Source organism: Rhamphochromis longiceps, linkage group LG1 (assembly GCF_057381845.1).
Source record: "Rhamphochromis longiceps isolate RC_006_pf linkage group LG1, R_longiceps_female_GT1.1, whole genome shotgun sequence".
NCBI lineage: Eukaryota > Metazoa > Chordata > Actinopteri > Cichliformes > Cichlidae > Rhamphochromis > Rhamphochromis longiceps.
In genome coordinates this window covers 37,437,464-37,541,793 of record NC_140557.1, presented here as the reverse complement: position 1 = coordinate 37,541,793, position 104,330 = coordinate 37,437,464, and the positions used below count along the sequence as shown (strand labels likewise).

The window sequence follows — 104,330 nt, the reverse complement described above, 5'->3', positions numbered from 1 at the left end:
CGTTATGATTTACACTCATGTTTTTAAAGTCAAGAGAGTTTATGATCGTGTGAATACGTTGAGAAAAATGTGCACAAAGCTTTGAGACATGTGTTGTAACCAAACAGTGAGTGAAAATCATATGGCGAACGAACCATGAAAAATCCTGGTCGAATACTGGTCAAGCTTTCTGCAGAGTGTTGGGCGCGCTGTCGGGCATGTGGACCGTGTGGATTGGTGACCAGCATTCCTTACAAACAATATATCAACAGTTATGCTTTCACTCAGCGAGCTCATACTCCCTGCAGGAGATTTCCAACCATCCCACAGGCCACTGGTTGGTTTTCCAGCCTGCATCCAATTCCAGCTCATGACTGGCTTCTCAAAAATAATCATAGAAGTAGACATATACACCAATCATACATGACAATATGAGCACTGACAGTGAATAACACCGATCATCATCATGGCACCTGTTAGTGGGTGGAATATATCAGGGAACAGGTAAAGATAGAAGCAGGAAAAATGTGCAGTTTCCGTGTGCATGTGCGTGTTTGTGTGTGTGTGTGTGTGTGTGTGCATACAGCTAAACCTGGGTCTGTGGCTCACTGAGCCTTGGCGCCTGTAGGACCTTGTTCTTGGGGGCGGGGTATGCAGTATGGAAGAAGGCAACCAGTATGAAGGTTTGGACAATGTTCTGTTGGGAACACTTGGGTACTGCCATCCATAAAGATGCTACTTGCATGCATGAGCTGCAGATCAAGTAGCTCCTTACTCCCCGATGGTTCAGGAATGGTTTGAGGAGAACTTCCGGTTTATGTGACTATGGCGTAGGTCGCACCGAGTGCAGCTCCTGCAGAGTCTAGTTATTATCTAGCATGTCCAGGCACATTTTGACGGGTGTTTTTAAACTGTTTTGTATAGTTCCGAGACAAGACTGTTTTTGCTTTTTGCGTTTAGAATGTCGCGTAAGGTTAATAAGAGCGCAAGCACCTCTCAGCCGAACTTGCGGCCTGCTGCTAACACTGCATCCCCGCCTCGTGGTAAAACTTCGCCACTGCCTGGGTCGCCCGACACGCTGCTTGTCGATACGGAAAAGTTCACGAAGGCTGACCTCCTCTCTGAACTTCGTGAAGAAATTTCAGCACTGTTTAAAAAGGAACTGACGGCTCCTTTGCGGAGAATCTCACGTCTATCAGGTCCGACATACAGCAACTAAAAACGGACCTTTCCTCAGATATATCTACCATGCGGCAGGAATTCGCTGACCTCAGAAGCACAGTTACGGAGATGGAACAGTCTCTCTCTACATGCACGGATGATATTGTCCACCTCCAAGCCAAAGTGGATGCGATGTCAAAGGAGTTGGCCAAATTGGAGAATAAATGCGAGGATTTGGAGTCCAGGTCTCGCCGCAATAATATAGCCTACGCATTGTTGGTGTGCCAGAGGAGAACATCCTATCTGCTACAGATGTGTCCGTGCTGTTGATGGAGGCATTTCAGCTTGGGAAGGAGCCGCTTGTAGAAGGAGCCCACCGAACTTTGGCCCCCAAACCTAACACCGGTGAACGTCCCCGCGCTATGGTTGTGAAGCTGCACTAATACGCGGACTGTGCTAGGATTCTCCAGAAGGCCAGGGAGCTGCAGAGGGTGCAGATAAATAATATGACCATTTCTGTGTTCCCCGACCACACCGCTAAGACAGCGCGGGCCCGTGCGGCTTTCAATGAGGTCCGTCGCCAGCTTCGCGGCATCCAGGGAGTCCCATTTGGGATCCTCTATCCGGCAAGGCTACGGATCACTTATCAAGGAATGCAGCGCGACTTCGTCTCGCCAGAAGAGGCCAAGGAATATATTAAGATAATAACCACGCGATAAAAAATATAGCGGGACAATGTTTGTTTGTTTGAAATAGCGAATGATCCAAATCCAAACATCATTGTGGTGAGTTAAGTTTGTTACTCTGCCAAACACTTGTTTTGTTTTACCTGTCTAATAGTAAAATATAATTGTGTTATTTTTTATTTTATTTGTGCCTTTTAATTTATTCAGAAGTCGGGAGCATTTTTGTTCAGATTGCTCCGGGTGGGAGCGTGCACTGCCATCTCCATCGTTTGGGGATGGGGGCTTTTGCCGCGCAGGGGGGAGGCGGGAGGGTGTGTTTGACGAGTTATTATTATTATTATTATTTTTATTCTGAAGCTGTACTTCTGTTGTTGTGGGTTTGCTTTGTGTGTTTGCGTGAGTGTGTTTTTCCCACTTGTTCTTTCTTTGGGGGTGAAGAAATAAGTATTTTCTCTTTTATCTTTCTGCAATGATCAGCACTTCAGGTCAGTCTTTAGGCAATAGTGGTATTAGATTTTTAACTTGGAATGTCAAAGGTATGAATAGCCCAATTAAACGATATTCTCGCATCTTAAATGTCTAAAGAGTGATGTAATGTTTTTACAAGAGACCCATTTGCGAAATAGGGATCATCTTAGGCTCAGGTGCCCATAGGTGGGTCATACTTTCCATTCAATGTTTAATTCAAAAGCCAGGGGGGTGGCGATCTTAATAAACAGAAGGGTACAGTTTACAGCCTCTGAGATTAAAGCTGACAAAAACGGGAGGTATTTGGTTGTTGTAGGCACCATGTACAATGTACCCGTCCTCTTAGTCAATGTGTATGATCTGAATTTTGATAATCCAGGTTTTACAGATGCACTTTTGAGTAGTCTCCCTTCCCTTGATACTCATCTCTTAATATTGGGTGGTGACTTAAACTGTGTTATTGATCCTGCCTTAGATCGCTCGAATCCTCGGACCCTGACCCAATCCTCTATGTCCAAGTCTATTTCAGAGTTTATGTTTCAGAATGGTTTTGTAGATCCCTGGAGGTTTTCTAACCCTACCACCAGAGCGTACTCTTTCTTTTCTCAGGTACATCAGTCCTTTTCGCGGATTGATAATTTTTTTTGTGGACGGTTCCCTTATTCCAAAAGTACTGTCATCTACATATCATCCAATTGTCATTTCCGATCACGCACCACTTAGCGTTGACATCAAGCTCATAGCCCAGTCCTCTTTTTCCTCACCCTGGAGATTTGACTCTCTGTTGCTTTCGGATTTGTTACCTTTATCAAATCCGCAATTGATGAATTTATGGTGTTTAATGACAGCAATACTGTTACGAGGTCATTGCTTTGGGAATCTCTTAAAGCATATGTGCGTGGGCAAATAATTTCTTTCTCTGCCCATTCCACTAAAAACCACAAAGCCAAACTTCAAACTTTGACTACACAAATTTGTGACATAGATAGACAGGTTGTTGACAGTCCCACTCCTGATTTGCATAAAAGACGACTTGACTTGCAGACCGAATTTGATTTACTTTCTACGGCAGATGCTGAATGTCTTTTACTTTGTGCGCGTGCGACTTATTATGAACATGGTGATAAGCCCAGTAGGCTTTTGGCCCATCAGTTAAAACGTCAGGCCTCTTCTCGATTAATTTCTCAAATTAAAGATGCGGCAGGCAACTTGGTCTCTGATTCAAAGGAAGTAAATGAGGTGTTTAAGAAGTATTATTCCTCCCTATATGAATCTGAATCTGCTGCTGACGCCTCTGAGATGGATTCCTTTTTTAACGGTTTTATAATGCCCACTGTCGATCATGTTATAGCTGAATAATTAGATGCCCCTTTTAGGTTGGATGAAATTGTGCATGCAATCAAGACCATGCACAATAGTAAGGCACCAGGACCCGGCAGGTTTTCAGTTGAATTTTTAAAAACATTTATAGACAAGTTAGCCCCACTACTTCTTTCAGTGTATAATGAATCTTTTGAACGTGGTCTATTGCCCCCTACATTGTCTCAAGCACTAATTACTGTTCTCTTAAAGAAGGGTAAGGATCCTACGCCTTGCACCTCGTATAGGCCTATTTCACTGCTGAATGTGGATGTTAAAGTCTTGGTTAAAATTTTAGCAATTTGCCTTGAAAAGGTTCTTCCTACTATTATTTCAGATGAACAGAATGGCTTTATTAAAGGCCGCCAGCTGTTCTTTAATGTTCGCATGCTTTTGAATGTCATTCTTTCCCAACACTCGACCACTAATCCAGAAGTAGTTATCTCACTTGACGCTGAGAAAGCTTTCGATCGTGTAGAGTGGAGCTTTCTCTTTGCAGTCTTACAAAGATTTGGTTTCAAGGACAGATTCATTTCATGGATTCGACTGTTGTACAAGGCACCACAAGCCAGTGTCTATACAAATGGTGTTTCCTCTGGCTACTTCTCATTGTCACACGGCACGAGACAGGGTTGCCCCCTGTCCCACCTACTTTTTGCTATTGTAATTGAACCCCTATCTATAGCTTTGAAGGCCCTTCCTCATTTTCGTGGTATTTCCCGGTCAGGCCTTGACTTAAAATTGTCTTTGTATGCAGATGACCTGCTTCTATATGTTTCTGATCCCTTATCTAGCATACCATCGATTGTGTCTCTATTAAAGAAGTTCGGCTCTCTGTCAAGTTACAAAATAAATCTTCTTAAAAGTGAATGTTTCCCCATAAATTCTTTAAGTCTTACATTTAAACAAACTGACATTCCTTTTAGACTTAGCCCTGCCGGCTTTAAATATTTGGGAGTTAACGTGACTCGTACTTTGTCTTCTTTATGCTCTTCCAATTTCAATTTAATTCCAATTTTCTCAAATTCAATCTGATTTTCAGAGATGGAAATCGCTACCTTTGTCCCTAATTGGTCGGATCAATGCTGTAAAGATGAACATTTTGCCCCGATTGTTATTTCTGTTTCAGAGTATTCCTATATTTTTACCTAAAGCTTTTTTCAAAAAGTTAGACCAGCTAGTTACATCGTTTTTGTGGGGAGGGAAACATCCCAGGGTGAGGAAATCATTATTACAGAGACTGACGTTTGATGGTGGTCTTGCCTTGCCTAACTTTTTATTTTACTATTGGTCCTCTCATATTCACAAATTGACCCATTGGCTTGAATCTCAAGAACTGCTGTGGTGCAAACTGGAGCACCTGTCGTGCACTTCCTCATCCTTAGAAGCTTTATTGTTCTCTCCACTACCACTTAAGCCTTCTCATTTCACCAAAAACCCCGTGGTACAGTCTATTCTAAGGATCTGGTCACAATTCAGGAGTCATTTTAAGTACATCTCTGCGTCAGTACACATGCCCATCACACAGAACCATCTGTTTACTCCTGGCCTCATTGATGGTACCTATGTACAGTGGAAGCGTCATGGTATTAATACGTTTAAGGATCTCTATAAAGATGGCACTTAAGTTTTTTAGACCTGTGTTCAGAAACAAATCTTCCGGCTACCAATCTATTCCGTTATTTTCAGGCACGGCATTGCACTTCTGCTCTCTTCCCCTCCTACCGTCTTCTTCCAAATGTCCAACCGTGGGAGGAATTCTTATCCCTTAAACCCAATAAGAAGTCAATTATATCTTTAATATATAAACAACTTATGGATTTAAATGTCCATTCAGTTGTTAAAATTAGGAGGGCTTGGGAGCGGGAGTTAGGAGTAATTTTTTCGGATCAGCAATGGGAGAAAGCAGTATCCAATGTCCGTTATAGTACGTCCTGTGCCAGGTTACAACTTATCCAGTTCAAGGTGTTGTACAGGGTTTACTATTCAAAGTCTCGTCTGTCTGAGATTTACCCACAAGTGATGGATCAGTGTGAGAGATGTCATGCCACCCCATGTGACCTAGGTCATATGTTCTTTCTGTGCCCAAGACTCCATGGCTTCTGGAGTCAGTATTCAGTTATTCTTTCCAAGGCTCTTGGGACCCAAATCTGCATGGACCCTTTTCTAGCTGTTTTTGGGCTTCCAGTCAACACTGGTCTAACCGACCCTACACACTTCAAAATATTAGCCTTTACATCACTTTTGGCTAGACGTTGCATCTTACTCCTTTGGAAATCTTCAAAGCCACCTTCAGTTTCTTTTTGGTTTAGAGATGTGATGTCATCTCTTAAATTGCAAAAGATAGGCCTTGTGGCGAAGGGCAAATACAGAGACTTTTATCGTATCTGGGGCCCCTTCGTAGACTATTGCAAGTCATTAAACGCTCTACCAGCTGATTAATATCATGTCCCCCCCCCCCCCCCCCCCCCTTTTTTTTTGTGTGTGTGTTTTGGGGTTTGTTGTTTGTTTTGGGTTTCCTCTTAGGTTTTGTTTGTTTGTTTTTTCAATTTTATTTAAGTGTGTGTGTGGGTGTATTATTGTATCTGTTCATGTAAGCAAAACTAACAAATATGTGAGGGGCACAGATTGTATTGTCATTGTAAACTAATGTACACTTGTCTCTCAATAAAAATATGAAAAAAAAGAAAGAAAAAGGAATGGTTTGAGGAACACAACAATGACTCAATTGTATCGACCTCCAAAATCCCAGATCTTAATCCAGAGCATCTGTGGGACCTGCTGGATAAACAAGTGCGATCCATGGAGGCCCCACCTCGCACCTTGGAGGACCAAAAGGATCTGTTGCTGACGTCTCGGTGGCAGGTACAACTGCACAGCTTCAGGCTCTAGTGGCATCCATGGCTGGAAGGGTCGGGGCAGCAAAAGGGGGACCAACACAACATTAGGCAGCAGGAGGTGATGTTCTGGCTGATCGGTGTACTCTAAGCTGAAGAATGCATTTTTTTTTTTCAAGGCATTGTGTTGCTGTTTTTCCACATGGGCACCGAGAGCTATTAAGAGCAGCATGTGGCTTGTTTGGTTTCTGTACATAACTCCTGATGCAGATGTTCTTACAGGATTCAAGTAGCCCAGTAAACTGAGTAAATGGTGTTTTACCCATGGCTTCAAGTGGCTTTCTGTGCATGTTATTTCTCCCTTATGTGAACACGGTATTGTAAATTACATGACGGCTGCATGTAATAGCTCGTATTCTAACAAGCTGGTTGATGAACAAGCTCGACTGTGCGCTCGGTGTCTGCACTGCTACACACTCTCTTTTCCTGCCAGCATTAAATCAAAGTGGCTGATCCCTCTGCTCTGTTTATGAACTTTACTAAGCCCCTGCATCAAAACCTCACCGCCTCAGAGAGTGTCTGCCACAGGGCCACATATAAAACATGTCACAACACCACATCACATGTATGTGCCGGTGTGTTGCCCAGGTGACCGGTGACAGATCGAGATGAAAGCAGGACGTTCCTGCACACTCTTTAAGTGTTATTCTACCTCCACTTGAATTCAAATCCCACCCATGCTGACATGCTGACATCACGCTGACATGCTGAGGCTTCTCGTCGTCTGTTTCAAGCCTATGAAGTCTTTTATGAATAAAGTGATTTTGGTCATTCTCCTTAAAAGAGTCTCTTTATTTGATTATAGAGGCACCCCTCTCATGTTGTCACAAATATGATGCTTTTAGTTTCTTTCCCCAAACACCTGCCTGTGGCCATCATGCCTGCATGTTGTCCTGTGGAAGGGACACTGGGTGAACCTACAAAGAACACGTGCATCTGTCACTGCCAGTGAGGCCTTCTCCAAACCACAGCCTCAATTCATGCTCAACCATATATTATCTGCTAGAAACACTGTCAAACCTTAATGAGGACGTGATCCCAGTGAGTGAAAACACTCATTTGAACCACTGAAGTCAGCAGTGAGGGGTGCATCACTTCTGTTATGGTGTTTGTGGTATTTTGCTGCCATAGTTTGAGTCTGAACACAGCAAAGCAAAACATTTATAAAAACAGACCTGCAGTTAAATTAAAACCTACCAACTGCTCTGGCTGTCTGGGGGCTTGTGTGGTGCATTCCACAGATGCTGATCAGGTCACTGTGTGGAGTGTTTTTTAGGCAGGTCAGTAAATTGTGACACAAGTTTCCTGAGCGACATTTTCTGTGGGGCAGCAGAGAGGCTGCCAGTGGGTGTTGTTGCCATGTGTGAGTGTGCTTTGACTGATTAGGTGAATGAATGAGAGTGACACAAGTTTCACGTGTCACAGCAAAGTAGTAATGAGGTCATCAGTGCATTTATAAAGGCATGTTATAAAGCAGAATTCCAGTGTGAAATAGCTCAATAGCAGTTTCCGATTGCTCCATATGAATAAGAGATTATATATTTTTTATTTCCCCGCTCGCCCCTGTGGGCGGTCTATCCACCAAGCTCAGGTCCTCTACCAGAGGCCTGGGAGCTTGAGGGTCCTGTGCAGTATCTTAGCTGTTCCCAGGACTGCGCTCTTCTGGACAGAGATCTCCGATGTTGTTCCTGGGATCTGCTGGAGCCACTCGCCTAGCTTGGGAGTCACTGCACCGAGTGCTCCGATTCATAAAAATGCAAAAGAAGACCCCAAAATGATGCTATCCACTTTGAGAGTTGCTGTCCGTGCTAGGCTGTGAAGTCTGAGTTCTGCTTTGGCATCCTTTGAGAACCAGCCAACATTTCAACAGTTTGGGTTTTTCTGTGCCAACCATGTGTGTAACCCTCGTACAGCCAGTGGTCCTCTGTGCTGGTGGATGCTGTTTCCTCTTTCTTTCTATGTTGAAGAACATGCTTAGAACCGGTTCTAGCTTAGACGCCGGCACCGCGTTGGAGGAACGGGGATATCATTTGTTTGGCCTGCCCCCTGCCCCAGTTCAGCTGTTGATGTCCAGGTATTCACCAGTATTTGTTAATGGTGCTGTATCTGTCACAAATATGGATTTTCTCTAGACAGCAATAAAACTGTTAAAGAAGGCCGACACACCTGAAGAGCTTCCTAGCAGCAGCTGTGCCAAGGCTGCATGTACTGTGTATGATTCCTCACAGCACCATCCACAATCTTTCATCAGCGCTGCTGCGTGAAACCCAGTCCTACCATCAGCTTCTCATCGTGGCCGCCTGCCAAGCTCAGTAAAAACCTGAAAGAGGGGCGGGGCTGGTAGGTGTAAGTGCAGCCCTCCATATCCCCCTCCTAACCCCCAACCCTCCTCCTCACTAATATCTCTGAGGAGCGGGAAAGTGCCTCCTCATCTCAGAAAGCTCTTATTAGAGGGAAGAACATAGTAAGCTGCCAAAAGCACGCACAGAGAAAGAGAGAGCGTGCACGTGTGCGTGAATGTGATGATTACTGTAAACACTCGGCTATCTGCCTCTCGGTAAACACACAGAGTACTAAAGTGTGCTCTGTAATGATGGGGAACTATAGGAGGGCGTAGGAAAATCTCTCTACAAGCCGGGACAAGCATCCAGACCTCGGAGCGCTTAACTAATCATTATATACACGAGTGCTGAGGAGCTGCTTACTGCCCACGGAAACATTTCTATCACATATGACTGATAGGCAGCTTGAAGCTGTTTAGAGCTATTTAAATACTTTTGGAACCAAGATGAAGACGTTAAATATTTATGCTTTTTGTCTAACTGCATGGAGCCCTTTGACTTATTAAACAGAAAGTTTCACTGTAAATGTATCTGAAAGACTGTTTAGTTTAATAACGCCGTGCTGTGAAAAGATTACACTCTGTGATGGTGAAGCTAGATGAAGGAGCAGGAGATCAGAGAACTGTTTAAGGCTCAGCTCCTGATGGTGGTGAATGTACAGATGTGATGTCTGGCTGGATCAGATCCACTTTGGTGGTGCACACAGGCAAAATTACAAAAGGTCATTGTCCAAAAAACTAAGTGCATATTGGTGTTTGCCTAAGTCTACTGTCATGGTTCCAGGGCCCAACTGAGAACCGGTTCCATGCACTGAAACCCAGAAAAGGACCAGTTCAAAGCACTTCATACCAGTACTAGCTTTTTTATGTGAAAATGGCCTGTATTTATATAGCGCTTTACTAGTCCCTAAGGACCCCAAAGCGCTTTACATATCCAGTCATCCACCCATTCACACACTGGTGATGGCAGCTACATTGTAGCCACAGCCACCCTGGGGCGCACTGACAGAGGCGAGGCTGCCGGACACTGGCGCCACCGGGCCCTCTGACCACCACCAGTAGGCAACGGGTGAAGTGTCTTGCCCAAGGACACAACGACCGAGACTGTCCGAGCCGGGGCTCGAACCGGCAACCTTCCGATTACAAGGCGAACTCCCAACTCTTAAGCCACGATTGCCCTCCGTACGTTATGTGAACGGAGGGAAGAATCATGTGTAATAATTTGTTCTTGTACTTGTGGTATGAGTTTTCATGGACTGGCACCAGCACAGCCCTCTTGGAAAAAAGCAGCTGTGAGCAGTGCTTGTATGTAGTTACAGCACGGTCCAGCTTCCAGCATCTGTTTAGCACGCCAACAGCAAAAACTTGCCTTAATGCTTCGCTTCAGGCTAACAAAGTGTGGACTGAGAGGATTGATGATGTCGGCATGGTTTTGACCACGAGTCCGTTTTGTGTTAGCTGAGGTTTAATAGATTCAGACCCACACAAAACTTAATGCTGTGTTGTGGCTTTGGGCTTTTGCCACTTTGTCCCATCCTGCTGTGTACAGATTGGCCGCCTTTTATCTTCTTAAGCCATGCTGTGGTCCACTTGAGTCTGCGATGGTTAAACCAAACATGCCTTATTTAGTCTACTCTCACAGTTTAACGTACACTCTGTTTGGCTGCTGACGGCTTCCACCCCTCTGATGATTTATGACTCATTTTGTCTACAAGTCAACATTTGTAGTTTCTCGTGTTTTTTGGCATCTGTAATGTTTATGGGCATCATGTATGACCCTGTATGGTCAAAAACACGCTCACGGGCAGTAGCAGAGCTGAGAGCGCTGTCCTGTTTCCTCTGTTATGTCTGCATGGCTCCAGATGATAGCTCAAGGTCGCGCGTGGAACCTGAAGCACAGCTTAACTGTAGCTGTCTTGGCTGAGCATAAAGGGAGTGTGCTCCGAGTTCACAGAAAGCCCGTGTGGTTGCTCCACTATCACTAAGTTATGCTAGTTGTACCGCTGGACAAGCGGTGCAGGAAACTGGAGATGACCTGGGTGTTACTGTCTCATTGCAGAAAACATTCCCACTGTAACATCAAACCTGCTAAATACGAGCTTTGGCACGTCAGACATAACGCACAGTGGGAGACAAAAAGAGAAGCCTGAGGGATACAGTTACACACAGGTCCAGAGGAAGAGGGGGTTTTAAATGTGCCTGTAAAATAAAAAGAAGAAACTAAGACTGGTATGATAAACGTGTCCTGACATGTCGATGCAGAGGTCTACTTTTCTTAAGGAGTCACCCTCTGAAACAAGGAGTCACAGAGGATGACGTGATGTGGAGGGATTAATGGAAGATGCAGGCAATGAGAACGGGGCCAGATGAAAGAGGCAGTGATGATAAACGGACTGAGACGAGGATATTCGAGATACTGATTTGTTATTTTTGTGGCTGTGCGGGCTCTGAAACACAGTTTCATTTTTCAAGTTGTTTTAATGACATTTAATTGAACTGAAACAAACACCAATCAATAAACTGGTTTATGAGACATACAAGTTAAATCCAGTTCTTTGCCTCTTTTTGTATTTTAATACCAAATAAACTGTATAAATGTTACATCAATATAACACGATGAAGTCATAAACTCGTTTGTAGGAATACTGTAAAATAGTAGTGTCTGATTATTTTGTACAAGAAGTTAAAGATTTACGCCCTTTTTATTATTCCTAAAATTGCATAAAGGTGGAGGATCCACAACTAATGAGACGTCAAAGTAAAGTCACGTTTCTTCAGCAAATGTATATTTGTTACTTGAGAGTCTTTCCCTTCTGAGCTGGAGCAGGTAATCGTGGATTACCAGGGTAACTAAACAAACAGACAGTCTGCAGACTCACTGTGTTGATTCTTCTTTGTTTTTTTAAAGAAATCTTTGCCTTTGCAGTCGTTGCTATTTTTGTAGGGAAATGTAAGGCAAAAGAAGATTCCCAGACCTAACTGTGGTCCCCATGTTTCATGTGTCGGCCCTCTGAGGTGCACACGATCTTGTGAAAAAGAAAGGTTTTATTAGTTTTATTAGTACTTGAAGTACTTGTTTCTGTGTGCCTTCATTGTGGGGGAATTCTGGACGTTTTTCTACTCAACGTTACTTCAGTTCACAAAATATTTGGGGGCATTTGTTCCTGAACAGCTCACATAAGGCCCCACCACAGCATTTCAACCTGCTCGAAGCCTGGTCTTTAACTGGGACAACACCTTATTCTCCAGCTGGTGTGCTTGCTTTCATTGTCATAACCTAGTTTCAAGCAAACGTGAGATGGACTCGGGTTTGACTTTGGTGCACAGAAGAGCTCATGGTCAGCGCAGTGACTGAAAGGTTCATCTGAGGTGCTCGAGCTTTCTCTTGGCAACCTTTACAAACCTGTTCAGTCTTTTGTTGTAACGTCAGAAGTTTTCACATTTAACATGCTAAATAAGGCCTCCCAAGAATGAGATCGCTTACTCCCCCCCCCCCCCCCTTTTTTTTTTTAAACATTACACAAGCTGGCCCTGGGGTGAATTTTCTGAGACATCCACACCAAGAAAGGAGTGGCAGCTGTCTTGTTTTCCACCTGTGAATAATCCCCTTCACTGTACATTGATGAACTTCAGACTGTTTGGAAATGACCTTTTACCTTTTCACAGATAGACGAGCAGCAACAATTACTTCTTTAACATCACCGCTGATGTCTTTCCTCCCTGGCATTGTGGTAACACACGGCTGGTCGCTCAGCAAAACTTCTGCTTTAACAGAAGTGCTCACACCTCCCAGTGCTGCATTTTATTAGCTGCATTTATCTCTGGCTGGCTGGAGCAGCATCTATTAAACAACTTGCAAAATAAAACAAAATAAAAACAAACCATCAGACACGAAAACACCAGACATCATGATACAGACTTATAATTTGCACCAATGTTTTTCAAAATTCTGTACGTGAAAAGTGAGCGCGAGAGCCCTCGGTGCGCCTGCGCGCTGCTGAAGTCAAAGTAAACTTTATTGTCATCTCCGCTACATACAGTCCAGTCGTACAGGGAGATGGCCACAGGCAGGAATGATTTCCTGTGTCGGTCAGTGGTGCATTGTGGGTAATCTCAGTCTCTCACTGAGCGCGCTCCTCTGACTAGCCGGCGTGTCATGGAGTGGGTGGGAGGTGTTATCCATGATTGTCTTTATCTTGAACAACATCGCCTCTCAGATACCACCCTAACAGAGTCCAGCTCCATCCCCACAGCATAACTGGCCTTATGGATCAGTTAATTTAGCCTTTTGGCATCTGTGACCCTCAACCTGCTGCCCCAGCATGCAACAGCAGAGAGGATCGCACTGACCACAACAGAAATACAACAAGTAACATTAATTAGTAGGGACAGTGAAAACGTCTGTTTACCTTTGTTAGCCACTTGGCTATGATAGTAAACAGTAAACAGACACTGATGTAGCTTACTGACTCTTTGGACTGTGTTCAGCACAATATTAATTAGTCATTGTCAATTCTTGATTTGTCTTGTTTCATTGTATGACCAATTATGATGGCTGTTTGTAAGCCATTTGCATACTATGCATACTCTGTGTGTGTGTGTGTTTCTCTGGTGAAATTCAGTATGGTTTCGACAACAGTTTTATGTTAATGTAAAACTGTATTTGTTTTATGTGTGTGTGTGTGTGTGTGTGTGTGTGTGTGTGTGTGTGTGTCAGAGGGAGTGTTCGCCCAGGGCGCCAAACAGGCTAGGACCGCCACTGATGAGGAGGATGACTTGAAGGAAGAAGATATTTTCATCAAATACAGTTAAAAATATTTTAACTTTATAAAAATGTAACAAAAGTGCTTTTGAACTACAATAGTAAAAGCTCTCAGTGTTACATTTGCCCCCAAGCGCTACTTTCTACTTGATTGATATAAATTGTGTTTTTACTGAAGGTATTAAATGGTACTGTTACAGTGCAGACATATATGTTCCTTCAAAGATGTCTGTTGTGAGTTGCTCCATTTCCAAAGTTGAACTGATCGTAGTGAGGTGAAGGGATGGTAAGTTTTACCGCCTCTGAGTTCCGACGCGCTGCTGTGCTGTGACGGGGGAGAGAGGCGTGTTCACGGCAGGAATGCAGCGCTCAGGTGGAGAAAGAGAGAGGGCAGCAAAGAGAGAGAGGGAGACACACGGACACAACAGCAGCAGCCGAGCTGTGGACAAGTGGGATCGGCCCGTGGCCCCCGTGCTCCTGAGAAGTCGTCCCCGCTCCTCTGTGCGCACTTTGGCCGGACTGAGAGGAAGGTCACGAGGAAAATAGAGGGGAAAGTGCCACCGGCGCTACCTGCTGCGACCACAGTCAACCGGGAGTCACCTGCCGGGAGGCAAAAGTGCATTTTAAGCGTAGTTGTAGGAACACGTTGGAGTCGTGGAAGATGGTTTATAAGAAGCTCTTTTTTTAAAGGACAAAGGGCCCTTCGTGTCACTTTTTGCACTTGCGCGTCCAGCAAAGGAGGTCTTACAAAAATTAACGTATTTATTATTTTCAGGCTTTACTTGTAACTGATGTCATGTGTTTTGGGAAGTGGGACGCAGCTGTTTGGATGGACAGGCACTTCAGCTGAGAGAGAGTGAAAGACAGAGACTTCCTTCAGAGTGTCTGCTAAAAAAACAGCGAAGGCAGAAGGAAGAAGCCTCCAGCAGACGCAGGGACATGGATGGTATCGCTGTCTTTGAAATCCGTGTGTCGGCGCAGTCTGCAGATTGGGTGCACAGCGCGTCCGAGCCGTGACAGTTCATCATGACAGAGAATCCAAACTGCACCTGAGCGCGAATGTAACGTTACCGGAGCCCACTCCACTACAGGATCCACGATGTCCTCAGTCCAGACGAGGTAAGAACGAGGGGCTGTAAACGATCTCTCTGATCAAGTTTATCTTCCACCCGCAGGTGGGATTAATATACTGTGATTTCTAATACGAGTCCAGCTTTGATAAGAGGCGACAAATTCCAGAGAAGCAACATGGAGCCGTCTGTCCTCTGGAAGGAGGAAATATTTGGTGGCTTTAAATATTTACCTTGAGGTTTTTTTTTTTCTTGCAAGGAGCTGCAAAGCCTTGAACATTTCTTGCACTGCATTGAAGGATGGGAGGTGATAAATTCCAGGGACAGTTGAGTTTTTCTCTTCCCCAGTGGGTTGGACGGTGTTTGTTTTGTGGTTTGATCCATTCCAAGAAGTTCAAGGAAAACTTGTGCTGTGGGGCATCTTTTCTCAGTTGTTTTGGAGCATATTTGAAAAAGCTCGTTGCTCGGGTGCTTCTGTATTTCGCTTTATTTGGTTTGTGCATTTGGTTTGACTTGGAGCAGCTTAGTTGATCCTGCAGTCGCCTGTGAAGCCAGGGGCAGAAGTCATATCCAGTCTGCTGTAGGCTACTTCCTACCAGAGGGTGAGGTAATCCCCCTGCCATATCAGTGATATTACAAGTCCCGACTCCACATTCCACACGCCCTGATACTCTACCTTTATCTCCTAAATGTCACTGCCTATAAATACCCTGGTAATATTTTATCTAATCCTTACCCTGCAACAGAGAACACAAACACAGAGGACTGCAGAGAGACTCAAACTTTGCAAAGCTTTTTTCATATCTGCCTCTCAAATGGACCTGGTGTGCATTTGATGCCGTGCATCAGGGCACATTTGTAGGACCGCTGTCAGCCAGGCTGGTGTGCAGCAGGAGAAAGAGGAGAGAAAGAATTGGCTCAGGGCACATTTTCTGTGTCGGGTAACTCTTCAGAGGAATGTTTGTTTGGGAAGGAGCTGTCAGACTCATGAACAGATTTAATCTTCTTACCATGGAACACTGAGCATATAGCTTCAAAACGAGGACACTAATTTGGTGTAACACGCAACGATGTCACTCTCTCCTCCAGCAAGGAATTTCAATCCTTTTCTCTCGCCTGGGATTTGCGCTTTAAGCACTAGAGAAAGACATTAGTGTTTTTTTTTTTTTAAGTGGCTCTTTGTAATTGATGGATTATCCTTGATGTGTAACGAAAGACAAAAAGTTATGCAAGCCTCAGTTTTCTTCTAATAAATACAATGTTCTTAATTTAACAGATACAAAGCTGAGGTACATGATTTTGCACTCCAGTTTTCATTTTTACAGACATTTTCTGCAATGGCCTCTACGTGCATATAAAGCATCTGGTCCATGATGAAGATTGAAGGTAGTTTTTGAAATTATGAAAATATCTCCTGTATTTTGGCTGTAACTGCTATCACACCTGAAAGCCTGAGACTCCATTAGAGAAGCAGGTGATAGTACCATGAAAACCACTGGAACCGAGGGAACAACATTGATCATCAGGCAACAAGTGAATGGGCAGTGCTTGAAATGCTGGAAACAGGAAAAAATGGAGATAATGATCATAGAGACTTTGATGATGGCTATATTAGAAAATCATAGCAGTGCCAAGAGGGCAGGTCTTGTGGAGGGTACCCTGTATGTTGTGGTTACTAGCTTCAGAAAGCTGTGAATAGTAATGGCCATGGGGAGATTCTTGCTCTTCTAAAAGACTTGCTAAAATGTAAAGGCTGCTAAAAGTTTATGGAGCAAGTGCAAACCTCCAGAAAAATGTGGAAGTACCAACAACAAGCAGTTTCTCTAATGGCCATGTGAGGCTGGCTCCAAACTGAATCAGTCCCCAAAGGCTGCCATGTTCAAATCTGGCATTTGAACATGGCAGCCTGGGACAAAAAACATTTCAGTCTCTTTCTATTGATAGTCTCCCTCCATAATAACTGTACAGGAGCTGGATTTTTTTAAACTCACCTGTTCAGATATTTAAAATGCTGAAAGTTGGTTAATGGACGCAAATAAATGTAGTCCAGGCCGAGTGCCCAATGAGGCCTGGGTTTGCTAGGCCTCCACTCCATTTTTAATGGAAACATCTCACAAATGAAGTGACCTGTTTTGTAGTACTGACCATCCAAGAAATCTGTGCCTTAAATTTGATGAGTAAAATTCGAGTATAGGGATGGGTACCGGTATCCGGTGCCACGATGGCACCGGTTCTGACATAAACGGTAGTAACCAGACCGAAAAGCAGCGCACATTTCGGTGCTTTATTTCGGTGCTTTTTTTTCTGAGCTGTGATACACTTCTAGCCAATCATTTTACGTTTCCGAGGATAGTAGGCGGGGCCAGGTACGTACATTCTGTTAGAGCAGAGCTACAGATTAAAATGTCCAAGGCGAAGCGGTCAAAAGTCTGGCTGTACTTCACAGCAAAATATGCAAACTCAGCAGCAACAAGTGCTTTAAGCTGATACTGTGATACTGTCAAAGGAGGTAACACCTCGAATCCGATGAAACACCTGGTGACGCATAGCGTTTTTTTTAAAAGCCGAGGAATGCGCCGTATTTGATAGCTTGCTGCGAGACCTCACACTGTGCACGTCGGGTGGGTTGCCAGTTATCGGACCCGGAGCAACATCCCCCAAAAACCCGAAGAGGAGAGTCCTGGCCCCTAGCCCTGCCAGTGTAGCAGAAATGATGAGGATGATGATGCAGCAGCAGCTGTTCTTCTCTGCGTGAGTAGCTTAATGTTGTTCGTGTGTAATTTACGTTGAGTAGGCTAACCACGTTATTACATTAATGCATGTAAGGTGAACTAGCAAACACCGTCGTAGCTACATGCGGCTGTCTTCTTGTTTGATGGCAGATACTCCCTTCACCCTGGCCAAAAAGGCTAAAATGACCAAAGAAAAAGTGGAAAACAGCTGAACATGAGTGGTTTTTGGACAAAGTTTGTGTTTTTTCCATTGTTTAAGCACTGCTTCCAGCCAAGAGTGATGCCATATATGCCCCATAGCTGCAGAAAAGGCTAACATTGTTATCTTTTTACAAAAAAACCCAGCTGAACATGAGAGGTTTTTGGACAAAGTTTGTGTTCTCCATTCTTTAAGCACCGGTTCGAGCACCGTTTAAGCACCGGCACCGTTTCAAAAGTACCGATTTGGCACCGGTATCGGATAAAACCTAAACGATACCCATCCCTATTCGAGTATCTTTTTAGCTTGATACTAATTAGCAGATCTGTGCACCTACACGTTTGCCTATGAATACAGCTTGCTAGCATTAGCTGATAACTGATACCTTCACTTCTGGCTCCAAAGATACATCCAAATCACCAATGGTGAGGCTTGGAAATGCATAGTCCAGGGTGATGTTGCATTACAGTCTTATACAGTCTTTGGTTTGGAACTTTGTTTATGCTGTCCATAATCAAATGTGCCTACATGTGAGAGTTAGGGCCCTTTCATATAGAAACTGCAACATGCTAGCTGCGACAGTATAGCTGTGTGACCAATAGAAGTTCAGAGCCTGTAGTACGAATGAAGATCATGAGTGGAAGCAAGAAAGTGATGTAGTACAGCCAGAGCCCAGCGCAGTGCACGCCGCTTCCTGTGTGAAAAGGGTGGATGTGAACCATGGAGCAATGGAAGAAGGTGGTTCAGGTTGCAAAGACAGGATTATTTGGACCTGTTACAAACTTCTTTGTTGTGGATGCCACAGGACATCTTCTGGGTTGTTGTGGAGTCCACGCCTTAATGGGTCAGAGCTGTTTGATGGGAGACCTACATGAGCGAGCAGATGGTTTTAATGTTGGAGCTGATTGGAGTAATGTTGCCGCAAGGAAAAAAGTACTGCATCACAATTTGCCAGTTACATCTGTGAATTATCCAGTCTTCATTTTAAACTCTGGGGCTGGCTGGTTTAAATCTCAGTGCTCCCTGGGAGCTGTAATTAAGAACACATCAGTCAAACAGTCAGATTCAGATTCTTCAACTTAGGTCCTCGTACATTTTTAAGAGTAAAAAGGCCCATACATGGAAGGAAGGCAACTGTACCATTATTATAACTGTATTATTACATTTATTTAAGCTTCTTATTATACAGATAAAGATACTGAATTCTTTATAACATTTTAATTATTTATTAATCGAAGAACCACATTTGTAAAGTAAGTAAAATTGTATTTATATATCACTCTTCAAGTCAAATATCATAAGGTGCTTAGAGTTAAAGTTTAAAGAGATTTAGTGAAAGAGACCAGCGAGTCCACAGATCTCAGGCTCAGAAGAAAAGAGATCAAGAGTCTGGGGGCCACTGTTGCTAAAGCTCCTTTAGTTTTGTATCCATACATCCACAGCAGGTCCTTATCACATGACCTCAGGGACCTGCTGTGGATGTATGGAGCTAAAGCTCTCTGATGTGCACTGCTGCTTGCCCATGCAGAGCTCTAACATTTTAAAACCAAAATCTTCAAGTGGACTCTGATGTTGATGGGGAGTACTTGGACTCTTAGTCTGAACAACCTGCACACGCTCCAGGGAGGACTTGTTAAGACAAGCGAACACAGGCGCCATCATACCGGAAACTCTCGTGATGATTCAACGTGGAGAGTTTGATGTCCGTCCAAGTCATGAAGTACTTCAGTTCTCAGTCACAGCTTCTCCCAGTTTAAAACTCTATGCAAAAAAACCCTTTGTTTTTAGATACACCCAAATGACCTAAGACAAGAATAAAGGACAGGGCAAAAATAGTACTTTAATTCACAAAACAGATTATCTGCTCAAATAGGTCAGATCACAGCCACAGCTACAAAAATACCCACATTAAAGATGTTTTCTTGAATGAAATCAAGGCATGAGAGTGATAATCAGGATGGGAGATGGTTCAGATGTGTCCTCGTCAGTGGAAATAATATTTTTGGTTTAGGTAAGGAACAGAGTATGCTGGAGGACGCAGGACGTCAACGTTGCAGTAGGAAGCTGGCAGGATGTCCAATCATTGCACTCTCACTTACTTTGTTGGTCAACGTCCAGAACAGAGCAAACTAAAATGAAACACTTATTGGTCATTTCATCTTTTTCACTGTTGTCACTTTGTGTTCCTCTGTCGGTACAAACAGTAGCTGAGAACAATCACTGACTTCAGGCAAACAACTGGAATGCTGTTATCGATCCAGCAGCAAAGTAAACTCTCGCTGTCTCTTGTGCCGATTTCTTGGAAAGATTCAGCCAATAATCAAAGACTTTTTAAAGTAAACCTCAGAAACTCCTATAATGTAAAACTAGTCTTTCCACAGGTGAGAGTAACAGAAGGTTAACAAATGGTAGAAGGTGGAATCCACTTTGAATGATTTCCTGTTGTGGATATTCACATTTATACACTTTCCATGTTACTTTGAAGCAGGTACTGGCTTATCTGCAGGGGCCCACGGGCTCTGTCGGAGACAAAGATGAAGCCATGCAGTCATTCCACAGACGGACGCTTTCTAGTGTCATGGACCAGGTAGATAAGGCTTTACTGCTCTTTGTGTCTATCTGAACTCAAGCTTTTACTCTTTAGTCTCTTTGTGTCCAAGGCGGACATGTGACGTTTTTGTCTGTTAGCAGGATGAACCTTTGTGGTACAATGTGAAAACTGATTGGTAACAAGGAATAACTGAACTGGATGTGATCTAAATCATAGCTTCTGCCACTGGATCATTAATGTTTTTAATCCATGATGTAGAAAATCTGACAGAGACTTGAAACTTGACTCCCAACCCTCAGGATACATTTATGTCTACTTAGTGTTTATGTTTTTTTAATCTAAGACAGGCTTCACTCTTTATGTGGATAGAAGACATTTTGAAAAGCCCATTAAAACATGGTGGGTTTAGCCCACATGTCATCACAACATCAGTTGCGTGCATCTCTCCACATTCTCATGTTGTGAGACCGTGACTGTCGGTGACCTGAGAGGCTCTGCTTCAATCAAAGTGGCTGTGAAAAGATAATCTCATAATCCCCGAAGTATGGTGGTGTACCAAGGTTGTTCTCCCTGTGGTGGAAGGAGCAAAGTGAAATCAAGTGAAGCAAAGCAAGCCAAACAAAGGGAAGGCACCATAGTTGAGTCTAGACATTTTGGCAGTGGCCATCTATAATTATTTTACAATTAACCACAATCCTCTCTGAGCGTTTAACCCTTTAAAGCCGGTGGGAGCGGGCACGCTCCGTTTTGCATAGCTATTTTTAAATCCCGGTAGAACTGCAACCACGTAAGCTAGCGCAATAATTTTTTTTGCATATGAAACTGGAGGAGTTGTACTTACATCTTATGCCATCAACTTGTCCTTGGTCACAGTTTCCTTCCACATATTTGCAAAAATTGCATAAAAACCACTTGCAGCAACAAAAACATAATATTCCAGAAACACGGTTTACCGATCCGATCAGCTGTTCGTAACACTTTGGAATAGATCATCAGCGCAAACGATCGCATGTCTGCCATTACCTGCCCGGAACCGGAAGTGACGTCATTTTCATGGAAATGTAGTTTTTTACCTTCAGGGCCTCATCAGCCTATACTGGTGTTTTTAAAAGTTATGTTTGACTTTATGACTTTCTGTATTGTTTTTGGGATGCTTAGAAGTCAAATTGTACTGCTGGAAATAGTTTATTTTGATGCATATGCTGTTTTTTTGCAAATTTGCATTATAATATTTATTTTCGTTTTTCCTACAGTATATAAAAATTGGTGTATTTCAAAAATAAAACTATGAAGACACTCAAAATAAATTTCCTGTGGTGGGAAACTATTTTGTGCAACTTTTTTGTATTTACAGTTCTGAGGCATAAGCCTCTTAAATTTCTCTAGCTAGAAATATATGTTAAAAAAACAAAAACGATTGTCAGTTTTTTTTGTAGTTTATTGCACTTTTTTGCAATTTATGTAGTTACTATGCACTTAATGCATACATATTATTAAAATTTGGGCTATAATGGTTGTATTGATGTATAGCAACTTGAAATGCTCCCTAAAATGGCACTACAGCATGTAAAAATATAATATAAGCTCTGGCGGACTTGGTTCTATGGTAGGTCTTAAAGGGTTAACAAACAGTGATACTGGATTTCTTTTTTTCTTTTTTTACTACGTCTTCAAGTGAAACAGCTGCTGAGCCACAGAGACTTTTGCCTCGTCTTCAGAGAGGCTCACAGTCCCGAACCCTAACCCAGACCAAGGCCACTGACTACTTAGTAAGCACAGATCCAGGGATCAGAGCCGGAATCCGGCGCTTCAGACTGAACATCTGGTTCTTTCATTTTATTCAAACGCGTGCTCCACGTAAGCATCAGACCCTCCACCAGTCAGTCTTGGGTCATTAAATCTCAGGGTGGGTCAAAGGTCAAGTCTTGCCTCTGGTTGGAAGACATGTTGCTTTTCCAAACTTGGTGGGTGTGCAGATATTTGTAGGGCGCCATACAGAAACACTTACACCGAGATCCCACACAAAGAATTTAAATGAGCAGAGATCTTGAATTGAGGTGTCTCCGGTGTTGACGTGACTCTCGGCTTCCAGGAGGTCAGAGGTCACATTCTCACCTGCAGCATAATCAAGCCAAAGCGGTATAATAGAATCCGTGTAATTGCATGATAGCTGTGTGGAGCTGTTGTTTATTTGTGCAGGGTGGGAATGTGAGAGCTACCTGTCTGTTAGGGCGTGTTTAAGGCAAGGTTCGTGAGTTCACTCACATTACAATGTAAGGGTGGGGAGAGTGCAGAGAACTTTACCTTTCTTAAGACCTGCTGACGTTAGACACAGGTGAGGTACCTGTCTACATATGGGTTTGTTGCCAAGTCACAGTCACTGCTCATGGCAACCCACTTTGTGAGTCATCATAAGGAGACCAGACCAAACCAGTGTTTCAAGTCAAAATTTTATGATCTGTCGATGGCATATGTGCAATATTCCAGATCTACAGCCCAGTGAAGCCGGTGCATGTGATTCATCTGTGGTTATAGGTGATGTTGCTCCACAGACACTTAAAAAGGTCAACAGAGAGATGTGTAGGTGTGCGTACTGTGTAAGAGCTGTTGTTATGCATTGTTAAATATGACACAAAACACAAAAGCATAGATTATAATTATAGACTGTATATAAAAGATGGTGACTGCCTGTCAGAAGGACTGCATGAGGATCAGGTGCTGAACAACCAAAACTGGCACACATGTACACCCTCGCTTACTTAACTATATCAAGGGTCTTACCTTTTGGCATGTGGTTGCTAGGCAACACATTGGAGGTTCCATTTTTTAGGGCAGAAATACCGGGGTAACTCGCATATCTCACGGAGGAATAAACCATACACACGTTTTTTAGAGTTTTACATCAGAGGGACACACCTTCCTCTGCGCCACCATTTATTACACACACACTTCCGTATTTATACCTTTCAGGTTAAGAGCACATACATATATGACAGGGCAACACCCCCACTTGCTCTTAACACTATACATTACACATTTACATGATATACATATTTACATGATATTCACATATCAACATTTTATGTTCCAACCAAAATATGCGTAAATTCATCTATTTTCACTTTACTTACAGCCTTAGTCATGATGTCTGCTACCATGTCTTCTGTTGCACAATATTTAACTTGTACTTCCTTCTCAGTTATAGCAGACCTAATAAAGTGATACTTGATATTGATGTGTTTACATCTTTGACGGTTTATAGGATTTTTGGACAATGCAATTGCACCTTGATTGTCTGCAAGAATGGTAACTGGTGAATATTGCCTTTTAATGTCCAAGTAGCTGTGAGAGGTATAAGCTTTCTTGTACTGTGGCGGCCATCGCCACGTACTCTGCCTCGCACGTTGACAAAGCTACTGTAGCTTGCTTCCTGGTTTTCCAGCAGATCACTGGCCCATTTTTGGATAGTACAAAACAATAACCCGTTGTACTTCTCCTGTCACTCAAGTCTGTGGCCCAATCTGCATCGCTGTATGCTATAAGATTTAGGTTTCCTTCTATCCTTTTATAGCACAGCTCTTTGTTTAGTGTCCCCTTAAGGTAACGTAATACATGTTTTGCTGCTGTCCAATGATGCTCTTTTGGCTCAGACAGGGATTGTGACAGTTTGCTCACTATCCAACTCAAATCTGGTCTTGTACATGTCATTAAGTAAATCAAACTGCCCACTAATTCTCTATATTTTCCTGAATCAACTGATTCACCATGTGCACCAAAATCATTTTTGAGTTCACAAGGAGTAGAACGTGGCTTACAGTCAGACATTTTGAACTTTTCCAGGATTTTTGTGATGTACCGTGTCTGATTTAGTCTTATCTCATGGTTCTCTTGTATACAGTCAATACCCAAGAAATGTTTGAGCTCACCAAGATCCTTCATTTTAAATTTCTCATCCAACATTTGTTTCACGTTTCTGATAGCGTCCTCACCGTTGGCAGCTATGATTACATCATCAACCCAGATGATAAGAATCACTGTCTCACTCGCTGTCTGTCTGGAATATACACAATGGTCTACAGGATTTTGTTTGTAACCTTTTTCACATAAATGGTCATGTAACATCTTATTCCAGTTCCTGCCAGATTGTTTCAAACCATATAGTGATTTGCTTAGTTTACAGACCAGTTTTTCACCTGTGTCTGATTTTACTTCAAAACCTTCTGGTTGCTGCATATACACCTCACAATCAATTGGGGCATGCAAATAAGCAGTCTTCACGTCCATTTGATGGAGTTTAAAGTTGTGCTGTACTGCTAATTGCATCAGCGTACGCACTGACGTCATATCTGCAGTCGGCGAAAAGGTTTCTTTGTAATCAATGCCTTGGACTTGGCTATAGAATTAGCAACATATCTTGCTTTAAATGTTTTAGTCTGATTTGGGTTCTCTTTTATCACATACACCCATCTCCCCCCCACTGCATTTTTACCTTCTGGCAGCGTGGTTAAAGTAAACGTATTATTGTCTTTCAAGGATCTCATTTCATCTTCCATAGCATCTGACCAACACTTAGAGTTCGATGACTGCATAGCTTCTTCAAAAGTCTTTGGTATGTCGTACATCACCCTGTAACAGTAATCTACAGTCAGTGATGTTTGGTCGTCATCTGCAGTTTGGACATAGTCTTTCAGGTAATCTGGCCTTCTCCTGTTTCGTTTGGGATATCGTTCAGACTCTGTTCTATCACTCTGTTTGTCTGAGTTTTGTGCATCATTTATGCCATTGTCCTGAATGTCACTTTCAGGTTCCAGGATCATACTTTCATCTGATCTCTGGTCATTCCCTGTTTTGTCCTTTCTAGCGGGGTACTTCAAGATGTCCCCTGAAGTCAAATCATCATCTCCATTGTCATCAACCTGAGTGGTCTGGGTTTGGTGCTCAACCACACTTTTAGTGAGGAACTTGACCAACCTATGTCTAAGAACTCGTCCTGTTTTAGGGTAGTAGATTAGATACGACGGACTGTTTTTATCGTAACCCACAAAAACTCCTTCGTCACATCTCGCGTCTAACTTTTTTTTGTTGTGCCCGTAACCGTAGCAAACTGATCCAAAAATCCCCATCCTCGACATGTCTGGCTTCTTTCCTGTCAGCATGTAATAAGGGGTTTGCTTTGTGCGTCTGTTGTAACACCTATTACGAATTACTGCGGCAGTCATAACAGCATAAGTCCATAATCTTTTTGGCAGGTTACTTTCGATCAACATACACCGTGCCATTTCAAAAAGTGTTCGCCATTGTCTCTCGGCAGTCCCATTCTGATGAGGTGAATACGGCGCTGATGTCTCATGCCTTATCGTGTTTTTATTTAACAATGTCTGAAACTCTTTAGATGTAAATTCAGTACCATTGTCTGATCTGATTCTCTTTACTTGCCCATAGGGGGCGACGTCTGCCAAAAACTTTTCAGTTGCTTTTACGGTGTCACTTTTAGCCTTTAGAAAGTACACAAACATTGTGCCTGAGTAATCATCAGTAAATGCTAACGTGTACCTGAACCCGTCTTTAGCTTCTGGTTCTATCGGTCCAGCTAAGTCAGTGTGCACTAGCTCTAATGCTTCTTCTGCTCTTTCATCAGGCTCTCTATTCCTGGTTTGGATAAATTTGCCTTTTGTACACACTTCAGTTCAAATAGTATAGGCGTTCATATTCACTTATCTTAAACCTTGTCCCGTTCTTATGGATAAGCTGGTTGCAGCCCTTCTTGAAGGTTACTGAGGCTCCTTTGGCCGTCGCCGCCTGAACCGAGAAGATATCTTGCGGGTAAGAGGGAATGTAAAGTGCTCCCTCCAGTGTCGCCTTCACCTTTCGTCCCTCGCTGTCTTGTAGATAGACCTCCACATCTCCCCTCTTCAGTGCGACCCCACTCGTCCTGGTCCCGTCAGCTAATTCCATGAAGTGTCTTCCAGGTGTGAATGTCTCATCAAAACTCTTAAATCTCTGAATGTCCGTAATAATGTGAGAAGTGGCCCCTGTATCAACCATTAGGCCTCTCTGTTTCAGCCCTTGATTTCCACAGTCTTTAGCTTTGAACGCGAAACTATGATCTTCTGCATCGGTTACGTGTTTAGCAGTAATCTTCTTTCGTCGGCGACAGTCGCTGTCCTTATGCGTTGAGCTTTTACAGTAACCGCACCACTGCTTCACTTTTTGTTCTTTCCTTTCGGTCTTTGTGTAACACTCACGTGCTATATGACCCTCTTTTCCACAATTGTAACATATGATTTCTGCATTGTCTCTCTCTTTCTTCCAGTTATTTGCCTTCATCACATTGTCTTCAGAACATGTGGCCTTTTCGGTGCTCTCGTAGCTTCTTAATTTAGCTTTGAATTCACTAAATGTCATTGCTTTGTCACTGTGGGTTACATGTATGGCAAACGGCTTGAAAGATTCAGGCAACCCTTTTAGCACCATTGCAATAAGTAGTCCATCACTTAATGTCTCTTCTGCATTCCTCAGAGCTGTAATGGCAGTCTCAGCCCTTATCATATAGTCTGTGACGCTCTCACTGGGCGTTTTCTGTAGCGACGTTAGCTCCGTGTACAGGCTAATCATGCGTGGTGTCCCCTTACCGGCGTAGTGCTCTCTCAGAATTTCCAACGCTTTCCGTCCGTCATCCTTGGCATCTCTCATCACGAGTGAAAGACTTCTATCATCCAATACTTGGATTAGCTCTGCATAAGCTACTTCATTCTTTTCATCCAAGTCCTTGTCTTCTTCCTCCGACTCGCCGGGCTCGTTCAGAATGGCAGCCTTTAGCCCAAGTAGCCGCAGGTATCCCAGGAACTTTGTTTCCCACAATTCGTAGTTTCTCTCGTCTCCGTCGAAGCATAGACGGTTCCACCGGCTTCCCACATCCCTTCTGGGCCCATAACCTGTTGGAGGTTCCATTTTTTTAGGGCAGAAATACCGGGGTAACTCGCATATCTCACGGAGGAATAAACCATACACACGTTGTTTAGAGTTTTACATCAGAGGGACACACCTTCCTCTGCGCCACCATTTATTACACACACACTTCCGTATTTATACCTTTCAGGTTAAGAGCACATACATATATGACAGGGCAATATAACCTCAGTGCGTTCTTATTGGATTTGTGGTTTGTTAGTTTCACGTCCAAGAGCAACATAGATGATAAATAACTGTATTCTTTTGGATGTGGCTTCCTACCAATTAATAAGTCAGTACCATATAAACATGCAGTGTTCCTCAGTTTCTCAGTTTGAGCTGCTCTTCACTCATCATGTCTTGTTTTAAACATCTGTATGGCAACAGCCAAACGCTCCACATGAAGCTTCTCAAGAGGCCTTAAAAACCAGTGGGTAATGTCATGGTGACTAGCATCTTTTATATATGGTTCATGGTTGTAATTGATCAGACTGAGCTGACTGTGACAGGAAGATGGCGCCTTTGCTCAGCTTGCCGTCTACCTGCCTATGCTGTATTGTATTTTATGCTTTTATATCAGCCCTGACGTTTAATATATGGAGCTATGCTGCTGTGATTTACGACCGTTCTTCCTTGCTCCACATCAAAGACTCTATGGAACGTCTTTATGATGACTGGGACAGTTATAGAAAAACTTTCCCCCCACCATTTGTGCACTCTTCCACCTCACCGGATTACTTCTTGCTACCAGCGAAACATGCCCTAAGCAATTCCAAGAAGAAATCGAGGAAAGGAGGCTGTAGGGCCGGCATCCAGGTACACATCAGACGAGCCTACAGATCGGAGATTTCCCGACTCGTCTGGAGGCGTCCCCGGTTTCTGCTGCCAGTTACCCTTCCGGATTTGATTGGAAATACGTACTTGCAGCCACTACAGCGTGGATCCTGCCCATCTGATGCTCTGGATTTTGCCAATTATCTCCCCACCGCTGCGCCCTCACAGCCCGCATCGCACAACCGGTGGTTGGCCCCGCCGGTTCCGTGGCGCTGCTGGAGACCTCGCGCGCGGACACGGTGTTTGCTGTCAATTCCACTCCGACAAGCTGATGGGAAACCTGCACTGCCAGCTTTTAATCGGATCGCGCTCTTGAACGCCCGCTCCATCGCAAACAAATACCATGGCCTCTCTGTGTGAGGATCTAAACGTATTCTACGCTAGATTCGACACAGCGAACACCATGAGACCGGACAGTGTGCGCACCGCGGATGACGTCAGTGCGCACACTGTGTCTGAGGAGGATGTGCGGAGGTGCTTCAGGAAGGTGAACGCACGCAAAGCTACTGGTCCGGACGGGATTCCCGGCCGCGTCCTCAAGTCATGCGCGGCTCAGCTGGCTGGAGTGTTCACGCACATCTTCAACCTTTCCCTCTCTCTGTCTGTAGTCCCAGCCTGCTTCAAAATGGCCACCATCGTCCCTGAACCCAAATCCTCCACCATCTCCTCATTGAACGACTGGCGACCTGTAGCCCTGACCCCCATCGTAAGCAAATGCTTCGAGAAGCTGGTCAGGGACTTCATCTGCTCTGCACTACCCGACTCACTGGACCCTCTACAGTTTGCATACCGCCACAACAGGTCCACTGATGATGCCATAGCCCTGACACTACATACTGCCCTGTCACACCTGGAGAAGAGAGACACGTATGTGAGGATGCTGTTTGTAGATTACAGCTCAGCATTCAATACCATCGTTCCCTCGAAGCTGGACAGGAAACTGCAGGATCTAGGACTGAGCAGCTCCCTCTGCAGCTGGATCCTTAGCTTCCTGTCTGACAGACGCCAAGTGGTCAGACTGGGCAGCATCACCTCATCCCCCATCACACTGAACACTGGTGCTCCACAGGGGTGTGTACTGAGCCCTCTCCTGTACTCACTCTACACCTACGACTGCACGGCCACTAACAACTCCAACATCATTGTGAAGTTTGCGGACGACACTACAGTGGTGGGTCTTATCACCAACAGTGATGAGACAGCTTACAGGGAGGAAGTCAGCGCCCTGACCCACTGGTGTCAAGACAACCATCTCACCCTCAACGTCGCAAAGACAAAGGAGTTGATAGTGGACTTCCGGAGGTGCAGAGAAGTACACACCCCCATCACCATCAACGGCGCTGCTGTGGAGAGAGTGAGCAGCTTCCGGTTCCTTGGTGTACATCTGGCTGAGGATCTTACGTGGTCAGTACACACAAACAAAACAGTGAAGAAGGCGCAGCAGCGCCTCTTCTTTCTCAGGAGACTGAAAAGATTCGGCATGAGCCCCCGCATCCTCAGGACCTTCTATCACTGTGCCATTGAGAGCATCCTCACTGGATGCATCACCACCTGGTATGGCAACAGCACCGCCTACAACTGCAAAGCTCTCCAGCGAGTAGTGCGGTGCTCTGAACGGATAATTGGAGGTGAGCTTCCCTCCCTCCAAGACATCTACAGGAAGCGCTGCCTGAGGAAAGCGGGGAGGATCATCAAGGACTCCAGTCACCCCAGCCATAAACTGTTCAGACTGCTTCCATCAGGAAGGAGGTTCTGCAGCATCCGGTCCCGTACCAGCAGACTGAGAGACAGCTTCTTCCATCAGGCCATCAGACTGCTGAACACGTCATAGACACCTCAGCTTCACTACTGGAACTTTAACATTATGCACTCCATACTGTACAATAACGCCACTGTTTTGCACATGTCTCACTCTGTATATTTTATTTTATATATTTTATTTATTGTTTACTTTATTTAATTTGTAAAATATGTGTACACACACACACACACACACACACACACACACACACACACACACACACACACACGTAGAAAAATATTTAGTATACACATCCAGAAATGCATATACTATTATATATTGTACATATATTTATTAGTTTCAGATGTAGCCATTCTTGTATTTTGCTTGTTTACATTATTGTATTTTGCACAACTGTGTTGCTTGTGAAGCTCGCACACAAGAATTTCACTTTCACTTTCAATTTCAAATGTGCTGTACCAATGTACCTGCACATGTGATGTGACAATAAAAGTGATTTGATTTGATTTGATTTGAAACAAATCCTTCTCTCTGAATGAGCTCTTCACAAGGAAAAGCCTGGACTTTCTGTTTCTCACCGAAACATGGCAGAGGGATGGCGAATTTATTCACCTAAACGAACTGCGTCCTGAGGACTGCTCTTACTTGGGCGCCCCCCGTTTAGGTCGCCGTGGTGGAGGTCTTGCTGTTGTCTTTAAGGACAGTTTCACCTGCAGAGGTATGCAAACTGAAAACTATTCTTCCTTTGAGTCGCAAACAATTAAGGTGGGCTCTACGAACATCTTTCATTGTGTTTTAGTCTATCGCCCTCCTGGCCCTGCTACTGAGTTCTTAAAGGATTTTATGGACTTCTTATCTTCTATTATCAAGCTGGAGAAAGTTTTAATTCTTGGGGATTTTAACATTCATATTGATGATGCCTCATCTAATTCTGCAGCTGAACTTCTATCTATATCTGAGTCTTTTAACTTTGTCCAACATGTCTCCGGTCCAACCCATGTAAAAGGCCATACCTTGGACCTTGTTTTTTCCTTTGGCCTCAACATTGGCAATGTGTTTGCTGAGGATGTACATTTGAGTAATCATAACCATATCTTTGTTGAACTTAATTTTAGCTCTAAACAGACGCCTGTGAAGTTAAAAACTCATAGACGCATAATAACTGAGACTACTGCTGAGAGGTTCTCCATTATGTTTGACAGGTCTCCACTTTTTACCGGAAACGATGTAAATGTTCTTATTCAGTCTTTTAATAGGGAATGCACATCCATTTTGGATCAACTGGCACCTATTAAAACAAGCTCGGCTTTACAAAAGAAGACATGCCCTTGGATAAATGAGTCTATCTTAAACTTAAGGAGAATATGCCGCAAAATAGAACGACTATGGAAGAAAACCAAACTTGACGTACACAGGCTCCATCTTCGAGATCTCATGCTCTCCTTAAATGACACAGTGAGAACTGTTAGATCAGAATATTTTTCTAGACTCATAACAAAAAACAAGAGAAATCCCAAGTTTCTTTTTGACAAAGTTAGTGCTATTGTCTCCCCAGATGTGGTACCTTTAGATGTACACTCTAAAGTAGATGTTAATAAACTCCTCCGATTTTTTGTTGATAAGATTAATGACATCAATGCTAAAATCTCCCCAAAGCTTTCTTGTTCTCCGAGTCAGGCACTCCCTTTGTACTCCTGGTCGACTTTTACAACAGTAACATATGATGAAATAGCAGCCCTGGTTGACAAAATGAAGCCGTCCGAGAGCCCCTCAGACATTATCCCCACTAAGCTTTTTATTAATGCCTTTGACACCATTGGTCCTTGGGTTGTGAACCTTTTTAATGTTTCTCTTCAGACTGGGGTGTTCCCCAGCTTTTTTAAACATGCCATTGTGGAACCAAGGCTCAAAAAACCCAACCTGGACCCAACACTACTTCAAAATTTAAGACCTATCTCCAAACTCCCATTTATGTCAAAACTCCTTGAGAAGGCAGTAGCTGTCCACTTTACGGCATACTTGGAGAAATATAACATCCATGACCGTTTTCAATCTGGGTTCCGTAAATTGCATTCCACTGAGACAGCACTACTGAAAGTTACTGATGATATTATGATGTCAGCAGACTCCAGAGAATACACAGTCCTAGTCTTGTTAGACCTTACCTCAGCCTTTGATACAGTCAACCATACCATAAATGGTAAATGGCCTGCATTTGTATAGCGCTTTATTCAGTCCCTAAGGACCCCAAAGCGCTTCACACTACATTCAGTCATTCACCCATTCACACACTGGTGATGGCAAGCTACATTGTAGCCACAGCTGCCCTGGGGCGCACTGACAGAGCCGAGGCTGCCGGACACTGGTGCCACCGGGCCCTCTGACCACCACCAGTAGGCAAACATGGGGTTAGTATCTTGCCCAAGGATATTTGGCATGCAGCCAGGACGCAGCCTGGGATCAAACCACCGACCTTCTGATTAGTGGCTGACCTGCTCTGCCACCTGAGCTACAGCCACCCATCCTGATAAACAGACTGAGAGACCTGGTTGGGATGTCTGGCTCTGTTCTAGACTGGTTTTCATCTTATATATCTGAAAGGAGTTTTAGTGTGTCTGCAGACCAGATCATGTCGGAATCTACAGAGTTGTTGTGTGGAGTTCCTCAGGGCTCTGTGCTGGGACCTATTCTGTTTTTAATATACATTCTTCCTTTAAGTCAGATAATACAGCAGTTTCCTGAAGTATTTTATCATCTTTTTGCTGACGATATTCAGCTACATTATTCGTTTAAGCCTGCTGAAGCTCATAAGCTCTCCAATCTGATTGACTGTTTAACCAACATTAAACAATGGTTGAACAATAACTGCTTACAGCTAAACCCGGCCAAAACAGAAACTCTGATTATTGCACCAGGCAGTGCAATACCTGATATTAAACGGCGACTGGGTGACTTAGGTTCCTCACAGAAACATAACCTTAGAAACTTGGGTGTCATTTTTGATGAAGCTTTTTCTTTGGAGGGGCATTTAAATCAGACAGTAAGAACCTGCTTTTTTCACCTGAGGAACATTTCTAAACTTAGATCCATCGTGTCAACAAGTGAACTCAAGATGATAATACATGCTTTTATCTCTACAAGACTTGACTACTGTAACAGCCTGTTTACTTGTTTAAACATGAAAGGGCTAGCCCACCTACAGGTTGTTCAAAACTCTGCAGTGAGGCTACTGACCCGCTCGAACAAGGGTGCTCATATGACCCCTGTTTTAAAGTCGCTGCACTGGCTACCAATCAGATTCAGGTTCCATTTTAAAATTCTAGTTTTAACTTTTAGAGCATTACAGAGACACCCCCCCCCCCCCCCCCCCCACCCCCACTGCTGATCTGATTCATACACATACCTCCACTCGTAACCTGAGGTCAGCAAACCAAAACCTTTTAGTGGTCCCCCACACTCGTTTTAAAACCCGAGGGGACCGATCTTTCCAAGCTGTTGCACCCAGATTGTGGAATGCACTTCCCCTATTTCTACGGGGTTTGGACTCAGTGGAGACCTTCAAAAAGCAGTTAAAGACATTTTTATTTCAAAAAGCTTTTAATTAGACCAGGGTTTTCATGGTGTATTTTATGACTGTATTATGTTTTTACCTTGTAAAGCACTTTGTGACATATGTCTGTGAAGGGTGCCTATATAAATAAACTTTACTTACTTACTTACTACTTACTGTACCAACTGTAGCAAATGTTCACATTTGAAATGGTCAATAAATGGTCGGACATTTAATTGATTGTTGAAATGTTTTTCTTTTTAGTTAATAGTGAAAGTTGGGTTCAATTTCACCAAAACATAGATAGTAATCTGACAAGTAAACTAGTTATAAAGTAAATTACACCATGTGTTATATTGTTGTAATGTTGGAAAATATGATGCTTAAATATATTCAAGCAGCAGCTGATCTAATTTACCCACCGTTTTTAGATTAAATGAGTCGTAACTTCTAATGTAAAGTTCAACGTAATAAATGATATACCGTGTTTATCTCTAGCCTGGTTTATTAGCTTTACTCTTTTTGAATAAAAGCACAGCTGCTTGATGATTTTAGCCATATCCTGTTCGTCATTTGTTTAAAAATTGTTTGTGCTTTTTGGTCTTTTTCTAAAGTCATGAGCTCCACTAATGTCAGTCCAAATAAAAAACTAGTCTCACGTTGATTAGAGCCATTGCCCTCCCCCTGCCCTGCAGCTATTCGCTAATGTGCTGCTATAGTCTTAATGAGAGCAGGAGGAGGCGGGCTGACTCCTGCTCACCTCTGTGCAGGCCCCTGCAGTGAGGGGGCCAACCAGTCAGTCGCTGCTGCTGATCTTTTCATGTTCAACAACAGCAGCCAAAGATCAAGTGAAACTTGAGAAATGACTCAGTTTTGTGGGTTCCTTCATCGATCTACATTCACATAATGTTGTTTTTGTGAAACCATGCTCATTCATAAATGAGTAAGTGTTGCTTATCTCTGGAAAACTGATGATTCTTTTTAATGAACATAATAAAAAAGCAGTTCTCTTAACAAATATTGTCACTGAGAAAATGTGTTTATTATTGTAAATTGGCTGTAAGTGTGAATGGGTGTGTCTGTGTGTCAGCCTTCTGATAACGGGCAGCATATTCAGCATATATACTTTGCCTCTCACCCTTGACAGCTGGGAGAAGCTTCAGCCTCCTTGTGAGCCTGGATTTGAAAGGCAGTGAAGAAAGGGGAGGGTTGGATCACAACAAACCATTTAGCAAAAAACATTCTGTTTTCTTTCTTGCATGTATATTATACTTCATTCCCCAACAAATGGTTTGCATATAGTGCATGATATGAAGGATTACATTTTTATTCTCTTTTTGTTGTGCAATCCCTCATTTCTCATGCAGCTCCATTCAAACTGGAACTAACTGAGTTAAAAAGAAGAAGATTAATGCAAGCTCAAAGTGGATTACATGTCTAAAACAAGCCTGCTAATTGATTTATTATAGGAAAAACACACCCATAAAAACATCTGTCCCGCCCAGGACACAGCACAGAACTGCAGCACAGGCCTGTTTGTTTTCACTCTCAAATACTCAAAGATATGGGAATGAATTACAAACACGTTTTGGGCTCTCGTGATCCTTGTACAGAGATTCAAATCTTAAAAACAGTGCAGTCGCATTTAGAGCTCCACTTTGATGATGATTACATGTATCTGGTGGAGAATCTGTCCTGTTCTACCAGAATAAAACCTACAGTGCAAAGACATGTACGCATTTTCATGGATGACTGCCATTTTGGAAAGAAATCAATTATATATGCTGTGCGAAATTCTTGAGCCAACCATCCATCTTCTTCCGCTTAGCTGGGATCAGGTCGCAGGGACAGCAGCTGAGGCAGGGTGGAGGGAGACCTCCCTCTCCCCTGCCACCTCCTCCAGCTTGTCCGGGGAAACACCAAGGCGTTCCCAGGCCAGCCGAGAGATATAATCTCTCCAGCGTGTCCTGGCTCTTCCCCGAAGCCTCCTCCCAGTGGGACATGCCCGGAACACCTCACCCAGGAGGCATCCTTGTCCGATGCCCGAACCACCTCAACTGGCTCCATTCAATGTGGAGGAACAACAGCTCTACTCTGAGCCCCTCCCGATGGCTGAACTTCTCACCCCATCTCTAAGGGAGAGGCCAGCAACCATTCCGCTAATTTCCTTTGGCTAATTTCTGCCGCTTTTATTCGCGATCTCGTTCTTTCTGTCACTACCCACAGCTCGTGACCATAGGTGAGGGTAGGGGCGTAGGTTAACTGGTACTTTCACCCTCAGCTCTCTCTTCACCACGACAGTACAGCGTCCACATCACTGCACATCTCTGTCAATCTTCTGCTCCCCTCAGTTGTGAACAAGACCCCGAGATGCTTAAACTCCTCACTTGTCCCTGACCCAGAGTGGGCACTCCACCCTTTTCCGGCTGAGGACCATAGCCTCAGACTGGGAGGTGCTGATTCTCATTCCCGCCACTTCCCACTCGGCTGTGAACCGCTCCATTGTGACCTGGAGCCCACCACCTGATAAAGCCAACAGAACCACATCATCTACGAAAAGCAGAAACGAGATTCTGACACCACCCAAGTTGTTACGCCTAGAAATTCAGACCATAAAACTTACGAGTCCAGCGCTTGTTGAGACCAAGCTCTTCCAGCGGGTGTATAAGGATCAAATGGCCCGTAGTAACCCGCCAACCCTCATTATTTTATACTTAGCTAGGAAAAAGAGAAATATTTACATAATACAAAATTAGGCAAAAACAGAGTTTATACAATTATAACAAGCCTGAAAGTCAATATTTGGTATGACCATCTTTATTCAACACAGCTTGAACTCTTGTAGGCAAATCTACTTGTAATTTCTTTAAAAGTGGTCTTTAGGAATAGTTCTCCAAGCCACCCGAAGAACACCCAAAATGTATCTTTGGATGTTGGCTGCATTTTTTTGTTTTGCTTTTTTTTGTTGTTGTTCTTTGTCAAGGTGATCCCACTTTACAATAAAGTTGAGTTCCAGGCTCTGGGGAGGCCAATCCATGATTGATATTGTTTACTGGCACATCTTCTTTTGTCCCTGAAAGACACACTCACACCATGTTGAGACACGCCAAGTTTCTGGCTAATAGCTCTTTGGGGCTTATCGTGCTGGTGCAAAAGTACTAACTAAAGTACTAAGCATTGAAAAGAGCTTATCAGTTAATGTTAGATAGCTACCTAAAATCAATACATGCTCATTACATGTCACTGGCATAAGCATGCAGGGGTAGTAGTGACAAAACGAATCAAAATTTATTTCCAGTGTCCTCACTGACCACACAGGTTGTTGTGGTAAAGAAGTATTGGTGACTGTGCTTTATTGGCACGGTTAGAGGAAGTGTGTTTCCATGCAGTATCTGGTCTTTAAATCTAAAATCATTAGCCGTTTCCAGGTCCAAACTTTCAGGTCAGGGACAAATGTAAATCATGGCAGGATGCTGTAAACGGACCAAACTTCAGTCAGGAGAACAACTGAGATAATCCATCCACAATTTGGCTTAACAGAGCAGTTAAAAAACAAACAAAAGAAAGCCTTGTTTTGCTTTCCATGTGGATGTTTCTGTGTGATGTGGCGTGTCACATACAAACAATGACTAATATGGATTTAATATTGTTCAGTACCAGTGTACAAGGCAGCACGGTGGTTAGCACTGTTGCCGCACAGCAAGAAGGTCCTGAGTTCAATTCCACTATCAGGCCAGGGTCTTTCTGTGTGGAGTTTGCATGTTCTCCCCGTGTTTGCGTGGGTTCTCTCCAGGTACTCCGGCTTCCTCCCACCGTCCAAAGACATGCAGCTTGTGGGGATAGGTTAATTGGATAATCCAAATTGCCACTAGGTGTGAATGTGCGAGTGAGTGTGAATGGTTGTCTGTCCTTGTGTGTTGGCCCTGCGACAGACTGGCGACCTGTCTAGGGTGTACCCTGCCTCTCGCCCTATGACAGCTGGGATAGGCTCCAGCGCCCCCCGCGACCCTGAAAAGGATAAGCGGAAGCGAATAGATGGACGAATGGATAGTACAAGTGTATGATTTGATGTTAAAAACACCAAACTTGCAAATCTAGTGGCTCTTAAGCTGTGCACACAGTGGAAATGTATATAAAATTGTGACCGCGTCTTCCTTTAATTGTGATTAATGTTCTCCTCTTTCGGTCACTGCGACCTTCTCTTTTCCTCTGATAAGAATTCTCCCATGTAAGGCCAGGACAGCAGCCGAGTCTCCGAAGGGAAGGGCTGCCCAGCCAAGTGTGAGGGAGATGTAGCGAGATGTGTATCGTTTAATTGGACAGGGCAACCTACTGACCTGGGACTGAGCCAACAGCCAACTCCAAAAGCTTTAGAGCAGCTCAGTGTTTATGATCAGGGGAGAGAGCTAGATGAGCTGAGATGTGGGGGGAGAGGGCACAAGTAAAGAAATGGAGGATATTGAGTTGCCGTTCACAAATGAAATCTGTCTGGCATTTTTATTTTGTCGACTTGTCTTAATGAAAATAAAAATGTTCCATCACAAAACACTCAAAAGTATGACACACTGTGACTGTCTACAAAGCAGCGCAAGGAAGCAATCAAAGAGCTTTTCCCAGAATCACTGAGACTTCTCAGAAGAAAGCAGTCATCCTTTGGTGAATCAGAGGATGGATGTGTCATTGTTGAGTTTAACCTGGAGGTAAGGAAAGAGATGAGGCAGAAAACACAGTCACCGTGAAGCTCAACAGAGACTTTATCTGGTAGAATCTCACCGCCTCACAGTGGTGTTACTGCAGTTACCTAGAATTGCTTTTGAATTAAAAATATATTCATTTATTCAGTGGTTAAACCTGTCATTTTCAGATTTGTAAGGTCAGCGTCATTTACTAAATGTAAGTCTGATCAAGCTTTGCACATCTGGTCACTACATTTCACATCTGTGGGTTGTTCATTACAAAATCATTCAGAAGATTAAAATAATCTCTAGTGGAAATCCTGGGTTCAAATATTACATTTCACGTTAATATTACATTACAATTTAGAAACAATCTGAAATAAATTCCAATTTACTTATTTTCACCCTAAAAGGATGTCACTGTTGCTCTTGTTTATGTCGAATTAAGTTCAAGATGTAATTCTTAGAAGTCCTAAAAGTGCTTAAAGTGGATGAAGACAGGCTGGGGGATATGGTTGAATAATCCAGAAAAGTACATAAGTCGACTTTGAGTCAGTACAGTTTTGTCAAACAGTGTACCTTCATGCTTGAGCAGGTTGCTGTACTGACGACTGAGTCAGACAAAGTCAGACAGTGTGAGATAAAAGGGTTTAAAAAACAAAATGTTTGTATCTGTGCCAAATAAAATGATCAAAGACTGCAAAAAAGAAACTACAAAAAACAAGCATCAATGTCAGTTCTGTCACCATCTTTGTCTGAATTCTAACTTGGTCAGCTCCAATTCTTGAATTACGACTTGCCACCTTCAGAAAGACTTGATCTATTCAAGCAAACAGGTCATCTGAACATATTTAGTTCAGCCTTATTAGTACCTGATATATTCAAGAAATCCATCATCAACAAAATTATCTGTTAAGGCTAAAATTGAATGTACAGTGAGTTGATACCAGCAGAGAAAAGAAAAGGTTTCATGTGGATTATTTGATGCTAAAGGTCAGCAGCTGAGTGGGAGGTAAGGCGAGGGGAGTGGTGGGACAGTAAGGCGGGCAGTCACCACCTCTCAGAATCTGTGGGAGTTAATATGATACTGTGGGGGTGAGTTGGGGGAGTAGGGTGGGGGGAACGAATGATACTTACTGAATCGGGGGACATTCCTGACCTTGGCTGCTGCCCTCAGGGGTTCAGGGTAGTATGGCAGCTTATTTGTGTATATTATCACTGACCTAAAGACCTCGTCTGTTTGAAGTGTCAGCAGTGCCTTTTCTTCCTCTATCCTCTTTTGTCTTCTCTGTCTCCTGCTCAAACATGTTTGCAACAACATGTACATCTTTACTTCTGCAGCTCTTCATTCATGTGTATCTGATGTGTGAAACAGCAAAGGGCGACGTCACCAAGCGACTGACGGGGTTTGTTTCTCTCTTTGTCTCTAGGAAGCTGACTCTTTGCCAGGCCCTGACCTTTGTCCTGCTGCTGGTCCTTCCCGTGTCCCTGTCCTCCCCGCAGAGCGTAAGCCCAACCCACCCACATCAGCACAAGCTCGTCAGCCAAGGCTCCTTTTTAAATGACGTGACTCTGTGGAAGCTTCCTAAGCTGTACTGAGTTGTCATGAGTTTGGTTCTTAAGCTTAACCAAACTGAGGCTGGGATTAACCATCGTTTTCATTTTCATACTTTTATGATGTAGTGGCAAACAGCAGATACACTGAAACATTAGCTTTTCAGTCAAATCATCAGTCTTAAGGGCAGAGGCGGAGGCAGACATTTGATACACCTGGGGCTTAGCCCTAAAGGGTAGTATGCATGTGGGATGGGGGGGGGGATTAATAGGCTCTGTTTTGAGTTTTGTTCAAAAGAAAGAATGACTTCATATAAGAAAAAATATATATATTTCACATATGCAGGACACCTTAAACTATTTTTATAATTAAGCAGCAAGGCAGAACAAAGTCGGGCTGTATCAAGACACGAGGACTAAACCCCAATTCAACCAGACCCAGAACTGATCCGGAATTAAAACAGGACTACAACAGTTCAAAATCAGGACTACTTAGGATTTAACCAAAACAGAATCGTAATCAGAACTAGATGATAGTAGCACTAAAAATCATCATAGACCTGCACTACACTTATTTTTTTAATTCTACCAAAGTCCACTATTTAGATTCAGAAACGTTTATATAATTATTTAGCCGTGTTGTGCAAACAAGCCTGCAAAACTCAATAAATATAGAATCTGAAAAATAACAAACCTAACGGTGATACTTTTGGTAAACAACCATTTGACTAACATGTGTGTCTCACCTGCTCTTGTTCTCTCTCTCCCTCTCTGTTCCTCTCTCTCCCTCTCTGTTCCTCTCTCTCTCTCTCTCTCTCTCAAACAACAACATCATCAAATATACAGTTGAAACCAGATGTTTAAATACTCTTCAGATAAAAACACTTTTTTAATTGTAACATCAAATCAGACTAAATGTTTATTTTTTTTAGATTGATAAATATAAAAACATATTTGTTAACTTTAAGAGTAAAGAGAGAAACTGTCTGTATTTCTTAATTTCAAATGGCACCAAATTGTATTCAAACTGAGCCACACTTATGGAGCTCCACAATTCTTTTTCTGGTGTTTTGGTTGACATCTCTTAATTTTCCCATGTCACAGAAACAGGCTCTGTGTTTTGCCTTATATGCATCCACAGCTGTGCCACCAGTTTACTCACATGGACTCTACTAACCAATCAGAAGCTTCTTCAGCTCAGAATGGAATCGTCTGCAGTTTTCTTATTAATGAACAATAAACTTAGTGTACATGTAACCCTAAATTTGACGAAAGTGATAAAAAATAGAAGCTCTGTCTCTCTTTATTCTGACATTTAACTAATTCAAAAGATATTTCAATATTTATTTATCCAAAACAAAACAAGTTTACTCTAAATTTATGTTGTACAGTAAAAACATGTTCTTGTGTTTTCCATAAAGTGTATGTAAATATCTGGTTTCAGCTGTGAATGTACTGCTGTGTGTTGAAGTTCCTCTTGTTTTGCATAGAAATATACTGAACAACATACAAAGCATAATATATAAAATAACATCTACCTGAGCTTTTTCTTTGAAAGAAGCTCCTTATGTCCATTCTTGTATATCAGTGCATTACTGAAACCGATTTATTTAGCCGTGGAGGGAAACAACTGAAAATATGAAATGTAAGCTAAGACTCTCTAAAGAAACAGCATTGTTGTTGTTCCGCTTTTCATTTCGCCGTTTGTTGATTCACGTGAAGAGAAAGTAACGTAATATGGGTCAAGTGATCAGTTTGATATCAATCTTTTGTGATTCACCGTCATATTTACATTATTTGTACAGTACGAATGATTTGCTTTGGTACCTGGTCAAACGTCAGTTCTCCTCTGTCTGCCTCCCTGCGCTTCTCCAACAGCGCACTCGCAGACAGCAGCTCCCCCCGCCCCCTCGCTCAGTGTCTGAGCTCGGATCATACCAATATTAGGGGGGATTTACGCACAGTCATAAATTCCCAAAGTGTGCACTATGTGCTTCGAATACTGTGTGTAGTTTTTGTTTTATACAGTTGTCAGCCAGGCATCTAACTATGAAAAAATTACACTCCAAAAGACCCCAGGCTTCTTAAAAAACGACCCGGGCTTAAGCCCAGCAAGCCACCCCACCCCACCGCTCCGCCACTGCTTAAGGGGTGTTCAAATTCATAGGCTGTATCCTCCTGAGGACCCGGCCTTAGCGGTCCACGTGGGCCGGGTAGGCCAGAAGTGAGCGGCTGTGAAATTGGACGGTCCAGCCTTCAGATTTGCGTCACCAGCTGTCTCGGTGGAGTTTAGCTGTCTGCTCCTTTCTATCTAAAATATAACAGGACACAGGAGTAAACTCTCGACCATCTCACACTTCTGTTTAATCAGTTTTCTGTTTGATGTTTATTTAGCTGTGTGAAAACTAGAACTTTAATCTCAGCCAAACCGATTTACTCAGGAACAAATAAAACATTGAAATAAAAACAAACAATAACATTTTTAAGTTATTAAGTGACTTATATATCACGTTTAACCTGAGTAGCGAAAGACTGTGGGGGTCTGAAAACCATGTGTCGGGAGTTTGCCATTCTCAGCGGCTCTAGTGACCCTCGAGCTCCCGGCGAGATATCGAGCTGGTGGGTAACAGACGTCTCCTAAAATGTCGGAGCACTTTTGCAAATATGTGACATTGTGATAAACCAAGCAGATATTTGAACTTTACACAGCTACATTCTCGCCTGAAAATATCTTAAAAGTGAAAGAGTAATAAGAGTAACAACTAAGTAGCGTCCGCCATTATTGGAAACTGGAATTGGCTGGGCCGTACAATGAATTCTGGAATATTCTGGGGAAAATGAGGACGCATTTGTCGACCATATTTGGCGGAGTCTACGAATTTGGACACCTCCATAGTTTAGCTAAGAATTCACTTTTTTTGTATAGCTGCTAACAGCTAACAAAAATCGCTCGCTCTCAAGCCAACAAATGTTCTGGTGCTAATTATAGACTGTATATAAAAGATAAACATAGCGACCTTGATGAAAAGGTCACACATTAGTTTTAAACTCTTCATAGCTTTGGACAGATTGTGTTTTGGAGTGGCCAGAGGCTGGAGGGCTAACATATTAGCTCAGCTCAAGGTAGCAAGCTTGGTTAGTACGCTAACCAACAACTCTACCTTGCAGCAGGATGGATTATTTGTAATAATATCTTCCAGAAAGCACCAACACCGATCAGCTGTAGCTGCCTAGTTTGAGACACCTGTCATTAAAAGCAGCTACAACCCCGACTTCAGTTTCAAGATGGCTGTTAAAAAAATAACAACTCGCTCATGCTCTAGTAGAAACTGAAGGAGTTTTTGTACCAATTCTACATTGACCTAATGTTTAAGCCCCAGAGGAGACAGCTTGATGGTAATGAGACACATGAATCAAGAATGGAGACATTGATCAGTAAATCAATGGTTAATAAGTGTGCTGTAAAAAATGAAAGAGTGACCTAGGAGATGCTAAAAGTTAAACAAAATGGCACTACTGGTGATTTATTTTCTCTGTTACTTGTTATTGAATCACCCACTGATGTATACTGTTGGTATTCTCCTTATTAATGAAAAATCATTATAATATTTATATTTTTTGGTGTATTTTAAATATCTTTGATCTTACTATGACAATTTTCCTGTTATAGCGCTCCATAAATTGTATTCCAGGGCTCTAGAGTGCGACCAATTTAGTCGCAAATGCGACCAAATTTTTCAATGGTGCAACTAAAAAAAAAATCTTAGGTCGCACCGGTGCGACCAACTTTTTGAGTAACAAAAAAAACCAAACAAACAAACAAAAAAAACCTCCGCAACTCTAAAAGACACACATTATGCCCCTATCGTGGTCTAAATCAATCAGAGACAGTCAGGGGCGGGGCCTCTCTGATTGGTCATGGTCCAGATATTCCCGTAGTCCTTCGTGTGTACGTTTGAAAGTGCAGGCGGATAGAGAGAGGTGAGTAGCTTGAATAAAGCGATATCGATTCATTAAATCCTGAATCGACATTTAAATATAAACTTATTTTACCAGAAACACCAGAATCTCAGGTTAAAGCTCATAAAACTATTTCAACAACCACCAAACAGTAAATGAGAGCAGGTACACGACCAAAATTCACTGAACCAGCAGCAAACCACGCTTCACATTTGATAAACATCACCATTAATTCCCTCTTACTTTTGCTGTTTTGCTTCCACCACGATAAAAATCACACTTCATGCACAGCTCTCTCTCTCTTTCTCTCTCTCTGTGTACTTCAAGAACAGTTTCCCATCTCAAATCTGTTTTCTGCATTATTCATTCGCTTATTACCCATCAGTCTACCGTTGTTTACGGCGCTGTCGACCGCTGTTTTTTTTGTTTTGTTTTGTTTACTTAACCACGTCGGACAAGAAAGACTGATTTCTGCTGTTCAATACTGAAGACATTTAAACTTTTTAAAATTATGCAAAATGCAGAATATTTTTAAGTTTATCTGCTATAAAAAGCCAGGCCAGGAAAATCTGCTTCATGTTTTTCTGAGTTTTATCCTCCGTTACTTTGACACAAAGGCCTCTGCTGTGATGTTCACATCTCTGATAAAGTCTCACAAGTGTCAGTGCTGATCAATGATCAGAATTATAATATTTCTGACTCTCTGAGGCAAAATTGAATCGAATTGGGACTTTGTGAATCGAATCGAATGGATTATAGAAATCAGTGATGATACCCAGCCCTGGTGAGCAGCCTAGGCCTGAGAGGTGGATGTAGCTGTGGGTAATGAGAAAAGATGAAAAGAACGATTGATAACTTTTTTGTTAAGGCCTGATCCGTCTGACATTCATAGCCAGCTCTGACATGAACCCATTAACCTCTGAGCACTGAAAAAGCACAGTGTGTCCAGAGAACACATTATATGTCGTCATAAATGCACTGCCCAAGTGTCCCCACTGCCTTTCAGCGGCAGGCAGCAGCAAACAGGTCGTCAGAGGAGACCGATGTGATGATTACGTTTAACATTGGCACTCTTTGGCAATATTGTAGACAAAGCACTTTGTACAAGCACAAGATTGTTAGTTAATCATTTACAAATCAATATTGTCTGTATAGACAGAAATTTCCCCCCCAAAAAAGTGCACAGGTAAAACTACAGTGTTAAGCGATGCGGTTGAAAAATTTGGGTGCGCCTAACTTTTGTGCTGGTGCGCCTAAGAAAAAAAATTTAGGTGCACCAGTGCAACTGTGGCAAAAAGTCAGTCTAGAGCCCTGTATTCCCACAGATTTTAAGGAATTCACTGAAAGTTGGATGACGTATGTGTTGAGTTTTGCAAGAATGGAAGAGAGTGTTTTAACAAATGGCATCGTGTTTTATTTGCATGTGAAACCTGCCAGCGCCTAAAGCCATATCCCAAAGCCGCCCCCACGTTATCCTGTCTTCATGCCTTCTTTTTCTTACAGTTCAGAGTTAAATATTGTGATTAAGGCCATTTGTGAGGAAGAAAAATCCCAACTTTCAGGTCCCAAAGAGGAAAATCCAGCTCATTTAGATAATAAACCAATCACAGACCATAGACTAGTCACAGCGATTGAGCAGATTGGCTTTTTCTTGCAGGGTGTTTGTCCTCTGATGGGATTTTGTCTTGAGCAGAGGAGCGCTGCTCCAAGCCAGCATCCTCATTGTCTCCTATTCTGTTGTGTTTGTCGCTGCTATGCCACCTTTTCCCATCTTACCGCATCTTTCATCGCTATTTGTCTTGAGGTCAAGCAGACAACCATCCAACCTTCCCCGAGGGCTGACTGGAATAACCACACTCAGACACTGCCCCCCCCTCCCAGCTGCTGTGACACCTGAAACAGACCAATGGATCCATTCTTCATTCTTCATTTTCGTGTTACAGTTGTGTCATTTCAAAAAGACTAGTAACACATTATTTTCAATCCTTGTTTCAGAGTTGTTTACACTGCTGAAACATCTTTTGCTCTCGGTCATTGTTGCAGCTGTGCTGGCAGCGTCTCGGGTGGCCACGGCAAAAACAGAACATGAAATACACCAGACTTGGACATGGTGTAACCCCGCCACAGGCTTGGTGTATTTCCCCTTGGATTCAGAGAACAGCATGTACAGATGTTATTGCTTCACTTTTATAGGGCTGTGATGCTTCTGCGTTTCTTTGTTCTCACTGGGAACTTTGGTTTATGGCTGCAAAGAAACAGCCATTTCAGTTACTGTGTAAGCCTTACTGCAGCGCCCCCAGCTGTGTGGACGCCAGTATCTGCAGGTTGTTTACGTGTCTTTAAGTGTTTCTAGATACTGCAGCTCTCATAATTATCAAAAACATCTATGCTACGTGAAATCATATGCTTACAACTGCTACCGATATTTAGTGATTAATAAAAAAAAAAATTGCATTCATCACCACAAAAAACAATCATTCGTCTCTTAACACCGAAACTGTTAAATGAATTCATGACTGATAAAAAAAATTACAAAGTGCAAATGAAATAAAAGGAGGAAAACTGTGAGGAGGGGGAGTTGGCCGTCCGACTGCGGTCTGGAGTGTGGGGCCTTCCTGCTGCTGCGGAGTCGGGGCGGTCTGCCTCCCCCCACCGCAGGGAAAAGGGTAACACCACCTGGGTCTGGGTGCAGTTCCCCCCTCCAGGGGCAAGGGTACCTAGACCCGGTTCGTAGAGTACGCTTGGGGAGTGTGATCGTGTGTACAGCGTCTCTTTATGTCTGTCTCCACGTTGGTTGAGTGTGGAGTAAGTGCATATGAGAGCATGAGGGTGGGAATGGATGTTTGTATCTGTGTGTGCCTGTATGTCTGTGTCTATATGTCAGGTTGGGTGTCAGGCGCCACCTCTCTGGGGACATCTCAGGCCCTCCAAGGTTTGGAGGCCTATCTCCCCCTACCACCACTTCCCCTGCCAGTGGCGGACTCCCTCAGACATCGGTGCGTTGGTGGTTCTTTGTGTCCGGGGATGGGCGTCCAGGTACACACCGGCTCACTCCTTGGCGGCCGCTTATCGGGGCCTGGAGCCTGGGGCTCGCTCGGGCCACTTCGGAGGTGGGGTGCCCCCGGCCTCTCGGCCTGGGGCTCGGTCACTCAGGCACAGCTGGCTGCCGGCGGAGCTCACGGGCGCGTCACTGCAACTCCCCCTGGCTTCTGCTCCGCGGCTGCTGAGTGAGCCCTCATCTGGGACTCTCCTCAGCTCTTTCTGGGACAGTGGCGCGGCTGCCCCTCTGTTGGTCTTCCTTGGTCTCTTGTGTTCTGGGGGCCTCTGGATGTCTGGAGTTTTGATCTCCTCCATACCTGCTTCATGCCCTGGAGGACGGGGCTGTGGCCCCCCCACACCCTCTAGCAGATCATTACATGAAGGAACCTTTTAAAAACAAGCGCGTCCATGCTCACAGGTGTACACACGGGTGATCACACACACAAACTACACCCTTTTTGGCTCCTACCTCAAAGCACACTGTGTGCTGTCGATCTTACATGCTGCACAATAATGTTTAATATTTAGTATTTACTGTCATATTCCCATATATCATTGTGATGTTGTTTATTCTATTACTCTTGTTTTCTTCTGCTTGTTTTCTTTTTTCTTTCTCAGCAGGTGATCCAGGTGATCGATATATGCATTTTTTTTTCTCTGCCCGTTCTGTTGGTTTTTGTCTTTTGCCCTTCTCCCCCGTCCCTCTTCTCAGCTGTTTTTCTTTCCCTCTTTCTTTCTCCCCTTCTTTCCCCCAGTCAAGTCTGTCCCGTATTCAGTAAGTGAAAATAAAATAAACAATAAAAGGTGAATCAAATGGACCATTACGGCAAGGCTGGGATGGTCAATTTGGTAAAGTAAATCCGTTGGGCATCTTTGTTTGCCTTTAGACAACAATTCTGATGGCAAAAGAGCCAAACGGGACAGGCAAAAAAAAACAAAAAAAAGAAAAGGAGGAAAACTGTGGACAAATATACTAACATAACAACATCAACTCTATAATCACACAGATCAGATGCTTGAAATATTTACCTGAGACTTGAACAACAGAATAGTTCAAATCTTCACCCCTGACTCCCAAAGCTGCATGTTAAATTTGCAGATTAGGATTTGTTTCTCGGGCACAAAACTCACATTTTTAACTAGAGAGCTTCAACTTTTACACAACTTTACACAGATTAAAACACTGAATCAGGAATAATGTCTTCCTTTTGATCTGACCACAAACTACAGTAATTATCTTAATTACATTAATGCTTTCCTGCTTTATTTGGAGCACAAGTGTCATTCTTTGCAGGTATATTTTATACAAATGACACATCAGACTCCCCTCTATATGAGTGTGTATCGACCCTGGAGAAAAGACCCTTTGTCCATCCAGCTTACAGAATGGAAACAGTTATGCCAGGTCAGACAGTCGAACAACGTTACACTGTGGCAGTTTACCTGCACGCTGGCTAGAGAGACGTAGACTCTTTACTCCGTCTCTCTTTCTTTATGCAGTTTGCTTTGTGCAAAGAAGACACTTTTTTCTCTGTTTGGTGTGAATGGTGGAGGAGAGATGGGGACATTGTAAAGGTCATAGGTCAACTTAGTTAATTAGAAAGCTAGTCCGACCCATTGACAGCTGTTATCAAGGCTAATTTGGCTGGCGCTGATGCTAATGACAGTGACCTCAGGTGACCCTGCCATAGTAATGCTGGACAGTTATAGCAAAGGTCACTCTCAGCTTTGTGTGTAACGTTGTATGAGGGTGTGTTTGCATCTAACCATTTTTTTTTTTTTTATTATGAGACACTTTGTCGCTTTTTCTCCACACACGTAAATGCCAGACGTTCAAAGTACAGAGGATTTGTTTTGAAGTTTTAGATGTGGGAGTTTTAACATGTTGATTTATGGATACCAAAAGCCATTTAATGTTGAGCTCGGGGGATTCAGACGGCTTTTAATAACAGTTCTTACATGATGAATTTTATCTTTTGTAAAGTGGCTGTCACACTTTGAAAAACAGGATTGATGTAACCCCAAGGTGAAACTGTTCGTCATGTACTGCAGTCAGGAAACATGAAATGGCTAAATCACAGTTTATCTCCTGACTGTGCAGCTACATGAAGCAGTTTTCACAGTCACTGCTGATCTGTTGTTCATTTTGAAGGGTTGCATTGTTTTCAGCTCATTATATCCTCTAACTTTGTTTTTATATTTCTGTCAACATATTTACAGTGCAGACCTAACCTGCTACTGGCTCCCTGTTAAACCCAGAATTAAGTTTAAAATCCTCTCATACAAGGTCCTGAATAATCCGTCCCTATCGAGTCTTAAAGACCTCACAGTACCGTATCACCCCAACAGAGCACTTTGCTCTCATAATGCAGGCCATCCTGCGTCATTTAAAGGTAGAATGGGAGTTCGGATAAACCTTTTTGATAGAGGTGGATCAGGTGACCCTGAATCCACCTTTTGACATGCTGAAATAGGCTTAGGCTGCTTCCCATGATTCACTGACTGCTTCTTATTTTATTTTTATCTATTTTATTTAGAAAGCGGGGCAACATATTAATGAACATTTAAACAGATGTAAATATGCCAGATTATAGCCTTTGGCTAATTTCCATCTGTAGACCCTCTGGCAGGTTGGTGTTACACACATGTTAGTAAAAACATACAGAGACACTATTTACAGATCATGTGACAAGGACAAAAACAGTGATCACATTATATTAGAACAGACAATGACAAGAAGAGTGGACACAGAGGACAATATAGAGAACAATAACGGAAACACATCAATTATATTGCACAAACCCCAGTATTGCACATGCCCTGACTGTCCTGATATTGCACTGACCCATTACACTAATAGTTGTTTCCCTTTTTGTAATACACTAACTCTTTTTCACGTCCAATATAAAGCATGATTATTAAACATGGTCACATGTTTGTGTCCCTCAGCTGCCCTTTTAAGTGACTCTTAAACATGGGGAGACTTTCCCTCACCGACAGTGGAAGACTATTCCAGAAGCTCACTCCCTGATATGACAGAGCATCTGTGAACAGGTGCTCCGTCTAAATGTCAGTTCACAATCACCTCTCACAGTGGCTCGAGTCAGTCGAGACCCGGCAACACTGCTAGACTTTTGTTTAATAAAAATCACTCATTGGTGGAGGCGTCAGACCATGTACAACTTTGTATACTAGACAGGCAGATTTGAATAATTTGAAATTAGTAAAATTTAGAAACTTGTATTTATCTAAAATTTAACAATGGTGATATGAAAAAGGGTTTTTTTATCTAATATTTTCAATGCTCTTTTGTAGCACACTTCGATTGGCCCAATAGCAGCAAAGCTCATATAGTAATACAGTATTCAATATGAGCCAGTATCATAGAGTGCAGGAATGTAATCGCTGCCGTGTCTGTAAATGATGTGTGGATATGTCTAAAGTTCTGTATATTAACATTTACAGTTTTCACTATTTTTTTAACGTGTTTTTAAAGGATAATTTAAAAGTCTAGTAGCACTCCCAAATACTTAAATTCCTCAACATTAATTAGTTCTTGTGCACCCAGGCGAACTTTTACTGCAGCCACGGTTGTTATAGGTTTACTAAAAAACATCGATATGGTCTTTTTAACATTAAGGCACAGGCATTCTGCCATTTTTGTAGATCATGTAATGCCAATGAAAGCATCATCAGCAGTTTTGGCTTGTGTAAAAATTACCGTATCATCAACATACATAATCATTTTTGCACACATTGGGCAGGTCATTTACATAAAGTGAAAATAACAGGGGGCCTAGAATTGAACACTGAGGGACGCCTTCCGTACAGTAAAGCTAGGGTGACTTGTAAATTGAATTGTAAGCCCAGGGAGCTGCTGTAGCCAAGGAAGCAGTGATGGTGTTAGCCCAGGGAGCTACTGTAGTCAAGGAAAGCAGTGATGGTGTTAGCCCAGGAAGCTACTGTAGTCAAGGAAGCAGTGATGGTGTTAGCCCAGAGAGCTGGGGTTTTTCTCTGTATGTATTATTGTAGGGTTGACCTTACAGTATAAAGCACCTTGAGGCGACTGTTGTTGTGATTTGGCGCTATATAAATAAAATTGGATCGAATTGAACCTTTCTTGCTAATATTAATTACAACTCAGCTTGTAGATGTTATGATCCTGAGTCTGACAACTCAGTGTTTTGTGTTTCCTTATATTGTTCTATGTTCTTGTTTATTCTGGTTATGTCTTTCGGTAAGGTTTGTCATTTGTTAGGTTTCTGTTCTGAGCCTACTTGCTCCCACTTCTCTGTGTTCCTTCTGTCTGTCCATGGTGTCACACTGTCTGCTCGTGAATCTGTCTGTTAAGTTCAATGCCTTGTCTGGTTCTGTGTCTGTGAGTTTCCTGTTTTATTCTGAAGGTCTCTGTCACATGTGAGTGTTCTCAGCTTTATGTCTGTGTCTCGTTAGCCCTGATTTCTCCCAGGTGTGTTCCCCTCCTCTCTCCCATCCCATAATTAGTCCTGTGAGTATTAAAGCCCTGTGTGTTCTCCTGCCTGTTGCTGGTTCCTCTTTGTTGCTTCCCCGAGTCTCCCTGCGGTTGTTCTGGTTTCAGGTTAGTTGTGTTAGTTTTCCCAGTTTAGGTTTCTCTTAGGTTTTGTTTTGTGCCTGCTACATTCCGGTTTGTGTGTCCATCCTTATTAATAAAGCTCACTTGCATCTGAAGCTGCCTGCATCTTGGGTCCTCTATTAAAACTCACACGGCTTGCCCTGCTAGCCGTGACAGTAGATGATTTATTTTTTCATTTAGTTACATAACTAAAACTAGGAAATAATGTCAGTATTATTTTAAACAAACATTATAGACTATAATTGAATTAACATCAGTGATCTTGGTTTACACACGTATCAGCCTTTGTTTAGTAGCCTGGCTCCTTTTTCCACTAAAGTTTATCTTAATAACAGCCAAACCAGAGTTTGACATTTTCTCATGAGCAGGAAAGCTTTGTTCTTCAACACAGCCTGCACTGGTGTAGGCAGGCTTTCTTCTTGTTTCTTCACCAGGCTTCTTGAAGGACAGTCGAAAGATCTTCTTTGCTTGAGGTTCAAGCTCTGGGGAGGTCAATCCATTATTGTTTTCTTTTTGTCACGTAAACCAAATGTCCGCAGTATTTAAAACCTAGTTCAGATTAATCATGAGCCTCATCACATTGCCACTCTTTGGTTTTAGAAGTGAAGAAGACTCCCTTTTGGATGAGAGGTGAAACGTCTTCACGGAACCTAAAGAAGTCTGTTGGATTTCTTGCTCCTTAAACTTAAACCAGGACCTGGATGAACCGACACAGACGTGGTGCAACATCAGCTGCATACAAAGAGTTTTCTGTTTCATTTGTGAACATCCATTTTTGTTGTTGTTGCAGTAAAACTCAGTAAATGTGTTGTTTTGTTGCAATACTGACACCATTTAAAATGTTATGACAGTGAAGAGTAGCACGCTGAGGTTGTAATAATCATCTTGTTTGCCACATAACCTGGTGCAACTGTTAAATTAGAGCCAGATCATTAAATTAATATTTGATTTAAATCTATATGATGCTTTTACTAAGAAACATACTCATGCATAAGCAACACGTTCTCACTCCAAACGCGTAACATCTGATGCCATGTGACAAATCGTCGGTATGTTACGCTTTCAGCCCCCCAACACGTTCCTATGTTATGCGTTTGAAACAGAAGGAAACATGAGAACCATTTGGACTGAATCTACAATGTACATTTATTTTACTTTCTCATCATGAATTGCTTTGGAAAACACACAAGGTTAGGCATGAGGTTAGGGTTAGGGCTGGAATACATGGCTGGAACGTGAGCTACCGCCAGCAGCATCCTTCTATTGGATTCCATCCACAATCGGGCACGTGTCATGGGGACGCGGAAGGTTACCTTTAGCTTTCCCATGGAACGCCTCAGGACGTGACAAATCGTCGGCATGCTGGCATAAAGTCTTTATTAGATAACTGTTTGAAATCATTTTTCTTCAGCTTGTCTCTCTCAGTGCACATGCTGCCTCTTTTGGATTTATTTCAAATGTAATCTTCAGTGTTGTTTAAATATTGTAGATATGAATCAGTTTAAATACATGTAACCAACTTTCCGTCTGACATGTTTTGTGTACTTGCTGTCTGTGGCTTCAGCCATCCATGACAGCGAGTCTGCTGCAGCTGTTGCATGTGTGTAAAGAGTTAAACGTGTGTGTGCAGTATGAGCAACCAGTGGGAATGCTGCCAGTTTCAGTCGTCCTCCAGGGCAGAAACTGTGGAATGTGTTTGAGGAGCAGCACTGAGGTTTCTCTAATCACTTTTATTGTTCCGCTGATCCTGATCCACCAGGCTCACAAGGTTGACTGTTGTTCTTCATACGTCTGCTCTTTAAATAGATTTATCTGGCTCCAGGATTTTCCCTCCCACAAACGATATTTCATCATTCTCTGCTTTCTCCCTTATGCACGACACAAATGACTCGGAGTTGCTGACAGTGGCCAGTTGCCACCTAACAGCTTTGAACATGCAGGACATGAGTGCAGAGTGATTGCAGAGCAGAGCACAGTAACAACAGAGCAGGGAGTCGTGTTGTTTCTGCACTTTCAATCTCTCAGTAAGAACTTAAACATTGTTCAAAGAAAGATCATATTAAAAAAACATAACACAGTAGCACATGGATCAAGATGATTGTGAGCCAGTCACAGAGGAATAAAAATAGGATGGAAACGTGTTTGTGGCTAGGAAAGTCAGTGTTCAACCTCTGGGCACCAACAGTTTCTGATAATAAATATTCATTGACATTGACGTTTGCATAAACGCTCAGACTAAGACTACATGTGTAAATGGAGCATTTTTAGAATGAAAGAAGCATGTCATGGAAGAAAATAGCACACAAAGCTCTAAACAGCCAATGCATAGATAAAGAATGCCTGTGCCTGTAGATTAGTGCCACAACTATAGTTAAACTTCTTTGCAGATACTGTGAACTAAAGAAAAATCTCTGGTTATAACCACAGAATAGGGCTGTGCGATATGACCAAAATCTCATATCCCTATATAAGATTTCTATCGTCCCGATAACGATATAAATCACAAAAATGTAACATTTTCTGTAAATTCTGTGAATCTCGGGCAGCTCGTATTGCGGGAAGTGTTTCCAGCTGGGCGTCGTGTACCTGGAGTAGAGTGTTTTAACCAATGCATGAAACGATACATTTTTAGACATAAGTTGTAACGGCCGCTGTTTTCTTTGTGAATATTTATTACACGGCGTGCTGCGGGGAAAAGCCTGTTCTAACGTTTGAGTCTAAGGACTATTTTTTAGCACCTGGCGGCTCCTTTTTACTTCTCATCCGTAAATAATCTGCTCTTTCACGTGATTCAGTTTATTTTGAAAAGTCTCAACAGGATCTTGAGCTTTATTGTGAAAGGTTTATGTGGAACATAAACAAGCGGACACGCGATGCTGTTACCATGGTTGTTGTTAACCACGACGCATAAAAACAGGCGCCTGTAGTGTGGTTATATTAAATATAAGAGAAAGAGAGAACTTTAATACACCACGAAACAAACAATAGCGTAAAATGAAACGATAGATGTTTTTATATCATCATCCGATATATATCGTTATATCGAACAGCCCTACCACAGAATATATACATAGGTTGCAACATGTGTTACTGCAACACTAGCATCTGTTACTGTGACTCTTGTGACCTAAATAACTGCAGAGAGATATGATAGAAACCTAATGCTTCCAATACAAATACTCCATCTACATTTGATAAAAGGTTTCAGCGTGTACACTCATTTGGTGTCTACCTGATCTTCTCCCAGTGTCCTGCTCTCATGCTCCCATGTTTGTGTTACCTGTTCTTAAAGTTGTCTTTGTAATTGTCTCTCTGTTTTATGCTTTTTTTCCAGCCCTCTTGGATTTCGGCGTGGGGTCCTAACAGCAACGATTCGTCGGTGCGTCCAGCTCGCACACGGAGGCAGCTGCACTTCAGAAATGAGTGGGCAACATGGAGCGGCTGGTCTGTGTGCTCACGCACCTGTGGGGGCGGAGCATCTGTGAGGTCACGCACCTGCATCACAAGGTTAGCACGGGAGAAAATACGGACAGTTTTCAAAATTTTATGCGACGTTTCAGTCAGACTTTTTTTTTCAGAAAAACCTTCATAGATATTTTTGAAGGGATATGAAATTTATATTTTAACATTTTTAAGCCACAGTGTTTCCTACTGTTCTCTTACCTAATCCTATACATCTCTTTTATTTCTGTGTCCCAGGAATCCAGTGGGTGGACCATGTGCAGGAGATCCCAGACAGTACAAGATCTGCAACACCAAGGTCCTTTCAACAAAAAGGCTTTTGGTCTTTATTTAAAAAAACATACGCACACATTTTATGCAAACACTGTAGAGCAATGGCTAATGTTTGCTCGTGAAGGAATGTCCAGGGTATAACGATCAGCGACTTTCAGGGTGTGATCTGGAATTTCACTGACAGTTTAACCTGCGTCTGCACCGCGGCGGCGGTCCTGCCACTGTTTGCGCTTCATGATAAAGCAATAATGTGTCTCTGTATGCAGAGTAATTGTTACAGTGTAGCAATCAAAACGGTTTCACTGAGAGAGTTCAAAATCAGGTAGACGGTTCCTTCGATGTGAAGCCTATATTGTATGGCATGGTCGTAACAAAGGTTCATCCTCCAGGACGTCAGGGTGTTGATGCTGTGTGTCTGTGTGTGTGCAGGACTGTCCCCCTGGCTCGGAGGATTTCCGAGAGATGCAGTGTGCTGCCTTTAATGACAGGCCGCTGGTGGCTGGCAACTCCTTCAGATGGACCACCTTTCATGGAGGTCAGTGAGATGATTCACCCTCTTCCTACTTAAGACTTCTTCAGTATATGTTGTTGTTTTTGTTGTGCAGTGAAGAGATCAGTTTTGGATGTAACTAGTCCCACGTGGCTTGTTATAGAGTCACCATATGAATGCTGAGACAGATGGCTCATTTATGCAATGTGTGGTTTTTATATATGTATGAAAATTTTCTAAGCCCACAGTTTACTCTCTGCAGGCATCATTTAATCACCAGATTGAAGGAAAAATGGTTTTCTTTCAAAAGATGCTTCCTTGAAAGCCAGCGAACGTTCCTATTCGATCTACAGGCCTCTGAGGAGAAGAGTGATATCTAACATGGATTGAAAGAGAGACTTTTTTCTATGTTGTCTTCAGAAGCACGTTTTAAAACTAGAAAACACAAAAAACCCTGCACACCAATAAAGCAATTCCTGGGCACTCGTGGCTTTTAGACCAGATATATTTGAAATACAGTTTTTCTACTACTTGTGGGCATCGTGATGGGACAGATGGCACCACACTAACACCATAAGCAGCCTGCTCGGTCCTAACACTGAATTTAAACCACGACTGTAAAATGAAATGGTTTACTGTAAGGGGACTCATCATTTGGGCGCAAAAGGAAGTCAGTTTCCCACAGTTTGACTGTGTCAATATGTTCCCTTCTTTGTTAATCATACATAACAAACCACAAATCTTCAATAAAACCCATCAAACAAGTTAGTGCGTATCAAAAATCCACAGTGAGCTGAAAAGTCTATCCTAATGTGTCTTTTGGGCTTAATCTGTGTAGAATATAACAAACTACAGCAAAATGTCTGGAGATGAATCTAGAAAGTGTTCCCCAATAACATTCAGAGCCTCGATGAGCATATAAAACAGCGCTTTTTTCTGTTTTCCAGGGACTCAGATGTATAGCTCGTGGATGTGCAGAGACTGTGTTTTTTAAGGCCCATACAAACTGTAGCTAAACAATAAAAAAGCTCAGCAGCTGTACGCAGGTGTAGTTTGTGTGTTTGTGGCAGCCGTGTAGCTCGCACATCCTGCTGTGGCCTACTGGAAGTTAAATCCCAGGACTTTGTTGCTGTTCGTTCAGTTTGCTCTCTTTCTCCATGTTCTGGTTGTTTTTGCTGTTCAGTCACCTCCCCCGCTGCCTCTTTGCTTCACCTATTTTCCCATAATATTATAATGAGCCACTGACTGAATATCTTCTCTGCCAGGCTCTAACCCCTGTGAACTCAGCTGCTTGGCCTTGGGTCACAACTTCTACTTCAACTTTGGCCGAGTGCTTGACGGCACAGCCTGCGACAAGGACTCAGGAGCAGTGTGTGTGAACGGACGCTGCCTGGTGAGTGGTACCCGGTCTGTGTGTGTGTCAGTGTTTCCTATGTTTACCGCATAGAAGATTTAAAGCAGACCTATTATGGATTTCCTTGTTTTCTGTCATAAGCAATGCCAGATGCTTATGTTGAACATGGCCGAGGATTCAGATACGAAGGTCAGTCTGTTTCAGGTATTTTTTCCTGCTCTTGGGTCAGTATGATGTCACAGAGAGGGGATATTCCTAATATGGGCACTTGATTTTCACACCTGTGACTGGACTGCAGATGTCACGTCCGGTCTATACCAGGAATGCAAAAATCAGGATATTTTCTCACCACACTATAGTCTAAAAGTTAAACTATTTACATGTTTTAAAGTCATTATACAGTAATTTGATTTTATATGTGGATGCTTTGTGCCAAATTGAGAGTTACGGTTAATTTTTGTTCCTTTTCTACTAAAAAACAAATAATTTCACTTTTCTATCAAATAAATATTATTTGAAGAGAGTTACGTGTCCATTCAGTCATCTGAGGTGCTCCGGCACTCAGTCACATGTCTATGGAAAAAATGAACAGGAGCTGTACTTCTGGAAACAGAAATCCTTAAAAACTCATCCAAGCTTTCAAATGACGGCGATGTCAAAAGAAAACTGGCCCGAGTCTCTTGTGCCTTCAGCTCCACTCTGTTGAGGCATAAGTGATGTTGACCAGTCTCACTGGAGCTCTCTGGAGAAGTGAACTCCATGCTGTGCGTTTGGACCACAGTTCTCTCATCAGTGTAGACTGCAGCCTTCAGTTAGCATTATGGCTCTGCTGAGCTCTCCACAATCCCACATCTAGCCTGTCCCCTTCTCACCTCTCCTACCCTCACACGGATGGGGACTGGGTAGGAAACAAACGTGTGTCTCATGGGTCCTGGAGCCCGTGTGCTGTTGGGACATGCATACATAACACTCAGCAGACACATCTGCTGCAAGGGAGGACGCTCACTGCTGAAGCTATTTTTACACAGCCCACAAAGGATTAATTTGTGTCTGTTTACATATGCTGCATGTGCATACGTGTGTATTTGTGTGTGAGCATGCTCACATGTTGTGTGTGGCACATATAAGAGGATTTATGGGCCACAGACTTGTGCTGGCCCAGGTCAGAGCTGCCCTGGGCCTGAAACAAGAAGCAGATGCAAGAAGCAGTTTTAGCTGCTCCCTAGCCACAGCAGGCAGCACCACATGTTTGATTTTACCCTGGATGCCCTCCTGATCCAACCCCAAAGTGGGTTTATTGTCTTTGGCTGGAATGGAGAGTCCATCGGGATTGGCTGGTTTGTTTTCGCCTGCCTCAAGTGGCCACTTGAGAAACTGCAGATTTTGATACTTGATTAGTTTTGACTTTAAGAAAAATAATAGTTTTCTCTTCAGCTGTGGAGGTTACCAGTGGGAAAGCTGTCATCCTTTGGATGACATAAATGATTAAATTACTGATTCTGATTGTTCATTTCCTGTTGAACGACCAAACAGTGAACTGACCGTATCAGTTCTAGACTTTAGAAGAGCTGCTCAGCAACAACTTCAACCATTCAATTTGTCAATCTGCTTTCATGCCTAAATGTCACAGCATCCATGTCTTCTTCTGTACAAACAGATCATGTGTTTTTAATTAAATAGGTTCTCCAGATTATTGATCTCTAGTGTGGGAACCTCTTTGATTGGGTTGTACAGCAGAAATGGAGACCACAGAAGAGCGCAGCCACTGTCGTCTTTCTAGCAACAGATTCTTCACACACCATAAAACATCCTGCTCGTCTTCGCTGCTCTTTACTCTGGCATTTACAGAGACGACTCCAACCCACTCTGCCCTGTTGAGGCCCTGGGGTACAGTTTTTCCACAAAGTAAATGTTTGTAAGAGCAAGCAAATGACAGAGAGAAGCAAATACGAGAAAGAAAGGAAGAGTGAAGAGAGCTGAGGCCCGGCAGTAGCTGGAGGTGACTACATGGCAAAGAAAAGGCCAAAAGAAAGGTTACTTCTCAGCAGAAAATGCACGCTGTTAGGAAAAACAGGAGCGACATTAAGTCAAAGCAAACTGTCCTTCTCAAAGCGTTTGTCTGTGTTTATCACAGAAACCTGGCTGTGACTTCATCTTAGGCTCAAAGCAGCAGGTAGATGCCTGCATGGTGTGTGGCGGACACAACGCCACCTGCCTACACCACAAGAGTGTGTACCAGAGCAACAGTCTGGAGGCAGGTAGGAAACACACACACACACACACACACACACACACACACACACACACACACACACACACACACACACACACACACACACACACACACACACACACAGAGAGTAATAAGGACTGAAATGCCAACACAGCGTGGGGATATTTCCAGTCCCCCCTTTGTGTTTTCCTACCCAAATGCTATTAGTCATTCAAGCTCAGGGAACTGTTCCCTGATGAAGTGAACATTAACCATGGCAACACGTTTACCAAATAAAAGCAGTTGGCTGCCTTCCAGGAGGAATCGAGCTAACAACAGCTACAAAATTACAGTTGATTCAGGAAAGAGGAGGAAGAACACAAAGTTCTTTGGGCCATTCTGGCTCGGTGCCACCACATCATGTTCTACCTTCATCAGCACTTGTACTCAAGAGGATAATGTGGGCTATGACTGCATGCTGGGAGGAGGTTTTCAGAAGCTTGTCTGCCTGTATGCTCTATCTGAAAAGAGAAATAACAGGTTAGAAAACACAAGTATTCACTACTTAAACCCGGCCAGCGAACAAACTGTTTCTAACTCAGTTTACTTTGAAATTTAATCACATCAAAATGTATTTCAATTATTAAACAGAGCAAAAACAAAGCAGCAGGCAGAGCTTGGACTTGGACACATGTTCTTCAAGTTCATCTCCAGCCTCTTGACTTCATCCTGCATCTGTGTGCTATGTTCCCCCGTATACTGCAGACAAACCCCACACACTGGGTTGCAGTATTATACTGCATTGTTTGCCCTGTTTAATTGAATTAAGAATTCAAATGTCAATGTAAGTCATCAGCTGGTGAGCAAACCATGGAATAGTCTGTGTATACAGAGGTCAAGACTTCATAGACTTCATAGTATTGGTATTTAACCAAAATTCTTTTTGCAAAAACACCAGTTGCCATCTAGTGGCCTTGCACGTTTAAGGCACTTTGGCTACATTTTGATGTGATTTTTGGCAGCTTTTGGAATTTGTTGGCTGCTTTATCTTCAGAATAGTTACTTTTTAACTCATGTGAGTTTGGAGGTTTGTTTAGGGGGCATTCCTATTCAGCTGGGAGCATTCATCTAATGAATGGAAACCTCAACATAATACAGAGCTTTCATGTTATTCTCAAACATTAATGGTCTGAGAATAATAGATGGAAATAAACAAATAATAAGCACCAGATTCTGGGGAATTAAACCTAATTACAAAGTGCCTAACACCTCAAGTGTGTCACTTTGGCTCTGTAACAGTGGTTCTCTCTCACAGCTCATTGTGTAGGGAGACCAGAGGTGATAGATGAAGTCCTGGCCCATAATGGCTCAGACTGAGAAAGAAGAACACGGCTGATAAAGGCTGCTTTGTTTGGGTGACTCAGCAGCCTCCAAGGGCTCTTTTTCCTTTCCTTCACCAGTGGAGGGAGGGCCAATGGGGCAGCACGAAACGGTTCTTTCCAAGCTCCAAATGCACATGGCCCCGAGCTCATCGCTGATCACATGCCTGCCACTTTGACATTTCAAAACACTATATCATCATAAAGCCCTGCAGATTCACCTCGAGAATAGTTTTTCTCCGAAACTGGTGAAAAGAAAAACCAGAGTGAGACACTCTTTATACGTCATGATAAATGAGCTTCATGCTGTTGATGCTTTGCGCTCGGGGACACACCTGAGACTTTTTCTATTTCTTGAAGTATCAGTCTGTAAGGAATGGTTGGGAGTTTAGAGTCCATATTTCTTTTTCTTTGTGCTTAATTAGGTTTAATATTACTGACATTACAGATCCCGTTTGTCTTATAATGACACGTTACAAACCATCGCCTGCAAGTGTACAGCAAGCTCTTTTAAAAGCTATAATCATGTGATTAATAATCCAGGTTTTCTGTGAGTCACTGATTACAGAGCACTTACTGACTGCTCAGTTACACAAAGGTAGACCCTGAGTATCAGGTGCACAGTACAGTCTGAATGCTTCTAAATATCTATTATGTTTGAAAAATGACAGAATGTATCAAACTAGGATAATAGTACAGTCAATTGTCTGGAGATGTGCAAGTTTATAGCCTTTCAAATAAAATTCAGTAATGCATAGCAGGTTTTTGGTATCCACCATGTGACCATTTAGAGTTAAGGGTGGGGTTAGGATAGCATCCACAGCATTTTGTGGAATTTTCACATACATAAATGAGAAAAAAGTTCTAAATGACAGAAAAACATTAAGATGTTTAAAAAATGTTTAAACTTTGTGACTGCTTGTTTAGCATGGCACTAAAATGGTAAATGGACTGGTTCTAATAAAGTGGTAGTCTAGTAATCTGATGTTGGTGATTTAGTTTTTAATAAAAGAGTTTAAACAAGTAACTGAGGGGTTGATTTCTGTCAGGAGGCTGGTCTGGTCTTGTAAGATGACTTGAACGTGAAGATGCTTTAACATTACAGACACATCCTTTTTTTGGACCGTATATATAAGTAAACACTTCAACCTGCAGACTGAGCCATAACTCTCTCTGCAATCCCAGAGGCAGATGTGGGATTATTGTTTAACCAACAAGCTTCTTTTAGATGATTTCTAGGATTTTCTTGTTTCCTGGCTTCCTGGTACTTTGTATCCAAGCTTGCTGTTGGTGTTGTATTTGTGTAGTTGATTGGAAAAAAAATGGCCTTTTCTGAATGTGGTGCAAGAAATCCAATTAAAACCAAGCTTTTACTCTCTCTGTCAGGCGGGCCTTTTGGATACAATGAAGTGGCCATGATCCCTGCTGGAGCAACTCACATCCGAGTCACTGATAACAGCAGGAATTATCTTGGTAAGAATCCGTCTACAGAGCCGCTTTTTCTCCCTGTCTCTCTTTTACACACACCAGGCCTGCTGTGCGTTTGACTTTCAGCTTAATTCCATGGCAGTCTCTTTGCATCACTGTTTCATAGCTGCAGTGTAAATCAGTTTTATAATTCAGGTCTACACATGCTGTGGCTTCCTCTCCCTGGAGACAGTGGGCTTGACGGTCCCATTTGGTTTCTGGACCCTCTGAACGTTTCCCAGGCAGCAAAATAACCAAGGGCATCTATTCTCATCACAGTTTATGAGACCAAAATAAAACATGCCCTGAAACAGAATGCGCTGTTGTCTTTAAAGAGACCCTCATAAAGGCTTTATTTGACCACTTGGTTAAGACAGGTGAAGGTACTTGTTTCCATCCATGTCATGGAAAATCTCTCCCCTCCAGGAGTCACTGCTGCCATATATAGTCAGGCGCCATATTTCTGCTTCTGGCATCCGGCCTTTGCCTCAACTTCACCCACTGATAAGGAAACATAACTGTTTCCTTTGATGTCGAAAGACATGCCAGTCTTTCCTTCATTCTCATGACCTGTTCTTCCCTTGCACAGCCCTGCAGAATGGACGCTCCCAGTTTTTGATTAATGGAAACTGGAAGATCAGCGTTCCAGGCGAGTACAGTGTAGCAGGGACTAAGCTGGTTTATCGGCGCTCAGCAGACACCTGGGAAAGCTTTGAGGTGCCAGGACCCACCCAGGAAGACCTTCATCTAATGGTAAGAATATCTGAAGATGCTGGAACAGAACAAATATATATAATTCATTGTGGTAATGTACAGAACCAAAATGAGAAAAAAGTTGTCTCTGTCCAAATATTTATATATATTTTATAAATCAATTACATGTCTGTTTTGACACTGAAGACTTTAAAGCAGTGGCGTGTCTAGAAAACTTTTGTTGGGGGGGCCAGGTAGGGGCACAGATTTGGAGAAGGGTGGCAGATGTAATTGGCAGATAATGTTAAAAAAGAATTCTGCCAACCGTTAACCATAATTCAATAACCCTATAAACCTAATAACCGAATGCGCTTTTAACTCTTATTAGAATGAGATTTTAACCACTACAGAGCAAAGTCTTTAGATACTGTGTTGATAAAGTAAAAGAGATACAATCAGTGCTTTGTCAGTGTTTATTCAGCATTCAAGGACAGCAATATTTGCATAGTATTTTTACTGACATATAGTGCACATATGTTTTGAGCAAAAGCATTTTTGAATATTAAAATATGAACATTTTTAACATTCAATTGGCAAATTAGCCAATGCAAAACTTTATCTGCCTATTAAAAAAAGAAGATAATCTTCTCACAAACTGGTGTTTGATTTTGAAACAGGAAAAAAGTGGGGAAACAAATGAAAAGACTAACATTTGAATGAAACCTGAAAGCAAGTAAATACTTTCTATGCCTTCTTTTGATAATGTTTTCAGTATAAATTGTGCAAAAATAAACTTCTTGAACTTTTAATATGAGTCTGTTACGTGTTAGGAAGACAAGAAGTACAAAAACATTTGTAAACAGCAGCACTTGGAGTTGCAAAATATTTATGTTTTGAAAGTGAACATTTACTCAAGTACCTTGACAATATAAACATCCCTTCCTTGCATTTTCCTTCTCACACATACCTTCATTTGTAGAACTCACAGGTGACAATGATGACTGCTGCTCAGTCCACCTTTCCCTGACATTGCTCTCTGCTTCTGGGTGTATTTTAGCCTTCTTAAGAAAGAAATTCTCAATATTTTGAGATCTTTTCATTCTTTCTCTTCTTTTATCTCTACTGGTTGGCCCTGAAGTAATAAAGCAAAAACTTATGTCACAAACAACAACTTTCCTGATGTATGACCTTGACTAGAAGTCAGGGATGTCAAATTCTGGCCCTCATGGACCCCTATCATGCACGTTTTAGATGTTACCTATACCAACAGAGCCAATTCAAATCAAATAATCCCCAAACACCTAGTTGTGCAGAAGTCTGTAAATGATTCTTTAAATCAGCTGTGTTGACGTATGGAAACATCTGAAACCGGGAGGACAGGAGCCTTGAGATCCAGAACTGCACATCCCTGCAGTGAACATGGCACAGGGGTGATTTACACTCTATTCATAACATGGAGCTGGCAGATAGGATAAGTAATGAGAGGAATTAGATAGACCGCACAGTGTAGTGTAAGTGCTGCGTTATGGTAAACTTTGGTAATATTGATGTATAAAGAACAACACTGGCTGATGACGAAGTACAGTCAGCTGGCATGGTGACACTGCCAGTATTAACCTGCAACCAAATCTGCAGCTCCACACAGCAATGTTACGACTTGGATTATATCTTATAACTCATAACTCTTATGCTAGCTCCCCCCAGCAGCCTACTGTCTGAAATATGCGATGGCTGCAATAATTCTTTAACTGTTATTTTTTCCTTGGTATTCTAATTTCACCGAAGTTTACTAAACTCAACAAACTTAATATTACTTACTGGGACATTTATTCTCTCATTTTCTTTTCACCTCATTTTCTCATTTTCTGTGGTGCCGTCTTTCGTGCTTGGCTCTCCTTCCTTTGCTAACGTGATGCTCATTAGTGATGTTCGATTCAATACTCGAGAATCACTTTACTGACTCGTGAATCATGATTCACAAGCCCAACTGACTCACTGACTCATCCCTGTTGCTGTTAGCAAACTAATTTCATTAGTAGAAATATATCTAGCTTATAATTAAAATTGTGGGGAAAAAAACAACAGCCAGTTTCTTAAAAAAATTTCTGCTCTGAACTGGAAGAAAAAACCCTGAGTAGAAGCTCACATCAAGACAATAGCTCCTCTTTTCACAGTAGCAGCACTCTGCTAACATGCTAACAGCACATTTGAGTTACTCACCCCCTCCCTTCACGTGCTGAATCGTAGCGTAAGCCAGTGGTTCCCAAACTTGTTTTGCTGGGCCCCCCTTTGTTTTACATGAAAAATGTTCGCGCCCCCCTGGCGCGCACACGCACAAACACATCTTCCAACCACACACCCCCATATTTTGCACCATTGCGGTTTATTTCATACCTCAAACATTTAGTAAACAATTAAGCAAATACAAGTAATCTGCAATAAATTACAGGTAGTAATAAAATAAACTACTGACTCTTTTATGCTACGTCCACACCTACACGGGTATTTTTGAAAACGCAGCTGTTTCGTCCACACGTAAACGCCGTTTCGAATCACCGAAAACTGAGATTTTTTAAAACTCCTTTTTTGCGTTTACGTGTGGACGAGGAATACAGAGTTCGACACGCAACGTCAAAGGTATGTGCCTTTTTTTCACGTCAGCTGTGCGCCACGTTATTGTTTACATGAGAGGAATTGCAGAGTGGCAGATAGTCAGATTAACAGTATTTTGTCTCTATCTGCAGTTTTTACAGGCTTACATACACACACGCAGTTACTGTCCCTCTATTTACAAAGGCAGAGGCGTCACGGTGTAATTATTTTACATGTAGTTGTTATTTTCCTGTGTAATAATATTCAAAATTGCTATCAATACATTTTTCCCCCCCCCGCAATGGGTTTTTTTGTGCAACACATGCACAATGCAACATTTGCAAGGCAGTTTTGTCTTTTCGAGGGGGAAGCACGTCCAATATGAGAAGACATCTCAGTAGCAAGCACCCCACAACAACAACAGCACAGTCAAAACCCAGCTACTACCATTGGACAACCTAGCAGCCAGCAGCAGGAGCAACAATCTTCAACAGCAGCATTATCAACAGCGGTCACATCACCTGTTTATTCCAGCAGCACATCAACAAGTACTCAGCAAGAGAATACAAGCACACACACAGCAGGGCAAGGACAACAATCAGCAAAAAGAAGACAGAGGCAGTCTTACATGGGAGCATTTGTGTCAAGGCCCATGATGCCACTTCAGCAGAGCAAGGTTGACCAGGTTAAAATGATTGCCCAAGATTTTCAGCCCTTTTCAATCGTTGATGACAGAGGATTTAGGGAATTCACCAAGGCACTTGATCCTTCATATGTTCTTCCCAGTAGAAGTACAGTATCCAGACAGCTGATGCCCGATTTGTTTCAGAAGATAAGAGCTGATGTTCAGGAAAAAATCAAGACAGCACCTGCTGTGTGCTTAACAACTGACTGCTGGACCTCCAGCACATCAACAAGTTACATGTCTGTTACAAGCCACTATGTGACCAAGTTTAAGCTGCAGTCAAACTTGTTGGACTGTTTTGAATTAACAGACAACCATACATCTGAAAACCTGGCTAGAGAGCTGGAAAGGATTGCAACTGAATGGGCCATTATGGAAAAGATAGTTGCATGTGTAAGTGATAGTGCAGCCAATGTCAAGAAGGCTGTGGGTGACATTCTGCACTGGAACCATCTAAATTGTTTTGCACACATTTTGAATTTAATAGTCAGAAAGGGAATCCAGCAGTCTCAAATTCAAGAAATTATCAGAAAGGTAAAAGCAATAATTGAATATACACGCCGCAGCAGAGTGGCTTCTGCTAAACTGAGAGAGACACAGCAGCAGATGGGACAGCCCCAACTACGACTGAAGAAAGATGTTCCAACCAGGTGGAATTCCACTTATTACATGCTGAAGCGGATTGCAGAAGTGAAGGATCCCCTCATTTCCACCCTGGCCTTGGTGAATCCACAGCTGCAAACCCTGTCACTTGAAGAGTGGGAGATGGTCAAGGAAACCTGTGAGGTCCTGCAGCCTTTTGAGGAAGTGACTGTGGAACTGAGTGCCGAAAGGTATGTTAAAATAGTTTCATAATACATGTATATATTTCATGTTGTCATTACATTTGCCTAAACACATTTTTTCAATTCTTTCCCAGATAATAGCATTTAAGATGTTTCTTACAACAGCTTACAATTAAATGTAAACTGTGAAATGGTTTTCTATGACAATGTATGCTTAATGCACTGCACTGCAGGGGCTGTAACTGCATTAAAACGCATGGAACTACAGTCTTTCCTTTATTTCTCCTCAACAGGTTTGTTACTGGATCAAAAGCCATTTTAATGGCAAGAGGGCTGCAGAGGGTTACTGCACACAGACAGAGAAGTCCTTCCATCTATCAGCCAATCCGCAACATGGTAGATATCCTCATGGCAGAAACTGTCAAATGGCTGGGGGGGATCGAACAAGTGAGCCTGCTTACAGATGCTACACTTTTGGATCCCAGGTTCAAGAAGCATGCATTTTTGCATGATAGACATGCAGAAGATGCTGTAACAAGAGTTGTGGAAGCTGCATCGAGGTCCTTAAGACCACTGCCACTGGCAACACCCAGCACAGAGGAAGGAGAGGGTGTCCCACAGGCCAATCCTTCCACTGAGACAGTGCCTGTGATTTGGGCCGATTTTGAAAAGCGGTTTGCATCACTGAGGCCAGGAGTCCAAAACCCCTTCACAGAGGCAATGCTGGACCCCCAATGCTGGACCCCCTGGAGTGGTGGAAGTCCCGTGCCACTGTCTTCAAAAAAACCTGCGATATTATGAAGACGAGACTCTGCATAGTGGCAACTTCCGTTCCATCAGAGCAGATCTTTTCAAAGGCAGGACAAATAATTACAGACAAGAGGAACCGTCTCAGCCCTGGAAAAGTTCGGGAGCTTATTTTCCTCAATGCCAATCTGTAAGGGACAATTAATTTTGAAGTGGACTAGTACTTTTGAACGCTTTAATCTGTGAATTTTTTTTATTTTTATTTCGATTTTTGATGATTCACATTTCATTTCTATCTGTCAGAAATTTCATTGATATTCTATTGAAATAAAAATAAATGTTCCCTTTACAACTCTTTATTTTTTTGCTCTTTTTTGCTCTATAAAAAAGTTGTTTTTCTTTTTCAATCACTCATCTTAGCAATTGGGTTTACATGAAAAGACAAACAAATTAAGTTTGAGTGAAAATGTACATTTTTTGCACTCTCCTAGCAACTGACTCAGTGACTCAAATGACTCAAAACACCCGATTTATTTTGGTGAGTGACTCATTCAAACTCGATTCACTTATTGTTTTAGCTTCGGGTGGCACCTGGGGTGGCCAGTCTGGTTGGGCTGGACACGCCACAGCTTTAAAGGTAAAGGTACCAGTACCATAATGGCTGATGTAGCTCAGAGCCAACTGGTCATCTGTCCCAGTTTGTAACTGTTGAGGATTAAACCACATAAAGCATCTGGGCAGCAGTTTGACCAGACTGTTTCAGTTTTTGTTAAATGCATGCGCATTCCCAAATATATGGAAGACTTCTATAATTAAAGCACTTCCCAAAAGCCCTTGGTGACTTTCATCTAGGTGCTTTAACTTTTGACTTGTCCTGGCTAAATATGTGGCACAAGTGGTTAGTGAACATCTTACCTCAGCTGTAGTGGATCAGTCGGATCCTTGCAGTTTGTATATAAACCACAAAGGGGCACAGAAGATGCAACATGATTTTATTTAATACAGCTGCATGTCACTTACAGTAAAAAGATGCTATTTGTCAATCTGACTTTAATACAACAACAACAACAAGACGGATTCGATGGATTAGAATTTGAACATATTTCCAGGTGAGGACTGAGGAAGGAGATTGGAATTCTAACTGATAATCCATTATTAGTTGATGTTTAAGGTTCACAAAATGTGAATTACACAGTCTCCAAAGGTTGATTCTGTTCATCTGGACGTAGCGTTTTCAGCTGGTTTCAGTCATTATGCAAATGTACTGTTTATAAGATTGGAAACCTGCAGTCAGCTGAGACTGAAGAAGTCACTTGGATGAGTGACGAAACGTTTCTCCCACTGAAAACGTCCAGATGAACAGAATCAACCTTTGGAGATTTACTTACCTGGATGATTGAGCATCAAGACGGTGAATTACACAGGCCTGATGACAGGTCCTTCAATTTCTGGTCAGTCTGTGGGAGTAGCTTCAAGTATCTGGGCACATGTACTGATAACAAGATGACTAACAACAAAATAGAAATGAGAACGAGGAAGCTAGTCAAAGACTTTTTCTTGGAGTTAGCCCAAACATTTTGGAAAGAGTATATGTCAGCTCGGTGAAAGAATCCGGTTACTGCAGATAGAAATAGAAATCTTCCTTTGGCTCTAATGGTCCTGACTGATAGCTTGCTATTTTTCTTTTTCTCCATGCCACTCTGAACTGTTCACTTGTGTGCAGGTTCTGGCAACAGACAGAAACCCGGGGATTGAGTACGAGTATTGGCTCCCACCAGACCAGTATGCTCTCTTCCACGGGAGGAGGAGCCCACTGCGACAGGCTCACCATACTGCCAGCTACCTACCCTGGAGTCAGCCCACTGCTTCAGCCACAACCACCACTACCAGGGTTCCACAAAACACCCCCCGACCTCACTGGTGTAAGGCCCATATACTCTCTTTAATTCTCGTGAAACAGATTCATACATTAAACCATTAGTTTAGTAAGTCAGTAAACTGTAAGTCAGTCAACCTCTCAAACAACCTCATGTTACTTAAAGCTCAGTTCAGGTTGAGAAGAAATTTTAGGCTGCCTTTAAAAACACACAAGTACCACATTAAAGAAATTTCTGCCAGTCATTCCTGTAAGGGGAGAAACTCATGAAAGAGTGTGCCGTCAGCAACATTCAGACCATCTGCCCTATACTGAGCAGATACTTACATGAATACAGTGTTTTTATTGTTTCTTTAATGATAACAGCTAAAATGGACTTTGTGCTATCTTTCCAACGTCATAAATGCTGCCTTCTGTGGTGTTGTGCTGTGGATCTGTTACCAGAACCAGACAGATTCATTGTGTCATTCCACAAATACCTACAACACCATTGGTCTTTGGTTGTCACTTTTCAGTAACTGAATGCTAGCTATGATGCAAAGCAGTGTTTTCTCATCACCAAGTATTGTACATACATGTACAGCACTCACTTACAAGTGTTCTCTGTTCACTTTATATTACTGGGCAACGAGCAGTCATCAGGGAAATCCAGGTTACAAAAAGAAAAAGAAGAAAACTAAGGCTTTGGTCCTGTGCAGTCTCTGCAGTCTGCAGTAATAGCACTAAACATTTACAGTAGTTTATACTCAGTTTACATGGATCACCATCAGACTCTTTGTGATCTGTGTGACGGATGGATTTATTCCAGAAACAGAGGCTGTTTCAGCCACATGCAGAAACAAAAATAACCCCACACGGTTATGCTTTGAAAGTAAAAATGCAGCCGAATTATTCAGTGGTTAGTAAAGCTCATCTACAAAAAAAATGTCAGTTCAATTGCATTTATATAGCGCCAAATCACAACAACAGTCGCCTCAAGACACTTTACACTGTAAGGTCGACCCTACAGTAATAGATACAGAGGAAAAACCCAACAATCATATGACCCCCTATGAGCAAGCACTTTGGTGACAGTGGGAAGGAAAAACTCCCTTTTAACAAGAAGTAACCTCCGGCAGAACCAGGCTCAGGGAGGGGCGGGGCCATCTGCTGTGATTGGTTGGGGTGAGAGAAGGAAGACAGGATAAAGACATGCTGTGGAGGAGAGAGAGATTAATAACAAGTGTGCCATTAACAGCCATTTAAGAGCTGTATCTGTACAGATGCAAGTGCTCACTTTAAACCGCAGATACAGAATGTGTGTAAAAATACAGAAAGAAATGATAATTTCTTCTAATCACCAGCAGGGGATGAAAAACAAGTTTGATTCTGCACAAATCTGAGGCTGAAAATGCCTGTTTTGCTACATTCCTCTGTTTTTTCAGGAATTATGATGTGTTTATGCTCTCAGGTGCTCGTTTGAAGTCAGACTATAACATGTTATTCATGTTCTATGTCCTTCTGAGACACAGCCTATTCATTCATGCCCTCTGCAGTAGACACGCAAGTCACAAAAAAACACAACTGAAACAATAGATGCTCCTCACTGACTTTATAAATTGATAAAGCAACGCTAATGATGCTAAATTAACAAACAAACTTGTGGTAATGCTGAAAATAGCAGATTGCTGACCACTCTGCAAAGTACTTGAAAATGCAGAAAGTACACATTTCTGAGTAACCTAATGAATATGTAATAAATTACTTTGGACATATTTATGCATCTTTAATCAGCAGCATGGGATGAAACTAACTCAGAAATATTGGCTGAGTGACTCCTTTCAGAGATAAATATAAAGCCAAGATTAGCTCATGAGTGCATTTTATTGTCTGACAGAGGAAGTTGTCAGACGAGTGGCAGCAAACCTAAAGGCGTGCACACAGCACCCTTACAGAAGTTCTAATTCAGCTGAATAAGTGAAAACACTCACAGTGGATGAAGGGCTGAAAAGAATCCATGTTCAGGTCCCATTTGATTTTAAAATAGTTTATCTGCAGGCTGGCCTGGTTGCTGCTGAGAAACACAGCTGGTGTAAGTTTCAGGATTACAGTACACAGTACACATGTGTTCAATCTCTCCTTAAATATTCACATGGGAATCTGCACTGAGCCCGAGGAGCCATGCCTTCTTGTCAGACTCCATCCGACCCTGCAATAAATCTAAGTAGCCTCTCTGGAAAACATTTTCCAGAAGGGGAATTTCTGCCAAAAGCAGAACTCATATCATTGACAGAAATAGTATTTTGATTGTTTATTAGATAAAAACGGGACTCTTCAGGTCGCAATGATACATAATAAAGTCAGAATGAATTTTTTTTTGCCGAAGCAAAACAGACTGTATGATGCAGGTTTTTTATATATTTTATCTTTTACAATGCCAGGTTTAGTTTTAGATATGTAATGTGAAGTTGAATAACGGAGACACATCGTGGATTTTTAAGCTGCTCTGTCATTTCTTTTTTTTTTTCAATCATGATCTCTTTTATTGAGAAAGCAATTGAACATAACAGTAGTATGGCATTGCTTTCACATTTTTTAACTTATAATTGAAAGGGGAAAAAAAGAGAGAGAAAAAGTTGCTGCTCTCTCATTTCATTAATATATTCAAATAATGTTTCCTGTTGTGTTATATAATGAAAAACACTGTTAACTGATAGGCTGTAATATCAGTGCATGCCTGTTGATCATTATCCAAAATGAAATGAACAACAGCAAACATTTAAGCCACAACACGACATAAAATATGTTTTTATATCCAATGGAAATGGAGTTCCAGAGAAAGAGTTTGCCTTTCTAGTACACAGCTATAGGTTTTTCATTAGTGCTGGATAAAATGGAATGAAGGCACAACTTCCCACTCTTAAATCCAGAGGTTTGTTGCCTAAACTTAATAAAATAAAATAAACTTAATAAAATAAAAAACGAAAGCAATAAGTAATAATCAAAAATAGGTTAAAAAAAAGTGGATCAACCTTGACTATAGACTGTATATAAAAGATGAAAATAGCCACCGTGACATCACTGACCAGTTTTAGACTCAGACCAGTTTTTGGTCTCTTCCATGTTTTTGCTTTGGAGCCCAAAGTGATTGTGGTTGCAATACATAGAGAAACAGCCAATTGTAAGATGCCCAAGGATTTGAAAAATCATGTTGATATTAGTGTGTTGATTTTGTCTCTTCTAGTTTTACAGCCAGTGAAGCCACCACACCACCAGCGTCCCCACCAGCCCATCCTGCCTCGTCTGGAGCGGGACGAGAACCGTAGAAATTTCCTCCCTCAGCCCTCACCTGAAAGTATGTTCAAGCAACCCATCACATCACTCAACAAGCTAAAACTGGTATTTTTTAAAACTTCATGTACCCTATAAATTAGATCAGTCCCAAATATGTGCCAAGGCCAAATGCCACATTAACTCCAAGCTAGAGTAATAAAAAACAGCTTGAAGCACAAGAATAACAAGAGGTCTTGTGTATTTTGCTAAGACCCCACATAGCCGTGATCTCAACAATCAGTCTGACATTAAGAGAAAAAAGAACTTGATACCTTTGACATTTCAGTATATGCAACACTTGATAACTGCACAGCAGAAGTGTGGCTAACGTCCTTGAGAATAATATCATCGCAGAGAGAATCTGTAGACTGCAGCTGTCTTTGGTTATGGCTCCATCTTTGGGGTCAAAGTTTTTGGCATCAGTCATTGTGACCAGTCCTAGTTTTGGCACTGGGACCACATTCACAGAGGAACTGTGGCAAGTTATCTGAGTTACTGAGAACAACCTACTAGCCAAGTACCTTTAAAAAGAAACATTTGATAGTACCACCTTTAGTGTTGACGTACCTTCAGTGTGGCTCTCATCCAAGCCTGTGTGTGATGACCCACTCCATCCTTCCCTCCTTTTGGCTTTGAGTGGCAGGTTACATCTGTTGGCATGGGGCTCCTGTGCCTGTGCACTATCAACGTCCTCAGAGCTCAGTTGTTTCTTACCCCTGAGAAAACTGCACACACCTTATTCACCCATTTACACAAATGATTGTACTAACCACACACGATGGTTAGTTTAGCGTCTCTTCTTGTGTCTTTCATTTAAAATAAATAGTCTATTAATAAGTATTTGTGTATGTCTCCCTTTTTGTCTTGTGGCCCGTTTTTGGCAAGTGGGGGTTCATCCGGGATGAATTTATTACAATGGCCATTTTTGGCTGTCACAAAAGGATCACTATCTTCTAAATGGCAGAAACACGAATTAAAGACTAATTAATGTTTTTCATCTAATTCCATGGGGTGTATTTCTATGAGACATATTTTTATTTATGTCTGCAATTGTCTGAACTAATTTGCGGTTGCCATATCCTTCAGGGCATTGTGGCAAATGCCAGCGTGTTAAAGGTCGACGAGAACGCCAGAGACAGTATTGCCAGAAGGACTTTGGTAAGACTACATATTCTATTTTTGCTGTTTTTAGTGGCTTGTTACCACATACAGCTGTATTAGTATCGCTATTTTATTTTAGTTTTCCGGGCAAGAGTCCTTTTGAAGCTGCAACGAGGTGAGGAAACTCGTTACGACGTCCAGATCATCCACACCTACCGGAACCGGTTCCGCCTGGAGCACCGGGAGTTCCTGTGGGTCCCTAATGTGTGCGACTGCCCTAACCTGGAAGTAGGGAAACAGTATATCTTTATGGCGCGACGTCACATTAATTATGAGCGCACATTAAACCGAATTCTGCTTGAAGAGGAGAGCTATGTGGTGCCATACAGACCCAGAGAGGATGAACTGTTATGGCCGCTTGAAAGGCTCTGCAGCAACAGAGGACCCAAACAGAACTGAGGGGATGAGTGTTGTCGCACGCTTTACTCAGATATAACATTTCTGGACCTTTAAACCAACATCAGATTCCTTGTGATGCATGTATTCCAGAAATACTGAGAGTCCACGATTATTTAAAAGCCTGATCAGCTTACTGTACAATTTAGAGCACTTTAGGTGACACTTGTGCCACCTTTAAAAACACCAAAGAGAAAAACTGACTGAAATGGCCTTTTTATTGTGGCTATTTCCCACAGCCATCATATATTTTTATATTATATTTGTTTTTGTGTAAAAGAAGAATCCACTTTGAATAATTTTCTCCTTTTTCTCTTTAGTATTTCTGAAAAAATGCCTAAAAACCAGAATTTTGTATGACAGGAAGCACATGGCGATAGCTGTGGTTTCAAAATAACTTCTGATCCTATCAAAGTCTGTGGGAGAATGGCTCAGTCACCTATTTTGGGTTGTTCTGAATATATGTTTTGATCTGTTTTGTAAATCTTGGTCATACTATTTTCAAATAGCATATGTGATATGAAACCTCCAGCTCATTGGCTAGCGAGATGTCATCAAGGGTTGATCGACAGCACCAAAACAATAAGTCAAATTCAACTTATAGGTTCATTACAGCATCGAGACAGCAACTTAGATTACAGATATCCGAAGATATTAGTGGTGACGAGGTTTTAAAAAATTAGAGCTGTCATTAAATATTACACTACATGATCAAATAAAGACACTTCATTATGAGAAAGGGGACAGAATGCAAAGCTGGGTTTCCAACAATCACGTTTTCAGATGCTAATCCTGGGATGTTGATGAAAACAATCTCACCTGGAATAAGGTATACTGTGTGCCAAACTCAGCTCTGTGGAGCAGCTGCTGCTCACCTGCTTTAGACTAGTCATAGTGCGAGAGGCGGGGCACACCCGGACAGGTCGCCAGTCTGTAAGTGGGCTGAGAAGCGGGGTACCATAATAACAAGCCATAATTAGTGAACATGAGTGGACCGATATCAGATGAACAACTGAAGGTTGTTCACCAGTGCATTATTGAGGCACTGTAAAATATTTAATCCCAACAATGGGGCTGTTTCATTGTCTTTTTTTCTTTTTTGAAATAATTTATCTGAATTTCAGGAGTGGGACCACACCTCATACACTTCCCCTCTGGTCCCATGGTTGTATGGTTTTCTTGCACATTTCCTTTCATTTTCACGCTTGCCAACCCACACAATGCTTGGCCCAAAAGCTCCTGCCAGTTCTCCCTGAGGCCTTCCCCAGTCCACAGACTCAGGTCTAGCTCTGAGGCCTTCCCCAGTCCACAGACTCAGGTCTAGAGCTATCTTTATTCCATCTGCCACTCTCTTTAAATAAACACTGTCAATCTAATCAAGGATGTGGTTCTTGCAGCATTAATTTGATGTGATAGTTTGTGATTCACAAGTTAATCAGAGTGTTGAACGTCCACAGCGTAATTCATTTCAGATTTTTCCAACATGGAGGTTTGGAAGTCTTTAAGAAGATCGACACACTGGCTACCTGTCCAGAGTAAAAGTAATTCCAGTTCTTCTCACTGCGTAGTCCTTTCTCAGACAATAGACCAGAATATAATGCAGACACTAACTTCACTACTCAAACTGTGGTGTGACCTGTCCTTACACTACAGACAATGGGAAAAACCTGAAACAGCAGTCACGACAGACTGAATTAGATGCTTTATCTTTGACTGGTGATATCTAATAACAGATTGTTTCACAGTGTTCATGTATGAAAAATAAGCTTTAATCATAACACAATAATTTTGTGTCAGCTGTGTAATGTCTTTCATAACGTTGCTTATTTGCTGTATTCATTTGTTAGAGTATGTTAAATCAGGTCTGGCCTTTGATACTTACAGAAAATAAATATACAGTATTTTATTGTGTGGCGCTGATTAGCTACAAATGTACTACAATATAACTGATTATAACTGTTTTAAGAAACCTTGTAATGAGTTAAATGGTTGAACTCTGCTTATTGTGTTGTGGATTAAAAATATCATATTTGCTTTTGAACCTAATATACTGTATGTATATGTGCCAAAGAGACTCTCTTTGTCTTTATAATGTGCGTGTGTATTCAAAGACCAACCAATGTAAAATAACAAATGAGAAAAAATTAACATCCGTAAGACAACTGTATTTACAAAAACCCTTTACATCTACACCAAAGGAAGCACTAAACAGTGGCTAATACAACTTTATACACACACACATACATACATATACAGACATATATATACACATATACATATATATATACACACACACACACACACACACACACACACACACATATATATATAATTGTTTTTTACTAAGTCTGGTTCCTGCTCATTAACTGTATGTGAGTCATCACAGACACTTGGCTCAGTTTCCCTTCATTTGAACAGGGACTATTGGAAACCAGTCCTAGGCTTCATATACTTACATCAACGAGACCTTTTGTGGGATGGAGCGGGGCTATGTTAGATGCACAACATATTTCAAACTCGCTCTTGCAGACATGATTACTTCATTTGAAGGCATGAGACAGGAAGCTTCTATCCCTTCTGCATTTTTAATACTTTTTAAGCACTCCTGGATTTATTTTTTTAAGTTTTTAAAATTGCTTCACAATTTGCAAAAATAAATGTAAACAATAAATAAACGTATCTGGATAATTATTGTGAAATACAGAAGTGAATTATGTCATTTTAACACGTCTTCAGTTAATCGTTAAAAAAAAATCATGTAATTCTACTTAGCTGCCTCTCAATTGTTTTAGTAAACTTTGTCTCAGAGTATTTAAAGATCAAATTCTGATGAAACAATGCAGACATGATCTTTTTCAGAATTTAATTTAACACATGAACAAATCTTTCTTTGGGTTTGTGTGGAAAACGAATCAAGAGCTGCCGCATCAAACAGAAGTGGGAAGCTATGAATGAATTAAAAGAATAAACTGATGTTTGTACATTTTCTGGTTTCGTTAGCGCTACATGAAATAAAGCTCACATTCTGTGCTGGATGGATTTGTTTATCGTTTATTGAGAAATAGGGATGGGTATCGAAAACCGGTTCTTGTTGAGAACCGGTTCCCACTGTTTGAATTCCTTGGAATTGTTTGCCATTTTTGCAAACGATTCCCTTATCGATTCCAGTCGCCCCGAATGACGTCACCACATTGCGGAGCATCATTTACCTGGCAGGAAACATGGCGGCTCAAACGCTCAAAAGTTTGATTATACTTTACGAGAACGGATGACAACAGGGCCACTTGCAATACTTGCAAAGTAGATATTTCATTTAAGGGAGGAAACACTACGAATATGCAAAAGCATTTGCTCACAAAACACGCGATGACCTTAAATGAATGTCGTGAATCTCAACCCAGCAGCAGCGGTAACGTTTGCACGTCCTCTCCCGTTACTGCGGCAGGTAAATAATCAACTAACAGTGCATATTATGTTAGCGCGATCTGCCTTATTACTAAACCTGCCATTACTGTGCATTTAGGTGACCATGATGAGAGACAGACAGAGTCTGGCTCAGTCGCTGGCAGTTCTCGCTGCAGTCTACCGGTAGCGTCTTCTTTCAGGCCAGGATAGACGAATGTCACGAGCAGTGACTAAGTTTGTGGTAAAAGGCTTGAACCCATTTGCCACAGCAGATGCCCCCGATTTTCGGTAAGTGAATGTGTTTAATTGTAGGCAGGGACATTACTGGATATTCTTGTGTAATTGCTACAGAATAATTTATGTTATACTTTGTTATTGCTACAGAAGAATATTTATTTTATTATTTTACATTTACAATTTCTTTTCCAGGGGACCCTGTGACACCCCATTGAAACTGTTGGGTTTGTTAGGCCATGTTACTCCTAAATTTCTATCTTGTTCAAAGAGAAGATATAAAACAAAGTTCTAAGCTAATCGACCTTAGTGTTCTCCTCTTTTAAAAAGAATCGATAAGAGAATCGATAAAGAATCGAATCGTTAAACAGAATCGAAAATGGAATCGGAATCGTGAAAATCTTATCAATACCCATCCCTATTGAGAAGATCACCAACACTTTTGTGTCTGTGCATTAACAAACTAAAGCCAGAAGTTTACTGGCTTTAGCTTACCTTTACAACTGGCAGCATGGGGAAAAGCTAGGCTAATGTGTTAGCGATTTCTAATCAAGATGTTAAGCTAAAAAGAACGAGTTTTTTAGGGTGTGTTTGCAGCTACCATCTGGTTAACCGAGACTGGAGAATCCCTCATGTTGGACTGGCAACCACACACATCAGGCAGTTGTAACTGTCCTCACAATGAAGGAGCTGATTACTGCTATGCTACTGCTATAGCAGTTACGCCCTGCACCGACCACTACAGACATCAAGGCAGCGTCTACATCATCTTCAAATTGGATAAAGTTAACTAATAAAAGATAAAAGGTTAGTTATTACTGATGTAAACTTGAAGATTTTCACATGGGTCTGTCGGGAATGCCTTGTTTTATATGGAGCCAGTCTCATGTGCATTTTTCTTTCTTTCAAGATGACTGGATTATGCTTGTTTGTATGTATGCATGACATTATTTTAGATGAAAGATGAGTGGGTCAAGTGTAGTTATGTGTAATGTGACCTTTTTTTCAGGTTTGCAGTTGTATGCGGAGGAGAGAGATTAGATGTACAAAAAGATTCAAAGTTACTGCACAGATTGAACTGTAAATGTGTCGGTAGGAAAACGTGTTGCTTTATAGGTAGTTCTTAAACTGTTTGTGTTTTTGCAGAATTTGAAAGATTTGTTCATGCTCCATAACCCTCAATTATTTGTCATAGGGCTAAAAAGGCTCTGTGCTTTAGGGCAAATTCTTTATTTGATATACATGAAACAGTTTTAAATGTTAGGGACATGCGCCTCTGAAATAGTAATCTAGCAAATACATAAACAGTGTTCTCTCTTACAATTTTAAGTGTCTACATACTGCAAAAATAATAAAAATACTAAAATGAAACATTCAAAATCTTTACACCTACCCTCTTACTGTGATACCCAGTATACTGAGTGAGAGTTCATTTCTGATCCCTTTGGCAATTCATATTATAATGTGCTTCTAAACCACAGTTACGTCCTTGTTAGTGGTTTAGGGTATCAAGCCTGTGACATCAGGCCTGTGCCCAGTTCTTCACATGTCAGCAGGGGCACCACCCGTGGGTTTCTCTCACAACACCATGAGTCTTTGACCCCTCACCCCAGTGACCTCCACGCCTGAAAATTTCCTCCTGCTGGGCAACACGGGGAGGCCCTCCGACACCTGACCTCTTGTCCACTCTTCTCCTGCCAGGCTACTTCCTGAGTGTCAGACACTGACAGTGACATGGCGGGACGATGTTGAGCGGCGTTTGATGCGTGATCGGCGAGGTCTGGATTCGTTCTGACAGCTGCACAAAGGGCCCAGCAGGAGCCAGAGGTAGAGGATCACACAGGCCCAGCAGGACGACATCTTCACCCAGAAGGTAGACCAGCTGCCGTGGGTGAAAGTGGTCTCCAGCACTGCTGACTCGTAACTGGGGAGAAGACGGCACAGATTACAAAAGAAACATCTCAGAAATGTAAAATATATATGTATGAGAACAATGTCTAGAACTGTCACTTACTAACCTGAACCAGTTAGTGAGGGTCATCATGACGTACAGCGAGGCCAGGAAGAAGACAAAATGAAAGAAGAAGTAGCTGTAAGCCACCCTCTGTGTCTCGTTGTGAATAACCTTCTGACAGCCTTTGTTCTCGTCATCAATCGCAAAATCTTCTTCAGCTGGAAGATTACAAGTGATATGCTGGTTACTGCAGAACCATCAGTCCACTGTAGCATCAACTGTGAGGCATAGTTAGGATTACACAACAGCAAAGGTGTTTTTTTCTTCTGCACACACAATCATTTATGAGAGAGAGCACTGAGTCACAGTGAGCATGGTTGAAACATGACAAAGAACCACCTGGCCTACCATAATCTGCATTTAGTAAACAAGTGGAAAACATTATTCTGCTGTAACATTTGTATCATCAAGTGTAAGGATTGGCTAACAATGGTTGCAGCTTTTGTATTTAAACTCAATCAATAAATCTCCAGTGCCCATCAGCGGGACAACGTTAGCTCCTGATGTCAGGTGTCAGTTTCAAAAGTCTGCCGGTGCTGTTGGTGATCCTGGATCGAGCTGGTCTTTAGAAGAACTGCAAGTGCTTCAACATAGAGTTTACATTTGCACACTTCTTGTTAAAGACTGACACAAGTTGATACCAACCTCTTACCTTTACATCCTCAGTTTTAAGGGAGTTAATTTAGTTGCAAGAAGAGTTTTTAAATGGTCAAATGTAGCATAAGGACCAAATGAAACCAGGTTAAGTGTTTTAGTACACACCTTCTTCTTCTTCAGGGCAGCAGAAACAGCATGTAGCTTTCTGGAACTCATAGCGGTAAACTTTGATCATCCAAAATGGCCCGAACACCTCTGCCAGGTAGGAAGCTTCATTACTGGAGGGAAATTAGACATCAACACATTTGTTGCCCCAGCAGAGATATGTGGCTGTGATGTAAAATGCAATGCATGCTTACAGGACATTTTCAGTCACTTCTTTGTATCATGCAGATACTCTGTCTAAAGATGAAGTGTTTACTCACCATGCAAAGAGCACACAGCAGTACATGATGGCGGCTCCAATTATGGCCACAGCGTTGCCTTCTTTCTGGATGCCATCTTGTCCCACACTGGGGTAACAGACGGTCATGTTCATGCCCTGGTACACAACTGACACAAAGATAACACAGCATGCTAAGTTTTACCATCGCATCACACCAGGAAACTCAAACGCTGGTTTATATAATGTATGAATGGCTGAACACTGACAGTACAGGTTCAGAAGATGAAACAATATCACAATTTATATTTAAAAAAAAGAGAGAAATCTTTATTATCAGAATACTTTATTAATCCCTGAGGAAATGATACGGTCACAGTTCCTCCAACACAGTAACTGACTCAATATTAAAATATGACATCTTTTCAAAGGACTCTCGATCTACTGTGTACTGATTTTAAATAAACACAATAATAACATGGACTGAACCACCACCCACAACCACTAGCACTTTATATAGCCTCTGTAGAAATTATCCACATATTTCACTTAGCTTAACTGCACTACTGTAAATGCTGTAAAATACAATAATTATAATTCTACAACTGTTTGCAACTGTATATAACTGTTTATTAATATGTATAAGCTAACATAGCCTGTACACTCACTACAGCTGTAGCCTGTACATACTTATAGTATATTCATAACATACCTTCATACCGTGTACATTGTACCATACCTATAATAGTTCCATATTCTGTAATATATCTATATTATTGCTAAAGCAGTTTGTGGATGGATGCAAACTGCATTTCGTTGCCTTGTACTTGTGACGTGTGCAATGACAATAGACATGAATTCTATTCTAATTCTAATCCTTAGCTATGGTGGCCGCTGTAGGACCAAGAGCCCTGGCCAGCGTTGATCTGCAGTGAGTGTAGCCTGTCAGGCTGCTGTTTACCTCAGCTGTGCACATCTGCTCAGTCTTGCTCACAACAATGATACAAGTCGAGGAGTCGGTGACGCTCATTTGCTGAACATCTTCAGCTTTTCTGTTGTTAGCTGCTGTTAGCCGGCCTTCACAAAACTTTTTATTCTCTAAACTCTCATTTGTCCAGAGGATCACATGACCAATCTGGTGACAATAAGTAACTGCAGCAATATCAAGAATAAATAAGCATATTTATGCACAGGAATTAAAACACCGTGCCATTTGGTGATGTAATTTTGTGTATTTAAAATAATTTTGTTATAAATTGTTCCACAAATTATGTGGCCAGACGTTTGATCTGTTAGGAGAATTATTTACGCAAAGAAAATGTTCTGTTTTGTTATTGTTGAACAGTAAAAAGGACGGTTTGCAGTTATTACAGTTCTTGTTGTCTAAGGTGTTGTTGATGTATCCAAATCAGAGTAACTAAGAAATGAAGCAGAAACTGTTGGCACCTGTCCCAGCTTGTTTTCATAACCTGTGGTTACTGCTCTCGCTCTCTACAGTGTGCACACACTTTGATGTTTAAACTGCGCTTTAAATAAAACTGTAAAAAACTGACTTCTGCCAACCTGCACTGTGTGTTCTAAGGGGGGGGGGGGGTAGTGCACCAACGAAAGAAGGACTATACCCCCACTGCTGGGGTAGAGGGCTGGCACGTTGTAGTAGCAGTTCAGCAGTGTTCTCACAGGCCCGCTAAATGCAGAATATTTCCTGTGGTTTTAGCAGAAAGCAAAGCTGCAAGAAAGAATTTGATGAAGCTGCTTTGAGAGTTTTGTGCTGTAATATTTTTCAGCTGTCATGGCACACCACGTGGAAATTTTAGTTCACTCTTATCAAAAGCTGTGAGCATCATCCTCATAACCTTCTTCCTCGTTGTGCAATACGTATTTGACATGGATTATTTTTGCTCATGCAGCCCGGGTTTACATGTAAATGATGCAGTCTTCATGGCTGGGCCTCCTTTTATCCTCAGCATGTTAGTCGTGCGAATGGAGTCTCTCTAAGTTTATCAAACTTAGAAACAACGAATAGGAAGGGTAGGCAGTTAATAGAAATCCCTGTCTCTGGATTCAGCAGAGACACATAGACTAGCTGCCATGTGCTTTCATACCAGACCCAATGGTTCAAATTTGCAGAGGCAGTGATGAAAAGTATTTTTGGGTTTAAATTATTTTACTAAATATTGAGATGAAACTATCTGCATTCTGTGTAAAACGTAGAATATATTGTGTTTTCATAGACTACAGATATCAAAATGGAAAGTATAAAAGTGCAGGTTGTAACCCACCCACCTAAAAACACAGCAGACACAATAAAATCCCTCTGTTATCGTATGAAAAACACTCTCACATTAGCAGTGCACAAAGCTGGATGAAATCGAGTCTCAAAGCTGAACTGTTCTTCTACTACATCAAGAGTTTTTGACATTTTTCAGCAAGCATGACTCACCATGTCGAGCTGCTTCAAAAACTTTTTTCATCCTTAACTAAAGCTGTGAGCATCATCCTGCTTCAGTACTTATTGGACAAGGACTATGTTTGTTCCTGCGATCCACATTCACATATAACTGGTGCAGTCTTCATGGCTCTCCCACCTTTAATCCTCAGTTGTTTAGTCACCTTAATTGAGTCTTTCTACAAAAAGACGATTTATTATCAGCGCTATTGTAGTTGTGGTAATTACATGCAGCTTTTTGGCTTTTTTTTGGCCAAATATCTCTTTCTGACTGGCATTTGGGCAGGCGCTGTTCTGCTTGAGGGTGACTGGTACATCTGTCTGATAACAAACATTGGTAGAAACCACAGAGGAATTGTTTGTAAGGAGAATCTGACAAATGAGGAAAAGCACACCAAAGCTACATATAAGAATGAGTCAGTGGTAAGTAAATAAAATAAGATAAAATGCGTTTCTCTAACAGCTCTACCATACAGATGTATTTATATAGATTTAGATATATATTCATAGATATCTTTGGCAGTTGTGCATTTCATGTAACATACAGATAAATAAGTTTTAACATTTTCCTGCCTTCCCTTGTAGGACATTGGCTTTGGTGTTTTGAGTGTGCTTTTCATTATTTGGAATATCTACGAATTTTGGAAACCCATTTGTATTATGAGACGGTTCAACAACATCAAGTCCTCAGGGTGCCCCTCATACTACAGATGGGTGTACGAAGAACTTCTTTCAGAGGAGGTGAGCAACCACTTGAATGAGCTCAAAAATATAGTAGAAGAAAAAGCAAAGAAACTCTGTGAAGGATACTTGAATCGCATTCGAAAAGCTGAGCTGCAGACACAAACAGAAAATCACCATAGCAACAGTTCCATTTATAACAGTAATGACGAGCCTAATCCCAATAACAGTGAAACTGACGCCGTCAGTACTGACACCCTCTTTCCCAGGAGTGATGCCGCTAATCCTAACAGCAATGCTGAGCAAAATTCAGAAACTGACACCTTGGTTGCCTGGCATGTAATTTCTGAACCATATTTCTACCTGAACGATTACACTCAGGTGGGGCAGAGCTGAAAACAATGTTACTGTGACCAAAATAAGCTTCACAGAGACTGTTGTTGGTTCTTGCATTAGTTTCCATTTAGTTTCAAAAGTTTTTTAAACTTTAATGCCGGGCCCCACAAAGACAGACAAACAAGTACACTCAGATCAGGAGTTGCCAAAGCAGCAAGAGCATGTCTCCCTCTTTGAGTTGTGTCTTTTCAGTCACTAATTCTTTCTCTCAGAAACATACAGATTACTCTGTGTGCGTCACGGTGAGCTCATAGAGCAGAATAAGCCTTCCAGGAACACACAACTCAAACAAAGGCCGAAGAAGAGAGTAACGAGACCCCCCCACACGCACACACACACACACACACACACACACACATAGCTGGACTGGCCATCGGCCCACCGGGCATGGTGATTTTTCGTTCTTATGGGCCAATGGGTTTTGGGGGGGGGGGGGGGGGGGGGGGGTTCGTTTTTTTTCCCGTAACGGCATAAACACTGAAAGGTGGTGGATTGGCCAGATGCTGGGAGATGTGTAAAAATAACTCAATTGTTTGGTGGTGGCTATTGCGGAGCTTCCACAAATTCAGTAACATTAGCAAGTGGTGGAGGCCAGCAGATGCAACACACTGGCAGGTGGATGACGGAAAGGCAGGAGGAGCAGAGACCCGAGGCAGTGAACTGAACTTCAGGTAAGAAGTTATGACCTGCAGTCTATCTGGTCAGATATAAACCAAGTTTAGGTGGAGTTTATTTTCGTTATGCTGACTTTTTACAGTCAGTTACAATAACTCGTACTGCGTACTAGCTAGCATGATGGAGTATATATACTGCTGGGCGGGTGCTATGATGTTACTGATGTTGAATTTGTTTTATCTTATTTTATTTATAAGGTTAGTTATTAGAGTTTCCAACTGTCCTGTAAAAAACGGAATAGTCTGGTATTCAGAGAAAATATTGCGCGTTTCGTATTGAGGTGAGAAGGAACACAGTTTGTCCTGGACTTCAGCTACAATGAAAAAATACACAAAGCTGGAGTTATTCTGTGTCTTTGCTGTCAGCTGCCTCTTCTTCTCTCATTCTCTCCCCTCTCTCTCCTGTTTCTACTTCAATCATGAAACTGATCAATGATCAGCTGATCGGCTTTTCTCTCTTGTTTGTTTATCGCCCACTTTGTGCCAGAAAGAGGAAACCAGCGGATGTCGCGCTAAACAACAGCAGCATATTTAAGCTTGATCAGCTGTTGTTAGAATTTATTTAATATTAATTTCTAGTATCAGCTGATGTTTGCTGGAGCCACAGCTGTAAAAGCTGCTGGTCATGATACCGGTTTGGATTGTGGTGAGAAGGAAACATGAAGATGAAACCAGGAGATGTCCTTACTGAATCATCAGAGCTGAACAGGTGATGGAGAAACAGGTTTACCTTTTAGGTCAGCGGTCTCCAACCTTTTTTGTACCACGGACCGGTTTATGCCCGACAATGTTTTCACGGACCGGCCTTTAATGTGTCGCGGATAAATACAACAAAATAAAACTAGTACCGGTACCGAAAAAAAGAAGATTTATTCATAACCAGTGTTGGGAAGGTTACTTTTAAAATGTATTCCATTACAGATTACAGAATACAGAATACATGCCCCAAAATGTATTTTGTAACGTATTCCGTTACGTTACTCAATGAGAGTAACGTATTCTGAATACTTTGGATTATTTAATATATTATCATGCTGTTTACAACTACATGAATGTGATTTATTACTATTACTGAAGGTCCGCGGCTCCGAACCGTAGTAAAGGGACCTCTGGCTAATACGTGGGTTCTGTGTTGGGCTCGTAGCTGAAAAATAGCTTTACTTTGTTGTCTGGGTCAACTTTTCTTGCGAGAGACAGAGAGAGGCGTTGAAAGACTGCTCCAACGGAACTTATTGTTTCGGAGGAAAACACGAACACAGCGTACAGTCGAGTCTTAATAGCTTACTTACAACTGGGCTCGTCAGGCACTCTTCTTGGCTGCAGTGGTTATTATTATATTTACATGCTTCCAGCTCCCGTTTCTGCTCGATGACAGCTCGTACTTTCCCTTTTTCTCCCTCCCTCGCTCACAGACACATAACGTGTATGGCAGTCCATTCTCCCTGCAGCACGGACTACACTGCCCATGAGGCTGCATTCTTTAGAGCTATGTCTGTAGCATTCTGCCTGTTAGCTTAGCACAACAACAACAACAAAAAGGCGCTCTCTCACCCAGGAAACACGCAGAGAGAGCGTCACCATGTAACCATGGCAACCGCAGTGCTGCCGCCTAGAACAACAGAACGTAGCTGTCAAACAAAACCCAAACAGTCCTGACCCGCGACAATATGAAACAGGAAAGTACCGCAGTGTAATCCATTTATTTCAACAAAGTAACTGTATTCTGAATACCACCTTTTTAAACAGTAACTGTAACGGAATACAGTTACTCATATTTTGTATTTTAAATACGTAACGGCGGTACATGTATTCCGTTACTCCCCAACACTGTTCATAACACACGTGAAAAGACCCAGGAAAACCGAGTTAACGATCAAAACGATAACAAAATAACGCTGAAAACGATAAAAACCCTGAAAATCATACATTTCACACCTGAGCCTCAACTCTCGCAGCCCGTTACCAAACGACTCACGGATCGGTCCTAGGCCCGGGGGTTGGGGACCGCTGCTTTAGGTGACATAAACGAGTTGAAGGGAAGTTATGAACTGTTTCTGAGAGACTAATAACACCAGGATCCTTTTCTAAGTAGCTGACAGCTGGTAACTGCAGGGGCGGGTCTAGCAAAGTTTTGCCAGGGGGGCAGGTAGGCATTAACAGGGAGAGGGGGGCACAAAGAAATACTTTTCTTTTTTATTCTCATTTAAAATGTTTCGCTTTTAAAAAATAATTATCTGAATCTTACAACAAATGTTTTCATCTGATGTCAAATGTATAGAAATCCATTATTGTACATAGTAATTTTTTTTAGGATCCCATCATAATTTCTTCAGAAGTAGCTAAGTACTGTATATGATGCCAGTATTTTCCCACATTTTCTAGATACTGTACCAGTACTGTGTGCAAAATGCCATCAAAAAGTCAATTAAGTTTTATTCTTTCTCACCTGTCTTTCTGTCTCCTTTCACTTTTTAAAGGTTGCCATGTTAGAAAAAATATTTTGCCCTGCCATGCTGTTTATTGATGTGGCAAATGAATGGTTTATGAAAATATATCTAAATCTGTCATCAGTAATCAGTAATGATCATGTCTCCCCTCTAGTCTTCTCTGTCTTAATTTCAGGTTTTCACCATGTGTTGTAGATAGTTCAGGAGGTTAAGTCGACCAAGCAGTTTAGAATACCAGAATAGGGAGGATGGTGTAGGTTTAAGTTTATTAGACTGATACATATATACCAACAAGACAGTGTACATCACTGTGACAACAGCGTTTGTTTTCATTCAAAGGCTTTATGGTTTTTCCTATAATACCTGGTGGGCCGGTCTCTAGTCAAAATGCCCGGGCCGATTTTTTGTCCCAGTCCAGCCCTGCACACACACACACACACACACCCACACACACACGTGCACGCACACGCACACACACACAGACACACACACACTTCCCTTCTGGAGACGTTTCCATGACAGGTCAATCCATGAATTAAAGGAAACTCAGCCACAGTAAGTGGGAATTAACTATTACAGTGTGTAAGTATGTGTGTGTGTCTGTGTGTGGTTCCCAGTCTGTGTTGAAAAGTTGTTTTTATAACAAACTCAGAGTGCATATTTTCTCAACATGTTGCTGCAGTGTCCCGAGCTGCCCGAGTGCCTCTGAGCTCTCACACACCTCTCCTACACACACAAACACACCTATAGTTTGTCCTTGTGGATAACAGCCGATTACCGAGAACATTTTCAAACATGACACAGCTCACAGTCTGCTGAGTGACCTTAAAGAAAGCGACAATCTTCATTTAGAAAACAGATGTAGAACTTTTCTGCTGGGCCTTCAGTGAGGGTTTCAAATGTTTTATTGAGTTCTGACATTTACCCATAATGTGTTTAAACAGCAACAGAAAGTAGCGAGAGTCCGTCCAGGACTGCAAGTGTATGCCAGATTATGCCAAAGCACCAACAATGGCAGACGATGACTCAAAGGTAGCTGCAACAGAGCCTCAGCATGAAAACATGCCTTTGCCTTTATACTTTGTGATAATTGTACAGAGAGTAAAGTTTTACATAACTCACTGGTTTCACAGCTATAGGCAGCTATAGCCCCTATGTGTTTGCGAGGCATCACTGCAGCTAATATGGACTGTAGACAATCATGCTGCTAGCATTACCTGTCAGGATTGAACTACACCCTCTTGTTGAATAAATTCTCATTTCTGTCACCTAAAAACAAGGTGGTGATGAAATTAACGCTAAAATTTAGACTTCAAAGACTGGAGTTCTTAAACCGTGGGTGACATCATGCAGTCTGTCGAAGTTATGATACAATTTATGGCTTTTCTGGAATAAGAGCATAAAATAGCAACACAAACAAATTTAGATTTCTCCAACATTTGTGTAAAATAACAGCTATTTAGATTCAAATCGTGAACCCATGTTGACTTTATTGATGTTTTACCTTTGACTAAAAACGCACTGTATTTAACCAAACGAGTCCAGAAGTAGCAAAAATGGACTAAAAACATCCAACTGCTACACTTAATGAGGGATGCATTGGTACTTTGGTTCCTCCTGGACGCCTGCTTTACATCACCCTGCACTTTGCTGTTCATCGGGACAGCTGTGTTTGGAAGTGTAACGACTCTACCAGCCAGTATTGTCAAAGCATCCATGTATGATTCAGACACATTTAGATGTAAAGCCTGGATAAGACTTGGGTTGTGTGATAAGCTGCTGCTCTAATGTCTCTGTTATGTGAAGGGTCTTTGTTTTACCTGGAGCCAACAGGTGAGTCACTGGGAAAACGGAAAGGCAAATTATAGAGGAGTATGTGTATGTGTTAGGGTTACATCCTGGTATAGCGCAAGCTGTCAGGCCTCGTCTGCCTCCATGTCTCTGTGCATTACTCTGTCTTAGTTACTTCCTTTTTTATTTTGAAGATGGATTATTTGTACTGAATCTTGTACTTCCCGTCTTTGTCCTGCATTTGGGTTATCTTCCTCTGTGAGTGTTACACTTTCAGTTTTTAAATTTGTGCATTGTTTCAATCACTACATCGCAGTTATGCAGAGAAACGCTGCAGGAAGACAACCCTTATAACCCTCATCAGGTTACGCAGGTGTCATTTAATCCAACAACATTGATCGATCGCAGCTCTGAAGAAAAAAGCATGAAGAGATCCGGGTGCATGTGTGGGAACTTGTTGCACATGTTTCTCTTTTAATCAGCATGTAAGGGGAAAGTCCACGTTTCTGTGTCAGTGTCTCAGCCGAGCGATCTCTGTGTTTCTGCTCTGCGTTTGATTATTTACCGTACCTTTCTCTGGTGGACGGCTGGACAGTGCAGAGAACGTGAGGTACATGACATAACAGCTGATGATGGAGGCCTGAAGGAGCCCAGACCGAGGCTGTTCTGTAGACAGAGAGAAAGACAGAGGATGGTACAAAAGTTCTCAAAGGGGAGTCCTGAAAAGTCTGGCCATGATTATTTTTCATCTCGAGGAAGAAACCTTCAGCTCAGCACTTCAAACTGCTATAAAGAACCATCAAACCTGGCAACGCTACTGTTGTCCCAGCACAATGACCAGGATGTAACTGTCCTCCATTCCATATAGGGTCTATTTTTCTTTTTTTATAAATATTTTTATAAATATAGAATATAAAGATTTTTTACCAAACTACAGATTTGCACAGTACAAATGCACACTACACTACCTCATGCTGTGTGATAAATGCAGTGGAGTTAAAAGTCTTGATGTGTATTCCTAGAGTCCATAAACTCTCACAAAATGTAAATACTCATGTAAAGTACCAATACCATTACCTGTACTTGTCTGAAAGTACAGGCCTGTGTTTAATCCTGAAGCCCAGACATGTGTAGGCAAAGCACGTCTGGTTTAATGGGAGAAGCAGATAATGTTAGCTTACATCAGCTCTCCGTTCAACAGGTGTATGTTTGCACAGCTGGATGTGGACTAAGTGTTATTTGCAGATTTGTTGCCGTGAGCGTGTTTCATCGACTCACTCTGTTTCACACACGGTGTGACGGCAATGAAGGACATGAGACCACAGAGTCCCAGGTTGACCCACAGCAGGACTTTGTTGAAGTGGCAGGCAATGGGGTGGGTGTAGTACTTGTACATGAAGGTGAAGGCCATAGTGGCGATGGTGTAGAAGAACAGGGTGGCGCACATTACCGCCAGGTACCAGCGCTTGTTTTCTGCTGCTCCAGTCAACCTGAGAGGACAGATGATCGTCAGAGCTTGACTGAGTTCATATTCAAGTGTCATGGTGTTCCACTGCACGAGTGATTATTCCACTTTGAATTTGGCGAGACAAGGAAGCTGGTGGGAAAGTGGCATCCAATTATTACATCAGGCTTCATTTTTAACTGAGAGTTTATTCCAGCCCTGTTGTTTTACCTGTTAACACTAAAAACAACAGATCTGTATTGTTTTGACTGAACACATCACACCTGAACCGTATGCTTACCAAAGCAGAGCTGGGCTTTGAGCCATTAATAACACCAACTGGGACTGTAAGAACATTTCCTCTGCTAAGGTCCATAAACATTAAAGATGAATCTCTTAGTCTGCACATCTGCATCATATACATGAACTGTGGATAAATGACATGTACAGTAACATTTGCTCTCCTTGCCATCCTCATGGGTAGAACTCGGTGGTTAGTGGTTCAAACCTCTTGTTATGGAGATTTAAACTCACACAACTGGAAAACAACTGGAAGACAGAATGCATGTATACAGCCTACTTTGACGTGAACATGTTTAGCATCTTTAGCATGTAGCTGAAAGTAAACCTAAAGTTATGTTTAGAAGTGAATGTGATTTTCTATGGAAAAGGTTTCAGAGCCTTCATTATAACACGGTCTCAGTCTGTAGTTACTTTCATTAGTTTGTATAGTTTTATGTGTGTATTTGATTTTCGTTTAATTGTGTACATGTTTTTAATTTGCTGTACCAACAGGCACCTATAAATCAAATGTGTGACTGTTATTGTTATTAAGATGGAATTCGGAATATCTCACACAGTCACTGAGTCAGTCGGGTATTTAGGACTCACAGTGGTGAGGCCAAGGATTGAGAAGACAGTAAGAATAACACTGGAGTCAGCTTGATAATGCAAAGAGAAATCTGCCAGGTGCTGCAGCTGTGAACCAAAGAATATTTGGTAACATTTCTGACCTGTAAACCAAGACTGGAGAGACAGTGGTGAATGAAAACTCCACGTCATTGTAAAGAGAGAAAGAGGCTTTTCTGCCTGTCTGCAGTGGCCTCAGAAAAGGCCTGAATGAATAAATCCTCTTAGCTGTCGTGGCTACAACTCATCAGAGTTCAGAGGTGGCTGAGCCTGACGACAAAGGCAGCCGCAACAGCTGGATACAGTAAATAACATCTGGGATACGTCTGGACGGATAAATGAGGACATGACAGAAAGGATGCAGAGAGGATAGAAGTGCCAACAGAATTATTATTTCTTAGTCCGTCGGTTCTCCGGTCACTCGGAAACTATTCAAATTTCATGAACACGTCCTTCTTTTCCTGAATATTTGAGGTCTGGATGATTTTCTTTGATCACAGCAAACTGAATACTTTTGGTTTCAACTACTCCAGACGTCTGAAGACAGACGTGTGGTTGCTGTTTGTCGCATGTTTCACCCACAGAAAAAGCAAATAAAAAAAGAAGCAGCGCTCTGTTTTACTTAGCTGGTGCTGAATGAGTCTGATTTGAGTTATTCTGCAGGACAGAAATGAATCATCAGCACTGGCTTCACACGAGGCTGGAAGAAGCTGCAAAGGACCCAGAAACCGTACATAACAAGAGATGGATGCTACAGGTCTGACAAGTCCAGCTGTATATAAATGTATGAGCGCAGTGGCTTTTCTTAAATAACACAACACTATGTTCAGTTTGGAAATGATGCACATTAGTGTCCAGAAGGATGATAAAGCAGTATATGCTGCACATCCCCAATTTATAAGCTTTATCCAAAATGTTTCCATTTCTCTTGTAAATATGCAGATTACAGAAATAAATAGATGTGATTGTGTGTATTGTTTCATTGGTATTTTGTGAAGGACTTGTGTTATGCTGAAAACCAAAAATATGTGTTCACTGCGAAACAAAGAAAACATGTCATTCCAACACCATGTGGCGCTCCTCCTCTGGATTCAGTCTTTCCAGATGTTTAATCTGACTGCAGGGATTCGCTCTCATCCAGCACTGCACCGAGGCATCCCAGAGCTGCTGGATGTGCTCATGGTCATGAATCGTTTTTTCATAAAGTTTCATCGTGCAAAGACGCATTATGATGTCAGCAAAACACAAGCAACACAGCAAACACAAAGTTAATGACACACTTTTTAACAACGTCAAGATCCCCACAGACGGGGTAAGTGTGTCCTTGTTTTGGATGATTGTCAAATGAGTGATTCCACACAGCTACGAGTTCGTCTTCTTCATTTCACAACATAAAATCACACATTAGGTGATTCTGTAGGACAGTCTTAGTCTTACCAGTTCTTGTTCCAGGTATGTGCAAACGCTGTGATGAGGATGAGCTGAATCAAGATGAAGGCGAATCCTCCCACCACACCAACATAATGCCAAGCTGAGGCAGGTAAAAGAGAGAGAGAAGCGCCATCATTCAGTGATTTATTTCAAGATGACAGAGGAAGCAGTTAACAGGAAAGGAAAAACAAGAGCAACCTGTATATAATAAACTGGCTGTGATCTCAAACTTGTTTCAGCATATTTATTGTCCCCAAACAAAGTGAAACCGAGCTGCAGAGATTTATGGCCCGTTGATGAATGCCCTGCAGGGTTTCGATAGTGCTCAGGAGCAGATCTCTGCTGCCCCCTAGAAGGGTTTAGAAGGAAGGTCATATCTGCTCTCAGGATGGATTTGCTTCCAATGAAAAGCCTGATAGAAAAGTTTCTCACCATGCAGGAAGGACTCTGTTGGGATGAAGAAGGCAGCAGTGCACATTCCCAGCAGTGTGATGAACTTAAGGAACCAGAAGCTGAAAAAAGAAAGAAAAAAGGAACTGTTAGTTTTTGGGGGGTTTTAAACCTTCAATATAAAAGCTTTTTTCCAACGATTTTGTAATTTTTACTAATTTACAAGTGCTGTATTACTTCTCTATTGAACCTACAAACCCACTCATTTCTGATACCAAGAACAGAAACAGCAGAATCTGAAAAACGTACCTTTTGCAGACTTCTGAGCTCCAAATCGGCTTGTTTGCTCAAACTTACTTTATTCATCTGATGTGGAATGAAAATATATTCACTGTGGTGTGTTTTTGAACTAATAATTAGAATCAGCATAAACTCAAGCTGCTGTTGTAAAGATTTACAGCATCTGCTACCAACATGAACATTACATGTTTTATGTTATTGGATTTTCTTCCAGCTACAGACTGAATGTCTCTGTGCAGAATTTTAAAATGCTTGTGTGCTGCTCATGTTTCCTCAGAAATGAAATTCATTGTACTGACTTTAGTGGCCTCATACATTCAGATAAATACTTTATTTAACAAGAAAAACAATTGAAACACAAATAATAAACTCCCAAAGAGGGAGGTGCACGTTGATGAGCACAGTAAGTTTTTCCTCCGTGCAAACACTGTTTATGTGTCTGCGTCTGGTCTTTAAGAACGAGGGTACTCGGTGCTCTGCAGGCCACTGTTAGAGCTCTAACCTTTCACTGTGCTACTACTAAGACTCCTGTGAGTTTATTTATACCAGACAGAAGCAGCAATCCAGTCTGTCAAATCCTAATCCGAGTTACGTCACAGCTATAATCGACTGCACTGCAATGGAAAGTGCAACAACAAAGAGCTTTAATTAGAGCAGCAGCTTTCAGTAGGTACAGGCTGGAGTATTTAAAGGCGTGTGTGAGGACACACTCCTAAAGTCTAATTTAAATATTCAAGGAAATCACATAAAAGCAGGCGGTGCACATTTAGGTCAGATCTGCTGCACTTGCATAACAGTGTTACAATAATATCCTGCGTTATGCTTTTGATTGTTAATGTGAATAAGAAAACATTACAAAATGTAAAAACTGAATATTTTCTTGAGTATTTTTAACTGAAACATGATTGACTCCAATCTGCCTTCTTTACAAGACCTGCACAGGTCACATGACACATCATCTTCTGTCCCTGCTCATAACCTTCACACAATGCTTCATTTCTCTTTTATATCCTGCTGTCTGTATGTAGTTAGGACATATTCCTATAGTGTGTATTTATATTAATATCTATACAGAGATGTATGTATTATGTATAGTGTAAATAGATAGAATAATATGTATAAAATACACAAACACTACCATTGAAAAGTTTGGACACGCCTTCTCATTTACTGTTTTTTCTTTGTGGTCACGACTGTTTACATCATAGATTCTCACTTTTGTAAAGTGTAGAGTTGTTTGGACAAACATACGGTATTTTACTTTTAGGCCCAGATTGGGAAGACTCCTACAAATACCTATTGGTTGATTGATTGATTGATTGGTGAACTACATTATTAACCTCTAACAGTCTGTACGTGTATCTTCTTGTCACTCATTGTAACATGTTGGTGCTGAAATGTGGAAAAAGGCTCATGTGTAACACTTCACACTGACCCGTTGTGTATGAGTGCTCTGAAGTCCTGACTGGACTTCACGTCAATGAGGAACATCGCCATCATCAGGTAGAAAGAGGAAGTGCCGAAGCAGACTCGATAGACCGCAGAGTAGCCCACCAACATCTCACAGTGGCCCCCGCCGTGCGCCTGGTCACACACCACGTTGAAGAAAGGCACCTGAAGTGACACGTCACATTCATGATGACGTCAGAGATGGTGCTTCTCCACACTGACTGACTATTCAGTGTATTTTCGTCTACACATTAAATTCACACAGCTAAGACAAATAATTTGGTTTATTTATTCTTTTGTTCTTGAAACTCTTACCTGCAGCAGTTATTTGCAGAACTACGTACAGAATAATAATGTTTAGTAGTTATTATTCTGTATGACTTTATTTAATGTTTCTCACATTGTTCATTGGGGTTTGAATTCACTCATGACTGTGGACTTTGTGTATGGAGTCAGAATAGCTGCACTGTATAAAGCGCACTGGTAACATATTGAACAACTGAGCAAACACTCACATTTTCCCTGACGAGCTCGGAGACCGTGCGGGACAGCATGAGGCAGGAGACCGCACAACTCATTATGTGAAAGAGCGTGTACATGACCCGCGTGCTGGTGGAGGATTTGACCGGAGGGCAGAAGGCACAGCAGAGCGAGCAGGGAGCCGGCCCACAGCAGCAGCATATCTGAGGAGGAGAAGAGGCAGCTCAGCATCCAAACAGCACACAGGCCACGGACATATTTCTGTCTGCTGTTACAACTGTCACACATAGCAGCTGAGAAGATGTGAACTGTATTTCACCAAAATCCCACTTGATCTGAAACGTGTAATATGTTAGTAAATACACTGCATGCTGCAACAAGTGGAGATAAAGTTAGAAAAATAAAATCTTTGGCATGTGGTCACTTCCGGCACACAGCATCTCCTGAGTCAAAAGAGCATCTGACGGCCGTGGGTGATACATGAGGTCAGACAGCAGAGTAGAAATGATGTGCACTGATATTCAGTCCAGAGTGCTGAAAAATGAAAACCATGAACTACTATGAGCTCCATAAATTTGTTGCCTTTCAACAACAGGAGAACTCTTGATCCTTAAGCTCTAATTTACTTTACGGGTATTTGGAGTAGTTTCAAACTGCTTTAGTACTCATTGAAAGTTGAAGACTTTCTGTAGTGGGCACTGCAGTGTTGAATCGTGCTGTATGGTTAAGTTTACGTTAAGCAGAGTTTACTATCGATGCATGGATTGAACTCCCAGTGCTGTTCCACATCTCTGCAGACCTTTTGGTGAGCAGCAGACCTCTACAGGACAATGTGTCCTGCTGGTACAGGGACCCGGAGGATTGAAAATCCTAAACACTGCATCTGCACAATCCAAGTATTAAAAGCAAAACTGTCTGAAGACATTTAAAAGTCCCAGTCTCACACTGCCAATGATGGCAGATTAATGAGTCCACTGGCATCTGGCTGGTTCTGATTCTCATCAATCAGAGCTGTGGATGACTGAATGTAAGCCCGTGTCCACTGATCCTGAACTAAACCTAGAGGAGAAACCTGCACGCTCATCTGCTCATGTGCTTCAGCAGCCTCTGCAGTCTGTCTGTAGTAACTGTGTAGTTTTATATTGTAGATTGTATTTCTCTGCTTTGCTTTGTGAACTGTGTGCATATTTGCAGGCACTGGAACTGCACTAAATACTAAAGGAGTAAATCCAGATGTATTATCACTCATCATGTGCACGTCTTAATCTGATAGATAATGCAGAGAGGATTATCCAACATCTTCTCATTGAGGGGAAGACTGCATCAAAATAGATCTTTAATCTTGGTCAGTGGCTGAAAAATGATTTGATGAAAGACGATTAAATGGAGCGTATATCTCCTGATATCCCTTCCAGCTGAAGAATGGGTTTCCATTATGCACTGACTGCTCACATGGCTGCAAATCAGTCAGTCAGTGATGTTGCTCTGGTCATTTTTGTGGGGAACAGTTTCCGTTTGTTGGTGCTACCTTTTCTATTTTTGTAGATTACTTTAAATTTTGAAGAAGAAATATGTGCTTTATTAGAATTCTATAATTCTAAGATAGATTTTGGTCTATATTACAATATATGTATATATTAACACGTACATATGTGTGTTTGCTGCAGATTTTGGGATTCACACCCATGACTTGAATCTCCCATTCCACCACATCATAAAGGCTTTAACTGTGGAGCCCAGTGAGCTCATTGATGAGACTATTGTGATGTGGTGTGATGTCCTGCTCTGAGCAGCCGTCACAGAATGGTAAATGGACTGGTTCGTATATAGAGCTCTTCTACTCTGAGCATTCAAAGCACTTTATACGACTTGCTTCATTCACACACCCGCAAGCACCTTTATCTCTCTTTCCTTTGTCGTTTCTAACCTTCACACTGCGATGGATGAATCAGGAAGCAACGAGGTGAGTATCTTCTCCAGCAGCCAGGGATTGAACCCCCAACCTTCTGATTAGTAGATGACCAGCTCTACTGCTGTGGCTCCTCCTGAGCTACAGAATGGGTACACTGTGGTAGTAAAGGTCAGCAATACTACCCAGGTAGGCCGTGGTGTTTTAACAATGCCGCTGCTAATGGACTCGAATGGTGCCGAGACAATATCCCCCGCACTATTGAACCACCAGCAGCCTGAAGCCAGTGATGCCACACAACATGGATCTATGCTGTCCTGTTGTCTCTGACCCGGACATCTGAATGTTACAGCAGAAATTCATGCTATCAGAGCGGGCAGCATACTTCCAGTCTTCTGTGTGAACTGTAGCTGCAGTTTTCTGTTCAAAGCTGACAGGAGAGCCACATAATGTGAACTTCTGCTGCTGCAGCCCACTTGCTTCAAAGTTTAACATCGTACATTCAAAGACGTTCTTCTACATGCCGCGGTTCTAACAGGTGGTTACTGCTGCCTCAATGTCTGCTCAAAGCAGTCTGACCATTTCCCTCTGACACCAGCAACACACTTTCACCCAGAGAACTGTCACTCAGGTTTTCTTCTTCAGACCAACCTCCCAGAGATGATTATGTGGGAAAATACAGTAGATCTGCAACAGACCCGCCCATCAGACACCAGCAACCACATGCACAGTCACTTAAACCAGCTTTGTTTACCATCTCTGTTTACTTTCTTACATACTGTACACATTTACATGCTTATTGTTTATTTGTCTATTAGTCAAGTTGTAGATTTGTTAATAAAAGTGCTTTTATCTGCACTCTGACTGATGGTCTGACGGCCCAAAGAGAAGCATGGAGATACTGTAATAACTCCAAGTCACTTGATAATCACAAAATAAACTACTTTGTAAACTGAACACCTAAAACCATCTCTCAGCATGCAGAGCATGAGAAACCATAAATGCATCAGATGTAAATTGTCCTTTTTTGCATTCTGAACAAACCAGAACTGTTCATAATAAAGAAGTGCAGATGTTTCTGATGGAATAAAGAAAACTACACATAAACAAAAGGGAAACTTTATAGAATTTATAAAAAAAGGTTTATAAGTTGAGCCACCTTACAGACAGCCAGGTGTCTGCCCTGTGGCCTAGTTTAAGGTTCATAATGCAGGATTACTGGTCACAGAGCAAAGTTGGGCCATGGAGATTAAACCAAAAACACGAATAATCACTTTCATTTAAAAACAGCCAAATAAAAGAGTGGGTCACACAGCATATTCAGGGCAGACCACAGACTGTTAGGTACAGAGTGAAGACTAAACGTGGAGGAGTTTGTGAGATAGAGACGGAGTCTTCATTCAGGCATTCATGGACGTTTGCATAAATGAGCCAGGTTGTCCTGTCAAATCACAAATGTAAGAATATAATTTCAGAAACACAGGAGTCACTCAACGTGTTACTTCTACATGATGACGATCTCATCTGCACCTTTCCAAGTATTAAGTGCTAATCCTGACCCACATCTGCCTTTCACTTTGTATCGCAAAAGGACCTCTGTCAAGTTTATGTATTTTAATCTATGTATATTTCTTATAATATGTCCTTTGCATTTTATTTTCATCCACTGAGGTTTGAGGGCTTCACCTTAATGGAAGAGCAACATGGTGGTGGGAAGGGTTTCGCTGCTTTGTGAAAAGGCAAGTTGTTCAACAACAGAACATTTCTCAGTGTGATAAAGTAAAGAACTACATGAACTATCCTGCAGAACATTAAAGCTTTACAGAATCCACAGAAACCTGTGTGCACAGTTTGAAATCTAATGCTGAGCGCCTTTAAGCCTCCATGCACTTATAAAGCTCCAACTGTACAACATGGATCTGACAGGACCTTATATTTTACAGAAAAGAAAGAACCCCAATGATAAGACAGTCCCCTATGGGGAAGAAGAACTCCCCTTTCAAATACTCACTGAATCATGGGAAACGTCCCTGCATACACAGCAGCAAAGCTAGTGAATGGTTCAGGGTCACCTGACCCGTCCCTAACTATATGCTTTATCAAAAGCAGAGCGGGTCTCTGTCTCCTGAACACAAACTGGGACAACTTGACTTTACTGGGACTCCCTGAAATATATCTTATATAAGAGTAATATGAACTCTTTTCCTTTCAGTATTCTTGCTGCACAGGTTCAGGAGCGCTGTCATGAACACAGTTCGTTGTTGCACAAATCCAGGTTAAAATTCTACCACACATGCAAACCAAGAAATAAGACAACCTACATAAAAACAATCTAGAAATACAGCTGATCCTGACCTAAAGGTAATTCATGAAGTGTAGCAAAGGAGGAAAGTGACCTGAAAATCAAGCAGGCTTTCTTCTCTGAGCTAAAGAGGAGCGGGACCTTCCGGGTTTCTACCAGTGCACAATCCGTCATGGTGTGGGTGCACAGGTCCACATAACATCGATAAATGCATATTCATGAAAGCCCCATAAGCTAACATAAGCTGCTATTAATGTGATGTGTTCTTAGCAAAGGTCTTGCTTATTTCAGACAGATAATGCCAAAACCTCATTCTGCACATACTCTAACCTGCACCTCAGACCTGTCCCCCACTGGGAGCATTTGGAAGTAACATTAAGTAAAGTATGGATGTATGGAAACAGGACTGCTTTCAACAGGTCTGTGGTTCTATGATAAACAGGCCAAATACAGCTTCAAATCCAAAATCCAAAAGTAAATCACCTTTTACTAATGGAGAGCAACATAAAGGCGAATGATGCAGAATGTTCAGAGTATCATGTTGCACATTACTAAACCGAAGACAACGCCGCTGCTACCGAAGAAAAAAACTGTTCTTTAGTTCTATACTGCTGAGCAAATGAACAAATCTGGATCTCGGGCTACGTCTCAACACTGCAATGAGGCATTGAGTCCCATTGTCACTGGTGAGAAAAATCAAACATGTAGCCATGCAGTCTGCAGTGAAAGAGTGCACTGCTGCAGTAGGATGCCAGCACTGCAAACAGTCAGTAAAAAAGCTTGTAGTTCACTCACGTACATTTATTGTTTAACAGCACTGGCTCAAAGTTATTGTCCAGAGTAATATTTACACATTTCTATAGCATCTGTACAATATATGTCCAATGCTGACCTGGGACCAGCAACAACATTAAAAAGCTCCTTACACATTAATATGTTTCTGCGTCCTGTAACTGATTATTTCTACATTACTGTCCTTCTACTTTTTAATAAAAACAAATACAGCTACAGAAAACTCTTAATAGCTACAGTGAATCTAACTGACTGGATAAAAGCACTTCAGTGAGTATGCACAATCATCTCATGAGTAAATTCCTTTAGTTTAATGCATTACAAACTAAACTGACACTGAAAAAGGCTCAAACAGACTCCAGCTGTGCTGCTGCTCACCAGCTCTCACCTGATAGGCCACCATGTTGAGGAAGTAGTTGTAGACCCCGCTGCGGTTCATCCCCTGAGTGGCCGACATCGTGAACTGCTTTTCCTCGGCCGCCAGCACCCTACATTTGGCCATGAACGTCCAGCACAAGCGGCTTCTTTTTCTAAGTGCCTACAAAGATGGCATCCTCACATCCTCAAAGAGGCCAGAACGCAGCGTCTAATGGGTTTTTCCTCAAAATGAAATAAAAGGAAAGATGCACAGTCCGGCAGCTTGTTTCTGCGCGCTCTCTTATGCTGGATTAGCGGTAAATCTAGTCCAACTAGGCTCTCTGCAGATGAGACATGAGAGCTGTGTTGCTCTCAGTCCAGCCTCACAGAGGAATCAGTTGTTTTTTCGCCCATATCCTGCGTGCTTTGGCTCTGCTGCCGAGTTAGGCGCTGCCAGAAAATAGGGAGAGGTGGTGGCGAATGCCCGGTGCCCTCCCTCTCTCCCCCAGTCAGATTAGGCAGAGAGTGTGTGAGGGGAGGAGGGAGTGGGAGAGAAATGACGAAGAGGAGGAGGGGGAGGGAGAGAAGGAGGAGGTCAACAGGGATCATGTGCCAGTCCCATCTGTCCCTTTCCATTCCATATTCCCAGCATTGCACAAAATCCACAGCACAATGAGATTGGGCATGTTTAATCCAGATTTGGAAAATTAAACAATTATCCTGTGTGACTTCTGGAAGCTTGACTCGCAGTTTTCTCCGAGACCTGGGCCAAGTCTGAGAGAGAGAGGCCCACATCCGTAATCCCAACGAGTTTTCGTGATTGCACTACGACCCAGAAATGTTAAAGCAGGACGCGCTGGACGGCTTTCTGCCGTTGATGGGTCAACAACGGTATCGGTACATGTGCTTAATGATAAACAGGCCAATGGATTTGGAAGGCCTCTAATGGGAGAGTAATAAGGTATTAGGCAAAAATGAACAAAAGACAATATATTTATTATTAAGTTACCCAGACAGTGTGTGTGTGATGTTGGGATGGACTGCTCAGCAATCATTTAAAGGACTTACAGCTCCACAATCCAAGCTGCTGCACTCTGCAGCTCCATGAACTGTTAGTATTTTTCTTTGTGCTTTTATTTGATGAGTTTCTGTGTAAAATGATATCAAATATCGAATATCGCATGATAAAAGCCGATTATGCTCGTGGGGGGAAACCATACCCTGCAAGTTCAGCTTTCCCATTGCAAAGCTGCTACACTCCTCGTCGCCAGCTCTGTTCTACAATCTGACATTTGTGAAAACAGTCCATGAATTCCTCAAAGGGACAAAGCTGGTCAGTACTGAGGTGTAAAAGCTACTTGGAGCTGGATATGTGCTAAAACACTCTTCTGTGTTGCACAGCGGCAGGGAAACGAGACGACGGCAGCGGCTGAAAAGCGCTGAGTGCATGAGGAGAGAGTCAGATTAGATCTGGGTTAGTGTGCAGGGTGGCGCACTGGGATAATCCCATCGCTGTTCCAGCCCTCCTCTCAGACAGGATGACCTTCACCAGCGCAGGCACAGCATTATTGCAGCCTGTTACTCTATCTGAGTGAAACCTTCTACTGAAGCTGCAGAGATTCTCCAATGTGCAGCATGTTTAGGAAATAATACACAGCAGTCTGTGCTCCCGTATGGAGACAAAAACCCAACATGTTTAGCTACAAGTTTACTTAGTTACTGCTGTGTCTGATAGATTACATGATGAAGGCCAAGTGTCCTCAGGACCCGTGGGATTTAGAGCCCCTGCTTCAGTAAACAGCCATCTGAGTACAATGCATTACAAAAACATCCAACTGTAAAAGATCACTTTGTTATTTGCAGATATATTAAACTGTCTGTTCACTGTCATGCTGATGCAAAGCAAAAGCAGAGAGTCACAATGCTGTCGTGTTCAGCTGCTTTAATGAGTTGTTCTTGGTACTGAACCTCTGTGAATGTACGCTGGAAAAAAGCAGCTTGTGCCAGGATCGTGTAGCCTCTGGAGAGGAGACACAGTCCTACCAGATTTACCTTCATGGGACTGAGCAATAAAGAAGAAGTTGAGTAAGAGGGAACATCAGAGGTTAACCTGGTTCAGGCTTGGATTTACAAAGCCAGTCAATGAAGACTCTTCCAGAATCTCTTCCAGTTGTAGGATTATCAGTGTGAGGCTCATGGAGACACACGGAGCTCTGTGAACATGGTGAACATGTTGACCACAGCCAGCATTACCAAGAACAAGCTCACTGCCACATATTCATTCACAGCGATTTCACAGAAAAGTACTTTTTTAACAATATACTTGAAAAAACTAGCTGACCTAAGATGCTTTGATAATGTCTATCCCTGTATATAATACATTGTAAATAAATACAGATACACAAGACGATCAAAGAAATGTAAGATGACCAAAACGAGAAGAATAAACACTAAAGGACTGAAAGGTGATGCACGCTAGCTGTGAATGTACACAAAGACCAGGGGAGGAAACTGTGGAGGACTCAGGACACGACTGTGTTCTGCTGTCTCCCTGAGTGTGGGTGTCCCGCTTCCAGGATTCATAACCTTTCACCTGCATGCATGTTACAACTCAAAGTACTTTTATTCAAATCTATTTAGTAAAAAATCCAATAAAAATGACAGAAATGAACCAGATGATGTAACTTTGCATGTGTTTGATAACTCTCTCTTGAACCAGTAACCCACTTAGGAAAGGGATGCCAAATGCTGTCATTTTTCTGTAAAGCAAATTGACCCTGCCTTTGGGTATAAATAAAGTTACCTTGACCTTGACCTTGAGGAAGGCTTCTCCAGGCCACAAACGTCCACACTAACTTTAAGAACAAACATTGTTTGATGTCATTTCCTTAATTTCACTTTAGATTATCCCCTCCAACAAGTGTGGGTGTAAACCAGTTAGTCACTGTGACAAACACGTGTTGCTCTCAGCGCTCCGGTCGGCTGCGCAGGGTCCGGCATTCCTTGGGGCCCCTTTCACTCTTGGATAATTACTGCTGCCTTGTGGGAGAGGAGGAAGTGCCAGCGAGAACAAACAAAAGCAAATTAGAGGATGCAAATCCGTGCTTGAGTGAATGTGCTCGATCTATGGTTTCAATAGGCCTGTGCAATGACTGTTGGCTGAAATCCAAGCCTTGTTTTCATTTATCACAAAAAATTCAAAATTGATCCCTTTGTTATTATTTAGGAATCTTACAGACAAACCTGAGCGCTCTAAGCAGCGCTGGTCCTGGTGGGTAAATAAAAGCTGTGACTTTTTACCAGATTTTACAAACAATAGGAATGTTTCTTCCCATAGAGACACAATGTACCCATTCATAGCTCTGACAGAACGGCGTGTTCATACTCTGAAGGATTACACAGACGACAGATTATTACACACAGCATTTTTTCTACTGACAGCTTAACTTTGGGGAAAGTGCTGCTTTCAT

At 42.0% G+C, this 104,330-nt stretch overlaps 3 protein-coding genes across 3 annotated transcripts; 2 read left to right on the top strand and 1 right to left on the bottom strand.

Annotated features, from left to right (window-relative positions):
* The first annotated feature begins 14,006 nt into the window (after positions 1–14,006).
* On the top strand, positions 14,007–77,880 carry adamtsl5 (ADAMTS like 5). The gene is made up of 13 exons (XM_085408252.1): positions 14,007–14,772; positions 39,409–39,484; positions 54,478–54,650; positions 54,843–54,903; positions 55,308–55,413; positions 56,634–56,761; positions 58,857–58,980; positions 61,700–61,786; positions 62,370–62,533; positions 69,006–69,204; positions 72,382–72,492; positions 73,557–73,628; positions 73,711–77,880. The coding sequence occupies exons 1-13, from the start codon at positions 14,753–14,755 to the stop codon at positions 74,028–74,030; spliced, it is 1,641 nt and encodes a 546-aa protein (XP_085264378.1). The 5' UTR covers positions 14,007–14,752; the 3' UTR covers positions 74,031–77,880.
* On the top strand, positions 65,385–68,995 carry LOC146679136 (E3 SUMO-protein ligase ZBED1-like). The gene is made up of 2 exons (XM_085408277.1): positions 65,385–66,583; positions 66,829–68,995. Exons 1-2 carry the CDS (start codon positions 65,694–65,696, stop codon positions 67,334–67,336), a joined length of 1,398 nt encoding a protein of 465 aa, XP_085264403.1. The 5' UTR covers positions 65,385–65,693; the 3' UTR covers positions 67,337–68,995.
* Positions 77,881–78,464: 584 nt separating the features above from the next.
* Positions 78,465–101,325, bottom strand: serinc4 (serine incorporator 4). The gene is made up of 11 exons (XM_085408263.1): positions 100,892–101,325; positions 95,536–95,703; positions 95,007–95,185; positions 93,314–93,393; positions 92,888–92,981; positions 90,376–90,587; positions 89,668–89,763; positions 80,703–80,829; positions 80,443–80,555; positions 79,685–79,838; positions 78,465–79,590 (listed from the first exon to the last, which is right to left on the bottom strand). Exons 1-11 carry the CDS (start codon positions 101,003–101,005, stop codon positions 79,383–79,385), a joined length of 1,545 nt encoding a protein of 514 aa, XP_085264389.1. The 5' UTR covers positions 101,006–101,325; the 3' UTR covers positions 78,465–79,382.
* Between the last annotated feature and the right edge of the window lie 3,005 nt (positions 101,326–104,330).

What these genes read in the sequence shown, in the direction of transcription:
- serinc4 (XM_085408263.1), bottom strand. Translation starts at nt 101,005, where the DNA reads ATGGCCAAATGTAGGGTGCTGGCGGCCGAGGAAAAGCAGTTCACGATG. An exon ending in CCGAGCTCGTCAGGGAAAAT is followed by an intron (nt 95,186 to 95,535) that starts GTGAGTGTTTGC and finishes GTGTCACTTCAG; the next exon opens with GTGCCTTTCTTCAACGTGGT. An exon ending in TGCTGTGTGCTCTTTGCATG is followed by an intron (nt 80,556 to 80,702) that starts GTGAGTAAACAC and finishes ATTTCCCTCCAG; the next exon opens with TAATGAAGCTTCCTACCTGG.
- LOC146679136 (XM_085408277.1), top strand. Translation starts at nt 65,694, where the DNA reads ATGGGAGCATTTGTGTCAAGGCCCATGATGCCACTTCAGCAGAGCAAG. An exon ending in GTGGAACTGAGTGCCGAAAG is followed by an intron (nt 66,584 to 66,828) that starts GTATGTTAAAAT and finishes TCTCCTCAACAG; the next exon opens with GTTTGTTACTGGATCAAAAG.
- adamtsl5 (XM_085408252.1), top strand. Translation starts at nt 14,753, where the DNA reads ATGTCCTCAGTCCAGACGAG. An exon ending in ACAAGATCTGCAACACCAAG is followed by an intron (nt 54,904 to 55,307) that starts GTCCTTTCAACA and finishes GTGTGTGTGCAG; the next exon opens with GACTGTCCCCCTGGCTCGGA. An exon ending in GAGCAACAGTCTGGAGGCAG is followed by an intron (nt 58,981 to 61,699) that starts GTAGGAAACACA and finishes TCTCTCTGTCAG; the next exon opens with GCGGGCCTTTTGGATACAAT.